The sequence below is a fragment of the Coptis chinensis genome, chromosome 7 (assembly GCF_015680905.1).
Source record: "Coptis chinensis isolate HL-2020 chromosome 7, ASM1568090v1, whole genome shotgun sequence".
Classification (NCBI taxonomy): domain Eukaryota; kingdom Viridiplantae; phylum Streptophyta; class Magnoliopsida; order Ranunculales; family Ranunculaceae; genus Coptis; species Coptis chinensis.
The window spans coordinates 17,811,368-17,955,546 of NC_141462.1; the positions used below are offsets into that span (position 1 = coordinate 17,811,368).

A 144,179-nucleotide genomic window follows, 5' to 3' on the forward strand; every position below is an offset into this window, starting at 1 on the left:
ATGTTCGCAATAGGTCGGTTGGCGATTGACGAGAAGAGAATCTTATAAACGGATTCCTCCCACATAAGGATCCTCGCCCATTTGGGCCAATAAAACAATTTAAATTTTGCAATTTTATATTATTTATCATTTTCTTTTTAGTTTTAATTTTCATATGGTAATTTGTTTTACTTAATTATTCTCATCATGCTCTACTATTTGTTTATCCTTGTCTAAACAGGTCACATTTTTTCACATAATGGAAGCTCCAAAGATGATTCAGAACAATCTTTCCATTCCTTACTAAATTCTCCTAAGCATATGGACATCTTTTTTTGAGACTACATCACTTTCGAGTTGGATGGAACTCTCTCATTCTACACGGGCTTGAACATACTCCCCAGGTTTGGCGACTTACTTTTATAATAACATGGAAGATCTACCGGTGTCCGGGGTTTCCGTTGAATGGGTTTACACTACGTATTGGTAACACCCGACACGCTTTTATGAGCCAATAGTGGTATGGCTGCGGACCTTCCTCTCTTGACGGATCTCCCCATCAATACATGATAAGAATGACCTTAATGACTACTCTAGGGAAGATTTTGTTGCCCAATTATGGCGATGGCCTTGCCGTCAAAGAACGTCGAAAGGCGCCGATGGCCGAATTCACTATTCCACTAGCCGATTATGACCATGAATGTGGGAACCGCCATGCTATTTATTCTTCGAACATCATGGGAGATTGGCATTTTTCCACCGGCATCAAAGGGCGTGTAAGACATTCCATGCATTGGCCCGACAAAAGAACGCCACCTTCGACATTACGTAACTAGTAATTGAGAATCTTAAGAACTCGGTGCGCCGGCAAGATTACATCACCCCCGCCGCCATAAAGATGGATAGTGAGGACATATTTCCCGAGTTTGCGCAGCCACCTTTCAAGGCTGGGTAAAGGTCGAATCTATGTGTCCAACAAACAAGATAATTACGTTCGCGATTGCCCCGGACATGGACATACGCAAGGTATCTTAAGAAAGTTCGTTCTTTCCTAATGATGATAAAATGATAGCTCATCTAGACAATGCAAAGAAAAGGAAGTGGAGTGAAGTCCGAAAGCTATGATAGATTGGCGGGACGCTTGAAGGAATGGCATTTCTGAGGACGAGGCAAGGAAGGACTATCCGGGTTCGCTTTGGGGCAAAGGTGAAGGCAATGTGATGATGCATGTACATATTTGTTTTATTTTTTGATGTGAAATAAATAAGTGACCTAACAAAGGTGCTCCCTAACAGTGTGCTTCTACTTTTTATGATGTATAATATATAGTGTGTTACAATAAATTTCATGGAAGATGTCGCCTTTATTTTGCTCAAAGCCTCTCGGGTATACTTTCTTCCTCTTAACACTTTGAGGACACAGTGTCCGACTGATTGAAGTGGTGAGAACCTTTTGCAAAAATTAGGCATGCATAGTTGTACATAGTTACTTAATGTCTAAATAAACGTATTTAGTGACAAATTCTCGTTTCTCTTTATATGATGAAAAATATTTAGAAATCTCACCCTAGTATCAAAATTAGGACTTGTTCTTAAACTTAATTTAATAAGTATGCAATAGTTTTAAAACCATACAATCATCTTCATCCGGATGCAACAAGTAGTCACCACTTTTCGCCATCCGACCGTTACTAACGAACAAGTCTTGCTTAGGTTGTTTCCCTTCACCTAGCTGATAAAGCTTCAGTTTCGCTCGCCGGACAAGCGCGATCCGTTGACACGGGAACTTATTCAAGCATTCATGATAAAGTTTTATACTGTGTAAGAAAACTTCAGAAATGCTTCAAAAGATTCAATTCTTTCTCGCCAAAGACCCAGTGAATCCTTTTCGGAAGCGTGGAGCAGATTTACTGATCTACTTCTCGAATGTCCCCATCATCAACTCGACACCGCTGTATTAGTCCGTTCATTCTTTAATGGTCTCTCTGACCATCAAAAGGAAACATTAGATATCATGAACGGCGGTTGTTTCATGGACAAGGGCGCTACTGAAGCATACACTTTTCTTGAGAAACAGGCCTCACGAAGCACCCATTGGGGAAACACTGATTCTTCTAGGTCTTCTAAAGACACTCCTACCAAAGTTACGTCTATGTTCGAGGTCAAACCCGATCCGGAATTAAAAACTCTAATCGAGTCCCTAAACAAAAAGGTTGATGCTCTTTCGGTACAAGTAAATGAACAAAAACCCAAACAGGTCATGGCTGCCAACGCTTCCCCATGCCCTCTTTGTTTAAGTCCTGAGCACGCCGATTCTTATTGTCCTTTGGTATACGAGTGTCCTCCTAACCTTCTCAAGAGGTTTGTGTTTTCAACATCCCTTTAACGCACCTTGGCGATACAACATCCGAATTTAGCTTTGGGCACCCCCGCCCAACAACAAGCTACTTCGTGTGGCAACAACGTTCTGTCGACCATTACCCGCGAACTACAATTCCTATCGCCAAGGAAATCCTCCACATTTCAGCAAGGGCAAAGTAATTTTCCCAACAATGCAAATATGGGATACCAAAACAACCGCAACCTTGTTCGCTAACCAAGGATATGGCTACCAAAATCAACCCGCGGAATAATAACCGTGGAACTAGTTCCTCACGCTCCCTTTAGATAATCCATACCGATAAAACGGGCCAAACTTTCCGACATACATGAATCAACAGAATCAAATCCTAGCTTCTATCCAACGGTCTCTTTCACCAGCTCGGATAAGAGTCAAAAGCGGCGTGTTCCCTGCCAAGCAAAGCCCAAACCCTAAGCCTACAAACACCGCCTTTAAACTCAACAATGCACCGGGACCTAGTAATCCAAGCCGTGGTGAGGTAAATGCCATTACCACTCTTTCGTTTCGGCGAACCATCGACAATAATGTATCGATGCCGATTTAGGAATCGACGGAAGTCACGACCGACGCCCTTCCAACTCCTCCTCGCAGAACCTATAACGGATTTTAAGTTGTACCATCAAAATCTACACCTACGCCCCTAGGAAAAGATATAACTGATCCTTATATGCTGATTCCGTCCAAAAAGCTCCGTTCCCCGCCCGCTTGGTAAAGAACAAACATGACTTTAACATTTTGATGAGATCCGTGAAACCTTCAAAAAATTTGACCATAAACTTACCTTTCCTAGATGCTTAAAAGCATTTGCCCAAGCATGCCAAGTTTTTGAAGGACATGTGCACCACCAAACGACGTGACGTAATGTACCTCAACAAGCGTTCCTCAATCGAACGGTTTCGATTACCACTACTAATGGTGTGGTAAAAATTAAGGACCTGTGTCGACTAACCGTATTCATGCACGTTAGGCGACAAGTATACCGCTATCGACTTTTAGACCTAGGTGCCGGTGTTAACCTACTTCCTACTACTTATTTAAACAGTTAGGTCTTCATGAATTGAAACCTACCAATATGATTCCCTCGCGAACTCGCGGATCGCTTCCATCAAGTACCTAAAAGGCATAGTAGAGAACGTTATAGTAAAGGTCCAAGATTTTTACTATCCAAATTGATTTTGTCATTCTAGATAATGAAGTAGCCCTGTGACTCCATCCCTATCATCTTGGGACGCCCTTTCCTTGCAATCGCCAACGCTCTCATAAATTGTCGGGACGGTTCAATGACATTGTCTTTTCGAACCTTCTTCACAAACTCAACGTGTTCAAATTAATGAAACAGGTTCCCCGATCCTATAATGGAGGGCGAGATTAGCTTGGTTGATAGTCGGAACATGATTATTTCGCAAACTCTTTTCCCCCGCATCGCAGATACACCAATTTCTTTCTTTTGATAATCCGGAGTTTGACGATGATTGCATACATAAGGGATGTCCATGCATTATTAGAGTCATTACCACTATTTGACCCTAATGCTTCGGTGCAAACTGATTGAAGAACCGATTCGCTTTTCCATTGAAGAGATGATCCTCACTTTAACTTGATCCCCAATCCTCCAACCCGATTTAAAACCTTTACCCCTGATTTGAAGACGTGCATCTCGATCCCGATGGTAGTCACCCTATAATAATTCTGCTCCTTGACTACGCATTTAAGAGGCACGCTTTGATTCATGTCATTGTGAACACCGGCTCGCCATCGGATGGTCCTTAGATGATATCAAGGGAATAGACCCTAGCATATGCACGATCGATACATCTTGATGGCGGCACAAAGACATCACGAGAACCACAACGCCTTTAATCCCGCCATGAAGGAAGTAGTGAGAGGAAGTTCTTACGTTTACTTGACGCGGGTATCATATACCCTATCTCCGATAGTGACTGGTTAGTCCTGTCCCACGTTGTTCCCAAAAGTCCGGGCATTCAAGTTGTGCAAAATGAAAGTGGTGAGTGCATCTCCACTCGCTTCCTTTGAAATGGAGAATTTGTATTGACTATTGCAAACTTAATGCCGAGAACCCGTGAAAGATCACTTCCCTCTCCCATTCATTGACCCGGATGCTAGAACGTTTAGCCGGTCATGCCTACTATTATTTTCTTGATGGCTATTCCGATACTTCCAAATTGTCATCGATCCCACGATCAAGAAAAGACAACTTTCACGTGTCCCTTTGGAACCTTTGCATACGCATCTAATGCCTTTTGGTCTTTGTAATGCCCCGTGCACTTTCCAACGCTGCATGCTTCACATTTTTAGTGATATGGTGGAACGCTATATGGAAGTCTTCATGGACTTACTTTTCCATTTACGGAAATTCCTTTGACGATCGCTTATCCAACCTTTCTAAAGTATTAGCGCGGTAAGAGAAAAATCTGGTAATTCAATTGGGAGAAGTGTCATTTCATGGTTACCAAAGGACTTGTTATAGGTCATATTGTTTCAAAAAGCGGGATAGAGGTTGATAAAGCTAAAATTGTTAAAATTTCTTCGCTACCCTTTCCATTACAGTTAGGGATATCCGTGCCTTTTAGGCCACTGGTTTTAAAGGAGATTCATTCAGATTTTCTAAAGTTGCTCGAACTTTAACCAATCTCCCGCTTTAAGGATGATTCGACTTCAATTTCAATTGCAAACAAGCTTTTGATACTCTAAAAACCGCTCGACTACCGCCTCCTATCATTCAACCCCCGATTGGTCTCAACCATTCGAACCGATGTGACGCTTAGCGACTTTGCTATTGGTGCCGCGGTTAGGTTAACGACGTTGACGACAAACCCGTTGTCATTTACTACGCTTAGTAAAACTCTTAACGACGCCAACGTAATTATACCACAACCGAGAAAGAGTTCCTAGTTGTTGTCTATGCTTTGGATAAGTTTCAGCTCTACCTAGTTGGAACATCGACCATAGTATATATTCCGACCATGCCGCAATTCGGTACTTACTACTGGCGAAAAGGACGAAAAACAACGATTGTTCCACGATCCTTCTCTCTACAAGAATTCACCCTGGAAATCAAAGACAAGAAAGGAACCCAAAATGTCGTAGCCGACCATTTATCAAGTTTTGGTTGGTGACATCGATAGTGATTCCGCTTATCGGTGATTCCTTCCCGCATTTAATACTTGTAATTCTATTTTCTCATCCCCATGGTAAGCGGATATCGTTAACTACCTAGTTACTGAGGAAGTCCCTCCTTTGGTCACGCCCCGATCATAAAAAGTTCTTATCCATTTGTAAATATTATTTCAGGATGAACCCTACCTCTTTAAGTATTGTTCCGGGCCATCTTCATTCGTCCGCTGCATTCCCGATTGGGAACACACCGACGTATTATCCTTTGCCATGAACAATCTTATGGGAGGTCATTTCAAGTGGAAAGAAAACCGCGCCAAGGTGTTACAATGTGGTTTTTCTGGGCCTACCTTTTTCGCGATGCATACCTAACATTGCAGTAGCTTGCATTCGTTGTCAACACCTAGGTCGAATTACCAAAGCGTAAATATGATGCCCCTAAATCCTATCTTGATTGTGGAAATTTTTTGATGTTTGGGGCATTGATTTTATGGGACCCTTCCCTATTTCTCAAGGTTTTCTATACATTTTAGTCGCTGTAGACTATGTGTCCAAATGGATTGAGGCACTCGCGATGTCGCCAAATGACCATAAGATGCCGTGGAGATTTGTAAAAAAAACATTTTCTCGCTTTGGTGTTCCCAAAGCTATCATCGATGATGGGGTACACATTTTTGTAACAAAATTTTTGGGTTTTAATGAAAAAAATATGGAGTTACTCACAAGGTTGCTACTCCATACCACCCACAAACGAGTGGCCAAGTGGAAGTCTCCAAAACAGAGATAAAGTCTATTCGGAGAAAAATTGTCAACCCATCAAGAAAGGATCGTCTCTCCGCTTATCGGATGCCTTGTGGGCATACCGATCAAACATTTAAGACACCTATAGGGATGTCTCCTTACCGCATTGTTTTGAAAACCTTGTCATCCACTTGATTGAACTTGAGCACCGTGCCTTGGGCCATCAAAAGCCCAATTACAATATCATCGAGGCGGTGAGAAGTTTAAAACCGCAATTAAATGAGCTAGAGGAGATTCGAGTGATGCTTATGATCTCGAAATCCTACAAAGCTAATATGAAAAGAGTGCACGACAAGCACATTTTGGCGTAAGGATTTCAAAATTGGCCAAAAGTTTTTTTGTCTAACTCCAGATTACACATCTTTCCCCGTAAATTGAAAACACGATGGTCTAGTCCTTTCATCAGGTCGGTGTGAAACATTATGGGGCAATCTCTTTGCTTAATCCAAAAGATAACAGTGAATTTCAAGTCAATGGGCAACGCCTTAAAACATTACCACAAATTACGCCACGGATGTTGAACGGACTCTTCTTCGTAATCCAAAGATACACCGACTAGATGTTTCAGATGCGGCGCATTCGATCCTCGCTTTCTATAGAGGGCACGCCATTTTGGTAGTCGCCATCTTCTATCTTATGATCTCCAAAGTTCTTTTGAGGTGTGTGGTTGTGGCCGGAACCTTAGTCCACGAAAACTCTTTTACGAATCGAGTATAAATGTCTTCTACACCACGAGCAAACGTCTTTTCGCAAAAACGATGGGTACCTAAAATTTCACCTCCTTCCTTCTCTTCCTTTTCTACTCTCTACCTCGCGTGAACTTCAACTAATCATTTGGTGTAAGTCTCACTCATTACCAATAGGAAATGGTCGTAGTTCTTTTGCTTCGTGAACGACGACGCTGAAGGATGGGCTGGTGTATACATTGCCAAACACCCTTCCGCCTTCCAGGCCCGGACTTCCTATCCGATACTAGCGTTTTAAGGTATACTTTTGTCTAACACCACCGCGCAGATAATCTTCGTCGCCCAAGGCCGTTTCTCCCTTGTGGATGGGATTCGCCTTGAGAATCGACATTAAAAGACTCGATTCGCCTCTTGAGGATCGACGTTAAAAGACTCCACCTTGTAAATATGTTTATTTTGTTACCTTTTCCTTTGCATTAAGTTTTGCACAAAGGGATTAGGTGTAAAACCTCGGATGTTGCATACTTGGAACACAAACGGGCAATGGATTCCACCGGACCAACCCTATAATTGGTTACTTTGATACGTGGTCTAACTACCCTGTGACACCCTCAAACGTATCTTTTACATTTTCGGATGGGTGGCTATTTATACCAAGGATAGACACCTCAAAATATTTAACTTCTTTTTTTTTTTTTTTTTTTTTTTTTTTTTTTTTTTTTTTTTTTTTTTTTCCAAAATAATTTTTCACCACTCCATCTTTAATGGCCCTCACTTTCGGTTTCAGTGCTCGAGCAAAATTTTATGGAAAATTTTCAAAATGGTCTTTTCATCCTTTTTGACACGGAAAATATTACGCCGAGGATGGTACCCTCGTTACACCATAAGCAAACATTTTATTCCGAGAATTGGTCTTGTTATTCTATAAAAGCGGTTATTTCCAAAACGGACAATTCTTTGTCCCATTTAACGGATGCGAAAGCATGAATTGACTATGGAAATCATCTCTCGAGGTACTTCAAATTCCTATTACAAACCAAGGAGTTCACGCCGGGGATTCACCTTTCGATAATACCCGTGATCGATGTTTGCAACTATCCTTCACGGCTAATACAACCGAAAACCGTGATTGTTTATCGAGATCTTTACAAAAGAACCAATTATCTCGTGATCCAATGGGTAGCTCATAATGTCCTAGGCACATCTAAGACTTCGAAATAACCAAACCACTCCTCCATTTACTCTGGGTGTTGCAGACTAACTGCAATGATTTTTGCATTATAAAATTTCTCTGGAATGCGATCGCACGCGCCAGGAAAAAGGCAGCCCCTTTACCAACCATTGTGACACTTATCATGATACATTGGGGTTTTTCTAGTACTTCTCCTCATACACCTCTTCGAACAGCGAACATTCTTACCATTCACTCAGTATGTAGGAACGGATTCTGGAACCCCGACGTTGCAAAGAACCATGTCAAGGGCAGGAACCAACGTAAGATTGTTCCACCGACAACATCTTCTTGAAAATGCCTTATGCAACATATTTAATCCCATGGAAGGGCTTCGCTTTTAATTCAACAAGGATCGATGACATTATTCAAACGCCGTAACATTATTATCACCAGCCTTCTTGAATTTCAGGGACTGCGGACAATAAACTAAGAGGAACAAGCACAATTCTTGCACGTAGCCACAACCAATTCTTGGCAAATCACACTCTCATAATGGAGAACCACGAGATTTTACCGCATTTAAAAGCAAAATGTTGCAATAGGTCGTTACCGCGGATTGATGGCATAGAGAATCTTATAAACGGATTCCTCCCACATAAGGATCCTCGCGCCATTTTGGGCCAATAAAACAATTTAAATTTTGCAATTTTATATTATTTATCATTTTCTTTTAGTTTTAATTTTCATATGGTAATTTGTTTTTACTTAATTATTCTCATCATGCTCTACTATTTGTTTATCCTTGTCTAAACAGGTCACATTTTTTTCACATAATGGAAGCTCCAAAGATGATTCCAGAACAATCTTTCCATTCCTTACTAAATTCTCCGGCATATGGACATCTTTCAGAGACTACATCACTCAAGTTGGATGGAACTCTCATTCTACACCCGAGCGGACATACTCCCCGTGTTTGGCGACTTTTACTTTTATAATAACATGGAAGATCTACCACCGTCCGGGGTTTCCGTTGAATGGGTTTACACTACGTATTGGTAACACCCGACACGCCTTTTATGAGCCAATAGTGGCTATGGCTCTGGACCTTCCTCCTCTTCAGCCAGATCTCCCCATCCAATACATGATAGAGAATGACCTTAATGACTACTCTAGGGAAGATTTTGTCGCCCGCTATGGCGATGGCCTTGCCCACGTCAAAGAACGTGCCGAAGCTGGCCGATGGCCAGAATTCACTATTCCACTAGCCAGTATGACCATGAATGTGGGAACTGCCATGCTATTTATTCTTCTGAACATCATGGGAGATTGGCATTTTTCCACGGCATCAAAGGAAGCGTGTAAGACATTCCATGCATTGGCCCAGCAACGTACCACCTTCGACATTACAGAACTAGTAATTGAGAATCTTAAGAAGGCTCGGTCTTTTCGGCAAGATTACATCACCCTGCCAGTTACAGCATGCAGGATAGTGAGGACATATTTCCCTGAGTTTGCAGCCACCTTTCAAGACTGGGTAAAGGTCGACTCTATGTGTCCAACAAACAAGATAATTCGTTCCTTGCGATTTCGGACATGGACACGCCCTGCAAGGTATCTTAAGAAAGTTCGTTCTTTCCCTAATGATGATAAAATGATAGCTCATCTAGACAATGCAAAGAAAAGGAAGTGGAGTGAAGTCTGGAAAGCTATGATAGATTGGCGGGATGCGAAGGAATGGCATTTCTACAGGGACGAGGCAAGGAAGGACTATCCCCCAGTTCAACCGGGCAATGTGAGTTGATGCATGTACATATTTGTTTTATGTTTTGATGTGAAATAAATAAGTGACCTAACAGTGTGCTCCTCTAACAGTGTGCTTCTACTTTTATGATGTATAATATATAGTGTGTTACAATAAATTTCTGTGGAAGATGTCAGCTTTATTTTTGCTCAAAGCCTCTCAGGTATACTCTTTCTTCCTCTTAACACTTTGAGGACAGTGTCCCACCGATTGGGGTGGTGAGAACCTTTTGCAAAAAATTAGGCATGCATAGTTGTACATAGTTACTTAATGTCTAAATAAACGTATTTAGTGACAAATTCTCGTTTCTCTTTATATGATGAAAAATATTTAGAAATCTCACCCTAGTATCAAAATTAGGACTTGTTCTTAGAAACTTAATTTAATAAGTATGCAATAGTTTTTACATCTTTTCATGAGCATTCACGCACTGACTATCATTAAATGTACACAAGAAGAAGTTTAAGGACCCACGGTTAGACAACTTAGTTTCCATATCCTGTAAGAATCTAACCAAAAGCCTCAAAATGTATGATATATGAGTAATGACACAGAGGAGTAGTTCTTCCGAATAGAGAAGTTCACACGTCTACTTACTTGATCACTACCCAAATCCTAGGCGAGAATTTAGACATTCTTTGGATCGATATAGCCAAAAATTTGCACCTGTAAATTTTTTTTTACCGCTAGTTGCCCACTGAACCTTTCATTAATCCTTTCTACTTCACCAATAAAAATCATTACCCATCTAGTAACCACAAATAAATAAGCCTACCTAGATGATGAGTATGAGAAATAGGATGAAGTGCAGAAAAATGAAGAGAAAAACCTATGCACAAATCAAAATCAGTTACCTGTTTCAGAAGAAAAGAAAAAAAAAAAAAAAAAAAATATATATATATATATATATATATATATATATATATATATATAGAAATAGGTTTCCAAAAATCAAAAGAAATATCAAGGTTAGAATTTCCCCCAAAGATCAAATCAAAAGGGAATACAAAAGCTTGAAAAATCCAAGTATGGAAACCATGTTGGAAGCAGGAAGAAAAAAAGATTTCTCTAGTATAAATATCTCAAGACCTTATTCTCTCATAATTATCATTTTTTTTTTAACTTTCCATTCCATTTTCTTCTACACTACCACCTAAGCCCCATAACACCTAATAAAGACCTCTAGCTCAATTAGGAATAGGATAGTGTGATAATAAGTAGTAGTTGTGACTTCTAACCCCTCCCTCCTCGACCGGTCATTGAGTATGTGAGGAAACGTGTGCCCACCGCGACACCGGAGATAGCAAAGCTTGAGTGGAAAAAATAAGAGAGAAATTGTGTTTCGACACATACCTGTGGAGAACCTACTTAAGGACGCTATCCAAAGGATCCGTAAACGGCCCCGCCAGACATTTCATTATTAGATCACCGCATGCATGCTCATACGTAGATGTTTCGATTATTGTATGTATATTAACTTGAATTTCGAAAGAATAAAATCCTTGTTTCCCTTGCTGAGTGAGATGTCTAGATATCCGAGATTAATTAAGGAAACAAGCATTTGTTCTTGAGTCGTTGTAGTATAAATGAAGTTTGTGAGTATCTTCTTCCGAAAACTCTCACGAGGCTATAACTCGGCCCACTAGGGAATTCCTAGTGGTTCAAGGCCTTGTTGCATATTGATCAATGCAACCGCGACTCTGCTAAAATGAGATTTAGCTTAGGACAACACATTTTGATCACTTATCGTTTTAATGTCTCTTCTTTGCTTGAGGACAAGCAAAGTTTGTTTGGGGTGGTGTGATAAGCACCCAAAACTGTAATATTAAACCCCAGAGACATAGCATTTTTGGTCGATTATGTGTTTAATAATCATGCAATAATTATATTTTCGTATTTTTTTGCGGGTTTCCGCAATTAAAATGAATATAGTGATAAAACCCGCATCGAAGTACGTGAATACGGGAATATTTGGAGTTTCCCACTCGACCGCGGAAGTCGAAGTTTCCAAAAAAAGAACAGAACGGTCGCGTAACGTGCCCACATATAAAGAAGCAGGAAACTTCAAGCTCAAATCGGATAAATCTAGGTGCCGACGTTGGCTAGTGAAGGCGCCAAGTACAAGAAGAACACGGAATATTTGGAATTCCCACTCAATCCCCGCGGAAGCCCAACAAAGCGACTAGAGCCGAAGTTTCCAAAAGAACAGAACCAGTGCAGGACGGGCCCACATATAAAGAGGCAGAAACTTCCGGCTCAAATCGGATAAATCTAGGTGCCGACGCGTTGGCTAGTGAAGTTCGCCATAGCGACCGGCGAATTTAACTCTGCACAAAGGACAAAAGTCGTGAAAACGCCAAAAAAATACATTTAATGGACACACCAAGTGGACACACTCGCTGGGCCCGTAAGGCATGATGAGTCAAAGATAGGCGGTGTGGCAAATGATGGTTTCAAATTGATACCACCTGGCAAGAAAGAAGACACGTACCAATTCAAACCAGGTGGTTTGAATTGAAATTAGCTAACAAACAAAAAATCAGCAAAAATACAAAAATTTAATACGGTTAAAACAAAACTTTGATTCTCAAAGTTTTGAACTTTTCAATTAGCTAACAAACAAACCTGATTTAATTGTTAGGCATTCACGTGAAGGGACATCCGCCTATATATATGAGGGGTTCGCCTTCATTATAAGGTCTTCAGCATATTAATGCTTTAGCTACGTTTAGTTTTTCTTCAGTACTTACCTTCTGCCATTTTTATTTCAGCAGCTTAATACAGTAAGTTATTTTACCCTTAATAACAGTCATTTCTTTTCTTGTTAATTTCTGTCCTGCATTTATTTACTTAATGTATACAGCAAGTTTTATTATTCCTTCTATGATGATGGTTAATCCCCGTGGGGAGGGTTATCTTTGCTTCGTGTGAAAATCGGATTGACTCGTTAATATTCTAGAATCACTACTTAGGAATTAGGCATAGAATTAACATCCGGTCCCAAAATGGACCGAGACCGCACAAAGTTGGAGTGCCGATGCTCCAGACGCCTTCGCTAGCGACTCTCGGTGTCGCATGACTCTCCAATTCGTCCGGTGATGTGAACTTGTGCGTGAGCTGAAATAATATACCGAGAGATGAGGTATTATCGAAACTCCTTATGCTAGTGAAATGACCTAGAGATGTGGGCATGCACTAGGGATCAATATCGACGCGTCGTCTCAAAACGAGGCGAATTAGAGATGTAGTGATTTGGTAATAAAACTGTTGAAAAATGATTCTTGCATGAGCATGATTAACTCTCCCCTGTTTCTCTACTTTTGTTTACCTATATATAATCACCGTAGTAATTTATTTTATTTGCATTACCGTTATTTTAATTAAAACCAACTAAAAAGAAACCTTAAAAATCCTACTCACTTAAAGTTGTAATTCCAGTTGTGAACCTATCCGAGCCCTAAGGTTTGGACGATCCCTTACTCGACCTATCCTACCAATCCCACGTGAGTAAGGTAACTTGACTAAAATGTACGACTATACGGACGTTGGACTTTGGACTTTGGACTTGGACTGTGGACCTCGGACTTAAGAAATAAGTAACTGAAAGCCGATAAACGTGTGTAAATATGTGTTTTTATCACTGACCTGGCTAGCCAACATTGTCGCCGTTCCAAAGAAGAATGGTCAGGTACGACTTTGCATAGATTTCACCAACGTCAACAAGCACTGCCCAAAGGACAGCTTCCTCCTACCAAAGATCGACATACTGGTAGATCAAACATGCGGCCACAAGCTGTTATCATTCATGGACGCATACAGTGGATACAACCAAATACCACTGTAGAGAAAAGACTGTGAAAAGACATCCCCACCCACGTGGCAAACGCCCATTAGTAGGAGTCTCTATTTTATTCATTTAATCGACGGGGCTAAAGCCCAATTTGTAATACCATGGATCAATGTACATGCCCATTAACTCATGTGTCTAAGGATGAACCTTAGCCACATGGCTTGCCACTAATGTACATTGATTTATGTCCAGATTCATTTCTTATCAAAGAGATAATTATCAGTTGAAAGTTATAGTCTATCACAATTACTCAAGCTACAAGATTACTTGAGCTACAAGGACTCTCTACTCTACCTATATAAATACCAAACTATTTTTCATTCAGAACTACGTTCTTGAGACTTGATCCCATCGATAATTTGGGTACGTAGGCAACCAAAAGGTACAGTCTCATCATTCTCTCAATCACCATCACTTTTCTCACTACTTTTCTACGTTATTCATCTATTTCGTCATCACTTATTGTTTTGATCATATTTGGTCGAAACAGTAACCGAGCAAGAAACGTTCTGTTACAACGTCCTACCATTCGGCTTGAAGAACGCTGGTGCGACCTACCAAAGACTAGTCACCAAAGTGTTCAAAGTGTTCAAAGACTTGCTAGGAGACATTGTGGAAGTCTACATAGACGATATGGTGGTCAAAAGCGAAAGGGCGGGCGATCACATCTCCCACTTGCAAGAAGCCTTTGAACGACTTCGCCAAAACAAGATGAAGCTCAACTTAGCAAAATGCGTATTTGGAGTAGAATCGGGAAAATTCTTAGGTTACCTCGTGTCACAAAGGCGCAACGAAGCAAATCTAGAACAAATTCGAGCTCTCCTTGAGATGCCATCACCAACCACAAAGCAACAAATTTACAAGTTATCAGGCATGGTTTCATGCACTCAACAGATTCATCTCACTAGCATCGGACAAATGCAGACCATTCCTGGAAATACTCAAAAAAGGCGCAACATTCACATGGACAGACGAGTGCCACAAAGCCTTCACTGACCTGAAAGCTTATTTATCAACGACGCCCGTCTTGTCCAAACCAGAGGAAGGAGAAACACTGGGGATTTACCTTGCAACAACCGACTTCGCAATCAACTCAATTCTTTTTCGCGAACACGAAGGAGTCGAAAAGCCAGTCTACTTCACCAGCAAGACGTTGGCAAATTCAGAAAAACACTATTCTCCGATGGAAAAAGCAATGCTCTCTTTACTTTACTCAGCCCGAAAGTTTCGACATTACTTCCAATCTCACAAAGATTAAGGTAATCATCGATGTAACCCTCAAGCAAGTACTGAGTTCTAGCAACAAAACCGTTCGAATGGCCAAGTGGGCTGAAGAGCTTGGAGAACACCACATAGAGTTAAGTTTTAACGCCTCGAAAGCGACGGTCATTGCTGATTTCCTTTGCGGACTTTTCCTTCGAGGACATCAACCGGGAACCCGAGCCTATCACTTCACTATTGACCACCCTGGACATGGCACCTCTACGTGACGGAGCGTGCAACAATAGCGACAAAGTGGATTGGGGCCGTGTTAACATCACCGAAGGCACCCAGCTACAAAAATCAATCAAGATCGATTTCGTAATGTCCAACAACGAAACGGAATACGAAGCATTGATCACAAGCCTCCGCATGGCACAATAGCTACAAGTCCCAAAGCTTAAAGCTTATAGTGACTCCCAGCTAATCGTCAAGCAGATCACCAAAGAGTATGTCACGAATGGAACAAACCTAGCAAAGTATGCTCAGGTTGTCAATGACCTCATCAGATCGTTCAAAATGTTCTCATTAGAGCACATTCCCAGGGAAGATAACAGACATGCAGACAGTCTAGCTTTCTTAGCCTAAAAAACCCAAGAGGTTTGCCTTAGCACAGTCTACATAGACATCCTGGAAAGACCCGCATACCAGAAAGAAAGTGTCAACAGCCTCATCGACTTTCAGCCCTCATCCGAAGAGGAAATCACTCAATCTCGGATAGGCCCATTCCTAAAATACATTTTACAGGGTGAGCTGCCAGCTGAGGCAAAGAATGCTCGTGCAATACAATTTTGAGCCCCAAGATACATAGTAATCAACGGACGATTATTCCGCAAATCCACAGGAGGGCCCCACCTAAGGTGCATAACTCCACGCGAAGGCCAACTCATTTTCAACGAAATCCACAAAGGTGAATGCGGCAACTATGCAGGAGCAAGATCTCTGGCACATAAAGCAATAGCCTAAGGGTATTATTGGCCAGGCATGCACATCGAGGCAAAAATGTACGTTCTTAAATGTCTCCAATGTCAAACATTTGGCAACAACCACCTAAGTCCAGCAAGGGAGTTTATCAATATTGCAAGCCCATGGCCTTTCCACATGTGAGGGCTAGACATCATGGGACCATTCATCCCACAAAAGAAAACAGGGCTCAAATACGTCCTGGCCGCCACAGATTACTTCACTAAGTGGGTCGAAGCAATCCCACTAGTCCAAGTCAAGGAGGTCAACGTCATCAAATTCATATGGACCAATATCATCACAAGATTTGGTCTACCCCACACCCTTGTTATGGATAACGGAACCCAATTTGCTGGCACACAAGTCAAGGCCTTTCTACAAAAATGGCGCATCACTCAAGCATTTTCTACACCTAGATATGCACAAAGCAATGGCCAAGCAGATGCCACAAACAAGGCCATCAAAGAAAACCTCCAAAAGAAGTTGGAGAACAAGAGAAGCCGATGGCCAGAGCAGCTCGAGAACATTCTATGGGCATACGTAGCGAGCCGAGCCAAGATAAATGAGTCTCCTTTCATACTTTGCTTCAGAACAGAAGCAGTAATACCATCAAAACTCACACTCACAACCACACGTTCTGACATTGTCGAGTCAAGAGGCAATGATAGCATCTTGGCAAAAGAAGTTGATCTCCTAGAGGAACGAAGAGAAACAACTGCAATATCCCTAGCTCAGTACCACCAAACAATCAAACGATTTTACAACAAGAAGGTCATCCCAAGATCTTTTCAAACTGGAGACCTAGTCCTCAAAAAGACACTAGCTCCAGCCAAACTCGACCCAACATGGGAAGGCCCCTACATTGTTGACAAAGTCATTGGAAATGGCACATACTGGCTCAAAACTCAGCTTAGTGATATGCTTCCTCGACCTTGGAATACAGCTCTACTAAAGCGATTTTATCAATAAGTTTTTCTCCTGATACGTAAGGCGATTCGAATAAAATTCCATCAACATTTCAAGTACTGATGTCATTTTTTGCATTACATGAATACAATACTTCTTACACTGCGCAACCCAACCTAGGACATCACAATGTTAGGTCGTACAACAAAAGCAAAGTCTACAATGACTCAACTATAACCACGCAGTGGTTACTTATTCATCAATTCAAATAAGATCCCCCAAAAGGACCCTAAATCAACTTAACACCGCCAACGCCAGGGTTAACTATGATTCAACTATAATTGCCACTCAAAGGCCAATTATCAGACAAATACAATCTAGGGGACCCCCAAAAGGACCCAAAGTCAACTTACGACCTCAAAAAGGGTTTAAGTTAGACTCAACTATAATGGTCATTCAAAGGCTTATTATATCAATAAGAAGTTCCCCCAAAAGGAACGACTCAGCGCATATACCTAAGGACCTGACAAAGCCTAGATGCTAACTCATTTAAATATATCGTCGCATACACAAACGCTTCTAATGACTGCTATAATCAAACGACCTAGCAAAGTCAAACAGTACATCAATACTATAACTATACAACATAGGTCGTCAAACAGCAAATCAAAAGCAACAATAGCAATCACATGCATGCTTCAAGCCAATTTCAACAAGTAAGTAATTTAAATATTTCTACTAAAGCACAGATCATCAGGTCGTTGTCCAATAAACACAACATCTATAGACTTATTATCAGAGCAGTTAAGGGAATGGCTGCACTCTTCTTGGGATAAGAGTTGCTTATGTATCAAGTTTCTTGGGGTAAACTTGAATCAAGCCTTACGTAGTTCATCTCTCTCTACTTATAGATGTTTGAGTTGACTTTCCTTATTTGCTCTAGGCCGTTATGAAGTGTAGATCCACCTTGTGTGCTATCTTGATGGTTCGCCATTACTCTGCTGTTACAAAGTTAATGTCTCCATGATTGTGGCGTTGATTAAGCTCTAAGATTGCGCTAGTTGGTTTGCTTCCATAAATGGTTGTAACTGATGCTGTTGGACGACCTAGGTGTTGGGTCGTGGAGTACGGTCTGACGGTGTGGGACGAGTTGAAAGTGGCGACCTGGTATGTGGACACGTCCACTGTAGTATGGAACGGAGGGTACTTACACCGTCCTTAATTTAGGACTGTAAAAATTGTCGTATATGGCATAAGTCCGTCGTATACTAACCTAAGCTAAAATAGGGGTCGGGTTTTGGTGTAGTAAATACACGACGGTAGAGGTAGTTCTCGAACTCATCGCTTAGGTGGTGGGGCTAGTTTTCAATCTTCCTCTCACTGCCTTTTCACTATCGCGCTCATTTTTTTTCCATTATCGCGCTCGTTATTTTAACTAACACAGCCCAGAGACACCAGTGGAAAGTGAGAAAGATAAAAAAAAAAAAAGAAAAAGAAGTGACTTATAACAAGCCATTCAAAGCTTCTACAAGGAACATAAAGCAAGAGCTTGTGAGCTTCTGTGAAGTTGTAAGCTCTCTCTCTCTCTTTTCAAAACATAAAATTTAATTAGTTAATGATTTTAAAGCTTCAAGTTTGTGTATTTCCGTATGATTTTTGTTTGTTAAATTGTTGTATTGTTCACTAAACTAAAATGGGTATCTGAAATTTGGATCAAATCAAAGTTCCTTCTCCAAATTGAGGTAAAGTTCTTTCCTTTTTTCATTCTTTTGCATTTCTTATTGTTTTATTACTATGGATTCAATGGGGTTCGCTAAATCTATCACGGGTATTTGTTATTTAGATTTTTCTTTGATGGGTATGAAATATTCATCTATTTTTTGGTATTTGGGTTATGTTAATTTGATTGATATTGAATTATTTGGTCCTGGTTGTTTTAGAGTTGCTAGATCCTAGTTGTACTGGTGACAAATGTTATTGTTAATTAATCTTGTTCAGTTTTCAATTGTAAACTAGTTTTGTTGTAGAAATTGTTTTCATTTATCAAAATTTGGTTTGGTTATTTTCTAAAAAAGATATCTTTGTGTGATTCTTGTGTTGTTAATGTTTTTGTATATGTTGAAACATACATGAAGTGTTCATTACATTCCCTGGCTTAGAGAACAGGTTCGTACGAGTCATATATTTTTCTTTAGTAATTTATATAGCTCTCTCGCATTTTTTGTCATTTAGGTTCGACAAGAATTCTAACATTATGCATTTTCACCTCACCAGTTAGAAAAGGACGAGATGTCCACTTTGAAAAGGCTTGCCGAAGGCCCGTCTTTCAAAGCTATGTCATATAATCAGCATAACATAAATGGGTATACATTTTGCACAACGAAGTCCAAAATTTCTAAGACAACACAAAACAGGGGGTTATTATGAATGCTATGACAAGCTTTAGAGCAAGTGTAGAAGATAAGAACTATGTTGATGGGGACATGACCTATTATGGTGTTGTAAACTTGATTCTTGAGCTGGATTATAGTGAATTCAAGCAAACAGTTTTCTATTGTGATTGGGTATGAACATGAGATAGAGTAAATGGATGTTCGAAAGGCCAACATCACTTTTGTTATGGTCCATTTGTTTGTTTGTACTTCATGTGTCGCATTCCTTGTTTGAATGCAGCTCCTCTTTGTTTGTCCTAGTTTGTACTTGTTCTTTTTGTGTGGATTCGTTTTTCTAGGTGCAACTTCATGTTTGTATGGAATGGTTGAAGGTTTAATAGATGAAAGTGTATCTGTTATGAGTATTTTTAAGCATATTTTTATCATCTATTTTTTTTCCCCCTTTCAAGTTAGTTATTGATGTTTTGCATAAGATTTTAGCATAATGTCTTTCGAATCTCAACATTCTGAGGGTGGGGATGGATCTGGACAAAGTGAGCATGGTGATGATGGTAATTAGGGTATTGTTTACTTAATGGAAATTATATGATACATGGGTTATGGACATGTGTGTTGTAGTGACATGAAATGTAGAACCGAGGGTACTTACAGTATGTAAAGCCACATATGACTGTTCTAGTAACAGGAGTGTTAGGATTCTTTTCTTTCTGAAATATTACAAGAAAAAATCTATGTTATATACACAATATGAGGTTTTTCTTTTCGTCGGGTACCGCTTTCCACGTCTGGAATACAATTGGAGCATGGGCACGACTGATTTCACCAAGGGGACTAGAGAATTCTGCAGATTTGCCTCCAACAGGTCTTCCATCTTCATCAAATAGAACAAACTTCCTTTCAACAATTGCTATAACAAAGAAAAATATACCTTAGAAAAAAAAATACACATATAGTCTCTAATGCGCAACAAGCCGTAATGCTTAGGCGACCTATACCACGTAATTGACAAGTACATTAAGTATGAAGAATGGTTGGCCCAAATAAGTAGTGAAAGAAGTCCTCGCAGTAGTTTACAAGCGAGGACCCAAAGAAAACAATCACTACTCGTGCAACAACACCAATTAACAACAACAACAAGGGCTCCAGCTCCACAAGCCCTCCTACACAAAATGAGAATTCTCTAACTTCTTCAGGACGCCAAGCCAGATCCTGAAGAAGATATATACAGCACCATACTTCAAACCCAACATCAACAAGGTGATCGCCATACCAGAACGTCCATACTGCTATTTTCACAAACTCCACCACCATGACACGAATGAATGTTGGAGCCTCAAGCACTATCTCCAAGACTTAGTCAAAGAGGGAAAACTGAAAGAGTTCCTGCTAGAAAGCAACCTCAGGCATAAACTGAATGCCAATCGCCATAGAAGCAGGAGCCGAAGCCATGCATGACCTGCTAACAACAGGAGCAGGAGCAGAATAGCCCGACGAACTAAATCTCCAGGTCGGTCGAGGCACAACAGGAGATAGCACTCCTCCGACCATGATGAGAAAAAGGTAATCAACATGATTACAGACACCTCCAACGATGAAACCTCAGGTCGAGAAAAGCGCAAATGTGTAAGCGCACTGTAATTTACCACCTCTCCCACAAAACTGAAGTCATCACTCCTACCAGCTCTCAATCAACGACCTCCATAGCATTCACGGAGGACGATCTAGACAAGGTGTGCCTACCCCACAATGATGCCCTAGTAGTGCACGTCAAAATCAATGGGTGGACAGTCAAAAGAGTCATCATCGATCCAGGCAGCTCATGTGACCTCCTTTTCTATCAAACGTACAAAGACATGCACCTGCCAGACTTGGTGATGATAGAATCAAACGCACCACTTTATAGGTTCAATGAAGAACACACAGATGCCATTGGAGATGTCATCCTACCAGTCTCCATTGGAGAAAAAGAGGACATGGTCAAAACCTCAACACGTTTCAGCGTGATTGATGTCAAGTTGTCCTATATTGCCATCCTAGGGCGCAGGTGGATCCACAAGATCCAAGCAGTTCCATCCACCTTGTACCAAGTGTTGCGGTTCCCCAGACCCCGAAGCATCATGGAGATCAGAAGCAACCAACTAGAGGCTCATCAATGCAATCAAGTCAGCACAACAACCACAACCAAACCTCAGGTCGTCCAAGCAAAAGAAAGCCCAAAGCTGCAAGAACCTCAAGCATCCAGCTCACAAGCACCAGCTACGGGCAAGCTCAAAGAGAAGCAAACGCAAGTCGAGCCAGGAGAAAAAGTCAATTTGGGCACAATTGATGACCCAAAGTTTGTTTATGTAGGGCTGATCTAGACCCCAAGCTCAAGGAGCAACTTGTCAAATTTCTATCTCTCAATAAAGATGTTTTTGCTTGGTTGTATATCGATATGTTCGAATTGACCTACGTGTCGCTTGCCACAAATTAAATGTCACCCAAATGTAAAGCCTATCAAACAACGACCTCGCAAACCGGCACTCAAATTTCAAAAAGCCATCAATGAAGAGATAGAAAAGCTAAAAATTTTTGATTCATCGAGAAGTCGAAAATAATTCGACTGGCTAGCTAACATCGTAGCCGTTCCAAAGAAGAACGACCAAGTACGACTCTGCATAGACTTCACAAACGTCAACAAATATGGCCCCAAGGACAACTTCCCCCTTCCAAGAATTGACATATTGGTAGATCAAACTTGTGGACATGAACTCTTATCGTTCATGGACGCATATAGTGGGTACAATCAAATACCACTTGCAGAGGAAGACCAGGAAAAGACGTCCTTCATAACCGAACAAGGAACGTTCTGCTACAATGTCCTACCATTCGCTTTAAAGAACGCAGGTGCAACCTACCAAAGACTGGTCACAAAGATGTTCAAAGACTTGCTAGGCGACACCATGGAAGTCTACATAGACGACATGGTAGTCAAAAGTTTAAAAGGCTAAAGATCACATTTCCCACCTACAAGAAGCCTTTGAAAGATTGCCAAAACAAAATGAAGCCCAACAAAATGTGTATTTAGGGTAGCTTCAGGGAAATTCCTAGGATACCTCGTTTCACAAAGGCGCATCGAAGCAAACCCAGAACAGATATGAGCTTTCCTTGAAATGCAAAAACCAACTTCCAAACAACAAATCTACAAGTTATCTGGCATGGTTTCAGCCCTCAACAGATTCATCTCATGTGCATCTGACAAGTGCAGACCATTCCTACAAATACTAAAGAAAGGCGCAATATTCACATGGACAGACGAATGCTACAAAGTTTTCAACGACCTGAAAGCTTACCTATCAACTCTGCCCGTCCTGTCCAAACCAACTGAAGGAGAGACACTGGGGCTTTACCTCGCAACTACTAACTTTGCCATCAGCTTGGTCCTATTTCAAGAAAGCGAGGGAATTGAAAAACTAGTCTACGTCACCAGCAAGACGTTAACAGATGCAGAAAAATATTACTCAGCATTAGAGAAAACAATGCTGTCTTTGCTCTACTCTGCTCAAAAGTTCCGACCTTACTTCCAGGCTCATAACATCAAGGTTATCACAGATGCACTCATCAAACAGGTCTTGAATTCCAACAACAAAACAGCTCGCATGGCCAAGTGGGCTGAAGAACTTGGTGAGCATCACATCGAATTCGTTCCCAGAACGTCTCGCAAAGGCTAGGTCGTTGCTGACTTCCTGGCTGACTTCCTCATCGAAGATGTCCACTGGGAACCCAAGCTCATCACTACACTCTATCAACCAACCACCCTAGACACATGGAATCTCTACGTAGATAGAGCGTGCAACAATAGCGGTAGTGGACTAGGGGCTGTGTTAACTTCACCAGAAGGAACACAGTTACAAAAGTCAATCAAGATCGATTTCGCAACATCAAACAATGAAGAGAAATATAAAGCGTTGATCACAGGCCTCCGCATGACACAACAGCTACAAGTCAAGAAGCTAAAAGCTCATAATGACTCACAACTAATCGTCAAGCAGATCACCAAAGACTGTGTAACAAACGGAGCAAACCTGGCAAAGTATACTCAGGTCGTCAATGACATCATCAGCTCGTTCAAAACATTCTCCTTGAAACACATTCCCCGAGAAGACAACAGACATGCAAACAGTTTGGCTTTCTTAACTTCGAAAACCCAAGAGGCATGTCCCAGGACAGTCTACATTGACATCCTGAAAAGGCCCGTTTACCAGCAAGAAAGTGTCAACAGCCTCACAGACTTTCAGCCCTCATCCAAAGAAGAGATCACTCAATCTTGGATAGGCCCATTTATGAAATTTATCCTACATGGGGAACTCCCAACAGAAGCAAAGAACGTTCGTGCTATACAATTTTGAGCTCCCGTGATATTAACCGTGAATCAACGGGACGATTCTCAGAAATCCAGGGGAGGGCCCCACCTAAGGTGCATAACTCTACGTGAAGGCCAACTCATCTTCAACGAAATTCATAAAGGTGAATATGGCAACCACGCAGGAGCACGAAATTCACAAAGGTGAATGGTTGTTGTCTATTCACAGAATGAGCATAAATATCCCAATCTGAGGATTTGCTAGTGTAAAAGGGAAGGGTTCTAGAAACATATGTTAAAAAAACACGTAAACAAACTCAAAATAGTAAGGCATTTATAAGTGTCAGATTAGCCTAATTTTTTGTAGGTACAATCTCTTATTTATTTTAAACACTGTTTTTTTTTTTTTGTGAACTATTCTGAACATTGTCCCTTGTGTAAAATGCAATAGTTGCAAAACTTGCAACTAGTTTATATTGTTCACCTCATGGGTTTAGGACCTGAGATATGTTAATGGAACTAATGTTTCTGAGGCAATAAGACATTAATTAACACTAGTGTCATGCCTTTCTTTCCTCTCTAATTAATTAATTAATTCTTAAGAAAGTTTGTTGGATGCCTGGAAGAACATATATATATATATCGATCAGAAATTATTTGTTGGCATAAAATTATCTATTTGTTTGTGAGAGAGTTTTTTTTTTTTTTTTTTATGAGATCAGTAGTCTGGTATCATCATCCAACGCCAGACTTCTGATATCATCGCCCAAAGGTTTTACCGACTTTGCTAATCAGTATCTGCGTTGTGAGAGTTGTTACCTATAGTGATATGATAATATATTTCAAAATACCAATATAGTGACAAAATTAACAGTTCCAAGGTTTCAATCTTTAGCATTCCAAACTCCAAACGAAAATGGTAACATGAATGAGGTCTCCAAATTCGACTATAATGTATGTAATGCTATTTTTAATTTGTTGTATCGATCATCTTTCTCTGTACTGTGCACTATCCAATGGAATATGCAATCCGCATGCCCTTTGCCCTCTGATCCTAGCGTCACACTGCCACAAATGCCATCTATGTATTGCAAAGGAATGGCGTGGCCGTGGCGCGACATTTTCATGGCGTCACACTGGACGAATAAAGTGAAATATAGTCACTCAAAGGAACCTTGTTATATACATGATCACGTAAGAGTTCCATAGATTACTTCGTAAATTTGAGATCTGTCATATTGGCCTCTTGGGGTCTGTACGGTAGCCACGTTCCTAAAACCTCAGTAGACTGAGGATATCAACTTAGATCTGATCAACTAATATATAACATGCTTGCCATATGTCATGCATTATTCAACTTCACATAAAGGGATCGATCCAGCAAAAAATGATCAGCACACGAGCTTTGTTGCATGTGCCTGTTACTCTGTGTTCAAGGCAGATTCACTCGTCTTTAACTGTAATGCAAGCCACTCACATTTTTTTTGTGTAGCAAAATGCATGCATTTCTAATGACTCGACGGCAAAGCTAACAGTTGGAACTTGGAAGTTTAACTGACGTTTGGAGCTCTGAGAATTGAAGTTTCAAACAAATTTGACATGGCCCCTCAAAATAATTACACAATAACAGTAGCACACAACTCTATTATGAAGATAAGGTAACTTGAATTTTCTTGAAATCCTTACTTCGATTACCCGAAGTAAAAAGGTGACGTTCACGTTTATATTGCCTGGGTATTATAGAGTCTAGGATTCATCAAATACAAATCTAGTAATCTACAAGCATTTGTAATGAATCCTATTGTAGAAAAAATGGCAACAAAAGAGAAAATATCTATTGTCGAACAAGCTTGTTGCTTCTTCTCACATCAGATATTTTGAAAAAAATCAAAGAAGCAGATCTCTACCCTCAGAAATTAAACAAGTTTCCATGAAAACGTGTAAGATTCAACAATACGTTTACTGTCATACTTGGCTACAACAAATACTCGTTGCTGATTTGCAGTAACAAGCTATAGAAGCTTGAAAAGGTTTTTATATGCCTCCGAACTTTCAGAAAGTTTTTTTACACTATTTTTGAATGGAGGAATGGTCATGAAAACCAAGAAGGGCAAGTGGACGTTAACATTACTTTTTTTTTTTTTTTTAAATAATTGTTTTTTTGTGCCTAAAAGACCTGAACTGAGGATCTAGCGATCTACCTTCCAAAAGAAACTGATCGGAGGAAAATAATGCCTTAATAGTTAATAGAGCTCATGACCACTCGGTCTCCGTGAGACTTCAAATTAAATTTGAAACCACAAGTGACAGATACAAAATGCAAACTAACACAAAGCATATCAGCAGCCTATCTGCAACTTGCTAATTGGATGTAAAATTCGTGGTATATAGTATTCACTAATATATTATATATAATCTTGACCTATACAGAGTTCCTCTATACGACTACAAAGGCACTGGATGAACCTGTGAAGTGTTTGATTGACCCCAAAAGACTTTTGCTGCACCAAAATGTCTTATCCTGTATACACCTGAAACCACCGCTTCTGGAATTCTCCATTCTATAGTTGCATGACTGCGTGTACTGAGCTTCCAAGGTCTTGACCACTTGAACCGTAGACACAAATCATCATCATCATACACTGGGATCCATGTCTCCTTGTCCTTGAGAAATTCCACCAATGCAAATGTGCCCTCAGTCATGAGGTCGTTCCTCGGGCAACCTGACCAAAACGTAACTGTTGCCATTTCCCCTCTCTTGAAGGTGGAGTTTGCAGGGACATCGGTGCTGACATCCCCAAATTTGACCCCAAGTGGAGTGCTATCTGCTACAACTGGTGGAACCAAGCCAATTTGCTTGTTCAGAAGATCTGGGGGTTGTGGACCTGGCTCAGCATGGCTGCCATTGAGAAGGGATTCTGCCAGTTTCTTGAACTCCTGGATATAGGCACTGAGAGTGTGCGGGCCATATAGTGTTGAGGCACCCTGTAAATTACAGAATCCCAATATTGCTGAAGACAAGACAGGTTGAAAAACATAACACCGACCTATCTTAAGTAAAGATATCTACTACTATTTCTAATCAGGGCAGCAGCTACCAGCACAAGCTTAAAGCAATGTAGAGAAAGCAAAAATGATTGGTAAGGGAGTTGTTGAGAAATCTGAAATGAGAAAGGGACTTTTCAATTCCTTGTGGGAACCCTAGCATAAATATAATCATGGTCTAAATGTAGTCATGGAATAAATATCATATCAATGCACATCATTTCAAGACTTATTACTTGTCTGTCGCAAGAAAATTACTTTTTGGAGTCTTGCTAGTAAGAGATTTTGTTAAAGAAAAAGCTTTTTGTGTGTGTGCTCCTATAGTCCTAGACGCTTTTGGTACCTTTTTGGTGTCCTGCTTGTTAAGTTCTAGCCTTTAAGATGTAATAATGTGAAATATAATAGTGAAGTATTTCTTCTCCCCTTGGATCCATAACAAATTCAGTAATCATACCAGGGGTTCTTATATTTCGATTATGTAGTGTATACATGAAACTAATGCTAACAGTGTGCATAAAAACTAATGCTAACTACTGTGCATCTGTTTTGAAGCAGAAAACAGAGCAAGCTACAGTTGATGACTACACTACATGAGACTCCAGTACCTGGGGGCTGTAGAAGCAAGAAAATGGCTGCGCGTTAGCGCAACTGCATTTGCACTGGTTATGATTGATCTAAACCAGCCAACTTAATATATGAATCTGAATGCCAACTATTAAACAACTTCTTAGGAAACACAAAACAGCCAATAAAGCATGTAACAAAATCCCCTGAATTGTTTAGCACCATGATTAACTAGGGCAGGTTGCTAATTTAGCATGAACAAGAGATCGCAAAAGACGAGATTACACACAGCACGTAATCATACCACCAAGACACCATCTATGAAAAATGATATATCGAAATCGTGAAAGAGAGTCCTAACAGTGTGCCAATTTATCAAAAAAAAAAAGTGTGTAACTGCACAATTTCTCACTCACTCCCTCCCTCTTACTTGATTCAGTACAAGTAAGTTTCTTACTAAGCTTATAATCGCTTAAACGAGAAGCCATAGTTAAGTAGTTAATTTGTGTAGGATTTCAGAGGGACATAAAACAAAACACAAGAAATGTTGTGAACATCAGTTACAGTTTACATACTGACCTCATATCTTTGCACCTCATACTCCTCAAAAGTGGTAATATATTGTGAATATGTATTCGTTAATCCAGCAATCACTACGTGGATGTTGCCATCAAATTCTCCATGACCTCTGGTTACGAGCACTGTTTTCACAGCATCACTTAAGGCGCCTCCCAGCCATTGTAGTGAACTCTGTGAATAATATGTTATCAGAATCACTAAAATCATAGAGTAGCAGAGAGAACGGAGAAAGAAGTTGAAGTTTATGCTTTAAGTTTTCTCTTTCCTGCATATTAGGATAAGAGAGGAAAGATTAATTAACTTCGATATAACAAACAGAATGGTCCAACCGCAGAAGTCCTTAGACAGTATAGATTTATTTTTTGCTTTCCATTTCGGTTCATTTTACTTTGATCGTACTGGGTACTGGTGCTGGATGGTATCAAACCCAAATATGTGGTAACAGTTCCTACAGACTCGTAGGAAACTATATGACACATGAACGTAGCAGTAGAAGACCACACTGTAGGACCCTTGAGAAGTATGGATAAACAAATACTGGTAAAGAGCCTGGGAGCCAATGACATATGACAGACCACCAAAACCTATAATGACAGTGCTCACAAGGCTCTGTACTTTGAAATACTATGAAAGTGATAGATTGCACATCAGTGCTTTGAACAGTACAAAAGTTCTAGAAAAGGAAATACAAGTAAGATGAGAACCACAACCTCCAGGCACACTGAGAATGACTAGTTGCCCAATCCTCAGAATCTGAATAGGAAGTATTGATGGCTGCAAAATCATAATCAGAGATGAAAATGTAAGAAAAAGTATCTCCTTGCTAGCTTTCAAAAGAATTTATAGAGGATAGTTTAACCTATGTGCCAGTGATCATTGATTACTTGATAAAAAAGAAAGTGTTCACATCTTAGAAATACTAGTCATCCCACTAAGTACACATAAATCAATAGTATTATATAGCTTTTAACTAGAGAAGAATTGTTTAACAACCAAATCATTAACTTCACAACTCCAAAGTCTCAGATTAGAGAACCTATAAGTGAAAAAAAAATAGGCATCAAGTCTATGCAAATTAGAAAGAAGAACATCCACAAAATTTTATAAAGAAGCAACGACCTGAAAACACTGCATATACAGCGTTGAGCCGTTGACGGATTACTTACTGGATATAAGATATGGAAATGATGTCATTTACCAAAAACATATTTGAAGAAACAGAAAAGTTGTCCATTAAGTTCCATATTATGTGCAGTGTCTCATGAAACTGTTGAAAATTATTCTAGGTTACATTGACACCCATTGGACACGGATCACAATTGTCGGACACAGCAAAATATCAAAATTCGAGGTAAATTACATGCAATATGTGTCCGACATTATTTAATATAGCGTACAGGTAACTCTACTCTAACTCTACTCTAAAGGAGTATAAGCAGCATAGCGATAACATTAGTAATGTTATGTTTCAACTCACCGCCCAGTCATACGGTTGTTTCATTTCACCAGTATCAAGTAGTATAGGCTTTGGATGCTGACAGTCTACTTGCTCCTTATCAGGATTTTTCAGTAAGTTACGCACCAGCCTCCAAAAGGCATTACCCTGAAATAGTTCCAAGGATGATATTGACTAGAAAGCAAAAGGCATTTCGGAACTCAACATTAAAACCAAGTGGATCATGCATTCATTCAACGTCCAACAATCCAACAACCACAAATTACCTTGTCATCACCTTGTTTAAAATCAAATGCTCCAGGCCCATCTGTGGTTCCAGCAGCCATAGAAAATCCCATGGAAGCAGGACATGTTTTGATTACTTCACTTCCTCCTCCCTGTTTAGGAAGGGTAAGGGGAAGCTTGGAGAAGTCTATATAAGTATGCGATAATCAACCTTGCCTTTCAACTGCTCAGATGCTTTGTTAAAAGGTTAACCGCCACTTTGAACTGCCGATCTCCAATGATACGGGTACTCTCAAACTCATCTGGGTAACTGCCAGAGAACATTGGATATGATTTAGTAACAGCTAAATTATCAGGTATGTGAAACTCAGACTAATGGAGATGAATGACTACCCTGGGCCCCTGCCGTAGCATAGTTCATTCTTTCCATTGCAAGTACTTTGATTGAAATCACAAGGTAACCCAGTGTCTGTGCAGAAAGCACCGAGTACATTTGGGCTTACATCACCACAATTGGTTTGGCAAAAAGCAGATACAAATCTAGGCTTGTCAGCCTGCCTACTAGCACTCCTAACCCGTCTTACAACACTGAGAAGTCTTGTTGCACGTCTTCCACCGGAAGACTGGAAAGAGGCAGCAATATCTTTCAACTCGTCATCTGCAATTAGATCTAATAAATATCAACAGGAAAAGGGAAAAAATCACACACATTTTTCTGAATAAAAAAGTGCATCACCGCCACAAATTTATGTGGACGACTGCAAAAGTAAAGGCCCAGATGGAGGGCAGAAGTCAAACTACATGGAAGTACAATTTATCGCACTGAGCATTTTAGTTCTGAACATGCCATTCAGATACAATATATCATTTTAGCTGTTCAATTTTCTTCTGTTGAAAAAGTAAGAACTGGTTGGACACACAATTTACGACGGTTCACAGATAGGAAAGCTCACAACATTCACATTGATACAAGAGTCTAGGTCACAAGGACTTAGGATATATTGAAAATTTTATGGAAGCACTTAGCCTCCTAATATATGTTGTGGTTTGAAAGGAAACAACTTACTCACATTTCTTAAGCATATTGGGAATAATGTTTGAGACTCTTCTGGGTATAGTGCCAGTGTCAGAGTCTGAGTCAGAATACAGGCCTTCCACATCTTTCAGAGAATTATTCTTTTCAAACCAGTCCTCCATGAGTCGTGCAGCCACTCCTTTATTGTCACCGCTTATCAATTGATTTGTACGACTCATAGAAGTTCCATGAGTTGCGAACCAGTTGAAGCTACCAACAGGTCCCCATTCATCGTCTACAAATTTGAGGAGGGTCATTTCTTTGTCAACATTGTACTTATACTTACTCCTCTCTGAAGCAGGATTGTTGAGGTACGCACTTGGACTGCGGTTTACACCAGCATCTAAGAGCTCACCTGTAAATAGCAAATCCACACCAACAGTAATTATTGAACAAGTGAAGCAAAAAAAGTAAAAAATAAAGATTATTTTCGTGAAACAAGCATTCTCAGAAAATTCAAGCTATATAGTGTGACAGATGCAGTATCTTAAAGACTTAAATTAGTCTGGTCAGTACTAAAATTATGACACAAGACCCAAGTGAGAGTATATGTACATGAGGCGAATTAAACATCTGAACCAATAAGCTGACAACTCGGTCAGCACAAACACTTCAACAGTTCAAGGCAAGTATAACCTCTAAGTGAGCCTATTGCATCACAAAGAACATTTGGGTAGATTAAAAAGGCTAAAACATGTTTTTTTTTTTTTATCATATATGAGAAAACTTTAATATGACTGCTCATATGACTAGAATGTAAAACAGCATGAAAAATTATACAATCACATCTGAAATTAGCTATAGAGAACTCCAAATTCCAAGCAGAGATTATCTCCAGATTATACACGTGAACAATAAGTCCGGGAAAACAGAACTTCTAGAATCATAACCTTAAAAATTTGGTCATTCAAAACAGAAGTGTGTCAATAACAAAAAGATACGCGTGCACTTAAAAATGGGAGACATATGACTCTTCAAAGGCGCAAATTTGGTTCATTACCTTTATTTACAAAAACAGAACCTGGCTGGATACTTTCATGAGCTTGTATAATGCATTTTTCAATGCCATCAACAAGTGCATCAAAAGATTGACGCACAAATCCAAGAGACGTTACAATATAAACAACATACTGTAGATAACCCCCAGGTCCTGCATGTGTATGTATCCCACTAACAGCCACATTATTTTCAGTATAAAGATTCCCATACCTGCAAATAATAAAAATAAAAATAAAAAACATTCATGTTTATTACAATTATTACTTGAGAAGAAACATTATACCTTGCCTTGAGTCTCTCAATTACTTTCAATGTAACAAGTTGAGAGCCCATACAAGCGTCGAGATTAACAAATACTAATCTATTCCCTTTAGGAGGCTCAGCCACAATGAATGAACGAGCTCGTAATCGGAAATGAACACCAGAAACAATCTGTTCTGCATTAGCATATCCCATCATATTAACATCTGCTGCTGGTCCCGTTATATCATAACTACCAACTCCAATCAAGTAATTTGACCCCGAAACTGTTTGTAACAGTATTAACAATAAAATCCAGAACCAAACACAGGAAATACAAGTGAACTCCATAAAACAACAACAACAACAACTAGTTTACCCAAAGGAAATTAAAAGTAAGACGGTTTCTATAAATAGGTAGTGAAAGTGATGACTAGGAAATAAATGGTGAGACCAACTAGCAAAGCAACCAACTACTAGTCTTTAACTCTTTTTTAGTGTCTTGGCTTTTACGGTTTTCATTCTATCTTTTGCACAGCTGGTCTAGGTAGTCAATTGTTTATAGTGACACGGTACTTGTTTAGCTACACGTATATCATGACTTTTGGAAAAGAAGAGAGGAGAGTTTGGTCATTTTCTAGGTGTTGAATAGGAACACGAGAATTGTCGCAACAACAAAAGGACATATTTTGAGTTCACTGATATCCCGTGGGCTTAGCGTATCAACTACTTGAATAGATACCTCAAAATGTATTTAGCAAAAAGGTTGATTACGGCACAATGGACGCTTTTGGAATAATTTCTACCTAAATGCTTGATGTGAAGGACGTGAGGAAGTGCCGACAGATGTGAACTTAATAAAAAGAAACAGAGAAAATCGAAGATGGATGAGCCATCATACCACCAACAATTCAGAGATCAGCATGGTTACCAGCTTACTATGTCACCAGGTTTCAGTGTTTCACAATGCACATAAAGTCATACATACAGACAGGGCCGGCTCAACCATATAGCAAAGTAGGCCTCCGCTTAGGGCCCCGTAGCCCAAGGGCCCCCCTATAATATAATCCAGCCATTGCCCACTATTGCCACTATTGTTTTTCATTTATTTTTAACTGTTGGATGAACGTTTTTATATTGGTAAATTGGAAACCATAAAATCATGTTAAAGTAGTGTTAAACACTTAAACTCCTTCAATTCTCTGCGCTCTCTCTAAAAAAAAAATAAAGATACCTCCATAACTAATTAAAGTTCTTCATCACCATGTGACAAATGATAAAGTATATATATTGTTAAACAATTAATCTTACCTATATCATTTTTTTTGCCTTCTATATGATTTTTCTCTATAATCTCTTCTCTCTCTCAATGTTTGTTTTATTTGGTGTAGAATTATTTTGCATTCTCTCTCTATATATTAGCAATTCTTTGTTAAATAAATCTATTGAAGTTTCAAATTTTCATGCAAGACTATTCAAGAAAAGAAAAAAAGATAAAGTTTGGATCATATGAAATAACGTGAACAAATCAAATCAATAATATGTTGTGAAAAAAAATAAAAAGATGTAACATTTTTATTTGTTAAAGTAGTGTTAAACACTTAAACTACTTTGGTTCTCTCGCCTTCTCCAACAGAAAATAGCACACCTCCATAACTAATTAAAGTTCTTCATCACCCCATAACAAATAATTAAGTATAACACTAACAATTCAATCTTACCTATATCATTTTTTTTGTCTTCTATGATTTTTCTCTATAATTTTTTTTTCTATATTTGTTTTATTTGGTGTAAAATTATTCTGCATTCTCTCTCTATTTGCAATTCTTTGTTAAATAAATCTATTGAAGTTTCAAATTTGTGCGAAGACTATTCAAGAAAGAAAAAAATATAAAGTTTGGATCATATGAAATAACGTAAACAAATCAATAATATGTTGTGAGAAAAAAATAAAAAGATGTAACAATTTTTATTTGTTAAAGTAGTGTTAAACACTTAAACTACTTTGGTTCCTCGCCTTCTCCAATGAGAAAATAACACACTTTCATAACTAATTAAAGTTCTTCATCACCCCATAACAAATAATTAAGTATAACTAACAATTCAATCTTACCTATATCATTTTTGTTTTCTATGATTTATTCCTATAATCTGCTTTTCTTTCTATATTTGTTTTATTTGGTGTAAAATTATTCTACATTCTCTCTATTTATTTGCAATTCTTTGTTAAATAAATCTATTAAAGTTTTCAACTTTGTCGCGAAGACTATATTCAAGAAAAAAAAAAGAAAAAATTGGGATCATATGAAATAATGTATGAAAATCAATAAGATGTTGTGAGAAAAAAATTAAAAAGATGTAACAATTTTTATTTGTTAAAATAGTGTTAAACACTTAAACTCTTTCGGTTCCCTAGCCTCCAACAAAAAGTAGCACTTCCATAATTTATTAAAGTTCTTCATCACCCTATAACAAATAATCAAGATATATAACGCCAACAATTCAATCTTACTTATATCATATTTTTGCCTTTTATGGTTTTTTCCCTATAATCTCTCTTTCTTTCTATATTTGTTTTATTTGGTGTGTAATTATTCTACATTCTCTCTATTTGCAATTTGTTGTTAAATAAATCATTGAAAGCAAAAAGTTTGTGTTTAAGACTATTCAAAAAAAAAAAAAAGTTGGGATCATATGAAATATTTTGAAAACAAATCAATAAGATGTTGTGAGAAAAAAAATAAAAAAAATATAACAATTTTTATTAGTATATATTAATCATAGAAGATTTCCTATTCGAACTTTGCTTAGGGCCCCCGATTATCTTGAGCCGCTCCTGCATACAGATTGTCTGGGGCCAAGAGCAATGTTTGTAGTCGGTAGAAATAACATCCTTGTCGGTCTGCATGTATGAACACCGAGGGAGTGACAACAAGCATTCTCTCTTGTCCACCCAAAATACCAAATTAAGATGTTGGGATGATCCACCATATCAATGCTCCACTATGCAATCCACACTAGAAGTGGGGCAGTAGGTGGAGTAATGCCCCATATAACGTGCATCCAAAACTATATAATTAAAAATGTGCAGAAGGGTATTAAGACTTTTCATACCATTCACACAGACTTGTGTAGTGCTTATGCTTGAAACACATGCCAATATGCCATATGAATGTTGGCGTGTGATATCTGATTTCTAGGAGATCGAATATGATATAGCTGCGACATGTTCGTCTAGTAGGCTTCAAATACTTCAAGCACTACACAATATAGGTTTGTAAGTACTAATATGATATCTGAGAGCCGAAAATAGACCTACAAAGAAAGTTAGTCTTCATTCTAGTACAGGAAATAAAAATAACGTTGAGATGTACTCTAATGAAGGTTAGTGGCATGTATGTAATGCAAGCCACTCTCATCTTTGTCTAACCAAATGCAGGCATTTCTAAGGACTGGACGACAAAGCTAACAGTAGAAGTTTAACTGACGTTTGGAGCTCTGAGAACTGAAGTTTCAAACAAATTTGACATGACCGCTTCAAATAATCATACAATAACACTAGTACCCACTACTTTATTATGAAGATACTGTGTATCTTGAATTTTCTTGAAATCCTTACTTTGATAATGTGTATATTGTGATCGTCGAAATCAAAGTCGTCACACACACACACAAAGGACAAAAAGGGAAAATCTGTGTAGTCAATAGCTGCTACATATTCGCCTCGTGGGTTCGAAAAACTTCGAGCACTAAACAATGTAGCTTCTATTCCACTCAAAATCAAAGTGCCAATCTGAAATCTAAGAGCTCAAAGTAGACCTAAACAGAAAGTTGGTCTTCAACTCTTCATTCTAGTACGGGAAATACACAACACTGGGATGTACTCTAATGAGAATGTTAGTTGCATTGATCAGATGCTTTGAATCAATGTAAATCTAGCATAGAATGTGTAAGAGACGCTCAATATTGCACAAACATACAAGCAAGCAAAATGAAATGGGTTAAACATTCCAAATCAGCTGACAGGAACGAAAAGATACTTCCAAAATACTAAAGTGCTCGTTTGGGGAAAATACTGTACAGGGACATACACTGAAAACCAAATTAAAGGCACTCATCTCAGCAGAGTATCACAAACAACAACAATACTACGGAAAGAACAACTTTTTGAGCTATATAATCAATATATTCCCCAATGTGAAACTCACTTTTCCATCTTCGCTTCATCTAGGTACAGGTTGAAAGCACTAGTCAAAGCGGATGTAGAGGTTAATGAGGCCTCCAGTAGTCTCAGAACCTGCACCAAAATAAAAATGTTAGTGTAAGTACAAACTGAAGATATCAATCAAACATTGAATTTAATGGATATGTTGTCAATTTATTCGTCAAGACTTGAGCACTTCACTCGGTTATCCAGTTGAACATAATATGGGCAAGTTACGCATGAATATGCAATATGGAACGTCAATTACTTGATGTGCTTTCTGTAAGAAATCCCTGCATACAACTTTGAAGCATGTGTGTGCACCAACACAAAAGGCTGGGTTGACATCACCTACTACAAATCATTGCAAATCACACAAAACATCCAACACTACTTCACTTTCCAAGACTCAGGTATGAAAATTTCTCTTGCAATGCAGAGTTTCTTATATAATAAAGTATCTTTAGCGAACTCTTACAAGTTATGCAAAGCACAGACAAAAGTTTTATTCAGTTTTATGGCAATGCGGACAAAAGTTTGATCATTACATTTGATATTGGGCTTTCAGGGGAATGGTGGGAGGTGTCAAAATCGTGGCGTGAAACAGAAGCCATATTCAATCAACTCTTTGCAGCATGATATCTATTATGCAGCCAATATCATAAAAGTCTCCTCATGAAATTTAGTAACTTACCTCTTCTCCTCCAATGCAAACCACCCGTTCCTCTAAGTCACTGATAGGAACACTGAGCCTGTTCAGAGCAAAAATATTTGAGATAGGTGAAAGCGGGGTCACACTTAAATCATCAGTCACAACAAAGGTTGCCGGCCCATTTATAAATCCCTTTCCTCCAATAGGGTTAGGATTAAAGGGCTGATGACCATATAGATCAACTTTGTCACCAGAAGGCAATAGCCCAAACAAGCATTTACTATTTGGAATGAAATTCTCATTGGTGCCGAGAAGCTGACTCTTGTAACCAAATTGTGAGACATGCATAGGTGAAAGTAGCTTGGCCTTGATATACTCTGCCTTAAGGTGCCGATCAGCACTTAATTCTTGGACACTCGTGTACAGGTTAGTTATACATCCCAGTGATGGAGATCTTTCAAGACATTTTACTGCAGCTCCAAGAGGTATGGCAAGAAGGCTAAGGAGATAGTCAATGAAGTCCTCCTGGGCTTCAGCAGACAATACTTTGCCGTCTGACTTTCTTAGCATTATCTTGATAGTCATCCTTTTGCAGCCACGTAACTTATCTATTCTGTATCGTGAGTGGAACTGACCAGCGGAATCACTCGTAGATGCTCCAGAGCAATCCACATTTTTCAACAAAAACAAGTCCGTTAGAGGTTTCATCGAGAGCAATGAAAGCCTTAGTAGAGACAAAACCTGAATGGAAAAGGTCAAATTTTTAGATATAACAACTCCACGGATAAACTTCATCATCAAAATTACTACAAAGTTACGGATAAACTTCATTGAGAGAAGCGTTCGATTTCTAAAGCTACGGTTTTATAGAAAAGTTGTCAATCATTAAATTATGGTGTTTTACAGTTCAATGTCTTAAAACACAAAAGTTCAATTTAATCGCAGATGATTCAACTTAATGGAACTAGACCAAATTTACATGAAAAGTTATAAACGTGAGTTTATCAATAGCGAAAGCAATATGGAAAAAATTGTGAGCTTAATTCAGCTTTTCCGCTTTTCGTATAGACAAAAAGAAATGAGGTGCAGGAAGAAAGGGAGTATATCTTTGGCTCAGATAGAATAGAAAGACCACACTCTGGTCAGTCTAATTAGTTTATCATGGTCCTTCACGAATTTTTCTTTGTCCACAACAAATTTGTTCACAATGCCTAAAGGCTGTTTCGAGGCAAGCCAATCCAGATGTAAAACCTCCAATTTTAGTTTCAGTCAGTTAAGTTTATAGCGCATCAAATCTTACAACTGCCCTTTGGGCATCATGAGCAAAAATTTCCCTGGGAAGAATAAGTCTTAAACCAAGATATATCGACTATAAAACCCTGCGGCCATGCTTAAAAAGTAAATTCCTCTGTTTTAGTTTCAGAAAAAACCTCTACTTTCCCAACTTTAACAATCCTCTCCTCAAGCACATCGACATCTTTGACTCCAAGCTTTGTAAGAAGCTCTACGCTAGTGGATGTTGACAGAGGCATTACCTTCAAATCATCACTTATCATGAACCTCGCCTTTCCATTGACAAATACGCCTCCACTTTTATCATCTTCAATAATCACATTCTCATGAATCAAGTAGAGATCTTGTGAATCATGGTGACAGCGATACTTGGTAGGTTCTGTGTCATCGATATTAAACTTCAGTTTTCTGCATAGGTGCTCTGATGAATTACTTGGACGGAGCAGCATTGCTTTGTGTTTTTCCGACTGAAGAAGACCCACCTCAAGATTCTCAAGACTCTTGTACAAATTGTTCAAGCATCCTAATACGGATGGTGGTGCTTGGTTCCGAATGAGACGAACAATAGTTCCTAGGGGCAACGTCAAGAAACTGAAGAGAATGTCAACAAAGTCCTTATCTGATTCTGCAAAAACAACTCTGTCTCTCTTTTTGTCCACCAAAATCCTCAAGTTGATCACCTTACTCTCCATGGCACCCATTGAATAAAAATTCCTGAAAGAAAATGGTAGAAGCAGGTGGAATTATTAGATTATACTCTCCTGCTTAAGAGGAGTATGAAGAGCTACAATAATTTTAATCAGTTGATCACTTGTTCGACCCTAAAGTTCTTTGTTGGAGTTATATCCACTTCTTTCTTAACTCAGTATAGTAGTGGATGCAAACATCATTCCTACCGTACTATTATGAATAAATACGAGTACCAACCTCTACGTAAAAGTTGAATTCCGAAAACTAGAAATTAAACTCGGTGTGTTTGGGGCTGTGCCACCAATTTACAACTTATCCTAGTAAGAACAACAATAAGTAAAAGATTTCTTCAAGCATCCAGCAGGGATAGACAATTTGGGGCATTAGCGAAATTTCTCCTGCCCCTAAGCCATATCCCACAATTTTCAAAGACCAACAAGTTTTTAGCCTCTCAAGTTTGCATACCTCTTCAATCAATTATTTTTCTTCCATAATAGCAATGGATGAATTTCGGGGTATGAATGATGTTCTCCATATAATCAACATCATCATCCCCAAAAATCAAAATTGAGATCAATGTTACCTGTCCAGTACAACTGTGCAACCCATGGTTTGATTATGACATTTTTTTATTACAGAAATGCGACTTAAAATAGTTATGTGTTAGTAAATGAAAGGAAAACTCAGAAGTGAAGTCTTTTTGGTTTCAAAGACAGCTTTATATATGTAAACTCAAACCACTTTCAAAAAGCAAACTATCATAATTCATAACACAAGAACTACTATTGTCCCTAACTAGAGAGAAACATAGAAGAGTTAACACTTAACAAGAAGAGAGAGAGAGATACCTGGAGTTCAGAAACGTTGATCGTCAATGAGAGTGCCTTTCAAAAGGAAATGAAGAATCAAACCAAGTCTAAATTACTATAAATGCTGGCTTTCCACCCAACTAGCGTACAAAAAAAATAAAGAAAAAGAAAGACCGGTTGACCTCTTAAACTTGTTTCTCTTACCTTTTCAAATATATTCTTTTTCACCTTTCTTCACCAGACTGTTTGAGATCAAGGGAGACAGCAACTCACAAATTGGTTTGGTTTCTTCTAAGATTTGTTTGTGTTTCAGCCAAAAAGCTCAACTCTATAACTCTCAGTTCCCATGCATGAATTTAGTACAGAAGACGGGCCATCATACTACTAACAGTAGAGATCATTGGCTTTGTTATATGTGAGTGTGACCAGGTTTTACATTCTATATAAAATTTGCATGGGTTACGAGGAATGTAGATAGTAGAAATAGCATAGTCTTGGCCTTTATGAATTTTGAATTCCCAAGAAGGGAGTGGCAACGATCAGTCTCAGTTCCCAACAAAAAAAACCGCTAAGTACACCATAAGCTCTGAAACTCTGAAGCCCCACATTATTGAGCTTTCCTCCCACTCAGAAAGTCAAAACCAGAGTTCTAGCTTCTAGTGCTAATCTTCACCCTGGGAGTTTTCATTCTAGGATATCAGATACTGAGCTTCCACCACTTGCTCTACCAAAGGTTACTTTTACTAATGAGATGCTTCATATCATTGTGAACCTAGCATAGAAAGCGTAAGATACACAATATTATACTAGCACAACCACTAGCACAAACAAAATAGGTTAACCATTCCGAATCTACATGCAGACTAAAGAGTCAAAAGCAACTATGCGCCTATGCCCCCCGGCATGAACAAAAAGAAGATTTCAAACCAACACAATGAAATATAAGATTCCCAGTTCGGGAGATAATGAAAAAAAGACAATGTCATACATTTAAAGTAAATCCAAAGGCTCGCTCGCATCTAATGATTACTAGTCCTCTTTAATACAACACGAAAAGATGACTCAGAGCACCAAGATACTCCCCATCCTAGTGTTGTAAGAAACTATCATTCTTCTATCTTTATTTTGCTAAGGTGCAAGTTGAAAGCACCGTTTAAAGCAGATTTAGAGGTTAATGAGGCCTCCAGTAGTCTTAGAGCCTGCATCAAAAGAAATGACGAAAAAGTTAGTTTAGGTGTATAAGCAATACATTAAATTGACTTAACAGATTTAGAAAAGTAGTCCTTGTTTGTCAGTAACTCAGTACTTAAAATGCTTTAGTTATCCTGTCACACATAATTTAAGTAGATTAGGCATCGAAAATCGAATGAACAACAATCGCTTGATACATAAATCCATAGAAATCGCTTGATGCTACTTAACTAAAGGTCTGTGTTTGGATACAGGATTGCACAAGCCTGGTTTGACATCACTCAGATCACTACCAATCTTCATAAGATCACATCAAAGTGAAAAGCTTCCAAAATATTCTGGGCATTCCAAAATTCACGTATAAAACTTTAGTGCAAAGCCTTAAAACAAAAAATTTCTTGTACTGCATAGCCTGTTGACAGCAAGAAAAACTGCGAGCTGCATATATCTTTATAAAGTAACACTTCAAAAAGTGCTACAAGATATATAAACAGGGGACAAAAAGGAAAACAGGTAAGATTCTTTAAGTTTGAAACGGCAAGAGATCACAGAGTAAAGTTTGACTTAAAATTTATACTGGGATTTTACGGGAAGCTGAGAGAGCCAAAGGAGAATGGTAGACTGGGAGATTTTGTATCTTGGTATATATCCCACTATGTAATCATGTCAAACACACCAAATCCAATCAACAGTTTGCAGAATGGTAGTGAATTTGGTTATGGGACAAATGGACAATGTGCGGTCCTTCTACGTAGATACAATCTCTTAGAAGATTTACCTAGCCTAAGTCATGTTTGATACAAAGTACAGCAAACATCAACCTGATGTGACTTAAAATTGAGCACTTTGCAATGACAGGCCCCACCAAGACACTCAAAAAACACATACAAAAATATGTTTCAGTTCTATCTTTTGCAGCCTGGCGCTTTATTATTTATATGCGAGATTGACAGTCACAGTAGCCAGGGCTTAGTGAAACAAAAATTACTTTCTTTAATAGTTAATACATAGTTCACATAATGCACTGGCTAACCAAACTAATGGAACATAGTTCGATAATGTAATATGTCATGTGTATATAGCTCGGACCATAAAAAAAGAGTTTCCTCATGTAGTATCTAATCAATAACTTACCTCTTCCGCTCCGACGCTAACCACTCGCTCCTCTATGTCAGTGATGGGAACATTTAGTCTGTTCAGAGTGAAAAAAAATGTTTGAGATGGGTGAAAGTGGGGTCACATTTAAATCATCAGTCACAACGAAGGTTGCCGGTCCATTTATAAATCCATTTACTCCAATTGGTACTGCGTTAATGGACAGATTACGAGAGATATCAACTTTGCCAGCACGAACAGATCGCCGAAGCAAACACTTATTATTTGGAAGAAAACTCTCATAGATGCTGAGAAGCTGACTTTTGTAACCGAACTCTGAAGCAAGCTTAGGGGAAAGTAGATTAGTCATAAACTCCGCCTTAAGGTGCCTATCAACACTCAACTCTTGGATACTACTATACAGGTTACTAATACATCCCAGTGATGGTGTTCTTTCAAGATAATTTACTATAGTTCCAAGAGGTATAGCCAGAAGGCTAAGAAGATAATCGATAAAGTCCTCCTGAGCTTCAGCAGACAATACCTTGCCATCTGACTTTCTTAGCATTATCTTTAGAGTCGTCATCTTGCCTCCGCTTAGAGTCGGCATCTTGCTTCTTCGTAGCTTATTAATGCTGTCCCGCGATTGGAACTGACAAGTTGGATCACTCGTAGAAGCTCCAGAGCAATCAACATTCTTCAACAGAAACAAATCCGTGAGAGGTTTCATTGAGAGCAATGAAAGCCTTAGTAGAGACAAAACCTGAAGAGAAGAAATCAAATTTTATGATGTAACCCATCCAACATGCTTCCAGAATGAAATTGCTGTTGTTTCATATAAGAAAAAACTACCTCTACTTTCCCAACTTTAACAATCCTCTCCTCGAGCACACTGGCATCTTTGACTCCAAGCTTAGTAAGAAGTTCTACACTAGTTGATGTTGACAGAGGCAATACCTTCAAATCATCACTTATCATAAACCTCAGCTCGCTTTGCCATTGACAAATATGCCTCCGCTTTGATCAACCTTGCTGTCAACATTCTCATAGGTTCCTGCATCGATATTAAATTTCAGTTTCGTGCATAGATGTTGAGATGAATTACTAGGACGGAGCAGCATTGCTTTGTGTCTATCCGACTGAAAAAGTCCCACCTCAAGATTCTCAAGACTCTTGTACAAATTATTCATACATCCTAATTCCAACGGTGATGATTGGGTCCGAATAAGTCTGACTATAGTTCCTACAGGCAGCGTCAAGAAACTGAAGAGGATGTCAACAAGGTCGTTATCTGCTTCTGCAAAAACAACCCGCTCTCTCTTTGTGTCCACCAAAATCCTCAAGTTGATCACCTTACTCTCCGTGGCACCCATCGATTGCCTATTCTTGAAAAAACAACAAGAGAAAAGAGGTTCACTGCCTCACTGGTATGATTCTACTCTACTGTTAAATAAATGCAAAGAAGCATTTTATATTATTATTTTGGATACTGGACGGGAACTGCTTTTGTTGGGCAAAAACCAGGAAAAAGCTATAAGAATATATATGTGTTCAATTTTTGTTCATCGACTTAAACTAATGTCCAACACAATATCACAATATAGATACAGTAGTGATCATGAAAACGCTCAACTTTTGGATATGCCAACTAAACCCCAAACGATTAAAATTCTAAACGAGAAATGTAGGCTGTAACTAGCTAGAGATAAAACGATTACTAGAGAGAAGCAAAAAAGAGGTGTTGGGAGAAGTTGATGGTCGAAGCTAAGGAAAGTCTCCTTATGCTACTTTGGAGAAAGTAAAGTACGTGATTCCCACTCTTTACTTTGGAGAAAGTAAAGTTGATGGTCGAAGCTAAGGAAAGTCTCTTTATAGTATTCTCGTTGAAATTTTGGTGCCAAATTGCCGGTAGATTTCGCTTGTGTCTTTTAAAGTTTTAATGAGGTGGCATGTTTGGAACACACAAAGTGGGCGAGACCAAGGAGATTGTGTCTGGTGAAATCTTTGGTTTAAAAATCTTTAGAGCATCTTTAGCATAGATATTAACCTAGCATTTGGTGTTTTTTCAACTTCAGCAGTACTACATGTTGATGAAAACACTAAAAAAACACCAAACCAAACACCAAATCGACTAATATTTGGTTCCAGGTTTGATGCTATATCAAATCACTCACGCGGTTTGAGAAAAACACCGCGGTTTTGGCAAAACCGCGTGGGCTTGGGCTGCTAAATGGGCTTCTATGATGCGGTTTTGACAAAACCGCATGGGCTTGGGCTTCAATGGGCGCGGTTTTGCCAAAACCGCGTGCGTTTTTTCTGAAAATTAGAACTATAGTGCATAGAACTTGAAAAATTATGAGTTGTGCATAGAAGTTAAGAAATTAACAATTGTGCAATTGAAGAAATTAAGAATTGTAATTCAAAATCAAAAAAATTAAAGAAATTAAAAACCTATAATTATGATTATGATTATGATTATGCAGTTCAAAATCTATGATTATGATATAATCATATAATATCTAAAATAATCCAAAACCTATCATATTACATCAAATTTATTTAGCTCTCTTCTTACGCCCCTTCCCTCTCCTCTCTCTATTTGGACGTTCCGAAGCTGCTCCTCTAAGTTCCTAATCGAGACCGATGATCTTCTCAATGCGACGGAGGTTAACTACTTCGACTGAAGTTCCTCATATCCACGATATTCTTTGCGTGTACACTTGCGCATATCCTCATACACTTTTCGAAGTCTCTCGTCATACGCCATTTGGGATTGCGATATGTCCGAGAATATGCCTCTTCTCTTTCTTGGCTATAATGATCTGAGGAGTCCTCATCCCATCAAACATGAGAACACGGTTCTCATATCTTTCGAACCTCACTGAAAATCCAAGAAAATACATTGTGAGTACATATTATATATATAATGAAGAAAATAAATAAAACAATTAAAGTCACCATGGTATCTTGATCAATATCGCGGCTCTAACTTTCGGAGAAACGAGCATGAGGCACCTCGAGGAATGGAAATATAAGTAGGCTCCCCATCAGGTCCACACACGGCAAACATCTGAGGATTACTGGCGGACACAGGAGCTAGCTGATATGCATTCAAAGGTTGTGGGTTGTAAACATGCTGTGGCGGATGAGGAATCACGTAGCTCACGTCCTCATCCCTTCGGGCCCACAAACTTCGAAGTTGCTAGCCCGACCAGCGAGGAGGCAACAATGGACCCATGGAGACACGGTTCCACCATCTATATACCGATCGGCGATCGCTTTCAACAACAAAAGAAGACGATCGGTCAAGGACCACCAATGGCATGAACTTCATGAACTTGAATTCTACCCCACGACTTTGCATCACTAACATCGGCATGGGAGCACATGGAATTCCATAACGTCCATCATCATCGCCTCCAACATCGCCATTCGCCCGATTACCAAACGGCGATCCGCGTGCGGCAAAACAATTACGTGGCGTGACAACACACAAGCATGTTGCAATTTGGATCGTCAAAGGCGGTGAGACAAATGCCAAGGTCTCCACTCAATAGATGACAATGATCTAATATCAATCGAGCACGAGCCATACGGATATTATTCCTAATCGCCCTCATTACGAGTCAAGTGAGGCCCCGACCAACTAGCAAATCTAGGGCTTAGTATCGGCAATCATGTCTATGTTAGGACAAAGACATCGAAAGTACTCATAAAACCAAATCTCTAAAAGTCCCGTGAATCTGTGTCGAGGGACTTCTACTTCCGAATGTCTTTGAAGCTTTATCTAACGCCCGATATCAATGTGGCATATATCTCGAGCTACCGGTCATAATCCCTCATAGTATGCAAATCAAATACATAAGCATAATATCTCAGTCGTACCGTAGAATGACCATTGGGAAACAAAACATGCCCAATAAAAAACATAAAAAAAGCCCTAACATACTGATCAGCACCCTCACTACCCAGTAGAACAGTCAAAGCTAACTCTGCTCATGTATCAAGATGCAAGAGGGGTTCCATATATGCAGTCTTAATATGAGATAGCTTAATCCCAGAAGAATCATAAGCATCCGCACCCAAACGAGAAAAACTCACAAGCATACTATCCATATTCTCATAATGTGTATGAAAAGGTATCGGTTGGCCTATACCGATACTCAACCCAGAAATCATAATGAAGTCTAGTGGTGTGAACCCTAACTCCGCACAAGAAAAATGAAATGTATGAGTTCTACTCCATCATCTTTCTACTAAAGCTATGACCACTGCCCAATCAGCCTTCTCATAATCCGTATCAATCAAAATACCCAAAGGTGTATACAAAATACTATCTCTAATATGTACAAACTCATCCAAACTCCTAATAACCTTCCACCACTCTCTAACACCAAGTAAATCCGATCTAACTCGGTAGTCAACAACATGCCGATATTATATTAAAAAAAATAATGCGTATAAGATAAATAATTAATTGGTCCAACTCAACTAATTAATATTCAAAATATTTAATCAAAACTAATTAATTACCTGAGTATTAGCCATCGTACTTTCGACCGTGTTTTGTATCACGTGTAGAAGACACAACTTCCATATCAAGTGCTTCTCCAGGTGTAAATTGCCAATCGAAGTCGTTTATCTGATACTCCAGTACGTACGGATGTCTATCAGTCGGCGCGACATCCTCGGGTTCTTCTCCCCCACTGTCTTCTCCCCCATCACCAATGTCATGTGTGTACTGCCAATTATCATCGTCGAAAGGTTCAAAGGGATCCATATAAAATTTCAAGAGTTTAGGTAGGTTTTTGTTTTTTTTTAACTAAGGAGAGGGTTTTATGATTGTGAGAAGAGGTGAAAAAATGAACGAACTGTAGCGGCTTTGGAGCTGCTTATATAGAAGTAGCACGCGGTGTTCAGAACACCGAGCGGTTTTGCCAAAACCGCGTATGGGCTATATGGCGTGGTTTTGGCAAAACCGCGTAGTTGCTTGGTGTTTTTTTGATGTTACTCCTGAAGTTGCTTGGTGTTTTTTTGGTTTGGTGTTTTTTTGGTTCAAAATTTTGGTGTTTTTTGTTGCACTGCTAAAGATGCTTTTAATATTTTCATGTGATTGTGTCTGTTATTGTCCTTAGATATATATTATAGTTCTACCCTCTTGGCTCTATTTTTTTATCCACACTAATCTTAGGTGAAGTTTAACATAATAAAATTTCTTTCTAGAAAAAGACAATGAAATAACGAATGAAAAAATGAATTGAGTTGCTTGAACATTTACTTTATACATTTGTTAATTTCACATGTGACTGGGACAAAAAAAATAAAATAAAAGTCAACTAATCATAAAATAAGTAACAGTGTACACCCTTTATACATTTGTTAATCTCACATGTGAGTATGTGACTGGGACAAAAAAAATAAAATAAAAGTCAACTAATCATAAAATAAGTAACAGTGTACTCACAAAACTAAGTGGACAACAAATAAAATTGTATTGTATGCACTATATGTCTATATGGGCCTAAACAAATAAACTTGGATAGATTTAATGCACCATCCACTTTGGGATTTAGACATTTAGTCATCGTTAAGGATTTCAAAAACCACAGTAATTACGACATATTCCAATTAAATTTATGAATTTATAAATTTTTTTTTCAACACTATAATGTAATTTCCATTATATATATATATATACCAAACCAAAACAAATTCCAATGGAAAATTAAATTATACAAAAAATAACATCACAAAACATATAATATAAAATTTTGCATTCATTCCATAGTTCGGGATTTCGGAATTCTCAGAATTCCGATAAATTCAAAAACCGAAATCCATTAAATTTCGACTCTATTATATTCGGAATTTCGTAAATTTCGACTCTATATTTAAAATTTTGGTTTTTTGGAAAACCGAAATTCCGAGCGGAATTCCGGAGTTTCGTTCGGAATCAGGAACTATGATTCATTCTAATGCAAGCTCACATGTATATTAAAAAATACAAAAATAACGGCAAACCAATAATGACAAATATTTTAAAATATATATAATACTACATGAAACTAAGCTCAAAGAACAATTAATGGGAAATCGAAAAATGGATGCAAATACATCGAACTAACCTCAAATAATATTTAACGGAAAATCAGAAATTGGATGCAAATGCAAATATTAAACTAATCTTAAAATGTAATTAATGGGAAATCGGACTATGGATACAACTGCATTAAACTAACCTCAAAGAATAATTAACAGGAAATCAAAACTTGGATGCAAATACATCGAATTAACATAAAAAAAATAATTGTCGGGAAATAAAAAACTGGTTGGAAATGCATTGAACTAACCCTCAATGATTAAATTAATGGGAAACCGAAAACTGGATGCAACTGTATTGAACTAACATAAAAAAAAAAATTAACTATAAATTGGGAACAAGAAATTCATAGAATTAATCTTAAATAATAATTAATGGGAAATCGGAAACCGGATGCAACTGTATTGAACTAATCTAAAAAAATAAACTGGATGCAAATGCATTGAACTAACATCAAGAAATAATTAATGGAAAATCGAAAACTGGATGCAAATTCATTGAACTAACCTCAAACAATAATTAACGAGAAATCGGAAACTAGATTCCAATGCAACCTTATCGAATAATAAACGAGAAATAAAAAACTGGATGCAAATGCATTAAAATAATCTCAAAGAATAATTAACGGAAAATCGGAAATTGGATGCAAATGCATTGAACTGACCTCGAAGAACAATTAATATGAAATTGGAAATTTGATGTAAATGCATTGAACTAACCTCAAAAAATAAATACCGGGAAATCGGAAACTATATGCAACTGCATTGAACTAACATCAAAAAATAAATAATGGAATTGAAAATCAGAAACTGGATGCAAATAGATTGAACTAACCTCAAAACATAGTTATGTTATATGTTATGGGAATGTCTCGATAAGTATAGTTTTGCATTTAAAATAATGTTTATTTTATCTCTTTTCGTATGATTTAGAACGCCTTGCTATTCAAGTAGCTCCAATATGAACTTCGCTTTATTAGGCAATCTCACAAAACTTTAAAAAAACTTCTATTATTAAACAACAAAATAAAGTTGAAGGGTTTTATAAAGGGTGAGTTCTTTTTTTTTAATGGATAATGAGATTTTCACGTTATAAGAAATTTGGACGAGTTATCAATATAATATTCATATATAATAGTTCTGCATATATAGTTGCAAATATTTTTCAGAATAATTAATATAACATCACACGTTCGTAGATAATATTTAAAGATCCCACATAGTGAGTCATGTATAATTTAAAGAATAATTAACGGGAAATCGGGAACTAGATAATTTTTGATGATCCCACATAGTAAATGAAACATAATTTATTTTTATATCCTGTTTGAAGTTGGTATTACACACCACATTGGATAATTAAAAGAAAATTAAAAACTGGATTCAAATACATTGAATTGAGTTCAAAGAGTAATTAACAGGAAATTGAAAACTTTATGCAAATACAATAAACCAGACTCAAAAAGTAATTAACTAAAAATCGGAAACTGGATGTAACTGCATTAAACGTTGTCAGAGAATAACTAACGAGAAATTAGAAATTGGATGCAAATCCTTGAAAAATATTTAACAGGAAATTGGAAACAATATGCAAATACATCAAACAAACTTCAAATAATAATTAACGAGAAATTTGAAACTGGATGCAAATGCATTGAACTAATCTCAAAAAATAATTAATAGAAAATTAAAAATCGAATGCAACTGTGTTGAACTAACCTCATAGAATAATTGGTGGGAAATCAAAAACTAGATGCAAATGCATTGAAATTAAATAACCTCACAGAATAGTTAACGAAAAATCAGAAATCGAATGTAATTGCATCGAACTAACCTCAAAACATAAATAATAAAAACTAGATGCAAATATATTGAACTAACCTCAAATAGTTATTAACGGGAAGTCAGAAACTGTATGCAAATACAATGAACTAATCTCAAAGACTAATTAACGAAACATTGAAAAATAGATGCAACTGCTTTGAACTAATCTCAATGAATAATTAACGGGAAATCATAAATTTTGATACAACTACATTAAACTAACCTCAAAAAATGATTAATGATAAATCGAAAACTTGATGCAAATGCATTGAACTAACCTCAAAGAGCAATTAACTAGAAATCGAAAATTGGATGTAACTACATTGAGCTAACCTCAAAGAATAATTAACGGAAAATCATAAACTTGATGCAATTGCATTAAACTAAAATTAGAGATTAACTAATGGTAAATCAGAATTTGGATGTAATATCTTGAGGAATATTTAACGAAAAATCAGAAACTTGATACAAATGCATTGAAATAACCTCAAAGGATAGTTAACAAGAAATAAGAAATCGGATGTAACTGGTCGAACTAACTTCAAAGTATAAATAACTAGAAATTTGAAACTAGATGCAAATGCATTGAACATCGAACTAACCTCTAAAAATAATTAACTGAAAATTAGAAACTGGATGCAGATATATTGAACTAATCTGAAATAGTAATTAATGAGAAATTGGAACCTGAATGGAAATGAAATGAACTAATCTCAAAAACTAATTAATGAAACATCAAAAACTAAATGCAACTGCACTAAATTAACCTTAATGAATAACTAACGAGAAATCATAAACCTGATACAACTACACTGAATTAACCTCAAAGAATAATTAACGGAAAATCAGAAACTTGATGCAACTGCATTGAACTAACCTCAAAGAATAAGTAATGGGGAATCGGAAACTAGATGCAATAACTACATTGAATTAACCTCAATGAATAATTAACAGAAAATCGGAAACTTAATGCAAATGCATTGAACTAACCTCGAAACATAGTTGTATTATTTGTAGAGGGAATATAATGTCTCGACAAGTATAGTTTTGTATTTTAAATAATATTTATCATAATTATTTTTTTATGATTGAGAGTGTCTTGCTATTCAAGTAGTTTCAATATCATTTTCACCACATTGAGCATTCTCATCAAACTTCAATTATTAAAAGAAGTCATAAATTTTATCAAGGTTTGGTGTTTTCTTTTTATTGAGAGTTGTGCAAGAAATTTAAATTAGTGATTAATATAATTTTCATATATATCTTATAGCTTTGTATAATTACTAATATTTTTTAGAATAATTTAATATAACTACACCCATTCGTAAGACAGGTTTGAAAACTAGTTGGTTAATTATACGTGAAATGTCTAGGCTCCTCAAAGAGACATAGTAAATTTACACATAAAAATGCGACTTCAGTAAGGTCAAAGAATTGGATTAATCAGCTTAAACACCTTAGAAAGTCAGTGATCTGATATGGCTTAAATTCCTTAAAAAAGGTTTTGTTCCGCAGCCTTCATCCTCACATTTGTTGCTTAGTAGACGTCGCCTGAACTACTTCTCTGCTAATTTTACTGGCCGTTTACACAATTACACTAAGCTCGACCTATAGAAACTGTCAAACTATATGTTGCTTGAATTGAGATTGTTGCAAACTGATACCTTTCAAAATAGAGTGCACATAGAATAGGTTCGTTCTGAATTTCCACCTGCCGTGAAGTTTCAAATGCATCTGTCCGTGACTAACATGGAAGGCAGGAACATTTTAATCAAACAGAACTCATATAGGATTGTCAAACTCGAGAAAAAGGAGGCATAGTCCTACAGTTAATTAAACAATTCAAGGAACAAGAAAATGGCTACTATGCCTTCAGAATAAGCTACAAAACCAACACCTAGCTTGAAAGAAAATGCATCATGTTTCTCATTGGCAGCAAATGACATCCAAGAATTAATACATGAAACTTCACTTTTCGATCTTTGATTTCTTCAATAATTTGATATCCAGTAATCCAGAGCAGTGGTCAAGACTGCCTTAGATGTCAACGAGGCCTCCAACAATTTTAAAGCCTGCACCAAAAGCACATTATTAGATTAGCCAGTCAGTCAATCCAAGGCATCAAATGTCTCTTATAGATTGTGGAAAGTTGATTAAACGATGAATAAACAGGCAGAACATGGAAAAACCTACTCGGAACATCAATATAGGTTTCCAGAAACCTAAAAAGTTACAATACTTTCACCAACTACTAATTAGAAGAGCTTGTGTGACGTACGACTGTGAAAACATAACAATCGACTGGGTTTCAGACTCACATCAACAATACAAATCCTTTAGTTGCAACTTGCAACTCAGCGCAGGGCGTCGCACTTTCGGAAAATAAAATTCTTGCATTGCGACCCTGTTATGGGGGCAAAAAACTTCATAGAAGACCCTGTTATGGGGGCAAAAACTTCCTAGCAATCTCTTTGGCGACTAATATTTTTCTGTCAACCAAACAATGAAACAAACCTTAGCAAGTCGATTTAATTTGACCAAGGATATACTAGGTAATCCTGAAACTTAAGCAGAAGATACCTTGTTAACAATATGATGAACTAAAACTAGAGGTTTTTGTCGTCTTTCCACCAAAATCTTCTCTATAGAACCTCCAAACATACTCAGATTTATGCAGACTTGTAATGACAGCGAAGTTTTGAGTGTACAAGTAATTGCATCTTTCTTGCAGTAGGTTTTGGTAAAAGCATTACTTACCATGATAAAGAAAATCCTTACTTTTTCAATTTTTACCAGCCATTCTCGAAACATCTGCAAGCACAGTCTCTAAACACATTATGCTAAGTGTTGCATGATTCAGCCAGCTATATCATGAACTTTACCCTGAATAACAAAAAGTTAATTACCTCATGTTCGCTAATGGTAAACACCCGCTCCTCTATGTCACTGATGGGAACATTGTATTTTTTGAGAACAGAAATGTAAGCAGTGGCTGAGGAAGGTGTCACAATCAAATCATCAGTCCCCATGAACATTTTTGGTCCCTCTAAAATTCCATTCTTCGCTATTCGTTCAACAGTAGGAGACGAACCAAACGTACCAATGGTCTGTTTCTCATGTTGAACCCAATCCTTTATATATAAAACAAGTCGTAGGTCGAGTACATGTACTGTGTAGAAGCTGAATTTGGTAATTTTCTTTTGCAGAAATCTCTGGTGAAAGTAGCTTGGACTTGAAACATTCCCCCTTAATGTACCCACTATCATCTAATTCTTCCACACTCCTGTACAGGTTACTAATGCTTCCTAGTAAAGGAGTTTTATTGAGGAGGCCCACTGCAGCTCCCACAGGTATAACAAGAAGATTAAGAAGAAATTCAATGAAATCTTCCTGTGATTCTGCATACAGTAAATTGTTGCTGGACTTTCTAAGCATTACCTTTAGAGTCATCTCTTTGCAGGGCTTAAATTTAATTTCATGCTCAACTGGACCTTTTTTATTAAACATCAACTTACTATGTGATTCAACGCTTCTCAGCAAAAGCAATCTGTACGAGGTGTTGTTGAGAGCAACGATAACCTGAGAAGAGACAACAACTGGAGAAACAAAAAATAGGTAAATAAAGTATCAAACTTATTATGCGTTATCTTATTTCAGTCCCTTTTTTGTGTTGTTGTTTAAGTTGAACGATGTACCAAGTACACAAAAACTTGGCGGTCCTATGGGAGATGCATTCCATCAGTCCCATCAGCCAAGAGCTAGTATGGTTGCATCTCCAAGTAGAACATTGTGGCTTATTTGGCACATATATCCAACCTTAGGCCTCTAAATTCACATTATAATTTCAGCAGCCAACCCACGTCCTCAACCAAGTGATAAATCCCCTCAACTGCACGTTCATGCACTAACACGTAACTTGAATTACAAATCCCTACCTGACATGGGCGTGCCGCTGAGGGGCTATATTTCAGAGCATTGCACTCTATCACATTTGCCTTTGGGGTTCTCTAATTTCAGACAAATCTAGACCTAGTTCTCTAGCAGAAAAGAAAGGTGTGTACCTCTGCTAAGCCAAATTCCATATCCTCTCCATGAGGATGTTAACATCTTTGATACCAAGCTTGCAGAGAAGCTCAACGCTACTGGATGCTGACATAGGCATTACTTTTAAATCATCGGTAACGATAAAGTTGGATGTTCCCTTCACAAAAACTCCTCCCTTGTTATTATCTTTAACATCAGTAAACAACTTTTCTTCAATTAAGAACAACTCCCTCTTGTTCATTTGTTTCCCATTGGAGCACCGACTATCAGGAGAAGTGTACACCTTATCTTTTTTATGATTGTTTCTGTTAGAACAAGAACATTTGTAATACTTGATAGGTTCGGTCTCATCAATATTGAATTTAAGTGCCCTACATTGAAAGTCAGCTGCACTAGTTGGACGAAGCAGAAGATTCTTGTGTTCGACCTACTATTGCGATTGTGAGTCACATCCACGTGGGTTATGTATGTAAATCAATGATTATCAGTTCGTAGGTTGGTTAAGTAGGTCTGTGTATAATTACTGGTGAGATCCATAACTGGGATGAATTTAGTGTCTTCTCATTTTTACTACTCAGTGCAAACAACATGTATGCCAGGAAATTCATATCAAGGAATGCACATCAGTACAAATACATGAGTCCATTGAGATGAAAAACAAATAAAACTTAGCATTGTAGTGTATGGACTTACCGACTTAAAATGTGTATCCAAGACAAAAGAAACTCAGAGTACTCATAGTACAGATTAAAGGGTCTAACACGAAGGAACCCAACACACTGAAACAGCACCGTAAAATCTCACATGTGCTTCTATTGTAAAAAAAACTAAATGACTACAGGGATATAGTTATGGAACTGAAAAGCAATTGAACTATAGTAGAGCTAACGGAATAACAGAGTTGTGCTTCATGGTTTGTGACTTTGTGTGGCCTGTGTTTTTCCTACGAAAATCACCAACCTGTGCTTTTCTCTATCTTTTGCTTCCTCACTCTTCCATTGGAAGTTGAAAGCATTTGTCAAAGCTGAATTTGAGATCAAGGCAGCCTCCAATAGGTTTAGAGCCTGCACGAGAAACAGTAAATGGTGTTCAACATAGACATCAAATCCGCCCTTGGATTGCAATTTTTTTGAGTAGTAGTTCTCTCAAGTTATTCAACATTTGAAGTATGTTAGTCATAATCCAGAGAAATGCAATTGAGATCACCTATTATCCAGTTAAAGAGAAGATATATGCCATTGTAAGAGTCTTGCAATAAAAGAATATACAGAGGAAATCATTATTCCAATAGCTTACCTCCTCCTTCCCAAACTCAACCACCCGCTCTTCTATGTCACTGACGGAATATTGAGTTTGTTGAAAATTGAAATGCCAGAGATGGGAGAAAGCGGCAGCACAGTTAAGTCATCGGATACCTTGAACTTTGTTCCGTCTTTGACAAACCCATTTTTTCCATAACTGGTTAAGACAGGGTTAACCATAGTAACACCAATGTTCCGAAATATTGTTTTTGAATCAAGCGACTCAAATTCACAGGGACTTGGGGGTAAAAATTTTCCTCGATGCCTAAAGGATGAATCTGGTACCAAAACTATGCTGCAATCTGTGATGAAAGTAGCTTCTTTTTTAAATGCTCTGATTTCAAGTAAAGACCAACTTCTAACATTTCGACACTCTTATACAGGTTATGAACACATCACAGAGGTGGCCTTTGGTACAGTAGTTTCACTATAGTCCCAAGAGGCATGATAAATTGACTTAGAAGATAATCGACAAAGTCTTTGCGAGTTTCAGTGTGGCCAAAAACAAGTCTGTTAAAGGTATCTCTGAGACAAAAAGAAGTCGGAGGAGAGAGAGAACCTGAAGAAAATGCAAACACAAAAGAAAGTGAGAGTGAGAGATTGAGAAAGGGAAAAAAAAACAAAGAAAAAGAAAGACGATAGAACCTGAAATGAATGCTACCTAGAACACTTGAAAGCACCTTATTCAAACAAAACCAGTGAGCATATATTTAATTTTTGTTGCAGAAAATGGATCCTGTAAATTTTATTTGTTAAGTCTTTTCTCTTTGAAAGAAACTTAGAGTTGTCTCAGAGTAACTGCTAAGGGAAGCATTGCATTCAAGCCAATGGAATTCCTTGATACACAAGGAAGATGAACAGACTCTACTTTGATGATATGTTCACTTGCTAATCAAAATCGTTACAATCTGACTGAAACGGTATAATCATCAACACAGATTACTGCCGAAAACAAGTGACAGTTGCCTGAATTCGATTCATACTTCATTGGTCTACACAAAAATAAGCTAGCTTCCATCAAGATAAAGTTGTAAACATAAATAATTAATAAGCACTCCTCTCTCTTATAATGCTAGCTAAAGCAGTAACACCAAAACGGCCTCAAATTATAATCTTCAGCTTCCCTCCAATGAACTGTTCAGTGGAACACTGAAAGGAACTGGTGTTGGACCTAGACCATGCTAGTCTTAAATATTGAATTTACTCGGGAAAAAATACAATTAAATTCAATTACGGAATCTGCCTGATAAGTGTTAGAATCTCTTGTGTATTTCTAAATACTAGTGTGTGTGCAAAGTGGAGGAGATGAACAAATGGTGTTCTCGCCACTTTAGTGCATAGTAGATAGTCCCACATTGGTTATCCACCACATCGGGTAGGGTTCGGGCTTGAGCTTGGGCTTACTGTTGTGGGTAGTGGTTTAACCAATAGCCTAAACTTGTTTTGCCTTTTTCTTGAGCAAAGTTTCAGTGTTCTATTAGGAATTGGTCTCTCTTCCTCCTAACCTCTATAAATAGGACTGTGAGTCCATCTATAAATAAATTTGTGAGTCCATAGAGAGAATAGACTTGATCGAACTCAACTCGGAGAACGTAAAACTCAAACCAGTTCTTTTCTTTTTTTCTTCTTCTTCTTACCGTAGGAGAGAGAGTTATATTGCTATTCTAGAGGGTAGTGCGTCTAGTCCAAGCAAAGTCATTTTTCAGCTGTTAACCATTGAATCTCGTGAGGAAGGCGTCCATGTTTTGTTGCCTTTCTGCACCATTGGGGGCGAAATCTTTCCTTAAGGACAGCCTAATCTGCGCCTTGGTTATTCCCAGTTATTGTTGTCCTTGTTTCTTCATTGCTACTATTCCTTCTGTTATACTTTAGTTGCTGTGTTCATACAACTATTCTAACAATAAGCACTTGAAGACCTCGGAGAGTCAGAGAGTGGGCTGTCCTAAGAACCGTAACCGAATTGTGGTGTTTACAAAGATGAAAGAAATAAAAGTAAGTTAATATTGAAGAGATACTCCTCTGGGATAGTTACATTACCTCTCCAAAGCCAACCTTTACAGTCATCTCCTCTAGCATGTTGAAAGCTGTAGCACCAATCTTTTCAAGCAGCTCGACGCAAACTGATGTTGACATGGGCATTACCTCCAAATCATCCGTTATCATAAATGTTGCTGGTTCCTTCACAAAACTTCCTTTGTCTAGATCAATTATGTTGTAGTATTCTTTGTTTAAGTACATTTGACTATTCAAGATCTTAGATTTTCTGCAAACGTGAAACCAATCTGTACCCAACAAAACATTCCCAGTATCGTGACAACAATCACATGTGCAATATATGGTAGGTTCTGTGTCATCAATATTCAATTTCAACTTCCTGCATAGATGTTCAGAAGAATTACTCGGACGTAGCAGCATTTCTTTCTTTACCTCATACATAAAATGATGTGCCTCAAGACTCTCCATTCCCTGGTAGAAACTGTTCATGCATCCTAGCACTGACGGTTCGGTTGATCCCTAATAAGTCATACTATAGTTCCCATTGGTAATGTCGAGAAACTGAACAGAACATCCACAAATTCCAGGTCTGATTCTGCAAAAACCACTCAATTTTGTTTCTTATCTACCAAGACCTTCAAATACATCACATTTTCCGTACTGCAATTCAAAACAGCTTCTTAGTTAAATAAAATGACAAAACAAAATTGGTGGAATTCTTCCACTCACTTAAGGTGCACACAGTTATTCCTCTCAAGCAATAAATTTTATTTGTTCGAGTTATTGAGTAAAACTAATAATGTAGTGAAACAAACGTAGGAATAGAAAACAAATAAGTTGCAAAAACTTTTATTATATCAAACTCAACTAGAATCCCAGTAGTTTAGTAGAAAGTAGAAACAATATTTGGTAGGTTTGAACTGCAACCCTTCTTAGTAGGTTTTTGGAATTCAGAGGAAAAAGACTGTACATTTATATCGAACTTTCTAGCACACGTTCGTTTAGTTACATCAAGAACGTGAGCTGGCTTTGCTTGGTTACGATTTGTGGTTCATCAGGAACCAAGGTGGTGTGGTATATGTACTCTATTATGTGAATTTTGATCATTTTTGGAGGGAATGGTTATATGAACTCCAACTCCACCGACCACCTTATATAGACTCTAAAAATATATTGAACGTCTTGGTTAGGAGTACCCAAACTTTCTACAGTTACGGTCCTCTTGGCAAATATCAAAAATACAAAAAATGAAAAGCATTGAGCTTCCCTTCTGATTTGTAGTTTATAAGCTGTACGACAGGAGTGCCTTCATGCTTCTCGCTTTTTCACCAGTAATCCTTGCAAGAGCAAGTACCACTCTCAAAATGATGGAAACGTGTGGCATCCCTGACTATTATCTTACGCCCTGTGATGTCTGAAATGAGTTTCGTAATAGTGTGACAGTCTGGGCAAACACGTAAGTTTTTCACTATTTGGATGGGCAGCCCAGGCTCTGTATTAAGAAGAGCAAAGGCAATAGCCAGTCTCTCACTATGACTGAAAAGGACTGATTCTTTCTCCTCCTCTTCAACATCATGAAGAACACAGCTTGTGTCTGGGATATAACCCATTTTTCCCATCCTCTCAAGTAAACCTTCCCACAGTAAGCTCATCTGTTTGAACTGTGGGTGGGTTAGATCACCCACTCTAAATGCGTGGACCTTGTTCTTGATCTCAACCCAACTGCATCCAGGAATTTTCCTCAATCCCATTCTGCTCATCACTGCTCTAGTATTCCCCGCATCACCCCATCTTCCAGAATGAGCATAAATGTTCGAGAGCACTACGTGATGAGCAGGATTTTGGGGCTCAAGCCTAACCAGGTGACTCAGGGCAATTTCTCCTAATCGGATGTTTGAATGCATTCTACAAGCACCCAACAAAGCCCCCCAGACACTAGCATCAGGGGCATTGGCATTTTTTGAGTAAACTCCCAAGCTTCATCCAACTGACCTGCACGGCCCAGCAGATCCACCATGCAAGCATAGTGTTCCAGATGAGGCTCAAGTCCATGTCTGGAGCTCATCGAACTGAAAAGGTTTCTTCCTTCTTCTATCAAACCACCATGTCTGCATGCAGATAAAACACTTACAAACGACACAGAATCAACCTCATTGCAACTCTCTAGCATTCTGGAGAAAAGCGCAACAGCAGGATCGCCAAGCCCATGTAAAGCATACCCTGCAAGCATTGAATTCCAGGACACAGTATCTCTAATGCACATCCTGTGGAAAACTTCTTCTGAAAGGTTGACCCGTCCACATTTTGCATACATGTCAATGAGGCTGTTACCGACAAGCACGCTGGACTCCAACCCAGTTCGAATGACATAACCATGCAGAGACATACCTTCTCTTATAGCCGCTAAATATGCTGCAGCTGGAAGGACACTGACGATGGAAACTAAATTAGGCTGGAGGCTCTCCGATCTCATCTGGTGAAAAGCACATATAGCTTCCTTGGCACACCCATTCTGCATGTAACCTGCGATTAATATATTCCATGAAATCTCATCTTTAGTTAACTCAGTCTCGTTAAATAAAAGTTCAGCAGTTGTGAGGTCTCCACACTTTGCATACATATCGATGAGGGCATTCTTTACATGGAGGTCCGCCGTGAAACCGCTCTTGATGATTTGCCCATGAACACAGGTGCCTTGGTTAAGGTCATCCATGAGCACACAAGCTGGAAGCACACCCACCATTGTGCCACAGTCTGGACAATGCCCTTCCAGTCGCAACTGGTGGAACATTTCCATGGCGCGATGCGCATCACCACTTTGTGCATATCCGTTTATCAAAGCATTCCATGTTACAACATCTTTATGCAGCATCCTACTGAACAGGGTCTGTGCTAGACTAAAACGTCCACACCTGGCATACATGGATACCAAAGCTGTCCCAGTTGAAACATCTATACCAATGTCAGATTTTATAATATACCCATGTAAGCTCTTTCCTAAATTCAAAGCAGATAACTCTGCACAAGCTGGAAGGACACTCATCATAGTAATCCTATTCGGTTTATTATTTCCCTCCTGCATTTCTCGAAATAGAGACAGGGCTTCTATGGGATTGCCAGTTTGGCCGAAAGCAGCAATAATTGCAGACCAGGCAACTATATCCTTTCGAGGGATTCCCACAAACATGTGTTTTGCCTTCTCTGGTTCCCCACACTTTGCGTACATAGTCATAACAGAAGTGGCAACAGAAACATCCATGTCAATCCCATCTTCAATTGCATAGTGATGAATCTCCTTCCCTTTGTCCATATCCCCCATCTCAGCTGCAGCCGAAAGAGCACTAACTACTGACACCTGATTCAATTTCAAGTTGCCAATTCTCAAACGACCAAATAACTTGAGCGTCTCACCAAAACGAGCATTATGTACATAACCAGCCATCATAGTACCCCAAGAAACATCATCTCGACCCATCATATGGTCAAAAACCAGACGTGCAGCATCTACATGCCCGCACTTTGAGTACGTATCAATCAACCCATTAAAAACCACAGAACAAAAACCTCTCCTAACAACAAAACCATGAACTGATTTACACAACACAACACCCGACAATTCCGAAATAGACGGAAGCAAGTTTAACAAACTCACCCTATTAGGCACCAACCCAGCAAACTGCATATTTCTAAAAAATCTCAAAGCCTCATAAGAATCCCGACTCTGAGAAAACCCCGCAATCATCACATTCCAAGAAACAACATCCAACACAGGAATTTGATCAAACACTTTTCTAGCCTTATCGACATGTCCCATTTTACAATACATATCAATCAAACCAGTCCCAACATAAACATCACACTCTAAACCTTTCAAAGCAATTTCATTATGTATCTTAACACCCTCTTCTAAGTCTAAATTCCCAGTACATGCTTTCAAAACAAATGTAAAAGTATACTTATCAGGTACAACCTTATTTTCTAACATTTTATAGTACATTTTAATAGCTTCTTTTGACTGGAAATTTCTGTTATATGTTTTAATCGTAGTGTTCCATAAAATAACACTTGGGTTTATACATGTATCGAAAACTAAACGAGCGGAATCCGGTTTTTTAATTGTGAGTAGGAATTTACGAGTTGGGTGTTTGTGATATTGTTTTGTTTGTAACCTGAAATGAGTAGTTGAGCGTGGATTTGAAGGAGGGTTTTTAAGTCTTTGCATGAACGGAGAGTGTAAATTACTTGTGAGGGTAGCAAGTGGAGGATTTTTGTTGATGTTGTTTCTAGAGGTTGACGGATTGCTTGTTTGATCATCATAGTTTAAACTTCATTTGAGTTTTGGGACAATGTCTGGAGTTTATATTTATATAATAAGTTCAAGAATCGGCCGTTCAAGTTAGTTAATTCCTGCCAGTTATTTGAACTCCATTTAAACCAACCCCAAATAAATTTCACCATAAAAAATAAAAATTAGAAACTGTTTTTTGGTTGGAGATGTTTTTCCCACAATATAAATCATTTTTAGAAAAAATCAATATATTTGAAGATGTTTAGACGTATCAAAATTTGCTTACAGTATTATAAAATTATCCAACGGTCCAGATTTTTCAAATTACAAAATAATTTTTTACCAAGTTAAACATTTTCATTTGGAATGATTTTTTATAGGAAAATTATCTATTATGAAAGGGAATTGCTATATACAGACCTAGGGGTGGCAATGGGTCGTGTTGGGTCAGGTTCGTATCGTATCATACTCGGGTCACGTGTTAGGAGAGCAAACCCAAACCCGACCCAATTACTAATCGTGTCAAGTTTGTCAAATCCAAACCCAACCCGCATATGTAACGGGTTATCCACAGGTGACCCGCTAAGCCAGCGGGTCAATTTTGGATTGGGTTAATAGATAACCTGTAAGTTCTATTTTTTTTATTTTTGGATAAAGAATATTTATTAATCTAAATAATAAAAGAACTTGCAAAAGTGCGCAGAGTTGTTGAAGCACATGCATCTGCTAAACGTTTGAACCAAACAAGTGAAACAACCTGTTAGCCAAACAAAAAACATAACCAAACTAGAAACAACAACCATGCATGTCCAGTTTATCCACTTTGCTATCTCGTGGGCAAATCTATTATTAAATAAATGCAAATATTATTGTGACTTTGACGGTTTCATTGTTCTCTTTATATAATTGAGACTAGGGTAAGGGTTCAATGTTAATGTACGTGATAATATATTTTATTGAATGAATCTATAATATTCTATATGCTGGATTGCCGGCTTATCCTTCTAAATCTAGTTGATCATTTTCTGTTTAGTATTTTCTTTTAGGTAATTGGGATTATGAGATTTAATAAAATTCAGAAACATATATGTTTAAGGACTTAAAACAGTCATACAGGTCACGGGTTGATGACCTGACCCATTGGACCCGGGAACTAATCGGGTATACTAACGGGTTACCCGAGTTAACATGTGTGACCCTAACCCAACCCATTTATTTGACGGGTTTGGCGGGTCAACCCTTAAATGACCCAAAAGCCTTTTTTTCCAACCCAAATCCGCTAATTTCGTGTCGGATTCGTGTCGGGTTAGCAGGTCGTGTACAAAACTGCCACCCCTAACAGACCCCATATCTCTCAAGGGCTCAAGGCAGACCCTATTTTAAAAAAAAAAATTAATACCAGATATGTCCCCAAATAATCTCTTAGTGCATACTCCACTTAAAAAGTGAAAACACATAAATTTCAAGTTTTGTCTTTTTACTCAAGTTTTGTCTTTTTACTCTCTCAACAAACTTTCCTTAAACCCACACTTTTTTTTTCCACTCCTCTCATTTTTCAATCCAAATAAACTTAACCCACACATCTCTTCTTTCTCTACACATATTCATCTTCTTTTTCAAATTCTTTTGTTCTATTTCTATTTACAACCCATCTTTTTGTTTTTCATTTTTTTTTTATGACATTGAGTGAAATGGAATGGGCATATGATGTTTTTAATGTGGAAAATGAACTATTTAATGAAGAGAAATTTCAATCAAGTGACCAAGACGGCGACCAAGACGAGGTAACTCCATATACAACTATTGTTCATAATGATTCCAATATCAATTTATTATGAAATCATTATGAGGACGACTTGTACAAAATGTGATTACAAAGTATTTATGCAAACTCAATCTATATGGACAATCTCTTCCGTTTAATGGTTGATTTGAATAGTGAGTGTTGGGAAATGGGAATAGTCTTACGTTCGAGATGTCCCAGGCCAACTAACTTTCAAAGACTCTGGCGCCCCAACTGGAGCGACTTATGAAGCATTAGACAGTCTAATTTGGCCGTCTCTTAGTTACTTTGATAGATATCCCATATTTTTCTTGTGACAAATTTTTAGCTAACATTATAATTCACTGTAAATGTTATAGGATACAGTCACAATGAGGTACCAATTGATGCACTTCGAACTTCACAAAATTCAAATGCATCTTCGGAGGAGCACTACATAGATCAAACCGAACATTTTAACACCAACATGGTATGCATGGATGAATATATGTTTTGAAACTTACTTTTTTTGATTTAATACCTTCTGACCCATGGATTAATGAATACTTAAATTGATTTATAGGTATTTGATAGTCGTCAAGATTTGATTGATTGGACACAACATAAAGGAAGTGAAGTGGGAGCTATTATCGTCACTGGGAAATCTCAAAATGCAATTGGTGGGAAGGCTCCTAAACTTATTTTGATATGTGAGCGTGGTGGTAAATTTCGATCTCATAAAAAGGTAGAAGCAAACGAGAAGACAGTGAGAAAGACTGGAACAAAAAATATGAATTGTCCTTTTAAATTAAAAGCGTGTTTTGAACGTGGTAGTTTAGATAGATGGACACTACGAGTTGATTGTGGTCGTCATAATCATGGGATGGAAAAAACTATGGAAGGTCACTCTTATATGGGAAGGTTTAATAAGATGGAAATGATTCTTGTATCTGAGATGAGTATTAAGAACGGTTCATTGGAACCAACTTTAAAATAAAAGACGTTCATATTAGGCTAACTCCGTTTGCATTGGATGGTTGGACTGGACCGTCTTAGAAAGATAGGAGATTGTGTTAGACCGGCCTATCTTAAGAACGGTTTATTGGAACCAACTTTAAAATAAAAGACGTTTCGATTAGGCTAACTCCGTTTGCATTGGATGGTTGGACTGGACCGTCTTAGAAAGATAGGAGATTGTGTTGGACCTGTCTTAAGAACGGTTCATTGGAACCATCTTTAAAATAAAAGACATTCAGATTAGGCTAACTCCGTCTGCATTTGATGGTTGGACTGGACCATCTTAGAAAGATAGGAGATTGTGTTGGACCTATCTTAAGAACGGTTTATTGGAACCAACTTTAAAATAAAAGACGTTCCGATTAGGCTAACTCCGTTTGGATTGGGTGGTTGGACTGGACCGTCTTAGAAAGATAGGAGATTGTGTTGGACACGTCTTAAGAACGGTTCATTGGAACCATCTTTAAAATAAAAGACGTTCAGATTAGGCTAACTCCGTCTGCATTGGATGGTTGGACTGGACCGTCTTAGAAAGATAGGAGATTGTGTTGGACCTGTCTTAAGAACGGTTCATTGGAACCATCTTTAAAATAAAAGACGTTCAGATTAGGCTAACTTCATTTGCATTGGATGGTTGGACTGGACTAACCTATCTCGTTTTGGATAGCTGATCTAAACTGTTTAATTGGTCAATTTTTAGTAATTCACTCAAATTTGGTTCACAGTGGCTGAAAAAATCTTTATTTTAAGACAATAATTAAAAAAACATTACTAACCATTGTTTATACACTTAAATGTTACATATTCATTTTATGGTCTTCCCCACTACACTATATGAGCTAAGTTCAGGGTTTAAGGTTTATGGGTAAGGTTTTGTACTTTACAGAGATGTGAATGAAATTAAATTTGAACAATATTTTTTTTCTTTAATTCAAAATTTATTATTGAATTTTGGCTCACAAAATTATTTTTGAAATTTAAATACACGACTCAGTTTAGGGTTTTGGGTTTATAAACCGTTTAGTTGGTCAAAATTGGTCAATTTTTAGTAATTCACTCAAATTTGGTTCACAGTGGCTGACAAATTTTTTATTTTAAGACAATAATTAAAAAAACATTACTAACCATTGTTTTTATACACCTAAATGTTACATATTCATTTTATGGTCTCCCCACTACACTATATGAGCTGAGTTGGGGTTTAAGGTTTATGGGTAAGGTTTTGTACTTCTGAGAGATGTAAATGAAATTAAATTTGAACAATATATTTTTTTCTTTAATTCAAAATTTATTATTGAATTTTGGCTTACAAAATTATTATTTTTGGAATTTAAATACACGACTCAATTTAGGATTTAGGGTTTTGGGTTCTGAGCATATATATAGTGAAGGAAAACTTTGATTCAAAATTTTTGGTCAATTTTTTTTTTTTTTTTTTTTTTTTTTTTTTTTTCATATGAAGTCTTGAAGATGAAATTTAAATTGAAATTTCCTGCCCAAATTTTAAAATTTGAATTTGAATTTGAATTTTAAATTTTAGTAAAATTTCGAACACAATATTTTGGTAATTTGGTTTGTATTCTTCCTTTCATGTTCAATATAATATGAAAACATGAATTGAATTGAAATTGGAGTTAGTGATAACACAAAACCAACTTGAAATTCAAAACACAAAATTTTAATTTTAATTTTTTGCCCAAAATTTCAAATTGGATTTTAAATTTCAGTGAAATCTCGAAACCCGCCCAAAATTTGAATTTGAATTTTGAAATCCGACCTTATAGTAAGTTGTACCGAAATATTTTGTCAAAATTTCAAATTTCAAATGAAGAGAGATGTGTTGGTCAGAATGGTTCAATTTAACTAACTTAAAAAGAGTAGATGTTCACATTGAGCTACTCTATGCCCCCTTTTGTTAGTTGGAATGGACCGTCTTATACATAGACGAAATGTGTAGGTCCTGCATTAGGAATGGTTTAATTGAACTAACTTATATAAACAAAGATGTTCCAGTTAGACTATCCCTTTATGCCTCTGTTGGTGGATCCGATTTGCCTCTTACACTTAGATTAGATTTTGCTAGCTAGCTTTGTTTGATTTAGTTGGTTGGACTGGACTGTCTTATACTTAGATTAGATTTTGCTAGTTCTACATTAAGATCGGTTTAAATAAACTACCTTAAAGCGAAAAGACGTTCGCACCAGGCTAGCTTTTCTGCTTTAGTTAGTTGGAATGGACTGTCTTACACTTAGATTAGATTTTGTTCCCACAATAATTTGACTTTACACATACATATGCCAAGAATTCTTCGTGACAAAGTCGTGGCTCATATGTTCCATACTGCAAACTTCGCGAGACTACAAAACTCGTGAAGTTATAGATTCCCAAGGACAGGTTAAAATGCCGAGACAACAGTCTTACCATCAACTTAATTTTATTGAGTGAGCTAAAATCTAAATGTCTGCCTTAATATACAATTTGCACTTAATTAGTTACTGCTAAGATCAGTATTATTTATTATTTTCCCACATGCACTATATGTCTATATAACAGTATCGGAAATGATATTCCGTTCATTCTATTCTACAACCAACATGGCCTTAATGGAATCACTTAGTAACAGCTTCACCACTTTGCCCATTGCTATAGTTGCATTGATTGTTCTGATAAGAGTTACATTTGTAGTAAGAAAACTATCCGATAAGAAGAGGCACTGCCCAACTGTTGGTACTGTCTTCCACCTAATTTTCAACTTCCATAGAGCGCATGATTACATGACTGATCTCGCTCACAAAAACAAGACTTTCAAGATTCTCATCCCTTTCCGCAGTGAAGTATTCACTTCAGATCCTGCAACTGTGTTGAATACATCCTGAAAACAAATTTCTCAAACTTAATCACAACTGTGATGTCTTTAAAAACTACAAAATGTGGATTTAAACTAGCCTCTAACCATAATTTTGAAATGTAACAGGACTATGCCCAATATTTCACATATGACATAACCATTCCAAATCTTCTCTACAAACCTTTGCTTTATTCTAGCAACACCTGCAAGTAGGCAACGTGTACACCAACTCCCGACTTGTCATTGAAGATTGTACACCCCAAAAGAAACAACAAATAAACTCGAACATGACAGTCAACAATTTCAGCCGTAGTATCTTCGGGCGTGTTAGAGAATGTCTTCCTTAACCACTCTAGAGTCACATGCCCTTTTTTCACTTTGGGTACATTTTTAGGCCCGTCAAACCAAGCTTTTGTATAAGCAATTCTTACGCTTTTCCTTTATCTAACAAATAGATTCCCTCCACTGGAAGACCTTTGATTGGAATCCCCAAAATTTGGCTGACATCATCGAGAGTAATGGTCATCTCGCCAAATAGGAGATGGAAAGTAGTTGTTTCTTGATGCCATCTCTCACAAAATGCTGAAATCACTACTGCATTGAAGTTCTTCCACGAATACAAGGCTAAGTTTAACAACCCGGTAGCTTCTAGCTTCTTTTGGAAAAGAGGTGGTTCTTCACTTATGTCCCATTGCTCTAGTTTGACGGTATGGTGGTGCAGTTTTAGAATACCCCTTTCCTACAAAATTAAACAAGATTTTAATTTAATAAATAAATAAATAAATAACACGACTATAAAATGAATTAAGCATAGATGTAAAAAAAAAAACCTTTCCAGCCCAAATCTTGCAAGCAATATGGTCCTCATAATCGACCAAAACTTTGTTATCTATAGGACCTCCAGAATATATCCCAATTTAGACTCTCCATCGCTCTCGTTCTCATCAACTTGATGCAAATTTTCTTCTTGCCCATTAGAAACCGCTATCTCCTCATCATGTTCTCCTTCCAACTCAACATTATCTACTTGCTACAAACTTTCTTCTTGCCCATTAGAAACCTCTATCTCCTCATCATGTTCTTCTTCCAACTCAATATTCTCGTCTTCTTCAATATGGTCTTCTACAACTATTGCTTTTTTGGTTTTTCGTATTCGATGAGATGCCGTTTGGGGCACCCTAACTGAAGAAATTTGGCGACTAGAGACAACTTTTCCCTTTCTTTTTTTGGGCTGCATGACTATCCCTGTAATCGTCAATAGCTAACAATAGTCAAATTTCAATTACAACCCAAACTTTATGATGCAAGACAGAAAATGCAAGCTTTTAACTATGCCATGAAAAACCAATGATTTTTTTGTAAACTATATATTAATTATAAGCACTCGAAGTCTCTCAATCAAAGACTGTTATTAAATGCCAAGTGATACAACAATCCCAACATCCTCATAATCTTATCCAAAATAATATTCTATTTGTCAAACGGATGTCAGAAAACATCTCACACAAAATTTTCATGAACTAGCTGTGCTATAAATCTCTCTGGCTCAGATGATATTATCACCAATCGGGTTTTCTCTCAGATTTTACCAAGATAAGTGATCAAACAAAGCCGTTTGGTATTTATGAATATGTAGTGACCAAACACAAAACACAGCAATCCAATACCATTTTCAAACGAATCAAGCTCATAAAGAGACTAAAAAGATACCCACACAACGATCAGGCCCATAAGACTATGACCCTTTGAAGATATTAAATATAAAATCTTAGAGTATGTGAAAATCCCTGCGCTATATACTTGCAACTTCCACAAGACGTGCGATAAAAATCAACTACAACTAAAGAATCAGTTTCGTTGGCCTTCTCAAGGATTTTGGAAAATTCTGCATCTGTATTAAATTCTATGACACATTCAATCGGACAAAGATCCTCATATTCGTCCAATAATTCTCCTGAAACATCTTGAGACATACTCTTGAACTTCGAGCGATGGAAGTTTCTGTTTATTTTGTGAACTTTCATGCTTAGGTTCAGCTGATCGAAGGAACTCTGGACCTTAATAGCCAAAATGTCAAAGTATTTGTGCTTGGCAGAAAGTTGGGAAGAAAGTAGACAAGCAAATCCCAGACGAACTTGTCCATCTGAAATTTTATTGACTGGACCCCTAGAACTCAGAAAAGTCTGCCTTGCATTACGTAAAAGGGATAAAAACTTTGGAAGTAGCCAAAAAATAATATCTCCAATCTCTAAATATTGCTCGGAGATGAAGCTGTTACAAGACGAGGTTTCAAGTGATGCTAACATCTATAAGGACGAGTACCTCTTCGAGTCATTTACTCACTCCATTAGCTGAATGCCTAATGAAGCATATAATGATCAGTCCTATGGCAGATTCGGATTAATAGAAGAACGAAACATATATATCCCCTCTTTCACATTCAAACAAACTGCCATATATCATCATCAACTAGTATAATATAACCTCAAAATTGCATTCAAACAAAATTTTCATGAACTAGCTGTGCTATAAATCTCTCTGGCTCAGAAGATATTATCACCAATCGGGTTTTCTCTTAGGTTTTTCCAAGAAAAGTGAGCAAACACAGCCGTTTGGAATTTATGAATATGTAGTGACCAAACACAGAATGCAGCAATGCAATACCATTTTCAAACGAATCAAGCTCATAAATAGACTAAAAAAATACCCACACAACGATCTAGTCCATAAGAGTATGACCCTATGAAGATATTAAATATAAAATCTTAGAGTATGTGATTAATGGGAAAACACTTCTAAGAAATATTCTCACTACAAAAATGTTATTTGATGCAAATAGTAATAAAGAAACATCTTCTCGCCATTCAAATACTCAAATATAATAAGCCTTGATCAATCTCAATCCATATCCAAATCGAAACTTCAAAAGAAACACATAGCATGGTCTCTAAAGTATCCACCTTATTACACCTGGAATCTTAAACAATTGAATTAAGAAAGAGAAAAACAAGAAGTATTTTGTTGAGTACAAACCTTTACTCAAAGAAACAGAATCAAAGAAGCTTTTGAGGCGATACGTTGATTTTGCACATTTGAGACCTTCTAAACCTCATAAGATAACATAGCGAAAACACTCAAAATATTAAAACCTGCAACAACAGATTTACATTCAATGACTTAAATAAAAGAAATGCAGCACCATGTCATAATAACTATACCATCAATCATCAAAAAAGAAGTTCATAAAAATGCAAACTTGGAACACTAAACTCACTTCAAATCACCGAATGCATTAAAATCCAACAATGGGTAAACTCAAATTCAATATAAACGATAGAAAACATAATAAAACACATGAAAATAATAATGGGAAAAAAGTAGTTCATAAAAAAGTCATTTTTTTACCGACAAAGTGAGCGTTGAAAAGATGATATTAACCAGAGAAAAAGAATTAAAGGATAAACAAGTTCTTATTACCTTAAACACTTGGTTTTTTTTATTTTAAAGGAGGAAGAAAGAGAACAGCGGAAGAAAGTGAAAAATGAAAAAAGAAAACAATGTTTTTTGTTTATTACCTTAAACACTTGGTTTTTTTTATTTTAGAGGAGGAAGAAAGAGAACAGCGGAAGAAAGTGAAAAGTGAAAAAAGAAAACAATGTTTTTTGTTTTTGGGGTGTGCCCAACGACAATTTTAAGTTTGGGGTTTGCCTTGAGAAAAAATGGGGTTGAGATGGGGTCTGCCTTGAGAGATATGGGGTCTGTCCATAGTCCTTCCCTTATGAAAAGACTATCTTCACCAAAAATCAGCTATCAATTTATCTTATAAATCCACTTTTAGTAGTGGAGTTTATTTAGAGTTTAGGGGAAAATACAAAATTACAAAGTGCCACTCAATATCGTGCTGGTATTTTCAGCTTTGTAGATCAGCGTATTGATATATGCCGAGAATTCAAAGGTCGTTACTGTTGGCACTTGGCAGCATAAAGTTGTGATTCTCAGATTTACATTTTCCTTCTAATAGATTTTGAAAGCTGCAGTAACATCTGTTTGCTTGTATTCCAAAGCCAACCTCCATTTCTTGGTTTTGAACAACAGAGTAGATAACATCTGTATTTCCTACAAGTGTGCTCAAAGCTGTGTCTGATATCAAAGAAGCCTTCAACAAATTCAAAACCTGCATATAAAATCGGTCATGGTTTCAGTACATTTGTTTGCAAAATCCATAGTAACATATCAGGAAAAAAACATGAGTGTGCTATATGTCACCTCATTCTCGCCAACATTTACGACATGCTCCTCTATGTCATCAAAACGCACATTTAATGTCTTGAGAAATAAGAGACATGATGTGTGGCTAAGTGGAGTTAGGACCAAGTCATCTGTTATCATGAACCTTGAAGGCCCTTTAACGAAACCTCCTCCAGTTTTAGCATCTGGGAAGGGAGATTTTGGATTTCTAACCACTAAGCCATCCGCGATCACTGTATTCTTCTTTTCATCATTTTCCAATTTGCTGCTTGAGGTAGAATCAACTTCGGAAAGAACGAAAAGTTTTCAACCATTCCCACTTTTCTGCCAACATTTATATTTTGGACTCGGGTCTTCTTCAACGCGGAGTAGCTGATTTTCACAGCTAAAGAATGGAGCAAGCTTTGGGCTAACAAGTAAATTCCTGCACTCCTTTGATTTGGTAAGGTATAGACCCTTTGGACTTACTTCCACGACACTTCTATAAATATTATGGATGGATCCATTTGAAAAGCTCTTATCACCAAAGAGATTAAAAACAGAACCAAGAGGGAAAGTGAGGAAACTCAAGAGCTGATTTATAAAATCAGGCTCGGCCTCTGCATAGAGAACATCCTCAGTCGACTTTCTAAGTACAAGCTTAAGTTTAAACTTCTTGTCTGCAACGTTCATTATTGCTTTCTCTTTTTCTTTCCTAATTGCACTTCTTATTATTGAAATCCCTATTGCCCCTTGGTTGGACAGAAATACATCTGTTAACGCAGTATGTGAGCACCACGAACGCCTTAGGAGTTGTAAAATCTGGAAATAAACCAATAACCATTATGTAAAATACAAATATGTTCTCTAATGGACTAAATAGTAAATACTAGTGATACTAGTCAGAGTAGTCACTGACTCATGGTTAAAAGTCTCAAATTTGAGAGAAACTTCAACATCTTGAAACAAGATACTAACATTGCAGGTATGTAGGCTGAAAAGACAAAGGTTTCGTGGGAATTTAAGTATAATTGATCTAAGATCTAATCATCTAATCATCTAATCATAGTTTTAGTGTATACTGATTACTGAGTATATTCTATATGTCTGTGTTCCCCTTTAGATGGTGAATTAGGATTTACGATCATATTGACATTTGAAGTTACTTTGAGTTGAAAAATATTAGGAGGTATATAACTAATTAACTTGAATTACCTCTTGTGATCCCACAGTCACGATTCTCTCTTCAATGCTGCTCATATCATCTCCGATCCCCAGCTTGTCAAGCATAGACATGCAAGAAGAAATAGACCCTGGCATGACTTGCAAGTCATCGCTAATTATGTACCCTTCGCCTAATGCTCCTTTAACAAATACTCCTTCAGAATCAGCATGGTCACCTCCAGAAGCACAACTTGATTCGTCCAAATAAGCTTTATGATTCATAATTGCTCCACAGAAGCATGGGACACCATAGTAAACACCCAACATGCATTCAGAAGAGAATGCACCACAAAGGTACAACTCCTTATTCTTTCTACCTTCTAAATTAAATTTTAACTTCCTGCATTCTGCTTCTGCGGCTCTATGTGGATAAAGCAACATTTTCTTACAAGCATCAGTTCGTAGATATGTTGTGCTGAGATCATTAACGCTGTAGTATAAGTTTCTCATACAGCCTATCTCCGACACCGAAGATTTGGTACAAAGTAGTCGTGTTATTGTTCCCATTGGTAGCGTCAAGAAGCTGAAGAGAATGTCTACAAAAGCATGGTCAGACTCTGCATACAATACTCTATTCTTCTTCTTGTCTACTAAAAGTTTTATGGATATAGACAGATTGGATGCCATTAATTGACAAGTTCTGCTAATGGACTATGGAGTATGGACTATGAATTTTGCACTGACTGATTTATATCATGCAATACTGGCATATTGTCATTTATGGTTTCTCGATCCTCATTCGTATCTTGCCATATTTACAGTTCCCAATAGTCAACAACAATATTTAATGGGCATTTTTCCCATACAAGATTGAAATTGAGAATTGCATGTACGGTATGTATTGATGAAAGGAGCAGGTGAGATGTACCACAAACCCTTGTAGTGAATTGATCGTTCATTTTCGTCTTGTGGCAGTCAAAGCTCTTCTACGTGTGAGTCAACCGGGCCTGTTCTTTTTTGTGTTGTTATTTTGTTAAGCCATGACTGTCACAGCCCGATTTTCTAAACAATTAAAATAATGAATATTTGAAATATAAATATCTCAAACATCAGTATATTCAATTGTCTAAAAACCCAGGCTATGACGGGGGATACAACACATGTCAAAACCTAACCCACATCACAACAGGATCAACTTAACAACAAAAATCTCCAAATTCCTCAACTATCATATTATTAAAAGACTTTCTTCCATCCCAATAAAATATCAAACCACTCTAAGAATAACAATTTCCAACATCGTATTCTCATGTCATATAAAATGTAACCTACGTTATTACATCCTTACAATAGGAATCGGACCTAAAAAAAAACTAACGAATCGGGTGCAAGAATCCTCAATCACACGCCATGGTTCCACCGCTTTCCACCTATGTTTAAGAACACACCCACGCTAGCCTTCCAAAACAAAGCAAACATGGGTCAAAAATGGAATTTCTTTGGTATGAGTAGACTAACCACATATAAACATTATCATACTTTAATTACTCAAACAATCATTTTATATTATCCCATAACTTAATCATTCACGGGTTTGAAGTGTAGTTTCGTCATTTTAACCGCATAATTTCTTCCCAAGCAAGACTTCCATTATATAACTCATTATAATACCTCATTTTAATATCTAAACCATTGAATTAAAACTTACCGATATCCATCGGCCAGATAAGGGTAGGACTGCGTCCCTCAAGACAAAATGTTATTAAGTCCTACCCTCCCGCAAAAGAAAGTTAGAACTTATATATATCATATGTATATATTATATTAGGTATTCAAAAGTAAACCAAGCACACTCGTGATAAACAAATCAATTTTCTCTTGTCAATTACTCAATTACTTTTCTTATACACCCACCCTTTAGTACCTACTCCACGATTTCAGACTTCACACATTTGCCAAATCACACATTCTGTGTGCCTCTCCCAATTTGAATACCATAATATCATAGCCATCTCGGGCTTTCATACACATATTTCATGTTTTCTTTGGGCACAAAACTCAGTCATTCATGGCACATTCAATGAATACCTTAGGTCATTCCGCCACATTCAAGGAATACCTATCATATCACTAATCGGGCCATTCATGGCACATTCAATGAATGCCCCGGGTCATTCCTCGCCCGCCACATTCAAGGAATACCCAATCCTACATTCCCAGACACTCAAGGAATACAACTAACCCGCAAGGCTTAATACCTTAGTTCCTCTTTAGAATAACTACAATAACGGTCATTCATGGCACATTCAATGAATATTCGGTCATTCATGGCACATTCAATGAATACCCTTATATAACACTAACGGGCCATTTATGGCACATTCAATAAATGCCCACCTACATATGACATCATCGGTCATAAAACTCAATTCCAAAACTTCGAGGCGGGAGAGTTCTAAAAGAGTGCGGTAAATTTTGTTTTACGATTATTGAAATTTATTTTATATATCATTTTAGAGAACGAATGAGTATCTTGATTCTTGTATTTTTGATTTATCGTTATTAATTTCGGGGATGTCTTAGTGTCATAACGTTGCATATCATAAAAATCAAGAAAATCATATAGTAGTTAACACATACACACGATATATATAGAGGTCTTAGCCTAAAGTCAAGTATGCTAATAGTTCTAGACCTATCTTAATAACCCAAATCATAATCGAAAGTTAAAAGGTCAAAATTCAAAGTCAACCCCCGGTCAAAGTCAAAGTCAACCATCATGGTGAAGTCAAACCTGCTCGTTTTCTATATTCAATAGGGTTTAAAGGGTCATAGCCATGGTTCATGGCTAAGGTCAAAGTCAAAATGGCATGGCTCGTGGGCTCATGGTTAAGGCCATAGTTCCAGGACCCCACCGCCAAACCCAAACCTTAGAACCCGAAAAGTCCAAACATGTAAAGACCCAGAAAGATCTATTTTAAGTCCAATGGGTGGCCCAAACAATATCGAAACGGGCCCAAAAAAGGTTAAGTGGTTCGGTCCAAAAACTTTAATTTAAATGGCCCAAACTAAACAACCAAAATCGGCCCAAAACTAAAACAAAAGAAATACAAAATGGCCCAAAGACTTAAACCAAATTGGTCCAACTTAGTTGAACGGTCCGCCCAAGCCCCGTGCCCAAACCGAAATCATCGTTTCATCATCTCTCCTCCACCTACAAAGAGCATTCCCAAATCCGCCACCACCACCTCCCACAACAACCACCAATTTTGACCCACCGATTTTTCCTCAAGAAAACCCTCCAACTTTAATAAAAGCTAAAATCGAAAAAATCATAACATCAAAACTCTTCTAAATCTAGATCTACAAATGGCGATCGCCATTAATGCTTGTTACAAGTCAGATCTTCTCACTCGACCTTTCCACACCATCCCACATCAACAACCCACCAAATTTATACAAAACCGTTCAAACGATTGTAAGAATGCATAAGTACCCAATTCCCGGTAATGGCGAACGCCATTAACGATGGCTCAAGCTTTCTCAAGCTTCCCGCCCCACTCGACCTCATCATCGGTAACAAAGACACGCGATACAACCAAATCACAACACAAAAACAAGTTCAACCCCCGCCAAGACGGTTTCACAACCACCATCTGGGGACGGTTTGAAACAAAAAGCTGGCGCTTCCTCCTCGACGCCGCCATTAGCTAGCCTATTGAGCGCGGAATGAGCTACCACAGTCAAAACCACAACTATAATAAAAGCAAGAAGGTTCATGGAGCTCAAGCGCTTCCATTAACAGAGTTCAAGCTTGAACCGGTTCCAATAGTTTTAATCAGCGGTTCAAGCGGTTTAACGGTTTAACCAAAATATAAAAGCGAAAAACCTATACATCGATATACGAAAAACTATAACTTTCGTGAAATAGCAAAATAGCTACTCAATTGCCCTTACTCTCCACAAATTCCTCCGAGTCCCGAGCGTCACAGGCTCCACCCTCAAGAAATCCAAATTTAAAGCTCTGCATTCCATTTTCATTATTTTATTATCTTCAAAACCCTATTATCTGAACGATGTGTTTTATATATCTTTGGGTCCAAAACCCAAGCCCAACACCGACTTCGGCCCAAAACCAAGTTCCACGTATCCCGAAGTCAATCCGATTTAATTTTAAAATAAATAATTAAATTAATTAATTAAATAAAAAAATACGTATATATATAAATAAAACACGGGGGTTATAATGACCAAGTGACGAACCTCTTAATTGGTTAGTACCAAACTGCCAACTATATACACGGATAAAAAAAAATTAATTACCAGGCCAAATAAATTATCTAAGTCCAAGTTGAAGCGCGTTGAAGGCGAAGACAACAGTGCTCATGATGTGATGTCGCAGGTAACATACATTTACAGTTACATTTACTGATTGACCATGGAGTTTTGTTATGGAGAAGAAATAGTTTGGATATGTTTTTCTTATTTTAATTTGAAAAATCAGAAATATGTTTTACTAGTGGGCTTGGCCGCTAGGCTATTATGTTCAGGTGGACAGGAATAGGCATGACCCTTGTGTTTTTTGGCCCAAAATTGACTTTACTTCAGAAGTTCAGACTTCAGAGTGAGGTTTTCTCAGTTGAATTGATTGGTCAATTTGAACCCTTCAAGAGCAAGGTTCTGTACTTCTGTTGTCAAACACAGACACACTAGTCACTAGTGCACTACCCCATATAAAAGAGAGAACTTCGAGTTGAATTTTCACAAGCTTTCAAGCGAGATCACGCTACATTTGTACTACAAAAAGATACTCAAATTGGATTATTTATGTAAGATTGTTTTAGAATGTCTCGCTATTTCTAGTCTGATTAAATTGTATATACAAGATGTGCACATGTGCTGTTCAATAAATAGCCCGACGTGTCAAATTTTCTACTTTCTCCCAAATTTTAACGTCAATGTCAACCACAAATGCAACCTACTTTCCCGACACATTTTAAGATGAAACAGTTAGAGCGTGCTGGATAACCAATTTTCCCGCTGGCAAATCAATATTTTCCCATTTAACAGGTTATTTGCCACTGCTTGATAACATTTTCTATATCATGGTTGGTGATAAACGTGCCCCAACCCCCAAGTTTCCAACACACAAGTGTATGCTGTGTAGCTACTTCAGCTAAATAAATGAACTACAACATCACTAGTAGGATTCTCTGCGGATCATGCACACGCCGACACACGTCAAAATAATTTTGAAAAATAAAAATTTGTCTATATAAGCAAAGCGACCATCAACTTCTCTTCACACACTCACAGTCTAACTTCTACTAGTACGTAATTCACTATGTCTAACTCACTTCACATTGCTATGTATCCATGGTTTGCAATGGGTCATTTAACTGCTTTCATGCATCTAGCCAACAAACTCGCTCAAAGAGGTCACAAAGTTTCATTCATTTTACCACCAAAAGCTGAGTCAAAACTGAGTCATTTTAATCTTTTCCCCGAACTCGTCACCTTCATTCCGATCACTTTTCCTCAGGTTGATGGTCTTCCACTTGGTGCAGAAACTACTTCTGATGTACCCTTGGTTCAATGTTCACTTATAATGACTGCAATGGATCGTACCAAAACTCAAATCGAGTCTAAACTTAGTGAACTCAGACCTCATTTCGTGTTCTTTGATTTCACTCATTGGTTGCCGGAGTTAACTCAAAAACTTGGTATTAAATCGGTTCATTATTGCATAATTAGCTCAGTTTCTGTTGCTTATCTCTTAGTCCCAGTTCGTCAGCAAGAAAATACCCAAAACCAACTTCGTTTAATGGAAAAGCCCATGGGCTTTCCTTCTAATTCAATTAAATTGAAAAAATTTGAAGCTTCAAGAGCACAATTCTTTAAGGGAATGGAATTTGGGAGTGGGATTACATTTCATGATCGAAATATCCAGTCTTTGAAAAATGCTGATGCACTTGGTTTTAGAACATGTCGAGAAATGGAAGGTACATTTTGTGATTATGTGAAAACTCAATTTGGTGGAAAACCGGTTTTATTGACTGGGCCAATTTTACCAAGTCAACCAACCGATACATTGGAACCTCGGTGGGTTGACTGGCTTAGCAAGTTTAGCCCAAGTAGTGTTGTTTATGTTGCCTTTGGAAGTGAATGTACTTTGAAAATGGAACAATTTCAAGAGTTGTTATTGGGTTTAGAAATGACAGGGTCCCCTTTTTTGGTTGCTTTAAAGGTACCTGAAGGAGTAGAAAAAATTGAAGATGCTTTACCTTATGGTTTTGAAGAGAGGGTGAAAGAAAGAGGAATTGTTTACGGTGGGTGGATACAACAACAATTACTCTTAGGGCACCCATCAATGGGGTGCTTTGTAACACACTGTGGGTCAGGTTCCATATCTGAGTCTTTGGTTAGTGAATGTCAAATAGTGTTGTTGCCTCAGTATGGTGATCAGTGTATTAATGCAAGAATGATGGGTGGGGAAATGAAAGTGGGTGTAGAAGTTGAAAAGAGAGAAGAAGATGGGTGGTATACAAAAGAGAGTGTGTCTAATGCAGTGAAGTTGGTGATGGATGAAGATAGTCAAATTGGTAAAGAAGTGAGGTCTCATCATGCTAAGTGGAGGGCCTTTTTGTTAAGTGAAGGGCTCGAGTCATCTTACATCGAAAATTTTATCAAGAGCCTGCAAAGTATTCTTGGTTAATATTTTTGTCGAAGTTTCTTTAGATTCCAAAGAAGTTAGCGGTAGCATCTTTGCAACTCCCAAGTGTGTTGCCGACTAGCAATACTTTAGCTCACCAACTACTTTTAGTGGTGACTCAAATCAGAATGACTACTAGCTTCTGTTACGAATGGCATGGAATTTGTTGTAATCATGTAAATGTTGTCCCGACTATTATTATGTTCGGCAATTGGGCATATATACGTGTGATTTATCCCATTAAGTCCATTGCTCATTTTTTTTTTTTTTTTTTTGTTTTGCATGAAGTTGTGAATATTGTATTAATAATAATAATAAAGTTACAATATAGGGTTAAGCACTATCTGTGCTGGTGTCACAGCCCGAATTTCTAAACAATTACAAAGTGAATATTTGAAATATAAATATCTCAAACATCACTCGGTTCGATTGTCTAAAAACCCAGGCTATGGCGGGGTAGATACAACACATATCAAAACCTAAAACCCATATCATAAAGAATCAACTTAACAACAAAATATATCCAAAATTTCTCAGTTTCACTTTATTAAAAGACTATCTTCCATCCAAAAATCATTAATATAACATTCTAAGAATAATAGGTCTTCAACATCATATTCTCATGTCATATGAATATGCAACTACGTTATTACATACTTCCAAAAAGATCAGACCTATTAAAATAAACTCCTGACCGCCTTAAAACAAATCCAAATCAAACGCCTGATTCTTACGCCTTCCACCTATGTTCCCAAGAACACACCCACGTTGCCAAAACAAAGCAAACATGGGTCAACAAAATGGAATTTGCTGGTATGAGTAGACTAACCACATATAAACATTATCATACTTTAAATATCCAAACAATAACTTTATATTTTCCCATAACTTAATCCTTTTCAGCTTGGAAGACAGGTAGTTCCGTCATTTCAATCGACATAGTTTCTTCCCAATCAAGACTTCCATTCTATTAACTCATTATCATAACTCGTTTTAATAACTAGGTAACTGAATTAAAACTTACTGATATCCACTTCTGGATAAGGGTAGGACCGCATCCCTGCACAAAATATTATTTAAGTCCTACCCTCCTGCAAAGAAAGTTAGAAATTTTATATAACACATGTAGATATCTGATAAGAGCCCAAAACTGTAGTTTTAACCCCTTAACAATCGTACTTTTAGACCAATTATGTGAATAATAAGTAAGAGTTAATCTTCGACACGTGTTTTATGCATTTCAGCTTCAAAGTCCATTATGCGTAAATGTGCCACTTTAGCGAGATAAAGGAGCAAAGGTCGGTTGCTAAGGAGTTATGTGATTAAAGGCCCAATTCCAAGAAGACAAAGCCTCTGTAAAAGCCGGTCAAAAATGAAAAGTCAAAGTTCACGCGCGTAAACAATGCACAAAGTCAACAGAACTTCCGAGGGGACCATATCTTTGGACTCGACACTGAATGGGCCTACCTTATGTCAAAACGACCGGCTCGGAAAGAGCTTTCCAATGGTCCAAGACTTGGCCCAATCAGAGGAGCAAAAGTGGACAAAAAGTCTGTCAAAGTAAACTGCAGTTGAAGAGGCCTTTTTGGACTGAAAGAATTGGGCCTGATTCTCTAGCCCAAAACATGGATCCAAGCCCATACACGATTTTTGGATCTGAACATATAAAAACCAAAGCTTAGCTCTTTGTTAATGGTAGATAGTTAGGTTAGAAAATAAATTAGGTTAGGATAAGAAAAGTAGCCATTAAACCTTAGTTCTAGATCTAGTTTTACATTAATTAATTAGTTTTTATTCTTGCCTTAAATTCAGTATTAAATTATTGTTATTGCTATTCATTAGATAAATAAAGTTAATTAGTTCTCCATAATCTAGTTTCATTTTCATTTATTTATTAGCTTAAATCCTTAGATTTACTTATTTGTCATTATTAGTTTAATTCAATTATTGCATGAGTAGTTTCGAATTGAGTTTAAACAAGTAAAGTTCAAATCTTTATATTATGTCTTGTTTAGATTCCATGAGAAATGATAGTTTAATGACTCTAGGCTAACCCTCCATTAGAGGGTTGAGGAAGCCTCAAGAAAACTTGATTTTGTTAGCTTAGAATTCGGCCCCCGATAATCTATTCAATTCTAGAAGTAATTAGTTCACCATGAGAATGGGTTTAATGCTTCACATGCTAGTTATTACTTGGTAGAGATTACCATGAATAGTTAGGGATTAGATTTACCAATTGTTCTGTGATAGCATTTCAATTTGGAGTGCGACAGTTCTTAGTTAGTAGATTAAGTAGAGTTAAAGGCGGAATCAATCCCCTAATTCCTTTATCAGAGAGTTAGTATTTAGTATTTTCAGTTGAATTATATCGATCTTGTTAGTATAAATTGAATCCGTAGTATAATCATAGAATAGATATTTCATATAACACATTACTCTCACCATTGTTCCTTGTGTCGAGTAGTTGAATTTTATTTAAGTCTTGAAGGTTTAAGAGTGGAACGAATCTTGACTCTCTGATATTACTTTATTATTGAGAGTAGGAATATTGATATAAACACGTATTTACGTAAATTGATTATTTGTGTTTACGCATAGATAGTTAGAATACGTAAAATCACTGTTATCAAATGGCGCCGCTGCCATCTTAATCTCGTTCAAGACAAGAATTTAATTGCTTGAATCCAAGGGGCAATCCCCCATTCTCTACCCACCCACCCTTTTAATTTTTCATTCTTATTTCTTGAATTTTCGGAACTATTCACTATTTTAGGCATAGGGGCTGCGGATTCACAGAGAAAAATATTGCGGTGAAGGTATTTCTAAATTTTCGAAAATTCTGAAAATTTTCAGACATAATATTTAATGTGTTGTTGATTTACTGGAATATTTTCAGATTTTTCAAAGTTGGTTTACCTTGTGAAAAAAATACGATCTTTACAGTGCTGCATTTCAGTTTTCACACCGTATGTTCTTGAAAAACAGACGAATAAGGTTACTTAGGGAGTTCTAAAAATTCTATAATTTTTACAGGAGTATTTATCCTAAGTCAGGAGTTTGTAGTAAAAATTTGACGAGTTTTTTATTTGTTTTGACCTCCTAAATAGTAGAGTGTTTCCAGTGTGTTTCTGCAGTGTTGCAAACACTTAATATCTGGAACACCAGCCGATAAGGAGAGGTTGTAGAACTCCAATTGCTCTAAAGTTTTTACAGGAACAAGTAGGATCTGTTAGGAGTCTCCAGTAAAAATTTGGAAATTTTTGGCTTTGTTTTGATGGGGTAACCATTCGGTTGTTTGTATTGTGTCCGAAAACCATTTCGCAAACTTTGGAGGGCAGTAAAGGGACTTTCACAGCTCCGATTGATCTGAAATTTTACAGGCTACTTGATAGACGTCTTAGCAAATTATTGTAAAAATTTCAGATTTTTTGGAGTAAGATAAAAGGCCTAAAACTTGAAAACCCTAGAGCGCGACCCGCGCCCAAACCGAGCGCGACCGCACCCAAAACACTGGACATTCGACAAAGAAAGAGGGCACCAAGGCTTCAAACAGAGGGCACACTTTCGCCCTCGAAGGAAAATTCAGCGTGAACAGCCCAATTTTCACAGGTTAGTTCAAATTTTTATGTCTTCAAGTGACTCAGTGTTTCTAACTTGTTAAATACACTGAGATCGCGTATACAAGACGCTATTCAAACGCGTAGCAAGGAGGCATTCAGTACTCATTCTTCCCTCCTCGCCTCTCCGTCGAGGAGTTTTAATTCTAATATATAATCAGGCTTGTTTTTCAGAGAATAAAATACCACGCCTATCTAGAAATGTATGCTTAGAGTTGTGGTTGCATATTAGTTGCCCTATAATATATTTGAAAAACCAATATGGCATATCAATATGTAGACCAACAATCATATGATAGTTATGCAAACCCTTCACCATGTTTATACTATGGTAGTCCTGACCATTGGGCTTCTCAATGCCCATCATATCAAGAGCAATCTTGTAATTATTATGGGAACCCTGCACCATGTTCATGTTGTGGTAGTCCTGATCATTGGGCTTCTCAATGCCCATCATATCAAGAGCAATCTTGTAATTATTATGGGAACCTTTCACCATGTTCATGTTGTGGTAGTCCTAACCATTAGGCTTCTCAATGCCCATCATATCAAGAGTCTGAGCCTACTATAGGATATAATAATAATTATGAGCCTCAATTTTTAAATTTTTATAGTGACTCATACAATCAAGAGTTTTCTAGTCATCCAAACTATTCATGTAATTCCACCAATAACAATCAACAAACCATTCAAATTTCAACCTAACCCATCACAATACGACATCAACCAGAGTCACTCAAACGCCAATAACTATGACTATCAAACACCATACCAACCAGACCCACACCACCAAGCTTCCCCTCAGCTAACAACATTCGATGAAATAATGGCCCAAAACAAAATAATACTTCACGAAATCAACCGGAGCCTAAAGATACTAGGTTCACCTACGCCAGACATTTCTACCATGCCATAGATCGACACTATTCCCATAACTAACCAAGTCAACCTAGTTCACACCTACCCTACATTTCATGAACCATTACCTTCCGAAGACCCTCCCATTAACCATGATATTAACTCCACACCCCACCTGGATGAGGAAATTCTTGTAGACGACTCTTTAGGACTAGTTTCGGATGACCACTCAAACTTGAGCGATGTCTCCGAGGAACTTCCCACTGATCCACCTGACAATGAATATAATGATGACACTTTAGAAGATATTTATAAAGGTGTGACGAAGGAAGAATTTGATAACTATTGGCATTCTCGTAATATGGACCCTCATGTTGAGCATGTCCAGGCCTTTGAGTTTGCTAACCGCACTCGGCTGGATGATGTCTCAACACATTCGAATGAGGCCATTGAGGATACTTGTAGTGTTTTAGAGGGAGAGGGTGAGGACATGGAGATTAACAATTCAAATCTAAGGCATGAACAAGTTAATGTGCAAGAAAACGAGGAAGTTACATCTTTAGAGCAATGTGAATCTCAATTCGGTTTGGTACCGAGGAAATAACAAGGAAAGAAATAGAGGAAAATCTTAAAGATAAAGCCACGAACCACAACCTTGTGGATTCAGCTAAGCCAGATGTAGAGTTCTTAAGAGCATGTGAGGATCCACCACCCGATGAACCACCAACCAACCACCATCCACTTGAAGTTACCACCTCCTATAATCCAACCATCTACCACAACTAAGCCATCCATTCACCCACCATTTAAAAGGAACCTTGATTTTGCCCTCGAGCCAATTGCCTCGGAGACCATCTATAATTTTTTCAACCCTCACAGTGAAAAATGTTTGCCTAGCACACAATCCCATGAGTACACCATTAGGTAATTGAGAGACAAGCTCTGACCGAGTGTAGTGAGAAACCTAGTTTGTCTTATTTTTCCTCATCTGAGCTTCATGAAAGACATCAGGATCCACACTTCATTCCCTTCTCACCTAAAGTATCGCTAATTCATCTTTTTGGTCATTCCAACTGTTTAAAACAATTACAACATGATGGTTTGCATATGTTCTTTGATAGGATGCATAAGTTTTCATTCCTTCGCTTACATGTTTGCTTCCAATTATACAACATTATTCTATTTGGGGGTGCATTTAGTATCATGTTTTTATGGCTAGACCCCCAACTCTTCCGACTATTTGTTTATAGTTGACCACGCATCATCCACTTTGTGCCACCCCAGTTTCATGCTTGTTTGGGGGTGTGCACAGTCTAGGGGAATCTGACGTAAAACCACATTAAGTCTCGGGAATCTGACTTTAAAAGACCTAAGTTTTAAAACAAATTTTTACAAACTTGTTTTCAAAAATTTGTTTGGGGGTGGGGTGTTTGGTTTTTCCATGCTTGATCACTAAACTTCCTATTCTCATCCCCACCTCGCTCCCTTGAAGAGTAGCTAGATTTCTTCTTGTTTGTTCTTTTGATGTTGTTTTTTATTATTTTTAGTAGATAGGATGTTACGTTATTAAATTCTATAGTTAACTTTGAATTTGGTAGTTAAATGTTGTTTGAATTGCAATTTTAATATAATGTTGTTCTTTTCAAATTGTGCATGGATTTAATTGTTAATCCCACCTTCCCGAATTGTTTTGGGGTGGTATTATTTATTCTATTATGATTTGTAGAATATCCTCCATTTTAGAGTTTGTTTTGGAGTGAAGGTTGAGAATATTGTCGTAATTGGCATACCTATGATTAGATGTGGTAGTAGGATGAAATCTAAGAGAGTTTAGAAGTTACTAGTCTAAATCCAGTATAAAAGATATTAGGGTTGTTATAGAATCAAGAATATGAGTTGTTTCCGTTTTCGGGTTCGGAAATTTTATTGTTTCTGGAAATTGCCTTAAAGCTTTTTGGCAAACTACCGATTCGTTTTAACAATTCAAAACCTATAAAAACTTCATTAATTCTACACTCACAACCCATACTACACCTAACTTCCACCACTCACCTTTCACTCCCACGTTTCCCACGTTTCGTCTCATTTTTCGATCTTCAAGACACCTCGAGCGCACAAGCGCTTCTGAGGAGACTTTTTTCGCCTCTACACATTTGTCAGAATTTTGTACAGAGCGCACTCGCGCCCAAGGTGAGTGCGACTTGCGCTCAAAGACTGGAATTCCAAAATCATCAGAGCGCACTCGCGCCCTGACTTTCGTGGACCAGAAAAATTCCAGTTTTCTGTGGGTTGTCACGGTCATTAAGTAGCTATTCCAGAGCGTAATTTTGAGATGACATCTCCTACAATAATACCGGAACAGTCTTTCGAAGATTTGTTTCAAAGCACTACTTATGGTGCTTGGTTTCGCGAGGTGATCACACACGTAGGCTGGGAACCGCTTATGGTTCTTGCTAGCATTTGTTCTTGGACTTGCCATGCCATTTGAAATACAAGACCCATGATGCTATTGGGTAGATAATATGCATGTCTACACTTATGACTTTTTGCATGAGGCTTATGGGGCAGGCATTTTCCGTTATCGAGGACCAAGGGGAATATAACGTCCGCCCTTGGTAGCCGGGTCCATGAACATAGGAACTGTTATGTTTTGGATCATGCTAAACATTTTAGGGAATGGCGTTTTTTTCTTCGTGAATGATGCCACTTGCGCCGTCTTCCTTTGCTTTAGCCCACGGGACGATCGCCATGACCTTCCCGTAACCATGATGTCTAGTTTAGCACGAGCCCATAGCATGAGGCATAAGTATCTTCTTATGCCTGTTTTAGTTTGCCGTATTATGCTATGTTTCTTCCTATTTTTTTTGTGCCCGCTTCACGGATTGGGTTGGGGTCGAAATTGTGAGAGACCACCAATTGTATTATCCGATCTTTCCGTGCAATGACTTGGCAAGGGTGGAGGATTTAACCTCAGTGGCGTTTAATAGGTTAGCAATCATAGATGATAAATGGCGTGAAGCATGGCAAATTATCATGGCATGGCAGGACGCGAAGGAACTTCACTTCTTTATAGAAGAGGAGGATGACGAGTAAATGCTGGAGTGGAGGTAAGTTTTTAGTTTCAGTTAGTGTCTGCTTATGTCCTAAGCAATTTAATTCTGTTAACCCCATAATGGGTGGAACTCTTATAGAGTTAAGCGTCGATTTTTATTTCCTATATTAGTATGTTCTAACCTTTGTTTTGCAGATGTTCCAGAATTTCACGCGTTTCCATGGTATTTTTTTACCATCTTTATTTAAATGTTTTGAGGACAAAACATGTTTCTTGTTTGGGGGGGCATAGAAACACGTGTAATTAAGGCATCTGTTAGGATATAGATATGTATAATATGCATATGTTTTCAAGTTAAAATTCAAAAATATAAATAAATACGTTCATGCTATACACTTAGGAATAGTGGTATTGTTTTCCTTCTCTATGCTCTTAACAATCTAGAAATCTCACGTAGCTTTTGCATCAGAATAATTTTTAGAAACTTAGATTAATATGTAGGTAATAATTTTTGCATCTATCTATAAATATATTACATGAGTATCGATGATTGTTAGCGATGAAGTTTTGAAATCTAGGCGAAAGTACTTATTCTACAAATCCCGTGAGAATATAGCCTAAAGCCTTATATGAAGCGAAACATTTGAGAAATGACACAAAGGGAGAAGTAAAATCCGGATAGAGATATCACACGCCTACTTGCTTGATCACTAAACCATATCCTAAGCGAGAATTTAGGCCCTTTTGGATCGATATAGCAGAAATTCAAACCTATAAATTATTTTCCGCTATTAAGCCCCTCTCGAGCCTTTCTTTAGCCTTCCATAAACCACAATTCCTTTACCACATTTACAAAAACAAAACAAAATAATAAAAAAATAATAATAAATCAACCTACCCAATTTAGAATAAGTCTGAGAATAGAATGAGGAAGAAAGAAGAAGAGAAAAACTTGTGTAAACAAAAATTAGTAGTTGCTTCAGAAAAAGAAAAGAAGTTTCCATCCAAGGAAAAAAAAAAAAAAAATAGAAATAAATAAAAACTCCAAAAATAGAATAAAAGGGAGTCAAAAGCCAAAGAAAAAGAAAACGAAAAAATATGGCTAAGGATGGAAACAAAGTATAGAAGCAAAAGAAAATAACAAGGTTTTTCTAAGTTACATAATATGAAGACTCTATTATCTCGGACTTGTTCTTTTGAATATCCATTTCCTTCCTTCTTAAACCATCTCCTAATCCCCGCGAACACCTAATAAAAAGACCTCTAGCTCAATTAGGAATAGGTTAGTGTGATAGTAAGTGGCAGATGTGTTTGATCGACTCGAACTTCCTTGTTGTCATTGAGATTGTAAGGTAAAGTGTGCCCAATCGCGACACCGGAGTAAATAAACTTGAGCGGAAAAATCAGAGTGGTTTTGTCTTGACATTTATGTGAGGACCTACTTAAGGACGCTTATTCGAAGTTTTCAGAAACGAACCTCGCTAGGCATTTCATAGTATTACTCATAGTATATATATTTGTATCATAGATGATTGATTATTATGCATATATTAGTTTAGGTTTTGACTTGGTTATTCTTATTCAATTGCTAGTGAGATGTATAGATAGTTGAGACATGAATGAGGAAACAATAGTTTTATTTCTTAGTCGTTGTAGTATAGATGAAGTTTGTGAGTACCTTCACTGGAAAACTCTCACGAGGCTATAACTCGGCCCACTAGGGAATTCCTAGTGGTTTAAGACCTTGTCAGATATGGTCAATGCAATCGCGACTCAAATAAAACGGAGTAGTTAGAACTCCATTTTTGGTCACTTATTTTAATTTCTCATATTTGCTTGAGGACAAGCAAAATGCTGTTTGGGGTGGTTTGATAAGAGCCCAAAACTGTAGTTTTAACCCCTTAACAATCGTGATTTTTTAGACCAATTATGTGAATAATAAGTAAGAGTTAATATCGACACGTGTTTTTATGCATTTCAGGCTTCAAAGTCCATTATGTGCAGAAATGTGCCACTTTAGCGAGATAAAGGAGCAAAGGTCGGTTGCTAAGGAGTTCTGTGATTAGAGGCCAATTTCCAAGAAGACAAAGCCTCTGTAAAGCCCGGTCAAAAGATGAAAAGTCAAAGTCCACGCGGGCAGAAACAGTGCACAAAGTCAACAGAACTTCCGAGGACCATATCTTTGGACTCAGACCTCGGAATTGGGCCTACCTTATGTCAAAATGACCGGCTTGGAAAGAGCTTTCCAATGGTCCAAGCCTTGGCCCAATCAGAGGAGCAAAAGTGAACAAAAAGTCTGTCGAAGTCAACTGCAGCTGAAGAGACCTTTTTGGACTGAAAGAATTGGGTTTTGGGCCTGATTCTCTGGCCCAAAACATGGATCCAAGCCCATGCACGATTTTTGGATCTGAACATATAAAAACCAAAGCTTAGCTCTTTGTTAATGGTAGATAGTTAGGTTAGAAAATAAATTAGGTTAGGATAAGAAAAGTAGCCATTAAACCTTAGTTCTAGATCTAGTTTTACATTAATTAATTAGTTTTTATTCTTGCCTTAAATTCAGTATTAAATTATTGTTATTGCTATTCATTAGATAAATAAAGTTAATTAGTTCTCCATAATCTAGTTTCATTTTAATTTATTTATTAGCTTAAATCCTTAGATTTACTTATTTGTTATTATTAGTTTAATTCAATTATTGCATGAGTAGTTTCGAATTGAGTTTAAACAAGTAAAGTTCAAATCTTTATATTATGTCTTGTTTAGATTCCATGAGAAATGATAGTTTAATGACTCTAGGCTAACCCTCCATTAGAGGGGTTGAGGAAGCCTTGAAGAAAACTTGATTTTGTTAGCTTAGAATTCGTCCTGATAATCTATTCAATTCTAGAAGTAATTAGTTCACCATGAGAATGAGTTTAATGCTTCATATGCTAGTTATTACTTGGTAGAGATTACCATGAATAGTTAGGGATTAGATTTACCAATTGTTACGCGATAGCATTTCAATTTGGAGTGAGCGACAGTTCTTGGTTAGTAGATTAAGTAGAGTTAAGGCGGAATCAATCCCCCTAATTCCTTATCATAGAGTCCAGTTAGTATTTCTGTAGTTGAATTATCGTATCTTGTTAGTATAAATTGAATCCGTAGTATAATCATAGAATAGATATTTCATATAACACATTACTCTCACCATTGTTCCTTATGTCGCGTAGTTGAATTTTATTTAAGTCTTGAAGGTTTAAGAGTGGAACGAATCCTGACTCTCTGATATTACTTCATTATTGAGAGTAGGAATATTGATATAAGCACGTATTTACGTAAATTGATTATTTGTGTTTACGCATAGATAGTTAGAATACGTAAAATCACTGTTATCAATATCCTATAGATATTTAAAAGTAAGTCCAAGCACACCCATGCAATCAAATCAATTTCTCTTATTAATTAATCGATTATTTTTCTTATACACCCACCATTTAGTACCTATGTACCTTAGGTTATTCCCACCACATTCAAGGAATATCCAACCCTACATTCCCGTACACTCAAGGAATACAACTAACCCGCAAGGCGAATACCTTAGTTCCTCTCTAGGGCAGTCCAAACAATCTAGTCATTCATGACACGTTCAATGAATACCCATGGCACAGTCAATGAATACCCAATTAAAATGCTAACGGGCCATTTATGGCACATTCAATAAATGCCCACCTATCACATGACATCTTCAGTCATAAGACTCATATCTAAAACTTGAGGCGTGAAGAGTTCTAAAAGAGTGCAGTAAATTTGTTTACGCATTATTGAACTTTATTGTATATATTATTTCAGAGAACGTAGGAGTATCTTGTTTCATGTATTTTTGGTTTACGCGTTATTAATTATATGGATGTCTAAGTGTCATAACGTTGCATATCATAAAATACTGCAAAATCACATAGTAGTTAATACACGTACACACGTATATATAGAAAAGTCTTAGCTTAAAGCCAAGCATGCTAATAGCCCTAGACCTATCCTAATAGACCGAATTATAATCCGAGTTAAAAGTCAAATTGGGTCAACTGGTCAAAGTCAACCCTGGTCAAAAGTCAACTCTGGTCAAAGTCAAAGTCAACCTGCCAAGAGTCAACAGCAGTCAACCAGTCCCAAACTCTTCTAACCCAAAAGCCCAAAGTCTAAGTCCCAAAGTCTAAAACTAAAATCCAAATTGAAATTTCAAAAAAATAAAACATTCAAGCCCACGATTTTAGTTCGGCCCAAGCCCAAACCAAAACTAAAATCGCACTGTTCATCTTCCTCCTCAACTCACCAGCGCCACTACCACCACAACATCCACCACCGGCCATCCATCTCCACAATGAACCCAGCGGTTTGGTTCCTTGAGAAAACCCCATATACCTATACCAACAAATCATAATTTCCTTATACTGTAAAAAGTCGCGACCTCCGCCATTAACACTCTGTAAAAGCCTCAATCGTCCCCTCTCCAGCACCCAATCAACCACCAACAATCCACCTCAACCCAACATCAATCTCACAACAAAATCAAACAAAAACAACAATCCAAACCACACAAAACTCAGGACGGTTTGGTTTTGTTTGGACGTCATTACTGCTCCTCCGGAGCTTCAACAGCCCCATCTCGCGACACCAACAACCAATTCAAAACCCACCACAACCACCATCAAACAAAACAACTCATTCAAACCCAACAGAAATCAGGACGATTTGGTTCTTGGCGACGCCATTGTTTTCAAGACTCCGACAGTTCAATCCAAAACGCGAAAAACGCATATTGAATACCTATATATATAAAGTAATTTACATAACTTCTTAATCGCTTGATTACTCGATTTTTATCAAGTTATCTGGACCAGTTTTTCTTTCCGGAGACCAGAGTGGTTATTCAGTCGAAACCCAACATGTAAACGTAATTAACACTAAACGGCATATAGTACTGAATAAAGCAGCATATGAACAGTAAAAATAATATATTTCCTTTTTCCTCGTATCATACAACCTACAATAAACGAGAAATAAAAAAAACGTAAAATCTCTACTCACCACCAGAAGGCCCGGCTATCACCTAGCTAATGAAAAATCTTCTTTTTCTTGTCGAAGATCTACAACAAGAAACTTCTCTTCTCCCTTTCCTCTCTGTGAAACTCTCTTTTCTGTAAAACTCTCTGTTTTTAACCCACCCTATTTTTTTTCTTTTCTGTTTTTAAAAAACCCCCGAAATAGGGAAAATGGTTTATCCCATAAACCCACGTCTCCTATTTCCACTAACACTTATCCTATTTTATTTTATCTATTATCCATTATTATTATTATTATTAGGAAAAATAAGAGAATAAAACACGGGGTGTTATAATATACACACCTTAAAAGGATCTCGTCCTGAGATTCAAGGCAGAGTGTAGATTAACCAAACAAACAGTACGTCAACAATAAATCTTTATAGAGTATAAAGTTAACAGATTATATCCCAACAACTAAACTTTAATAATGTAGAACATGTCAACAGAGAGATTAAATTAAACACATCATTTACAGCTTGCACCCAAGGATCATAGTAACCCAATATCAGAAATGAGACATACGTGTGTATGCAAGTATACACACCTTAAAAGGAATACACATATACAATATCATATAGATAGGCATACTAATATGTCCACTATCACATAGGATCAAACACCTACAATGTGATGCATGCACACTGGCTCACACACCAACGATATGCAAGTATACACTAGTTCACACACCAACGATGCATACAAGCTCTCTACCATCACATAGGATCAAACACTAACGATGTGTGGTATGCACACTTGATCACACTCCAACGGTGTACATGTATACACTGGATCAACTCCAACGATGCATACAGAGAGATGTTATATATATTGGATCACACACCAACGATATACATAACTTACACAATATCAACAATTCAAAATCCAACATTCACCGAAAGGGTTTCTTTATTCCTTGGATAATTCCAAATTTACTCAAATATGAAATTTTAAAATAACAATTTCTTCTTTAGCCAATACTTACTTAAAATAGAAAACTCCGTTAGGAAGACAACACTATAACATGCTGAACAATTTTGATTATAAATTTCATAAGAAACTAACCATTAAAACAACCAGTATTTTATTTTCATAATCATACGATAATTTCTTACATGCTAAGTACCAATAAAGGGACTAGTAAACAACAAATTAAAACATACCTAACATTAACTAGTGCAGTTCTTAGCATAGTGTCCCAACTGTCCACATTTATAACACTTGCCTACTAGTTCATTTGGTTTAGAACATCTTCGAATAGTATGCCCAACTTCCCCACAGTTCAAACAATTACCATCAAATCTTTTTAGCGAAGCACTCGCGTCCTTATTCACTTGCTTACTTGTTTGCCTATTATATGGGTGAAGCTGACTTTTTCTCTGCCCTTGATGTGGTTGACTAGAAATAAGGTGTAAGCTGACTTGTTTTGGGACATTCTCTTTAATCTTCTCATCTTTGGGTTTATTATCCAATTGTTCATATCTTAATGCCAAATCCAACACGCGATCGAAAGTTTCTGAATCAAAGGGTATCAAATAACTCGATAGATATGACTCTAGTCCACGGATGAACTTCTGGTTCTTCTTGACTTGGGTATCCACTAGATAAGGAGCATACCTCGATATTTTATATATTATCCATTATTATTATTATTATTAGGAAAAATAAAAGAATAAAACACGGGGTGTTATAGCTGGATTAAGTTTCCACTTTGAAGTAGATGTACTTCATTTATATCTTGCCGGAATGTTTCTAGCCCTGGGTGGAAGTGGAATCGGATCCACAACTTTCGCCTTGGACTTGCTTTCTCTCTTCTTCTGAACCTGCCAATCTCCCTCTTTAGTGTAATCAGCCCAATTCACAGAGCTTAGCAATCTTTCAGATTTAATGCTAACAATATTTCTTGTGGGAGAACATGTAGGTTTTTCACCTTCCTCATCATTCTCATCGAACTCCTCTTCAACAACTAGATCAGCCCAATTGACAATTTGTAGAAGTGAATTAGTTTGGTTTACGACTCTAATGCCATTGCCAGAAAACGAGGAGGTGGACTCAACCATTTTTGTCGTTGAAGAGGAATAGGAGTCTAAAGATAATTCATGGTCTTTAACCCCATAACCTCCTCAGTAGGAGATCTAAAGTTAGATGCTATGTAAATTGTAGTATTTCCCATAGTTGGAGAAGTTGAGTTCTCAACAACTGAATTTGCATTCAAAGCCCTGACTGGGGAAAGACTCTCCTTGTCAACTATGGCAGTTTCAATATAACCTAGAGAGCCTGACATATGAGCTTCAGTCACCATTGCTTCAATGACAGTATCATCAACTGCTACATTGATTGTAGCATGCTCCTTAATTGTTGGTGGGATAACCACCAACACATTTTCCACATTTGTATCTTGTGGTATATTATCTTGTACTTTGTGTTGCTCAATTGCTTTCTGCATCCCCATCCTCATTTCCTTGTAAAACTTGGAAGTGATTAGTGTACTGTTCACAATATTTGCTGGAGTACTAGCTGCTTCGTTAGTAGTCTTGTTGGTTACTTCAATCCATTTATTCCTTGTCTCCTCTCCTTTTTTTTCCCCTTCAGTTTCCTTGGGGGGGGTGTCCACTATCACAACAACCTTATTCTTCTCTAGTAACATGTTTGATTTCATCTTCCTGCAGTCGGTGACTAGATGTCCAATTGTCTTGCAATGGTTACAAAAGTTTGGCAATTTCCCCACTTGAATTGTTTGCCAAAATTATGTGCCAATTGCTTCCACAAAGACTTGCTCGGGAATGTTTTTTGCAAGGTCCAGATCAACTAGAACTCTCGCATAGTAGCGGTAAGTTTTCTTGAGAGTGTTTTCATCCACTTGAATTGGGTAACCAACTGATCTTCCAAGTGACATGATTGTTTCCTCTTTCCAATATTCCATTGGGAGACCAAGAAATTTGATCCAGACATAAGCATGTGTTTGTTTTTGTGTCTCAGGTATGAAATTCTTTTCCCACTTGCTTAGCTGTAAAATCTGGTTTTCAAACTTCCAAGGACCTCCACACCAAACTTTGTTATATATAATCGGTAGCATTATCAAATCTTAGGAAGAGATATCCTTTTCCAATAGGTGCGATAACCCATTCTCCACTAGGCTGCCACTTTATAGTAGCTTATGCTCTCAATTCCTCAATCGACATCTTGTTAAGATCGAATCTAGCTAGCAAGGAGTGTTTATAGTACTTTAACCTTCTCTCATAGGCAGATTTGGAAATTTTAATCGAAGGATACTCACCTTTGTGCCCTGGAGTGGGTAGATCTGCAAATTCAACTTGTGTGGCACCTCTTTTCTTCGCTATATCTGCATAGGAAGATTTGTTTTGTTGTTCAGTCACCAACGTTACTTTTGGCTATTCTTGAGTATTGGTCACATTTGCTAAATAAAGGTGTTTCCTTTTGTTTCTGTTGGGTGGGTATAGAGCCTCCAAGGAAGCCCCAAGGACATACGACCACCATTGTGAGCTCAATTGGTGAAGTTAGACATGAGTCAACGATGGTCAACCATAGTCAAACCCATATCTACTTTTCCTTGTCTGCCATAGTTTTTTCAAAGTTTTTTTTTTCTCATTCACCTAAGGACAGAGCAATTGAATTAAAATACTAGCCTATGCTGTGTGAGCGCGTCTGTTAGCATATGGTGCTAATAACAATTTATTAAATCGGGATCTAAAAACAATATGTGGTGCTAGCTTAGTAACATCATAGTTACTAACCGTGAACCTCCACAACCGGACACATGAAAACTAAATACTGAAAGTAAAGATTAGTATGGTTTACGCCTTATATACTCCACACATTTGGTCATTAGGAAAATCTATAATTTCTCTTGTTTGGGCTTCTTTGCACTAATGGAGTAGGATTGTTAATATATTATCCCAGGTCATATATAGAAGCCTCCATTATCCTTAGGGTCTGCATTGAAGATCATAGTGCAAGCATTAAGATACTCAATTAAGTTAACGAGTGTGCCCATCCCACTCAAACATGAAACTTTATAACACGGGCCACAAAGTTCAGGCAGGCAATTCTCCGACTAGTAAGTAAGCCAAGAGTTAGGTCAGCTCGGTAAACTAATTGGTCTTCGTTGGGAGATGCACTCTGTTTAGTGGTCCTTAGGCCGGAATCAGTCTAGGTTTGGATAAACTAGATCAACATCAGAGTTGGGCCATTTTAGTTACAGTTTTTGTAATATGTTTATGCTCACCACCCACTTTTAAGTCATTGATGCGGAGTTGGGAACCTTGAGTTGTTCGATCAATGTTATAGTTGAGACAGGCTTTCTCTTAAACGGACATGTTTGTGGGCAGCTTATATAGTGTCTTAAACAACTTTTTAATTTAGTCTTATTAACTTATATATATTATATATATATATATATGACACTATATAAGCTATGAAAAACACTATATAAGCTGCTCAACACACTATGTAACATGTCCGTAAACGGACAGTCCGTTTAAGAGAAAGCCTGATAGTTGAGATGGTGGAATATATCGCCTAGAGTTGTCTGTCACCATGAACTTTAGTGATCCTGTCAAGAATCTTTCTGCTTTCGTTAGCAAGGGATGGAGGATAATTACGATTCACAAGACGGAGTTGATGAATGTTAGGGATATGATACCAATCAATCCCCTCAAGAATAGCTTGTAGACGAATCCTCTTCTACTCCAATTCACAAATCCAACCCAACTCTACAACCAACCAAAACCACAAACCTAGTCTATGGATAACAACAACCACAACCTAAGTCTATGGAGACAACAACCACTACTATCAAGCAATGAACAAAGCAAACTAGCAAAACAAACCACAACACAAGATATACATGGTTAGGCTTAATTTGTGCCTACATCCACAAAGAATCAATCCTTTAATAAGTATGAGGAGGGAAGATTACAATCACTCCTCAAGTCTCTCACTCTTACTAGATCTCTCTTTCTCTTTACAAGATATGTCTCTTTGTAAAGGTTTACTCTCAATTTTGGCTTGCCTCTCAAAATTGGGTTTCTCTCTTGTGTGTGTTACTCTCTCTTAAGGTTTTCTTCTCTCACCTTTGGTGGCTCTCTTGTTCTTTCAACCCTAAACAATGTTGTTTATATACAATACAAAGTTTCATGGTCGAAAATTTTGTTTTGCTGAAATATTGGCAAAAAATCAAGCTCCTCATCTTCTTCCTCACACTCTTATGGTGAGGGATAAAGCCCAACAATCTCCCCCTCCCGAGCCATGAGGGGGGATTCCTCCTCACACTCCCAAATCAACGAGAGGAGTGTGCCACCAATTTAGCGGTGGCACAACAAGCATCGAACTTGCCTTTCGGCAAGACCTTGGTCATCATATCCGACCCATTCTTGTCGGTATGGATCTTCTCGATGCACAATTGTTTCTCTTTGAGCACTTCTCTAATCTAATGATAACGCACATGGATGTGCTTAGATATTGAATGAAAGCTCAGATTCTTGCTCAAGTGGATGGCGCTCTGACTGTCACACAGAACCACAAACTATTTCTACTTTAGCCCAAGTTCACTAAAGAACCTCTTCATCCATAGCATCTCTTTGCAACACTCAGTGGCTGCAATATACTCGGCTTCTGTAGTGGAGAGGGCAACACACTTTTGCAACTTAGATTGCCAAGAAACTGCTCCCCCTGCGAATGTAAACAGATAACTGGAAGTGGACTTCATCGAGTCAACATCACCTACCATGTCTGCATCTTTGTAGCCTTCAAGTAAGGTCTTACTTCCACCAAAACACAAACACGCCTTGGAAGCGCCCTTGAGATATCTCAATATCCACTTAACACCTTCCCAATGCTCTTTACCCAGATTTGACAGAAAATGACTTACAACACCAACGGCGAAAGCAATATCCGGTCTTGTACACACCATTGCATACATCAAACTACCTACTGTGGATGCATAAGGAATCTCTTTCTTCTCATGCTCACCCTTAGGACACTTAGCTTTGGTCATGTGGAATTGGCTACCAAGCGGACAACTCACCGATTTCGCTTGATCCATGTTGAATCTCTTCAACACCTCCTCAATATAGTTTTCTTGAAAAAGCCATAACTTTCCACTCTTTCTGTCACGAGTGATCCACATACCAAGTATCTGCTTTGCTTAACCCAAATCCTTCATCTCAAAGGACTTACTCAACTCTTTCTTCAACTTGGATATCTTGTTGATGTTTTGGCCAACTATCAACATGTCATCCACATACCACAAGAGCACTATGAAATCTCCATCTAAAAATTTCTAAACAAACATACAGTGATCGAAAGCGGACTTTTTGTATCCATGTTTCACTATAAAGGACTCATACTTCATATACCACTGTCTCGGTGCTTGTTTCAACCGATACAAACTCTTTCTCAGCTTGCATACCAGGTGCTCCTTGCCTTTGACCTCAAAACCCTCTGGCTGGTCCATGTAGACATCTTTCTCAAGATCACCATGAAGAAAAGTTTTCTTGATATCTAGTTGCTCAACCTCTAGGTTCATAATTGTGGCCAAACCCAATACAACCCTGATAGAAGTCATCTTAACCACCAGAGAGAAAATTTCATCAAAGTCAATACCTTTCCTCTGACCGAATCCCTTTACAACAAGGCGAGCTTTGTGCCTTAGATGTGGATTACTTTCCTCATACTTGACTTTGAACACCCACTTGTTCTTGAAAACTTTTCTTCCTTTCGGTTTCTCAACTAAATCATAGGTGTGATTCTTATGCAAAGAACCCATCTCATCTTGCATAGCCTTCAACCATTTCTCTCTGTCTGTACCTTCAAGAGCTTCTTGATAGTACATAGGTTCTCCACCATCGGATAGTAATACATACGTATGTGGTGGGTACCTAGTTGAAGCTTGTCTTTCTCTCTCAGATCTCCTCACCTCATCCTCTTGTGGCTCAGGAGAATGAACTTCTTCTTGCTCAGGTGGTGGTTCATGCAAATCTTCTGCATCTTCTATCTTAATAGGCTCAATCCCATCATGAACAATAGGATCATCATCATGAGCATCAAACCCATGGTTCTCTGCATTTTCAATGTCATCTACCACTTGTTCCACTGCCAGAATTTCCGGTTCTAAGTCAACGAGGTCATAAACAAAAGCTTCTAGCTTCTCACCATTCTCAAAGTCTTCTATTGTCTGATCTTCCAAGAACACAACATCTCGAGTTCGGATTAGCTTCTTGTTAATCGGATCATAAAGCTTGTAACCAAACTTCTCATCCCCATAACCAAGAAAAATACATTGCTTAGCTTTGTCATCAAGCTTGGACCCCTCATCCTTGGGAATATGAACAAATGCTCTGCACCCAAATACCCTAAAGTATCCATAATCAACATCTCTACCTGACCATATTATCTTTAGATAATCACTATACAGAGGCTTCGAAGGCGATAGGTTGATCACATGTATGGTTGTGCGCATTGCTTCTACCCAGTAACTCTTTGGTAACTTGGAGTGAGACAACATGCATCTCATCCTCTCTACAATGGTACGATTCATCCTCTCGGCTATACCATTGTGCTGTGGTGTCTTGGGCACTGTCTACTCATGATGAACCCCATGACTTTTGCAATACTCCTCAAACTGCCTAATGTACTCTTCCCCATTATCTGAGTGGATACACTTCAAAGGCTTCCCAGTCTCTCTTTACACCATGCTATGGAAAGTCTTGAACACATCGAGAACTTCATCCTTGGTTTTCAAACCATATGCTCATACCCTCCTTGAAGCATCATCAATGAAAGTCAAGAAGTACAAAGCTCCCCCGTGGGACTTCACTTTCACGGGACCACATAAATTCGAGTGCACTAGTGTCACAACCCGAATTTCGACAAAATCAGAAAAACAATATTGGTCTCCGACTCTTCGATTTTCGAGGTGTGATGCACTCTCCACTTCCAAAAAACCCATCATCTATTTAATTACGCGGATAATTCAAAACCAATAAATTTTTTTAAATAAACAAAAGTCCTCTTCATTACCAAAAACTCACAAATATGATTAAATTACAAATCTCCTTTCAACAACTCTTTAATCATAATTACAACTGAAAATACAAAACACCACTATCTCCACTAAAATCTATTACACCTTAAGGGAAAATAAAACATATCCTGAATGCGACGTTAACGCAAACCACAAGCAGCAACCAATCTTCTTCAACACTAATCCTGTCAAAACTTATCAACTATGTTCATTTAATGAACACACCCGATAAGCAAACATGCAAATTGGGTCAGTATTATAAACAATGCTGGTATGAGTAGCCCTAAAATATAAAATCTACTTATACATATATATATACCATCCATAAGGTAGTTAGTTCCTCCACCGAGGCGCCTTAACTTCCAAAAACTAATACAACATTCTTAAATATCATAATTAAGGCAGGTAGTTCCTCCACTGAGGCGCCTTAGCTTCCAATTCAACAATAGTAAGACATTTAGTTTCTCCACTGAGGCGCCTTAGTTTCAAACCATACTAAATCAACTGTATCTAATAATAGAATAACCAAACTAAAACTTACTCTATACTTATACTGGTGTAAGCCAAAGCACAGAGTGGGTCACACCTGCAGAAATAATCAATTCAACCCACCCTTCTGCAGGACCATTGTGAATGCAACATAAATTACAATAAATCAGTTATTAGAGCTTTAACGTACCCTTTGTTATATCATCACAATTATTGTTTGGAGTTTCTTCAAGTGTCTCTAGAATCACGTCGTCTCTATGTCTTATCTAGTTTCCCTAGCTACCACAATCGCTTTCCAACGCCGAACATGTACATCCACATGTCTCCCCTCACATAATGCACCACTCCGTGCGTAGTTACCCTAAGCGGGATATCGCATACTAGGTAACCTTCACACGATCATCATTATGTGAGTACTGCCACTATTCGGCATAAAATATCGCGCGTCTCGTTCTAATTTTGCGAACGAGATAATCAAACCACTATTCGTCTACGCCAGAAGGGCCATTCAGATTCACTAAAACGCCAGAAGGGCCAATCAAATTACTTACGCTAGAAGGGCCATTCAGATTTACTGAAATGCCAGAAGGGCTAATCATATTGCATACACCCATCACAAAGGCCAAATCACATGAGTTGTGGTAGCTAGGTTCTAGGATTTTCGTTACGTAATTTATTCAAGTGTCATGCATTCATGTCTCATAATAATTCTTGTTCTATCTCATGCCAGTATACTTAATTGTACTGAACCTTAATAATATATGCTTATTTACTACTACTTAGAGGTTTGAACTCTCTAAATTGATGCAAAAGCAACTCAAGGTCCTTACACGATCTTCAATTTTGTAGAGTTAGAATAAGGATTCGAACTAACCTAAAGTCTAGGACAACTACAAATTGGTTGTTACAATAAAGGGAACTAAGGAGTAAGGTTATAATACTAATGCTAGGTTTTCTTTCTGACACAACATTTAGAAAAATATTAAAGTTTGAAATCATGCACTTAAACAAAATACAAATTACTAAGAAAAAGGTGGAGAGTTAATCCTCCTCATGTGAAACTAACATTTAGTTGTTGATTTGAAAAGGTTTATTGATTCTTCCTAGACTCATAGACAAGTCCCTAATGGAAAAAAAAAGATTTGATCACTAGCATGTATGGCTCACTAAAGAGCTCATACATGCTAGCAAGTGAAACCAAGCAATGACTTATCTCTAAGCTCATTGCTTGATTACTAACTAGACACTACACCAACTATCATTTTGGGATAGGATGTAGAGTTAGTTGTTCTTCCTAAAAACCTACCAAACCAACAACAATTGTTTTTTCCTCACATGAGTTGGATTAACTCCCCAAAAGGGAAGTTAGCTCATGATCCTTGAGACAAGGAATTTAAACTAGAGAAACAAAGAAAGAGAGAAAAAGGAAGAAGATAAACAATCAAACTCACTTCTATTTATTTTCTAGAAGAAAACAAGTGTTTCCTCCATTAAAACTATTACAAGCTTTCTAATAAAAACTAAAAACTAACTTATGATTTTTTTCACTAAGGAACTAAAATAATGCCATGTAAGGAAAATAAGTCAAGGGAGTAAATGGAGTGTCCCCCACCCTTGTCTAATTTCATCTCCATTTGAGAGAAATCTCATTTCCTCCCACGTGAATCATCAAACCACATTAATTTATTTTTATCCACCACATTAAAACAAAGTGACACCTTGCCTTTCTTTCACTATTAACACCTAATCTAATTTATTACATGCAAGGTGTCAACTTTGCACCAATAATTTGTTATTTTTGTCTTGACATGCTCCATGATTGATGACTCATCCAATCTTGTGCCCCCGCATAGTGGGTCCATATGCAGATCGATGGCGGTCCGGTATTTTGGGGGCGTTTTACAACTTCCGCCTATCGTAGAGTTCATCCATGCGATTGTGCGAGCAGCTCTCTTGTCGCATTCGGAGTCCTGGTTCGAGAGGTAGGAGCTTTAGAAGTTTGATGCTTCAGTGTGGATTTGGGAGAATTCATATATACGCCGTTCCTCGTGCTTTATTGCAGGTTTAACCAATATTTCCATGTTTTCGCAAAAACACGCAAAAGTATGAAAACATATTTATTTCATGATTATTAAACACATAATTAACCAAATTTATATGTCTCAATAGGGTTTCATAATAACCTTTTGGGTGCTTATCACACTACCCCCAAACAGCACTTTGCTTGTCCTCAAGCAAAGAAGAGACACTAAAATAGATAAATGGCAAAAAATGTGTAGTCCTAAACTAATTCTCGTTTCGCAGAGTGCGGTTACATTGACCATATGCAACAAGGCCTTAAACCACTAGGAATTCCCTAGTGGACGAGTTATAGCCTCGTGAGAGTTTTTCGAAAAAAGATAATCACAAACTTCATTTATACTACAACGACTTCAAATGATGTAAACTCGTTTCCTAAATTAATATCAGATATCCATACATCTCCTTAGCAGGGAACGAGGATTGATTTCTTTGAAACTCAAGTTAATATGTATTCAATAATTAAAACATCTACATATGATTATTCGTGCAGTGAACTTTTCATTGAAATGTACTAGCAGGGTTGTTTCTGGATCCTTTGGAGAGCATACCTAAATGGGTTCTCACAGGTATGTGTTGAAACACAAATTCACTCAAAATTTTTTCACTCAGGTTTTGTTAACTCCAGTGTGCAGTGGGCACACGTTTCCTTACATCTCAATGACAGTTAGAGGAGCCGATGTCGATCAATCACGTCTACTACTTATTATCACACCACCCTACTCCTAATTGAGCTAGAGGTCTTTATTAGGTATTGTGGGGCTTAGGTGGATAGTGTACAAGAAAATGGAAATGGATAATCAAAATTTACAAGTATGAGAGAATAGGGTCTTCATATATTTACACTAGAGAAATCCTTGTTTTCTTTCCTTCTTCTAACTGAGTTTTATAACCTTGTTCTTAAGCCTCTAATGGATTTTTTTTTTTTTTTTTTTTTTAGATGGCTTAAAAACATGATTCTATTTTTCTTTCCGAAGCAAAGTAACCGACTTTTATTTGGGACAAGTCTTTCTCTTTATTCTTTCCACATTTCATCCTATTTCTCATACTCATCACTTAGGTAGGTTCTTTTATTTGGTTTAATAAATGGGTAAGGAATTTTTGGTGAAAGTGAAAGGTTTGATGAACGGTTCAGTGGAGTGATTAGCGGTAAAATTTGTAACAGGTAAGAATTTTTAGCTATGTCGATCCAAAGAAGGCCTAAATTCTCGCCTTAGGTTCGGGTGGTGATCAAGTAAGTAGACGCGTGATTTCTCTAATCGGAAAAACTACTCCTCTGTGTCATCACACACAAATCACTCATGTCAAGGTTTTTGGTTAGATTCTCATAGGATTTATAGTTTAAGTAACTAATCGTTGGTTCCAGAAACTTACTGCTATGTACAATCGATGATACTCAGTACATGAATATTCATGAAAAGATGTGTAAACTATTGCATAACATTATTATCTAAAGTTTCTTAAAAACAAATCCTAATTCGGATACTAATGTGAGATTTCTAGACAATTTTCATCATTGAAAAGGAAACAAGACTTTGTCACTAAGTACAATTATTAATATGAAAATAAAAACTATATATAGGCTACAAGATGCCTAATTTTCGCTACAGGTTTAAAGCACCCCCAAACAGAATGATGCTTAGTCCTCGAAGGATCAATAATTAAAGAGAGAAAGTACTTGAGAGCCGTGAGCAAAATTAGGGCTAGATTGCTGGAACAGAGAGGTTGGAGATCATAATATATTATTCAGAAAGAACAATAAAATGTTCAATAGCACACTAAACATAGCACACGATACATAGCACATGAAATAATGAAAAACAATAGCATACGAACATGACAACCAATAGCACACCAAACATGAGGTTTATCTAGATATATGTACAATGGCAAGTGCAAATTTACCATCCAGCAGGATGTGAAGGTCTGGCGTCCTCTTTAAGGAAATGCATTTCCTTAGCATCGCGCCAATAGATAATAGTCTGCCAAATTTTTGCCCATTCTTTGTCTCCGGATTCCCTCAAATTGGTCTTCATCTTTTGTCCTTTGGGTAACATCGAACATGCCTCGTATCGGCGGGACGCTTCCATTGATAAAACCTCAATGAGTGAATGATTACGTTTCTTTGGGCACATGGAATCCACCTTGACCTGATCATGAAAAGTAGCCGCAAACCGTGGGAAATGTGTCTTCATGATTCGCAAGCGGTGACCGGTAAAAGTATATACCGATCCTGAAAAAAGCGCGAGCTCGTTTCAGGTTGGAGACAACACAACCTAAAATGTTAAATAATGCATGACCCGAGCTAGTGCACTTGAATATGACGTTAGCAGCCTCATTGGCGAGAGAAAAATGCCAATCTCCCATAATGTTCGAGTACAAATAACATTGCAAAGTCCCCATGTTCATGGTCATGCTTGCTAATGGAATGGTGATGTTGCGCCATGGCACATGGCCATCTCCTTCTCGTTTGATCTCAAGACCATCACCATAAGAGTCGTAAACGCTTTCCATCGAAAGGAACGGTAAGAATTATGATAGATGTATTGCCAAGATGCAGCAGGTTCGTGGTTTGGAAGGTCCAAAGTTAGGGCAAGTTGTTGTTCAGAAAAGATATGAGGTGTGTCACCAACTCGGATTGTGAACCCGTCTAAGTAGAAACCATGCACATGGTTGAATGCTGGTGTGTCTTCTATATTAGCATAAAAGTATGCAGCCAAACTCGAAGAATAAGTTTGGTCAGGTTGAAGAATTAGGGAAGACCACCCAATGTTTGTGATGTAATCATGGAAAAGATGGCCATAGGCATTGGAATCCATCATAGACTGAAAGGATTGCTCAGGAATGAGTTTGGGAGGTACCATGGATGATGAAGATGCAATGTTTGATGAAAATGCCATGGTGGGTGAAGTAAAGAAATGGGTAACGATACCGGCAACTGGATGGAAAAATGAGTATGTAAGAAAATAGACCCTCCTGTAGCACATGTTAAAATTATATTAGTCACAACGGAAATGATGACAATCCTACTAAGCATTGCATATAAAAGAAGACAAAAAGATAAGACAAAATACATAGTACGACGGAAAAACGTAATAACATATATGATTATATACTTATTGACTTAGTAATATCATGGATTCTTATATTGATCTTGGCGATGCATATTTTGCACCAGATTGTTTAGATCTTCTATTTGTTGGCCGAGCTGCATCTGAATGTCCCCTTGGCTGGCAGAGAGTACAGTTTGATTTTCCATTAGGAGAGCGTGATTTTGCAAGGATTGAGAATGATTTTCCAAGATCTCCTCCTGTTCAACATCATGCGTTGCTTGACGATCTTGGAAATCCCGAAGAGTTGTGATGATGATATTCGACGAGCATGTAGTTCCCTCAAACCCCGATGAAGAAGTTTCATGCCTTCCATGGGATTAATAATATTCAAAGATGGCATTTTCATCAAATAAATGGTCAATTTGAGCTTAGGTTGTTACGCTTCATCTATCGAGTATCGGGGTCCAAAACCAACGGAGTAGTCCGTTTGGAGTACCTTTATATATGCTCTTTGAAGGGTGTCTCTCGAGAAATTATTGGATAACCCCAACGAATCATAATCTGCGTTACTAAAGTGGGTAGGGTGCCGACCTTCTTGTTTTCTTGGTGATTACGTTCGGAGGTGTTGGATTAGACAAAAGTCATCTCTTTGAGTTTGCAAAATCCAAAGTAGGTGAAGTTGAGGCTTTGTGACTTGATTGGTGTGATGTACCTACCACATTATGTCCCAACCCGGTGGAGCACAACACCTTGATTCTCGTTTCAAAGAGCGTTGAAGAACAATGTGATGTGTATTTTCGACATCGCCATGAGATCTGGTAGCTCATGAGAAGTTTTTTGCGGAATCAAATGATGACTCTTGAAAAAGGGACTCCCAGGTATTTATTGGGATTTGAAGTATGTCGGAGATCATTTCCTTATTTAATTCCAATCGTTGTCCATAGGCATTGAAGTAGAATTTTCCATCTTCATATCCGCTAAATTGGTAGAACATCAAAACCAATTTCGGGAATAACCAAATTTCTTTGAATGATATAGAAGAGGTGTCCATCCGCGACGATATGATTTGAGGTGTCAAAATAAGGAGAAAACCGCCCTCTTGAAAGTTTTCAGGTAGTCTTTCTCTGCCGTTATTTTTTCTTGGTTGAGCCATTCATCGAGGGAAGGATAGTGAAAATTGTTTGAATAAGAATGGCTGAAAAAGAAGAGATTTATAGCCAATCTATGAGTCTATACCAATCTGAGTCCAAGTGTAGTTAATGACCCATGTGATTATGAACAAAGCATCATAGGGGATCCACATTAAGTCTTTGTCATGTCAGATATCCAAATACAATTAATGAGATGGTTTTAATGTTAAAAAATACGGAGGAAAGTTTCACAGGGTAGTTAGACTTACACGTAATTTCAGAAATGATGATCATAACTCAGTAATAGAATATGGATAGAATAATCGAGCTGCATGTGTGACAAGTGTTATGTGTACCTTGTAGCGTCTTGTGATTTTTCCGAACACCATGTGTATCCATTAATTATTTTGGTGAGTTTTGGATGGCCTTTCTTTGTTATGGTTTGTTTATTTATTTACTTATTATTATTTATTTATTATTATTTATTATTTATTATTTATTATTTTTATTATTTATTTATTTTTTAGAGAGGAAAAGACAACTAATATACACAAATATTTAATACGGAACTTCTCCATTTAATACGTAACCCGTACAAATGTGTGAGAATTATTTAACACACCATACTAATATACAAAATGAAAATCAGAAAAAGAGGCGGTTACATAGATCTAGATGTTCTGGATCATGTTATGCATGAGTGACAAGAGAATAATGATAAACACTGTTATCACGATTAATGTGATAGCCCATTCGCGTTGCTCCTTTTCCCATCGCTCTATTTGATTCATTATGTTCAAGAAATTGAGGATTTGTGAAGAAGAATTTGTGAAGAATGAGAGAAAGGGGTTGAGTGAAATTGGAAAAGGAGAGTTGTATTTATAAGTAGATTTCTGACCGTTGGGCATCTGACCGTTTGGATCAGGCCGTTGGTGTCTGACTGTTGGGCTTTGAGAGTAGGCCCATGCATCAAGGAATATATGAGGAAGTACACTACGTGCATAACATAAATAATTTCTCATTCAAACCGTCTGGAAATACAAAATTATGAGAAATCAACCGATATATAATTTTTTTATCACTAGAAAAATAAAAAATGCAATGCATAAGGGAAATAAATGACATAGTCATTGTTAAGCCTAGGAAAATAAACAGCTACTGTGAATCCTCCGGGTTAGCAGAAGATGAACCCGGGTTTCTACGTCTTGCCCCCAACGAGCCGAAATGACCGGTCCGGAATGTGGCCTATAGACTGTAACAACTGATCTTGGAATTGCTGCTGATTTGCCATCATCATTCTGGAAACGGCCTTGGCGATTTCTCATTTCTTCTTTGGAAGTCATGCGGGAAGTAATCATCTCTTCCTCGCGAAGAAACATCCTGCGCATATTAGTATTCATGTGCCTCAAGGCTTCCATAGGAGTATTGATTCGGCGCATGGTATCTTCATTAAAACAGTCGGGTGGTGAAAGAGGAGGAGGAGGTACGTTATCATGCTCAATGTCATCTCTAGCTACTGGGTCCCAGTGGTCTAAAACACAAGTCTCAAAAATTCCAAAATTCTCGGAAGACCTTGTTTCAATGAAAGGAGTAGCGGACTGGAACCCTAAGTTAAGCATAAGCTGAGTAACAAGTCTGACAAGAGGAGCCGACCTGTTTTTGGCGGTCGTAAGAATATGGCCCAGGAAATGGACCATCTGAGAAAGTGTTCTTCCTCTCTGTAGGATCCACAGCAGGTGCAAGAAAGTCTTGTTCACGCGTCGGGGCGTCTTTGAAGTTCCAATGGCGTTATGCGCCGACCATCGAGTGACGGCTAATTGGTTACGTCCGGCGAATCTTTGGTACACTTGATTCGAGCAGTGTTGTACTCTCCCTCGAGATGCATGTCAAACATCAAATCCCTCGTGGTCGGATACTCAGACAATAACAGGGTCGGACTATCAGAGTTTACCGGAATCTGTGCGGTATTCGAAATCAACTCCAGCGTGAGTTCACGTTCCAACCCATCCGCCGTAATCCAAAATTCGTTACCCCGGAAACCTCCATTGTTGTAAAATTTCAACACTAAATCTTGAGTAATCGAGCTGGAATTGATGCAATAGATATTCCCACTCTCTACTAGCAATTTCTTCATCGAAAAATGGGTGAAACATCCAGGAATTGTAGAGATTTGCGAAATTCCTCTCAAGCTGTAATTAAGCCGCCGTGCTGCCATAGCGGTGTAGTAGAGATATTTTGAGGGTGCAAATAGCAAGAGGAGGTGGAGGAGATGGTGCTGGAGGAAGGGGTTGAGTTTGGTGGACTTTGGCCAGCGTCGCTTGTCGTCGAATTCACCTCTGCCTAGTAGTCTTCGCCGAGTGATGTGTGTGGGGGGACCAAGATCCGATTTTTGTGGAAGAAGAAATGAGAGGGTGGGGCGTGGGTGCCTCGCGTGCGTGGGCTTTGTACCCGGATTTTTGATTTTTGGTCGGGTCAAAATTTTGGCCCAAGCCCAAATGAATAACAGAAATTCCCTTATGTCGAAATGTTCGAAATTTCAAGCGTGGAAATTCGATTCGTTTCAACTCAAATTGAATGGATGAGATATCAAAGCGATCGGCATTAAAATGCCATCCACTAGAATATGAAAAAAATCACATTCAAACATTTTTTTTTTTTTTTTTTTTTTTAACAATCTTTGGTTTTATTTATTTACACTTTTATATACAAATGTACAAGTTGAGAAGAGCGTCAACAACACCAGGAAGTCCAAATAAAACAACACATCACAACAACTTAACTCGGGCAACTTTCATATGTCGACAAGGCGAACCCAATCCAGCCGTGATTTGTGGCTTTAACCTTTATGTTTTGGGGGCCTAGGGTTCGGGGCGGTACCATCATCGACCAATGTGCAATGGTCTAATAATAATATTACCCTTAGTACATATGGTATAGCCTCAAACCGCCCCGAAACAGTCACATAGAAAACTGATCGGGGTTGGCTTGGTGGAATCCATTGCCCGTACGAACTAGGAAATGTCCGATGGTGCATATCACGACTCTCTTTGGGCACCATGCTGGGTGCTAATAAAAAAAACGAGTATATACATGTTGAGTCTTTTTACGACAGATCCTCAAGATGAATGTGAGTCTTTTAACGTCAGATCCTCAAGACGATTGTGAGTCTTTTAACGTCAGATCCTCAAGACGATTGTGAGTCTTTTAACGTCAGATCCTCAAGACGATTCCCAACCTGTGGGAATAAGCGGGTGGCGGCGAAGTTTATCCCCGCTGCGGTGTCGGACAATAATATACCTTATACGGCTCATCTCGGATAATAGATCAAGACACGGATGAAGCGTTGTTGACAATTCATACACCACCCATCATGGCGCCGCGTCGCTTTTTCGAGCATAAGTACTACGACCATTACCAATTCGAGATGGGTGAGATTTACACCAAATGATGAGTTGGAGTTCGCGAGGAAGAGAATAGAAAAGGGAAGAAAAAGAAGGATTTGAAATTTTTGGTACCCATTGTTTTCCGGGAGGCACGCGTTTGCTTTCGATTATCGAGAAGACATTTATACTTTCGGTTCAAAATAGAGTTTTTGTGGACTAAGGTTCCGGCGCTTGCAACCACACACTTCAGGGATTTTTAGAAAAGAAAATAGAAGAGGGCCCTAATGGCATACTTTTCCTGTTTAAATACATGGAAAGAAGTACACCAAAGAAATCTATTAGTGCGTGTATTTGGATCATTGAGAAGTCTCTTCGACATCCGGGAGCGCAACTCATGATAATGTTTAAAGGGGTTGGCCATTTACTTGAAATTCGCTACCATCATTTACGTTTTTCACAGAGATAGCCCCATAAGGGGTGACAGCAGAGATAGTGAAAGGACCAGATCATCGAGTTTTTAATTTTCCTGGAAAAATGTGTAATCTTGAGTTGTACATCAAAACTTTTTGACCGACTTTGAATTCTTTTCTCAATATGTGCTTGTCATGCACTCTTTTCATGTTAGCTTTATAGGATTTCGAGAGATCATAGGCATCACTCGAATTTCCTCAAGCTCATTTTAAGCGCAATTTTCTCTTTTTAGCTGCCCCGTTAGTGTTATAATTGAGGCTTTTGATGGCCCATAGAGCCGCGGTGCTCAAGTTCAACCCGGCAGATGACAAGGTTTTCCAAAAGCGAAGCGATCGGAGACATCCCTATAGGTGTCTTAAAAGCTGTTCTATATGCCCACAAGGCATCAGATAATCGTAGAGACCCGATCTTTCCTAGATGGATTGGCGGTTTTTTCCAAAATGGATTTGATTTCTCGATTAGAGACTTCTACTTGACCCTTTGGTTTGAGGATGATACGGAGTTGCTACTTTGTGCGTGACTCCATATTTCTTTACTAATGATTCAAAATTTTATTGCAGAAATGTTTTCCCCTTCACTAATTATAGCTTTTGGAACACCAAATCGAGAAAATATTTTCTTTTACGAACAAAGCGACCGTTTTATGATCGTTAGCCACGACATGCCAATGCCTCAATCCATTTTGACACATAGTCAACTGCTACAAGTATGTATAGGAAGCCATGAGAATTTGGAAATGGACCCATGAAGTCGATGCCCCATACATCAAAGATTTCCACAATTAGAATGGGATTTAAGGGCATCATATTGCGTTGAGTAATGCGACCCTAACTGCTGGTAGCGATTGCATGCTTTGCAATGCTCATGTGCATCTAAAAAGTGTTGGCCAATAAAAACCACATTGTAGAACCTTGGCGCAGATTTTTCTTACCACTAAAATGACCACCATAAGATTGTTCATGGCGGAAGGATAACACATCGTTGTGTTCCCCGGTCGGGAATGTAACGGCGGATTAGTTGGTTTGAACAATACTTGAAGAGGTAGGGATCATCGAAATAGAATTTCCACGATGGATAAAAACTTTTCCGGTCATTCTGAGACCAAGATAAAGGGACTTCCTCGGTAACTAAGTAATTTACTATGTCGTGCGTACCAAGGGGACGAAAAAATAGAATACAAGTGTTCATCGGAAAGGAATCCGCGGATAGGTTCGGTATATCGGTATCAACATCACGACAAGTCTTGATAAATGGTGCGCAACCACATTTTCGCTACCTTTTTATCTCTAATTTCGAGAGTAAACTCTTGCAAAGGAGAATCCATGGATCAACCTTTGTTTTGCATCTTTTTAAGCTAATAGATAGCGAAGTGCGCGCATGGTCGAGTGTAGACAATAGTTGGAGAACCCACTAGGTAAGGCCGAAACTTATCCAAGCGATATACAACGGCGCGAAACTCTTTTCCGGTGGTGGTATAGTTACGTTGAGCTTCATTAAAGGGTTTTACTCGCATAGTAAATGACAAGCTGGCTTATCTTCGTGTGCGTTGCCTATGCGGCTCTATAGCATAATTATTTCGCGTCACACATTAATTCAAAAGGTTTAGACCAATCGGTGGTTGAATTATGGGACCGGTAGTTAATGCGGTTTTTAATATCTCAAAGGCTTGTTTGCAACTGAAATTGAAATCAAAAGTGGCATCTTTAAGCAGGAGATTGGTTAAAGGTCTAGCAACCTTTGAGAAATCTTGAATAAATCTCCTATAGAACCCTGCGTGTCCTAAAATCTTGTGAATGTCTCAAATTATTTTTGGTATAGGAAGTGAAGCAATTTTTTTCTATCTTAGCTTTGTGGACTTCGATTCGTCCTTTGAAGCGATGTGTCCTAAAACTATTCCTTTAGTAACCATGAAATGGCATTTTTCCCAATTAAGAACAAGGTTTTTCTCTTCTGGCGTGTAAAGACCTTTTCAAGATTTGATAGGCGACTATCGAAAGAATCTCCATATATTGAGAAGTCGTCCATGAATACTTCCATAAACCGTTCAACCATATCACTGAAAATATGAAGCATGCGGCGTTGGAAAGTACCGGGGGCATTGCAAAGGCCGAATGACATTAGATCTATATGCAAATGTACCAAATGGGCCAATTGAGCGTTGTCTTTTCTTGATCGCCGGGGTCTATGACTATCTGAAAATAACCTGAATAACCATCAAGAAAATAGTAATAGGCATGATCAATTAAGCGTTCGAGCATCGATCGATGAATGGAAGTGGAAAGTGATCCTTACGGTGGCGGCATTAAGTTTGCGATAGTCAACACATATAAGCCATTTCTTGGGATCTGGCGGAAATGCATTCATCTTTATCATTTCGCTGGCTGGTAATGCCAGATTTCTTTGGAACCATTAATGCAGGGACTCGCCCAAACACTATCGAGAGATAGGGTAAATAATACCCGCATCTAGTAATTTTAACACTTCCTCTCGGAACCACATCTTTCATGGTAGGGTTTAGGCGTATTTGCGGTTCCGCGGCGTCTTAGCATTTTTTCTTCGGTGTATGGGATGGGTGCACACATTAGGTTCAATGCCTTTAATGTCATCGAGGGACCATCGATAGCGAGCGATGTTGTTGAATGACATTAATTAAGCGAGCTTCACGATCGTCGGTCAATTGTGAAGAAATAATAAGCGGGTGGCGACCATCGGCATCAAAGGTATGCGTATTTTAATTCGAAGGAAGAGGTTTTAAATCGGGGGTGGGTGGGTATTAAAGATTATTGAGGAAGGTCATCATCCATGTAGTAAGCATTGATGATCATCAAGTTACTTGACATCAACTGTTGTAGGGTCAAATAATGAATTGCGACTCTAATAACTCATTTACTTCTTGTGTATAATCATCGTCCTCAAACTTCGGATTAAGCTAAAGGAAAGAAATTGGTACACTTCATCTTGGGAAAAGAGTTTGTGAAAATACTCTTTGCGGAATCTTTGTCAATCCATCCTGTTGACCTCACCATCAATGTCGGGGCTCACGGAAGTTGTTTCATCAACTTGAACACATTCACCTCGACCAAAAGATTTCGAAGGACATGGTCATGGAACCATCTCTACGGTTAATAAGAGCATTAGCGATTGGCGAGGGCGGGCGTCCTAAGATGATAGGAATGGAAACATGCAACTTCGTATCCAAAATAACAAAGTCTACGGGATAGAAGAAATCTTGGACTTTTTACAAGGGCGTTTTCCACAATTCCTTTTAGATACTTTATGGAGCGATCGGCTAACTGTGTAAAGTCATGGTGGTAGGTTTGAGCTCATGAAGACCTAGTTGTTTAAATAAATAATATGGAAGTAAGTTCACACTAGCTCCTAGGTCTAGTAGTCGCGATGGCCGTGTATTTGTCACCTAAGGTGCATGGAACCGATTGGTCTGGGGGGTCCTTGTATTTTACTATACCATTGTGTTCGCGGTGATGGAAGCTGTTTAGTGAGGAAGCGCTTGTTGAGGAACATTAGTTCTCCTTTTTGTGGTGCACATATCTTTGAAATTTTGCATGTTTTGGTAATAGTTTTAAGGCGTCGAAAAAGGTAAGTTAATTGTTAAATTTTGAAAAGTCTCTCGAATTTGACAAAATTCTCATTAGGTTTATTCTTTGCCAAGCGTGCGAGGAAGCGGTGCCTTAGGGCAGAATTTGGCAAAGGGGTCTACTTGCTTGTTTCCCTACATTGGAGGTGTTGACTTTGTTGGATCCGGGGAATCTTTAGTAGGTTCATTATTAGAAATAGATTCCTTGGAACCCTATTTTTCCTTTGGTTGATCATCGGCATCGTATTTGATTGTCTACAGTTTTTTCGGATCGTAGAGTAGTGATTGCATGCACCTCACCTTGGTTGGGGTGCTTGTACCGAGGGCATTGGTGAGTTCAAAGGCTGTGTTTCTTTGGTTTAGGGTTTGGAAGCTGCTTGTGCATGAAACACGCCTTTTGACTCTTTTCTTGCGCCAATTGTTGAAGTGATTGTTGGATAGGCGTTAAAATTTGAAATTTGTTGGTTCATGTAAGCTAAGAAAGTCTCGTTTGTCCTATCTGAAGCGGGTTCTTGTGAGGTTGTCTGCAACGGTAGTAGTTCCACGATTATTCTTTGAGAAGTTGTTGATTATAGTTGGGATCTGGATTAAAATTTGGAACAAGGCTGCGGTTGGTTTGATAATTAGCATTGGAATTATTTTGAAATTGACCTTGTTGGTATTGTTGATTATTTCCTTGGCGGTATGGAATAAAATTGTTGGTAGGTCGAGCAGGTGGATTAAGCGAAACCGGGAGGAGCCCCGTTTGTTGGTTATTTTGAATGGCGAAATCGGATGTTGTCTCCCCGGTGCATTAGGAATGTTGAATGCACATGCCTCCTCCGATTGTTGAGTAGGGGAAGCATATAACAAGGGACAATATGCATCGGGATGGTCGGGGACTAAGACAAAAGAACACAGGGGCGGTGTCAGCGTTCATGATTGGTTTTGGTAGTTGATCGTTTACTTGAAGCTGCAAGGGCATCTACTTTTTAGTTAGGGATTCTATCAAATTTTTTATTTGGGATCGGGTTTTACCTCAAAATAGATGTGGCCTTTGTAACATTGTCCTTTGATGACCGAGGCGACTTCGGTGTTACCCGGTGTGTACCTTTTTTCGTTTGTTTTTCAAAGAAAAGTATAAAGCTACGTAGCTCCTTTGTCCATGAAAAACCCAGTTCATTATATCAAGAGTTTCTTTTTGATGATCGGAAAGACCATTAAAGAATGAGCGAACAAGGACAACTTTGTCTAGTTGGTGATGAGGACATTCTAAAGAAGATCGATAAAAGCGACTCCATGCTTACGTAAAAGGATTCATGAGGATTTTGACGAAAAGAATTGAATTTTCTAAAGCATTTGGTTGTTTTCTTCGAGTGTAAAATTGAAGCATGAAAGCTTGAACTAGTTTATTCCATGTATCTATGGATTTGTGGCTGTTGTCACTGCTAGCCGGATTGGCTTTTTCCGCTAAAGTGAATGGAAGCGATCGAAGCAAGAGTTGTTCCTTAGAGGATTTCTTTGGATGGTGAAATGTTGTTGCCACTTTGTTGAAACCTCGAAGATGATTGTAAGGTTTTCGTGCTCCAAACCATGATATATAGGTAACAAACTGAAAAGCGTTTGGTGGGATCTGAAAATCACCGACAATGTCCTCAAGTTTGATGCGGGAAGAAGGTCCTTCATGTAATGCAAGTATAGAAGTCCGAGAGGGGCTTCTCTCATTGGTGGAGGATCGTCGGCCATAATGACGAAGTTGATGGCGGCGAAGGATTGTGATGAAGGTAATTAGCGGTAGAAGAACAATTTTTAGGTGAGAACTTACTTAATTGCTTATATTATTTTTCGGCGATAGGTATGTTCAATTTCTTTAGTGGAACCGGACCTTAATCTCATGCAAGCATAAAATTAGATCTAACTTACGGAAGGAATTTAGTAGGACTCGAATTTTATTATTATCTTAAGCATTAGAGTTTAACAACATATGCCTAAGTCTGATGCTAGCGTAGCGATTGAAGCTAGGAATGCGTGTGCATAAACCAACAGCCAGTCACAAGAGATATGAGGGGGAGGCTTTCCGGTGCAAACTGCGGTTCTAATTAAGTAACCTCAATCTTTCAAGTTTCCTAGACACCATTGGAATATGATTAAGATTTATTGAATTAAAATTTATGCAAAGGCGGTATTAATTTTAATTTTAATTTAATTTATTATTTTTTATTTATTAATTTTAATTTTTTAAGATTTATGCAAGGGTTAAACTACAAACATGCAAAATATGATCTACTCGGACAATACTAGGTGCGGAGCATGTGAAGATACTCTACTCATGCATTATAGCTATCACGAATAGGCAAGCTTGTGTCATCAATAAATACTTCCATGCGTATAGGCAAATATACATCAGTAATATTATATATGCGCTAATTTGTAAATCGATATTACGTGGCGATATATCAGCGATAACATGCAAATTTGAATCACTCATGCGTATCTAAATACATAAGCATCGGATATAGTATACATACATGCAGCGGATAAATAATGACAAAACTAAACATGCAAGGTATTATACATAAACTAAAATCGACTCTTGTATTGCATAATAATTTGATTTCGACAATACTCATTGAGATTTAGAATGTCATATATAGAGCAGCTTTACCCGTGTAGGGTTTAGAAACAACTTACCCAACTCAGATTTTAACCACCGTTGGAATGTTCTCATCTTTCTTGACAAAATCGACTTATTAGAGAATAGACAATAATGCGTATCGTGAGAAATATTAAACATGTAACAAGAAACATTTTATCGTAGAAAGACATATACCCATGCAAAGCGGTACCATTAATATGTAAATATACATTAATATGAAATTCATGTCCGTGTAATCGTATATAAATATTTACGGTTATGCTGAACTTGATTCATGCATAATTCTAGGCTAAAAGCGTAAATAATAATCCATAAATTTTTCCTAATACTATATACATGGAATACATGCGAGAAAAAAAAAAAATTACAAATCTTGAAAATTTGGAACTTGTAGCTTCGGCTTTTCCGCCCTGAAAACTGAAACAAGCGTTTCAATTCACGACGATTAATCCCAAAGGATTATCGAATTTTTCAGGTCTGAGGGCCAGATATTTAGGCCTGGAAATGGATCAAGGTAGATCGGGGAGATCTTTGGTGGTTGAGCGGGGGCAGCAAACAAGCAATTTGACTTCATGACGCTGGTCACACTGCTTGCTGACTACACACACACGCCGAGCGTGTCAAGTAATCCACAAATGAGTTCAATTTTTATGGAAGTCTTATAATCTCTGTGAGTGTGCTTTCCCGATTCTAACTTTTGGTACACGGAAGTGGAGCGAAAAATTTATGAGCCGAGCGAGGTCTATTCATGAGGAAAAAAAATCTGAAAATTTAACAAAAAGCGTAAGAACGAAAAAGAAAAAAAGGAAGGAAGAGAATGGGGTTCCCCCTTGATGCAACTTCAGATCACAGAGCACAAGTCCTATGGCTTTAGAAGCGGCAATGGCCATTTTTGATATTGCTCTTTTCTCGTCTTTAGAGTTTTGAACTCTCTAAATTGATGCAAAAGCAACTCGAGGTCCTTACTCACGATCTTGATTTAGTAGAGTTGGAATAAGGATTGAACCAACCTAAAGTCTAGGACAACTACAAATTGGTTGTTACAATAAAGGGAACTAAGGAGTAAGGTTATAATACTAATGCTAGGTTTTCTTTCCTACACAACATTTAGAAAAACATTAAATTTTGAAATCATGCACTTAAACAAAATACAAATTACTAAGAAGAAAGGTGGAGAGTTAATCCTCCTCATGTGAATCTAACATTTAGTTGTTGATTTGAAAAGGTTGATTGATTCTTCCTAGACTCATAGACAAGTCCCTAATGGAAAAAAAAAGATTTGATCCCTTACATGTATGGCTCACTAAAGAGCTCATACATGCTATGTAAAACCAAGCAATGACTTATCTCTAAGCTCATTGCTTGATTCCTAACTAGACACTACACCAACTATCATTTTGGGATAGGGATGTAGAGTTAGTTGTTCTTCCTAAAACCTATCAAACCAACAACAATTGTTTTCCCTCACATGAGTTAGATTAACTCCCCAAAAGGGAAGTTAGCTCATGATCCTTGAGACAAGGAATTTAAACTAGAGAAACAAAGAAAGAGAGAAAAAGGAAGAAGATAAACAATCAAACTCATTTATTTATTTTCTAGAAGAAAACAAGTGTTTCCTCCATTAAAACTATTACAAGCTTTCTAATAAAACTAAAAACTAACTTATGATTTTTTCACTAAGGAACTAAAATAATGCCATGTAAGGAAAATAAGTCAAAGACCATTCTAACATTTACAGGACAAAGGAGGAGGTTTGGGGCTCGCGCCTCCATTAATAACCACCTAAGTGTTTTTGATAGTCTTATAATCTAACAAGTTTTTAAACACTAACAATAAGAATAATTTTTGAAGAGAAAAGAGAAAATGAAAAAAGAACGAGAACATTGTTTTAAAGTAAAGTTATCTGTGTCTATATACGAGAAAATGAAAAAAATAAACTACTCACCTCCTGTTACCGTGAAAAGAAAATATCGAAGGAAATTATGTGAGAACCAATCCCAGCTAGCTCGCACAATCCGCGTTCTTCTTCATTTTTTTTTTGCTTGTGTGTGTTGTTTGTGGTTTTTAGGAAAAACTAGTTTCTCCGGAGACACCTTATATTTTGCTTAACTTCCAATTTTACTAAATATTCTTATATCATAACTATGGAAAACTATGGAATATTATTTCTATTAAAAGTATTATATATATTATGTTCTTTAGGTTAATATCTTGTTTCCTTTTTATTTAAAGCTTTCCAAAAATTAAAGATAAACTATACCCAACATTCAAAATTCAAATACTAGTTTCCTATATTAACATTATTCGAAATTACTATTTGGTATTTCCTCCTTTCTCTTTCTATCAAAAGTCAAACCCACATACTAACACGTTGACAAGAAAAATACAGTCAAATACAGAAAATATTAAATATTGTTACGCAAATAATGTAAATATAAACAAATAGGGATCTTACAAAAATACTTGAGTTTATGGTAGGGTCATCTCTAGCACAAGGCGCAGAGAGGACTAACATTGGCATCTTCAAATGTTTATATACATCAAATGGTAGTAGATGCAAGTATGTAGATACAAATAAATGAATATATGATATTGGCTCCTCTAGAATGGTGAGTCTCGACTAAATCATTCAACATATGTATGCTAGCAAAGTAGCCAAGCAATATTCCAAGCTTAAGCCATGCTAACAATAGATACAATCATATGGAGACAAAACGATATAAAAATAATTGATAATAAGAAGCTAGCATCGTGATTTCAAGATCAAAAAGTAGCTAAGAAGGATTATATATTTTATTTTATAAACCGAAGAATAAAAATGAAGATCGGGAGGAGGAAGCAATTAGGTCTCCCCGCTTTGGCCTTGAGACTGAGGAGGTCATTGACCTGATTGGGGCCTTAACCTTGGAGGGTATATAGGCGCATCGATTGTAGGGGGCGATATCCTCATAGGGCATCGCGACTCGCGAGGAGCAGCAAGCTTAATCAAGATATCGACCTCAAGACCGACTCTGCGAAAGACGCTCGAGTAGGTGGTGCGAACGGAGATATCTCCAAGATTTAACACTTCGCCAAATACGTAACGCCGAATAGAAACACGTCCCCTGGGGTAATGATTGCCAAAATCTTAGTGGTAATCTCAACACCGGAAATAGGGATCACCAAGATCTACCCCCAATCATACCGGATCCAATTCAACACTCATCCGCGATCTCCACCCTACATTTGTACAAAAGAATACACGGTCGGAAGGATCTCCTCTCTCAAAACTCTATAAATACCACCCATCGGAACTTCGTCGGACCGATTCTTCTCTCCCTTTAAAAAGGAAAAACGAGAGAAGATCACGTGGGGGTTCGCTCCACAAGCGACCTCGGGCCACATCCAAAATCCTAACCCTTCCCGTTCTTCCTAGTTGTAATTAGGAGAAGACCAAAACGCTCCTTTACATTGGCGCCGTCTGTGGTTTCGATTACTGGAGAACCACTTGAGATCATCTCTAATTCTCCAGCCCACGAAGCATGGTTAGCATAGAAGCACAAGTTGTAACCTTGCTCGGTTGGGAGTAACGAATGAGAGCATTTCCTTGCTCAGGGAGGAAAATGCTACCTTACGTGCTCAGGTGGATAGTTACCAGCAACAGCAAGTCGGCAATGGAGCCGAACACAGCATCAATGACGTTAATCAGCAGCTTAACGAGTTGTCCCAAAGGATTGGCCAGACCTCTGCGAAGAAGGACTCGACACAGATTGTACACAAGATGCTTAAGACGTATCGCGCATCTCCGTTTACCGCAGAGGTCCTCAGCAAATCCTCTCCACACGACTTCATCCAGCCACGCTTTCCCATGTACGACGGCAGCACCTGCCCTGGTCAGCATGTGGCTCGCTATATTCAAAGTCTGGCACTTTACAGCTCACCTGAGTTTGATTATCTCCACTGCAGATTATTTCCAGCCAGCCTCAAGGATGGCGCGCTCGATTGGTTCTTTTCACTGGAGTCTGATTCTATCAACACCTTCGAGCAGCTTACTGACTTGTTCGCCAGCCAGTACGTCCACAACAGGCGGAAGAAGGCAGATCTTGATTCTCTGTTTCAATTATCTTTCAAGGCTTAAACTATTCGCGGAATTCCTAGGACGGTTCAAGGCAAGCTGGCGTGCATGGAAAGTGGCTTGAAAGAATCTTTTCGCCATTACCGCTTTTTTCTAATGCTTGCTGAGTCGCTAACGATGACCTCGCTAGGTGATGATGAAGGAACGCCGAGACACCGGTCCGTCGAGCTCTACTTCGGTCGACAAAGTACATCAAGTTGCAGGAAACCTTAAAACTCCATGGTTTAGCGAGGCAGAGGGCATGAGGTCGCCGAAGTCTCGGATCGTTCCCAAGGGGCAAGAAGCGGCCAGTCGCCAGCACCGGATTTCGTTCGATCGGATAACAGAGAGAGTTTATTGTCCTCACTTTCGCTCCCCGGTCACATCTTGGATAAGATCAAGCGGCGCCTCATTTTTCCTCCGCCAACCATCGCAGCCCGCAGATCGACTGGGCAAAGCCTTTTGTGCATTTCATAAAGCAAAGTGCCCTTAAACCGATGCATGCCGGGGCTCAAGCATTATCTCCAAGACTGGTGGAAGCTGGTTATATCAAACACTACATTAGCATTCGATGGCGACTGCGTCCACAAGTTCTTTGGTTCGTCGGTAATGCGCAGTCGATCTCCACCCCACCGTCACCGCCAAGGGATACAGGCTCGTCCTCACAGTCGAGGACGCTCCGTGGCGTTTCGCCCTGGCGAAAGGCAACTTTCGTCGATCGTGACAATGCTCTCGACTATTCATGTGATTACCTTTCCGGACGATTACGTGACTTCTTCCCAGAGAAAAGGCGTCTGGTCGGCGCTTCGGGGAAGTCTATCATTTTACTTCACAGGCAGCTCACGCCCCGCGTGGCTCAGGTCGCAGCGCAGGCGATATCACTTTCACGGAGGCCGACTTAAGCAAAGTTTGCCTTCCTCATAATGACGCATTGGTCGTTCATGTCAAAATCAGCGACTGGACAGTCAAGCGCGTCCTGATCGACCCTAGCAGTTCCTGCGACATCTTATTTTACCACACCATGCAAGAGATGAATCTCCCCAAATCCGTTTCGTCGACCCGAGCTCCCCTTTATGGGTTCAATGGCTCGAGCCGACCCGTTAGTGACATTATCTTACCAAAAGATCGGTGGGATCTCGAGAGGATAAGATTACACGGAATACTTCGGTTCGCGTTCTCGACAGCAAATTCGCCATACAATGCCATCCCTCGGGCGACGCTGGATTCATCGATCATCTGCCGTACCATCTACTTTACATCAAGTTCTCCGCTTCCCAGGACCTCGAGGCATGATGGAACTTCGAAGCATTCAACTTGAAGCGTACCATTGCAACCAGGTCCAATCAACAGATGCACCTGCTCGTGAATTGCTTCCCACCATACGGGGAGCCCTCCATTTACACAATGGCATGGGACTTAGTCGCGAGAAGTCCAACCCGAACCGCTAGTTAGCGACGGGGGGCTCTTCCAGTGCAAGTTCTCTCCCTTTGCCGATACGCGCTCGCACCCGAGTCCTCGATATTATGAGACCCCAAAGATCGAACCGGTCGGTACCTTTGTCAGTCCCTTTGTCAGTTAAAGTTTCAGAGATCGTCCCAGCTCATATCAAGCCGCCACAATTGTCAGCCGCACAGCCGCTCCATCAATGTGCTTGCAGCCAGGGCCCCCTCCCCAAGTCGTGGATACCCCTGGCAGCGTTGCCGGGAAGGTCGCTCCACATTCAAATGACCGGTCAGTTAAATCCCACCGGTGTTCGGATCTCCTCCGATGGCGAGTCGCTGGCGGGCCATGCCATGTTTTGTAAAGCCTCCAAATGGGCAGAAAAAGAAAGAGTGAATCTTGGTACGAAGAGGCGACCCCAAGTTTGTGTATGTAGGGGCTAACCTCGACCCCACACTCGGATCACAACTTGTAAATTTCTTATCTATGAATAAAGATGTTTTGCTTGGTCGTATATCGATGTGCCGAATCGATCCTAACCAGATGCCACAAATTAAATGTGAACCCCAATGCGGACCGATTCGACAACGACCTCGTCGACTATCCCTGCGTTTTCAAAAAGCCATCAACGACGAGGTCGAAAAACTCAAGCAAGTCGGTTTCATCAGAAAGGTCGACTACCCCGAGTGGATTGCCAATATTGTTGCCGTCCCCAAAAAGAATGGCACAGTTCGCTTATGTGTCGATTTCACAAATGTCAATCAGGCCACGCCTAAAGATAGCTTTCCCTTGCCTCGCATTGACCAACTGGTCGACCAAACCTGTGGTCACGAACTCCTCTCCTTTATGGATCGTGCGATTGGGTACAACCAAATCCCTTTCGCCCGAAGAAGATCAAGAGACTTTCGTTCATTACGGAACAAGGGATATATTGTTACAACGTCCTCCGTTCGGTCACGAAGCGGCTGGAGCCCGCATTACCAACGCTTAGTCGCGGACATGTTCAAAGACATGTTAGGCGACACCATGGAGGTCTACATTGGCGACATGGTGGTCAAAAAAAAAGTGGCGATCACCTCACCCACTTAGAACAAGCGTTCTCCGGATTACGCCCGACGGGCATGAAGTTGAACCCGAAAAATGCCTCTTTGGGCGTCCTCCCGCAAGTTTTTAGGGTATCGGTGTGTCGCGTGGGATCGAAGCCAATCGACGGATCAGAGCATTCTTGGATATGCCGATCCACGACAAAGAAACAGATACGAAGTTGTCGAGAATGGTCGGTGGGCGCGGGTTTACCGTATCAAGGGCCTCGGATAAGTGTAGACCGTTCCTCTGGCTCCTCAAAAAGGCGAGCCGTTCTCATGGGCGATCAATGTCATCATGCATTAAGCTACTCTCAAAAAGTATCACCTGCGCCTCCTTCTTAGCCAAGCGATTACATGGAGAGACAGGGGCTTTATCTGGTCATTATCGATTTAGCCATCAGGTTCGGTTCTCTTTAAAGAGGAGAACAATTCAGAAGCCCGATCTACTTCACGAGTAAGACACTCACGCCAGCCGAAAAGAACTACTCCTTCTGGAGCGAGCCACTTTCGCTTTGTTGTCCGCATACGGAAATTCAGACCCGTACTTCCAAGCACATCCAATCAAAGTTCTCACCGACCTTCCATTGAAGAAAGTCCTTCATAAAGAAAACAAGACTACTCGAATGGCGGTTTGGGCGAAGAACTTCGGAGAACACCACATAGAGTTCGTCCCCGCGACTTCTCCCGAGAGGAAAAGGTCGTCGTGCTGATTTTCAGCAGATTTCCCGGTCGAGGACCCCAACCGGGAACAAGAAAGCGGAGCCCCCAAACATGCAAAGCGAGTCAAATCGCCTGGTCTCTTTGTGGATGGGTCGAGTAACCTCGGTGGAAGCGGCATCGAGTCGTATTAGTTTCCCCGGGCGGAAATATGATTGAAAAAGTCGGTTAAGATTGACTTTGCCACTTCCAACAATGTTTTGAGTAACGAAGCACTAATTAGGGGACTAAGGATGGGCGCAGCGGCTTCGGTGTCGAAGAGCTCCAAGTCTTTAGTGACTCATCGCTGGTGGATTCGAGGGTTGCAAAAGAGTACTACCCTAAGGGGTAACCTTTCAAAGTATCTTCAGTCGTTCATCGGGTTATTGCCTTCTTTTTAAGCGGTACACATACATCATTTCTTTGCGTGAGGAGAACCGCCCACCTTGAGCGGTTTAACTTATTTGGCTACCCGGACCGAGTTGCGTTCCCGACAAGTTCTCATTGGGGTAGTCGATCGACCGCATACCAAATTCGACCATACCTTGATGATAAGCGACCTATTTCCTCTCTCCGCCCGGTCGGTTGAGCCAAACATGGATGCAACCCATCATCGATTATATCGGTAGCGCACGCCCCCGAGGCGTACCAAGGCCCGGCAGGTCTCTTATCAAGCTTCGGCGTTATTGTTTAGTCCAAAACAAGCTATTCGGGAAACGGCGGTGGTCCGCGACTTTACGATGCATTACCCGCAGCGAGGTCAATTGATTTTTGCGAAATTCGCGAAGGCTTAATGTGGAAATCGCCGGGTGACGCTCGTTAGCCCACAAGGCCATCTCTCAAGGATATTTTCGGCCCGGGATGCGGATCGATGCTAAAGCATCGTCCTCAAATGTCTCAAATGCCAAACGTTCGCCACAATGATATCATCCAACCGGCATGGCCCGACAAGATAGCGAGGCCGCGTGGCCATTTCACATGTGGGGCATGGACATCATGGGACCATTCATTCCCGCAGAAAATCGTGGCTTCCGCTTTGTCCTAGCTGCCACCGACTACTTCACCAAGTGGGTCGAGGCCATTCCCCTTAAGACGTCCAAAGAGTCCCATGTCCGCAACTTCATGGACTCACATTATCACCAGATTGGGTTACCATACAATTGGTAATGGACAATGGGCCTCAATTCAAAGGCGAGCAGTCAAAGAGTTCCTAGCCAAGTGGAAGATCATTCATGCGTTCTCTACTCCCGCGGTATGCTTTCCGAGTAATGGTCAAGCGGAGCCCGATTAACAAAGCTATCTTGGAAAATTTGAAGAAAAAGATTGAAAAGAATAAGAGCCAATGGCCAAATCGGTTGGAAAATTCTATACATGGGCTCGCACAACAAATTTCGCTCGATGCGGGCGAAGTCGCCATTCTCCTTATGTTATGGCGAAGCCGTAATTCCCAATCAACCGACCGTCCACTACAACTTTCCGAACTTGTCGAAGTCGGGGCATAACGACTCCGTGTTATCCGCGAGGCGTCGCCTTCTTTGGAAGAAAAGCGGGACTTAGCTGCCGAGTCGCCTCTTATCGACAAACTCGAAGAACTCCTACAACAAGCGAAGTTCATCCTAGGTCTTTTCAACCCGGTGACCTAGTGCTCAAAAGACGGGGCGACTCCAAGTTAGCACCCACATGGGAAGGCCCCTACATCGTGGAACGCGTCGTTGGCAATGGAGCATACTGGATAAGAACCCAAGAGGGGAAGATGTTGCCTCGACCTTGGAATACTTATCTACTGAAAAAATTTTATCAGTAGCGACATTCATGTTGAAAATCTTTTGTTTTCATTAATGTAAGACAAGTTTTTGTGCTGACTGATACTATCTACTCCAGTGAGTTGTATTGGTACAGCTCACAGGCTACTTAGCCTCTCCAATTCTTGTTACGTCGAGGACCTATCTTTCTAGGATCGACTACACGAGAACGCTCTCAGCGAGCACACAGCTCTCAGGAGCTCACAGGCTACATAGCCTCTCCAATTCTTGTAACGTCGAGGACCTATATTTCTAGGATCGACTACACGAGAACGCCGGCACCGACCTATATACCGAGGAACTCGGGGAACTCGGGCTATATAGCCTCTCCAATTCTTGTTACGTCGAGGACCTATATTTCTAGGATCGACTAGCTAAAACGCTCTCGGCCGGGGGCGGCTCTCGGGGAGCTCGGGCTACATAGCCTCTCCAATTCTTGTAACGTCGAGGACCTATATTTCTAGGATCGACTAAAGCGAGAACGCTCTCCGCGAGCAGACAGCTCTCAGGAGCTCACAGGCTACTTAGCCTCTCCAATTCTTGTTACGTCGAGGACCTATATTTCTAGGATCGACTAACGCGAGAACGCTCTCCGCGAGCACACAGCTCTCTGGAGCTCACTGGCTACATAGCCTTTGCAAGTCTTGTTACGTCGCGGCCCTACATTTTTAGGATCGACCACACGAGAACGCTCTCATCGCGCAAACACTCTCCGGCCGCAGCACCGTAACCCATCCAGTTCCTGTCACATCAACGACCTATATTTCTAGGGTTGACTACTTAACAGGGCGCATATTCATAAGATCAAGTTGCTAGTTATACACAAATACGCAGTAGCATGCATACACATCCAAAACAACGTTCCATGACAATACGTCATCACAACTGCGTCCACCGATCTGCTGGGATTACCCAGGAAATCCAGATCGATGATCATTACAAAATAAACAAAGTATAGAACTGCCACTTTCGTGGAAACCAGTCCTCCGAACAAAAAGGCGAACTGCTCAGGCAAGCCTGAAAACACAGCTCTATTGTTTGCTCCCGTATAAGAGAGAGGAATGTAGACTATATTCACAACTTACGACTGACAGAGTCTGATGATGATCACCTTCTCAACTTTCAGTAATGACATGCTTGTCTTCCGGGGCTGCGCTAGTCGAAGCAGTATGTCGAGCTGACCTCAGCGTGTCATACTTTTCGTCCAGAGCGGCATAGGCGATACAAGCTTCAGTATACGCCTTCTTCGCCTTTCGCGCCACCTTCTGACATTTCTTCGCATAAGCCGTCACAACCGCCAGTTCCCTTTCCAGCTCAGTCAAATCCGACACCAGTACAGCGTTCTCAGCAGTTACGTTCTGGTACTTGGTGGACATATCATCCAGTTTCTTCTTGTCCACCCCCCACGCAGCTCGCATCAACCCCAGCTCCACGTGCGGGTTACCACTAGTCTCAGAACGCTGCACAGCATCTTTCAGCTTATCATACCCTGCGAGAAACTGCATGAACATAGTTAGAACACCAGACTCCCCTGGAAGTCGGTACAACAGCTTAAGCTATCAAGAACTCACCAAACAAGCGGCCATATCCATCGTCCCCAGTAGTGTCCCCATGTCCTCGTCCTCAACTTCTGCTTTGTCTCCATCTAGCACAATCCCCTTCAGAACGCTGGTCGCTATGGGGGCCGAGTGAAAGCTACAGTCCGAGCGTTTCACCATCCGCTTCTTCCCCGTCTTTCCCAGGTAGTAGAATTCGCTCCCCACATCCTTACATGGTGGGGCCGAACTCTCACCTGTAACTGGGCGACCTCGCCCCAACTCGTTGTGCTCAACCAAACGACCAGTAGTTTCACCCACTCGCTGTGGCGACCTGAATACAATGCCACCAGCAGAGCGACTATCTCTCCTCGGTCGTTTATGACCCTTCGCTTCTCCCTCAGCAACCTTTCTCTTCCCCCGATCGCCATGAACATGAGGCTCAAACTCCATTTCCTCCATTGTTAGAGGGGACGTTTCTCTCACAAACGCACGACATCTAGCCATACTAGCCTACCAGCAAAGTTACGACAGCAAAGTTAACACTTACTCTAGGTATTTCTCAAACTGAATAACACGCAGAGAGAAGAAGCGACATACCTGATGAACAAGCGGCGACTGAAAAGCAGAAAAGTACAGGGCAAGAGCAGAGCAAAGATGAGGAAGGAAAGCTTAGGCAAAACAATGACAAAACCTCTTGATGATATGTGAGAAGCGGTTTATATTCCTTAGGAAACGTCTTTTCCTAAATGCCTCATTATCACCTTGAGACGCTAAACGCCATCTGCCCGCCATCATTATGTTCCATGAACCCCTCGTCTCCCTACACGTGTCATGCACGCAAGGGAACACTGCAGTTGGCGTACGAATCTGAGCAATTCGACCGTGATCTCGAGCGGACTCCAGCGATCGATGCTCACGTCGGCAATACACGCCATAATCTAAAAGCACTCCAACGGCAGGACGCTCCCTTCATTTTACCACTCGTAAGTAAGGAGGTCGCCATCACAATGGGCCTACCACGTTCCATTCTAAGCCGTGTCATCCTACATAACTATGAGTGAGCAACCGACTCAGACATACACACACAACACAACTATCTATCATCGTGATGTAAACAAAGGAAGATCACGGTGTAATAAGCGTTATCATGCATTTCAATGTTTAGCCGAAGTTCTTTGAGATTACTCAGGAAATCCAACCCGGCCCCACACGAGTTCGTCACATTCGGCTACCCCGAATCAGCAGGAGACACCCACTTGTTCAGGTTTACAGTACACAAACATAAAAGGCGAATCGCCGGAGTTACCCCAGAAACCGGTTATTGTATCCGAAAGATATAAGGCGATAAAAGGCAAAGAACAAATTTTACAACTCGTCATCTCGACCACATTAACTACTCTCCACGCCAAACGCTTATCGACCTCGGCATCTCTCCCGTCCACAATGATCGATATGCCATCCAACTCTAAGCTCATCACCGCATCAGGTGCGTCTTCATTTCAAATGAACCACCGCGGCTTCGGCACGCCACGTAAGAGGCAATCGCCCCGGCGCACCCCTTGAACCTCCTCCACCGAGGGGCCGGACGACAAATGGGCGTGTTCCTCCTTCAAGCCATTGTAGTCAGCCTCCAGTTCAACGAAGTCTGCGTCCAGCGTGTCATAGGCCTGATTAGCGTCCTGAGCAACCTTCTTGCAGTGCAAGGCATAATCGTTCAGCCTCCCAATCTCCACGGTAGCTGCTGCCGCGACATTATCTTCAGACTCCTTCTAGCTTTTTTTTCTCCTTCTTCCGGGGTAGATCTTTCAACATCTTGGCGATTCAACGCTTCATGAGCTCTCTTCAAATCTTCCGGTTCCCCATCTCATCGCGGCGCCCCGACATTTTTCAGCTCCTCACCCAGCTTGACACCATTTCCTATCCGATTCTCGCGAACCGGGCGATCTCTTTCAACTTCTCCGAATCCACTCACCAATTACGAACATACACATGGTTGGTTAACACAACAACAATTGGCATAAGCAAGCAAGTACCTCGGATGAAGTTATAAGACATACCAAGCATTGCTTAATTTCCATTAGATCTCAAGTTGTCGACTAACCCCCTTCTCATAGCTCTCTGCGGTTGCCATCCGAGAGCTATTTGTTCTAGCAAACAACCCGCTATCTTATGGATCTGAAGTTAGCCGCCGTTTCCGCGGTCTTGCTGCGCCCCATTCGCCCGGATAGACAAAATGTCCTTCCGGATCGTCCATGAGGCAGACGCTTTCCGATTCAGCCTTACATGGAGCCTTGGCCTTCTTCACGGACTGGGATCGGCGTCCCGATCGGGGCGACTGACCCCACTCCAAAGTGGCCAAGTCCATGACCCGCTTTCAGTCGGGCTCCACTACGGCGAGATACCGCGGGCCCCGGCCGCTTTCACCATCGATCCGCCCGTGCTAGCACCATCTTCACGAGCATGTCGAGCTACTTTCGCAGCTCGTCCAGCGTCCTGCTCAGAGACATCGCGTGGCCTCCTCTCCGACCTGCCCCTAGCACGAGCAGTCAAAACCACTGGCTCCAACTCTACAGGAGCCTCGATCGAACCCCATTCGGGTATTTGCGCCGATCCTCCAGCTCTCGCGGTTCCCCTAACAGGCCGCCTTGCGCTCCCCGCACCATGACCACTGCCTCTCCTCTCGTGTTATCAGATCACTTGTACGCTTCTCCATCACCCTCGCTTCGTTCGACTTAGAGCCCGCTCCTTTTGCACCTTCCTCTTCTCCCGGATCGCAGCCCCTCCCTTTTCCTCAAAGAAATGAGCAACCTCGGGCAACTTCGCTTGTTTTTCAGCACGAGTCAGCCGAGCGAATCTTTCTATCTCCCCACGATCAGTTCGCCGCTTCACAGAAAACTCTGCAGCCAAAGCAAAACAAAGACCTGTTAGAGCAGCTATCAAACGTTCTGAAAAATAACAACAGAAAAGTGTTCCTACCCACCGGATATGTTACAAATCCTAGTTCGCAGATACACCCGGGCCACACGATGTAATTGCCAACTAGCAACAACGGTCTCTTAGTCCAGCCTCATTGCTTACTCCATCGATCACGCGTAGCGCGTCGTCATGGTTTGCAAGCTAAAGTTCATGTTCCCCGATCGACGTATCACATAGTGCTCCACTATATCCGATACCCCTATGTCATATTCCCCACTCGCGTTCAGCAGGTCGAACACCTTAAATAATCGCCCGGGTGTTACCCATTTAACCGATGAGGGGAGACTTCCAACAAAGCGCCAAGAAGTCGCGATACCGTTGAACGGTATGTGCATCCATAGGGCTCACCGGTAACCCTCACAGATTATAACTCCACCGTCGGCTGGGTTATACTCCTCACTACTTAACATTTTCTTTCGACCGTGGCTCAGATATCTCCGTGTCGGGGACATTAATCCCATACGCTGCCCTCATTTCGGGGAAAGAGTTAGCAAAGACGACGGTTCACACTTCTAGGGGCATTATCGCTTGATGCCGACCTCTCCCCTCGACGATCGCCACGCCATCTCTCGACCGAGATCGGGCATTACCCCGCCTTATCCTATCTTCTTCTTCTAACTCAACCCCCATCGCCGACACTTATCGATTCTTCATCCTCACTCTCCACAACTCAAAGATATCTCTCGGACCTCCTCCGACCGGTATCATCGAATCCGACATTCTAACAACCCTTTTCTATCAAATATTCGGTTTCTAAACCCTATAGCCTTACAATAACCTACTTACTTAAAATAACGAGAGCGGACGAGAGGAAAGCAAATGGAAATGGGAAAGATAATGTTAAAGACAGAGCACTCACCGGAAACCCTAGCTGGCGTTTTGCGGAGGAAGAAAAACACGGTAACTTTTTCAGATTCCAAATCTGATTTTGTATAAACCGCCCGCTTCGGGTTACCAAGGTGTAATCATTACAGCCTACGCTTATAGCCCGCGACATCGTGTTCCAAGGCATCGTCCCTTTCGGCCATTCCGATAACGCGACATGACATGTTTCAAGGGCAACCTTTACGATTCTCATCGCGTGCGTAAAGTTAAAACTACCTTTTCCGCCAATTCACGAGGCCACAACATTCAAAAGTGGCGCTCTACCGGTCGGTTCATCCACTCATCGTTTCGCTCACGCTTCCACCACGCCGTCCGACGGATTTTTCAAGCGGCGTTTTCCCTACACCAACGCCCTACCGGAGAGGGTGGTAGGAGCGATATCCTCATATAGGCATCGCGACTTTCGCGAGCATAAAAGCGAACCGAAGATATCGACCTCAAGACCGACCGCGAAAGCAGCTCGAGTAGGTGGTGCGAACGGAGATATCTCAAGATTTAACACTTCGCCAAATACGTAACGCGAATAGAAACACGCCCCACTGGGGTAATGATTGCCAAAATCTTAGTGGTAATCTCAACACGGAAATAGGGACTACCGTGATCTACCCCCAATCATAACAGATCCAATTCAACACTCATCCGCGATCTCCACCCTACATTTGTACAAAAGAATACACGTGTGGAAGGATCTCCTCTCTCAAAACTCTATAAATACCACCCTCTATCGGAACTACGTCGGACGATTCTTCTCTCCCGAGGAAAAGGAAAAGCGAGAAGAAGATAGGCGATTCGGCACAACCGCGGCGACCTCGGTCACATCCAAAATCCTAACCCTTCCCGTTCTTCCTAGTTGTAATTAGGAGAAGACCAAAACGCTCCTTTTAATCGATGTTTCATGAATTCATAAGTATTCCATATGTAATGGTATGCAACTAAATATGACTTTTGACCAGAAATCCCGTGATCTTTTGGTTAGGCCAATTCGATTAGAAATATGTAGTGATAATGAAAACTTATTTGTTGAGTAATCGATTCTATGGCGAGCTTTTGTTTGATTGATTGATCATAACTGATTTCGTCCGGAACGACAATCCCCACGATTCATGGGCCGATTGGTTATCGGCCGAACTAGTTGCTATTCCTCAATTTGATGATTATTTCAATCGAATTGCCGCTTGATTGACGATTGATATTTGCACCCTTATAAAACTGTGGTAGATTTCGCTTCGATTACTGCGCCATTGGGCTTAGAAATTAAAATCTTTAGAAAGATTGATTGAGTAAAGTAGATGAATTTCCAAGATATTCGACCCGCAGACGGCGCTAATGTAAATGTATGATTTGGACAGACCTTACAATTATTGGATAATAGGGGAAGAAGGAGGTTTGATATGGATTTTACTGAGTTCGTTCCGGACGAACTGCCTACGTATCTAGCTCTCTCGGGGGGAGCCAGAATCAAGTCAGACGTAGTTCACGATTTGGGATGAATTATTTGGTGTGGTCTCTTCTGGAGAGCCTAGGGGGAAGATGGAGAGTGGAGAAGAAGCATAAAATTCTCCTCCCCTTTGTTGGAGAGTGGAGAGGAAATATATAGAATTCCCTCACCCTTTTGGTGCTCCATTCATATCTATTGAATGAGATCCACTTTTGGTGCTCCATTCATTGATGATATTTAGTATTGCATTAATAGCTATTATTGCTCTATACATGTATTCATGTTCATTTTGTAACCATTTGGTAACTCATGACTCTTGAGATGACCAATTGTGATGATCCAATAAGTTAGTCTCAATATATGGTCAATGGCAATATGCGTGTCGCAAATATATTAATGACAATATATGTTCCTCACAATCAACCTACCAATTAAGAAAAAACTAAATTAGAATTGAAAAATGTATTTGTGAATCAAAATAACAAATATAAAGTAAATAATACTTACAATCATATTGTCATTATAGCCACTTGGAGGAGATGCTTGAATCTTAGAAAGAATAGCATGGAACTTGTTGATATTAGCTTGAATGAGAGTCCAACGGTGTTTCATGCCCATGAAGTTGCATTCAATCACTCTTCCTAGATTTGTATGAAATGCATTTAGAATCCTATTCCAAAATTCGTTTGACTTTTGCTCATTTCCTATTACACCATCTTGACTAACTTGTAGCCAACTATTGGTGAGAGCAATATCTTCTTCTTGTATCTATGAATCCCCTCTAGATTTTGTTTTTGGCTTTTCACTAGTCATTGTGGTTTAGAGTAGAGAGTAAAGAATAGAGAATAGAAGTGAGTGTAAAACCTATTGTGTGAGTGCTTCAATTTAGAGTGAAAAAAAAATATAGCCGTTTTTTTCCCGTTTTTTCATTTAAAGCACGTGGTGTTTACAACACCGCGCAGTTTTCGCAAAACCTCATCATTGAAGCCTACACTCTAGCCCAAGCCCATGCGGTATTCGAAACACCGCGCGGTTTTTCCAAAACCGCTAAAAGAGATTTGATACAGCACCAAAGCAAACACCAAATTTTTCTCGATTTGGTGTTTGCTTTGGTGTTTTTTTTGTGTTTTTATCAAAAAGTGTCTCTCCTGAAAATGAAAAAACACCAAAATATTGAAAATTTAGTGTTTGATGCTAGGATAGTGTCTCTCCTAAAGATGCTCTAAGATCTCTTTTTTGTTACACCTGGCGTCTTAGCGTACAGCTGTATATTGAACAGTTGAAAAAGTAAGTGCAAATTTTACCACTCAACACACGGTTCAATAGCGTGTAGTGTCTTGTCGTATGGAATCAATCATTCTTCAATGAGATTATGAGATTATCTTTTTTTATAATAATTATCATTCTTCAGTTATTACACACTGCTGCAGTTATTTACTGCAGCATTTACATGTGACGTGTGCGGCTTTTGGCATAGCCAAAACTTTAAGGGCCTGTTTGTTCTAGAGGAAATGCTAGGGAAAGGAAAGGAAAAGAGGTGTGGTCCACCTTTTCCATAGTTTTGTTGTTGTTTGTTTGCCCATGGAAAGAAAAAGTTGCTTTCTATGCGCAAACAAAACTAGGGAAATGGAAATGGTTTTGAGTCTATAGTCCAGACCTAAAAATTTTAGGGAAAGGAAAGGAAAAAAAAAACAAACACAATTTACTTTTCTTTCCACAGTTTACCAAATAGACACAATTTTAAAGCTGTTTTCATTCCATTCCATTCATTTCTTTTCCTTTCCATAGTGAACCACTTTATTTTCTTTCCTTTCCATTAGTTGAAATTTAACAACCAGGCCCTACGTACTCTCCCAGTCTCCCAACTGCCACTATTTGATAGATCATAGATATTGCGTAAAACTGAATTCTTTGGAAGGATCTTCCTTGATAACGCCAAGGACAACAGATTTCCAGTGCTCTCTTTTCTTAGTGCATAAACTTGATCGAAACTACCCCTTCCAGTATACTTCTACACATGGCACATCACCCCTCCATTAGGTGTGTAACTGTTCTCTTTTGTCGAAAAAGGACAATAATATGCTTCAACGTAATAGATATTTCGACATCGATTACCAGTCTAGTGTTAGTTCTAGAACCACTAGATTTTTTAATTTAATATTTCCTCAACTAACAGTTGATAGGAAATTAGGAAGTTCAAGATGTCAGACCTTGTTTTGCTGTAAATGGATGATAAGATCATAAGACTAATAATTCATTAAGGGATTGCAGAATCTAATAAACACGTGTCGGCAACCAGATTTGAACTGGTGACATGAGGATTTTCAGTCCTCTGCTGTAATTGCTCTGTTAAGTCATCCACTAGGGATGTCATTGTTAGAGTATGTGGACCGAAAAAGAGAAATAGTCCCACATTGAACAAGAAAGGAGTTCTTGACGATGAACGAATGGACTCCCTTGGAGTTCGGTCCAAGGTAGAGATACTCTCTTGGAGTTCGGTCCAAGGTAGAGATTGTTAGAGTGTGTGGACCGAAAAAAGAAATAGTCCCACATTGAACAAGAAAGGAGTTCATATGGGTTGATAAAGTGCGGAAAGTTCACTAACTAGTACCGAGGCCTTTTAAGATAAAAACCCCACATCCATGGCCAAGATGTGGCCCAAGCCCAATGGATGGTTAAGTGGGGGACAATATCGGTACTAGTTATCCTATGGGCGCGGAGGCCCAGGCCTGGTGGGTGTGCCCAGGTCCTAACAGTCATAGGTGTAATTTTTCTAAAACAATTTTTTTTCAGCTGGTGACAGTCATTTTCAAACAAAAAAAGTTTACAGAGGCGTCTCCCTTTGAACTTCAAATTTTGGCAGTCTGGTGTTCGTGTTCGTGTTCCTTTTTTACAGTTTCGGACAAGAGCCTAAAGGTAAACTATCAGATCCTAGTGTGATATGAAGGCATCTCCCACGAATTTTGATCAATCCAATAACCAGCAGTCTCTTGGACTGTTATCAGTACGGAACTATTAACTAAAATGAATAAGAAATAGGTCATATTTATTTAAAAAGTAATTTATATATTCAAGAGAAACAGGCCACAGAAGGAACTCATGAATAGTGGCACAAATTCATGCAGTCTATGGACATATGCAGATATGGTAATATGAGCCACTGAGCACAAATGTACAATCATTTTTCTTCTTTCGGTTTCTTTGCACAGAGACAGAAGTTCAGAACAGATGTTAACACCAAATTAGATGTAAGAGCGGCTTCCAGTATTATCTGACCCTGCACCACAAAATAAAATCAAATGTATAAAACATTTAATTGATCCCTGAAATTATAATGTCAAACTAAAGATAGTTCTTGTTAGGATAGCGTACCTCCTCATCACCTATGACTACTACTTTCTCCTCAATGTCACTGAAGGGAACCTTCAGTTCTTCAAGATAGGTTATGCATGAGATAGAAGAAAATGGTGTGACAACCAAATCATCAGTAACCATGAACATTGCCGGCCCTTTAACAAATCCTTCGGCTTTTGTTGCTTCGGGAGCAGGAGACTTGGGATTCAAGAGATTTACCGTCACCGTTCCTTCACCAGGATTATTAATATCAAGAAATGTTTCATCGAATAGATAAGCCTCACCCCATGAAGATGTTTTATAGTAGTAGTTATGAGGCTTAGCTTCACTGATGCTTAGAGGCTGGTCCTTATTACAACTATACTGAAGAGCAAGCTTTGGGGAGAGTAATAAAACTTTGTGATCCTCGGACTTCAAGTACCTATCAACATTCAATTCTTTGACGCTCTTGTACAAGTTGGCTATGCATCCTAATACAGGAGAGCAGTCTAGGAGTTCGACCACTGATCCAAGAGGGAATGTGAGAACACTGAATATAAAACTAACAAAATCTTCCCCGGCTTCAGCATAAACAACCTTCTTGTCTGACTTCCTAACAGTGGCTTTCAAATGAATCTTCTTGCAGTTGTTGATGCATTTCTTTTTTAAAGATAAAATTTTTGTACCCCTTTGAATTGTCGCACAGAAGAAAGATCTCTTTGTTCGCGCAGAAACACTTCTGTAATTGGGGCCTTGCTGAGCATTGAATGCTTAATTAGGTTCAAAACCTGCAAAGAGCAAATCAACAAAATTTAGTGCTGTATTAGATTGGGTACACTTTCTAATGACAGAATTCACATACTTGGAAATAATATAATGAAGAAAATTGCCCTGTGTTTACATCATAAGAAGAGGGAAATAAAATTGTATGTTTACATCACACTAGGACACCACATGCATTCAGGCTGATTTGACAACATCTAGACTTCATTACCTGTTCGAAATCAACATCCAGACTCTTTTTCTCAAGTAAAACAGCGTCTGTAATGCCTAGATTATTGAGCAAACGAAAGGTAGCCAACGTTGACAAAGGTGTCACCTGCAAATCATCAGTTACCAAAAAAGTTGCCATGCCCTTAACAAACACACCATCTTCTCCATCAACTTCAGAACCGTTAGGCCGACTCCGTAGAGTCATGGGCGTTAGTCTGCTTCCACAACTACTATGCCTACTATCAAAAGTGCTCAACAATGAGCCACCAATTCGTTTTGAAGCACATGGCTGACAAAGGTAAAATGAAGTGGGCTCAGTATCATCGATATTCAGTTCCAACTTCCTGCATTCATCTCCATACGCATTCCTGGTACCAAGTAGCATGGTCTTGCAAATTTCCGCCTGAAAGCGTCGTTCTTCAAGATTCTCAACGCTTGTGTGCAAATTGTTCAAGGACCCTATCACTGTTGGGTGTGATTGCTTGCGCAGGAGCCTAACAATGGTTCCCAAGGGAATCGTCAAGAAACTGAATAGAATGTCCAGAAAGTCCTTATCTGCCTCAGCAAAAACCACCTGGTTAAGCTTTCTGTGAACCATTACATTCAATTTCACTATCTTCTTTTGCTCGTTTGAAGCCATAGTGAACTGATCAACAGAACCAGTAAAACCAAATAAATTTTGCACCTGTGCTGACTGCTGTTCAAGGAATAGACTTCCGAAAGCTGGACCGGGACATGGAGCGTCTATAAATTAGAGAGAGATACCTTCTTCTGTTTAAATTAGAGAAAATACGTCACGTGGTCCGCTTTCGCTTGTCACCTTAACTTTTTCTTTTTTCACATAAAAAAAAGCTAAAGCGAAGGCACAACCGCACAAGTAAAAGTAAAAGTAAAACAATTGAGAAACTACTTTATAGTTTATACATAAAGAAAACGCCCCCACATATAGGTTTATCATACCTCATTATCTTCTTTTTCTTTTCTATTTTGTCTTCCACATCTCAATCACTAGAGTATACCATAATTAATATGGACATTTAAATTGGATCAATTTTTTTTTCTACCATGAAATATTCTTAATAAAATATTAAAATTAATTATTCAATATTTTTAAGAAAGACTATTTTGTCATTTCAAAATTTACTACCATTTATATTCTTAAGATTATATAGTAACTCAAGGACGTATGTGCAAATTCAAGTTGGAAATCAACTATACGCCCCTATTCAATTGTTCGCGATTTATCCTTCATTAATTGACAAATAATTATCTTTTATACCGAAATTAAATTCAAAAAAACCAACTCTTTCCTTCTTCTTCTCTCTCCCAAATCTTCCATAATTTGCTCTCCCTTAAACTCGAAAAAAAAAAAAAAAAAAACACATACCCGATTGTCTCTCTCTGCCAATTATTAGAAGTCAAGTTTAACAAAAAAAATCTCGGTTTCAAAAAGGTAATATATTTGTCCTCTATTTGATTACTTGATTTTGATATTGATTTGATTTAAATCCCACAAGCATCTCTTTCGTCCTCTTGGTTCATGTTTTTTTTTTTCATCTAAAATTGTATTGTTTTATAAATTTTACGGGTAACATAAAACAGATGGCTCACATTTTTCTAAGAGAATGCAAGTTTGAACATGATTTGTTACCTTATGCAGTTTTTTTTTTTTTTATTTTATTTTATTTTTTTTTTATTGATTCTTTTCTCTCAACATTCAGCGTTAAGATGGATCCGTGACCTTCTTGAAGAATGAACAAGATCCCAGACTCACGGTGTTGTCGCAGGTCATACGCTTTTTATGAGGTAATATTTTGATTTTTTTCTTCTTCTTATTATGCTAATATTCCCTTCCGCTCTTTCAAACTAGAGACATTGAGTGCATTCTTTGATGGGATTCTGTTGCACACAGGAAACAGAAACCACTTTCATAGTAATACAAGTGAGTTAGAAGATTGTGTTATCATAGATAATCGGATGTTCAAAAGCATAGAGTTTATGATGTTTGAGACTGATCATATGACTCCCTTAAGATTTAGTCACCGTTCCACTAAGCACGATTTCTGTGAAATGTTTGATTCCAAATCCTGTTGTACGTTCATCGTAGGAGGTTGAAATGGATTATATTGGCAGACATGTTTCTTAATGGACAATTATCAGGTAAGCAAGGTCTGTTTTACCTTCTATGGAAACTAATTACACAAACAAACAGATCATTACTACAGCTTATCTTCTTAATTTTTCATTGCTTTCGGTCTTCTTGGCAGAAACTGTGTATGGGAGTTTAGAAAGCCACAAACTGACATTCATTAGTAGTGTGAAGTCGATAGAATGGCATTAACAAGATTTCCTTACTTAGTATATAGTTGGCCTCCGATTTGTTCTTACTATTTAACCTGAATTTTCCTTATACTTTGTGAAGTTTGTTTAGGGAATATATATATATATATATATATATATATATATATATATATATATATATATATATATATATATATATATATATATATATATATATATATATTTTTTTTTTTTTTTTTTTTTAATTTTTAATTTTTTAATTTTTTTTTTTTAGAATAGTGGTCCACATTTTGAGACATGGAATGCTGGGGTTCTCAATATTTCATTTCAATTTGTCGTTGATTGGAGTCACTAAAAGTGTAGAACCTTAGTATGGGTGGTTGGGTTATAATGATAACGCATAAGTTGGTCTTTTAAGGCCCAAAAAGGTAGAAAATACTTATCTTGACATAAGAAAAAGTATGAGAGCAACGTTATTGAATTTTTTAATTAGCCTTTGTGCTTATATATATATATATATATATATATATTTAGAATAGTGATCCACATTTTGAGACATGGAATCTTTGGGGTTCTCAATATTTCATTTCAATTTGTCGTTGATTGGAGTCACTACAAGTGTAGAACCTTAGTATGGGTGGTTGGGTTATAATTGATAACATAAGTTGGTCTTTTAAGGCCCAAAAGGTAGAAAATACTTATACCGACATAAGAAAGTATGAGAGCAACGTTATTGAATTTTTTTTAATTAGCCTTTGTGCTAATATAATAATTATTTTTTGTACAAGAGTCAAAGCAGTTTTTAAAGCAAAGTATGCCGCTTAGTAAATGGCAAGATATTACCAATCAAGATAGTGAAGAAGGGGATGTTCTTAAGGTTGGTTCTAATTCTAATTTTCGGTTCCTTACCATATGTATACGCTTGATAGAGATTCCCCTGTCAAGAACCACATAGATGACTTGAGGATACTCAAAGAGGTGATAGACAATTTTCAAACCTCTAATCTATTTAAATGTACCTAGAGTCGACACCTTTAATAAAAGTAGAGAAGATTTTGCATTTCCCATCAGTAGATGTTGTTGCAAGAAGTATCTGAAATATAATGTACACATTTGAACATTAGAAAGAAATTGTTAATTCTCACGCACTTAGCTGAAATAGTTGCAAACTTAGCTGCCTCCTGCTCATGCATCATATACACTATACAGTATGAAGGTTAGTGACACGCCAATCACATGCTCTCAAATTTGAACTACAGTTTTCTTCCCTAGGCTATAGATCGTATACTCAATAGTAAAAAAAACATAGAGCCAATAGTAGCAATAAGTTGTGTTCTACTTGAGTGTACTTTTTCCCATCAATGAAGTCAAACTCAAGGAAACAAGCTGAGGTATGTACTTGGTGTACTCTGTTTACTGTGTTAATGGGTATTCTCACTTGGTTGATGTGTTTTATTTTTTAACTATCAAATCCTCTAGACAAAAATTGTTCTGAAGAAGTTGCTTAATATTAGCACTAAGGATTCTGATTTCTTGGCTGACTCAGATGAAGGTGAAAGTGACTCCAATTATGATGATGAAGGTGAGAATGGACTACTTTAACTCATTCAACAATACCCATAGTGTTATCAGTAACAGTTTCTTAACTTTAGTTGAAATTTCAGTCCCAATTATGTGTTTTTCTTTTGGCAAAAATTGGTAGGTGTAGTGAGAAGTTCATTACTGGGAAGTCAGGCTTGAATTACAGCAAGGAAGGTGAAGTTGGCTTTGAATCTAATGGTAATTTGTTTTATAACTCAAAGTTGATTCATTTTTAGTCTTATTTATTGGAAATGTTATTCTATCTTGAAAAATAAACTTATTCATAAAAAAAATGAGGCCTTATGTTCCTGGAGGTTCACCTTTACAGCTATACTCTTAAAAAAGTGTTGACACTTTGATGGATTCCCTTTTCCATTAAAGCTTCCACCTCATTAAAGTGATTGAGATTTGAGAATGATAAAAGAATATCAGCTTTGGAAGGCACATGAATTTTTCGCCTTTTCCATTATATGTCTCATGGGAATTTATTTTCTTTCTTCTTTAATTTTCCTTTTGAAGTGTCATTGTATATGTGCAAAGACACGATTTTTATTCCTTGTAGTTTTTTATCGAAGAAGTTATTATATTCAAGAGTCTTGTGGTACAGTTTTAGCAAAATGGAACTACTTATGAGTTATGAATGAAGTTATCAAAGCCTTATATGGAGAATTTTGAAATATTCAGTTAGTCACATATGGCTTACGTAAAATGATTAGTTATCATTATTTCACCGTTGTTAACTATTACCACTTTGAGCAGCTATCTTGGTGTTGCTCCTTTATTATGTTTCTTTTTTGCTTCATTTGGTAGTTTTTAATTGAAAACACCAATTTAGTTGTGTAGTTTGAAGTGATCAATATCTTTTTTTATTCAGCTTTCATATTATTTATTGTTGCTGCATAAAAGTTCCAATTAAACGTGTTATTCTATTGATTAACTTTCGGGCATTACTCTGCAGGGATATTCTCTGAGACTATTCCCAAGTTAAGATGGTGAAATTCAGAGACCCTTTGAGCTCAATATATCAATAGCAAAGAACTCAGGCAGGCTTCTTCATCCTCTGTTGTAAAACTGTGCCTTTTTACACTATATTGGAATCTTTGCTGTTAATGTGTTTTTCCCTCAATCAACATTATCGAAATTATATAAGAAGATCATGGAGTTAGGACCTGGGGTGGTCCTATTTTTTTGATCGTCGGTGTATTTTTTATTCAAGAATTTGTGTAGGGACATGGAATGTTGGAGGAAAATTTCCAGCAGATGACCTAGATATAAGTGATTGGTTAGATATGAACCAGCCTGTAGATATCTATTTATGCATTTTCTTTAATGCCGACGACTAACATCCTCATTGCGAATTGCTATAGACATAAACGCATGTTTAGGTGACATTTACTGCACTCTTTGTCTATTTTTTGGTTTTGCCGTTTCCTTAATTTCATTTCAAAAATGTAAAATGCATATTAAGCTTCTTTAAGGTCTGTTTAATTCAGATATTCTACTATGTGATTTATGGCAATACAACTCTTCATTCCCAAGTTTCATGACGATTTCGGTTAAGCACTTAAAAATTATTAAAACAAAATTTCAATAAGCTCACTTGAACTTACGACTTCCATAGTTTTGTTCTCAAAAGTAGTAGAAAAGTCAGCAAAAATAAAGTTGTTAAATGTGTGAAAAAGAATGTTGGGTTTGCGGCGTAATGAAGAAGTGGATTGAAGAACTCCAGGGTCAGCCATGGTCCAGAAAAGCCAAGTCTAACGACCAACCCACTTTCAACTGGGATTTGAATAAAACTGCTGGACAGGTGCTCCATTTCTTTTCTCTTGCTATTTCCCCACATTTTATATTTTTGCTTTATAGTGTGTTTGATTTGCAATTGGAATGGGAAAAGTGTTTGGTGGAGTGAGTATACAGTAGTTGTCCATATATTATAAATAAACCTTTTTATGTTTTTAGGATAACAAAAAGGAAAGAACAACTCTTAAAATAAATATGTTATTCCTCATTCTCGACTGGAGTTCAAGATGAAAAATGATATACTTGAGATGGATCATTGGGAGTGTTCAGTCTATGTAACTGGTACCTCATTTACAATTTGAACCACTTTATTTATGAGTTCATGATGCTAGAATTACAGAAGGAAAAGGGAGCTAAATAACTGGAGAGCAAATTCGATCCTTATGGCGCTACTATTCATTAGATTGAATAAATAGAGGAGCAAAAAATCTCCCTAACTCATGAGGTGAAAGTGAGATACTTAGGTTCATCATTTGGCTGATCGTCACAAAGACGGTCAAATTGGGATGATCTGGATCACATAATTAGCAAACAACTTCTGAAACTGTCACCATTGTAGCTTTGCCTCATCTCTTTCTCTTTGAATAGTGTGTGATTTTTTATGTTTACTTTTCTGGTGCTGGTCGATTCTGTATTTGCTGCCTCAAGTGGCATTCCTTTCAAGAGGGTTGTACTTCAAGAATCAGACATTAAACCAGGAAACCAAATACATATGAGTTGACTGTATCTATGTGAGTCAGAAGGGAATTGACTGAAGAATGAGAAAGCAAGGAAGGTCCTTTCTTGGCTTGGTATCAAATGCATGTATATTCCTACTACTTTCTATTCTTTCACTTGGTCTGTCATCTGCTGGATGTGTTTTTCGCTTTTGTATAAAAGCATCTTTGGGGTGATCACGCAAACTTCTTTTTCTACTATTTCAATATATTCTGAGATCCATTGTCTCTAAGATATCTTCTTTTATTGCTTAGATTCTCGAATTGAAGGCCTTAAACCCTAAACCTCACTTGAATAACACCTAATTAATCAAGGATCGATCTATTGGCAACGCCTAAGTATTTTGTTCCAAGCATACAGCAGATGATGACCCCCTTAGAAGGGGAGCTCACCAACCTAGAGAAAGAAACAATGAAAGCAACTGATGTAATGTAATCGCCCAAATTTCACCTCATAATCTCACATATATATTATAGTTTTCTAACTTATGGAGTATCATAGGTATTCAATCAAGTTCCTTTCTTAATGAACTTTGGTTTGTGGAATGGTTCTATCTATTTGATAATCTTTGAACTTGTGACTTTATTTGTAGCTCAATTTAGGGTTGTGTGGTGTCTTGGAAGAGGAGATTGCGAAAAGATGCCCTGAAGTGAGCATTATGTCTAATAACCAGGCCTATGGCAAGAAAGTTTGCATTGAGAAGGTACAAGAAGGTTCAAACCGCAGGTCTGGAGATTCTGGAACCTTATCTGGTGATACCACCACCATGCAAGTCCATGAGAGTATCAATGCACAACATGTCTCAAACAACACTCTTCCCTTAAAATCTTAAAGTCTTGGCCCAGACGCTTCTACCACACCCCTTTCTTTGTTATCCAAGCATCAACAGGGGGTTGACCCAGGAATTATGCAGGACCATTATT

At 38.6% G+C, this 144,179-nt stretch overlaps 9 protein-coding genes across 28 annotated transcripts; 1 reads left to right on the top strand and 8 right to left on the bottom strand.

The window, feature by feature from the left end:
- Positions 1 to 25,926: 25,926 nt before the first annotated feature.
- Positions 25,927 to 32,358, bottom strand: LOC147486371 (neutral ceramidase 2-like). Its single transcript, XM_086571439.1, is given in 13 exon segments — positions 25,927 to 26,195; positions 26,198 to 26,675; positions 27,879 to 28,016; positions 28,018 to 28,049; positions 28,589 to 28,652; positions 29,356 to 29,481; positions 29,601 to 29,761; positions 29,764 to 29,805; positions 29,808 to 29,869; positions 29,953 to 30,217; positions 30,630 to 30,989; positions 31,635 to 31,843; positions 31,917 to 32,358. Coding segments are annotated over 13 exon segments (2,313 nt in total). The 5' UTR covers positions 32,225 to 32,358; the 3' UTR covers positions 25,927 to 26,127.
- Positions 32,359 to 35,870: 3,512 nt separating this feature from the next.
- On the bottom strand, positions 35,871 to 43,584 carry LOC147486372 (uncharacterized). Its single transcript, XM_086573716.1, has 4 exons — positions 42,792 to 43,584; positions 38,160 to 38,736; positions 36,772 to 37,470; positions 35,871 to 36,170 (listed from the first exon to the last, which is right to left on the bottom strand). Exons 1-4 carry the CDS (start codon positions 43,178 to 43,180, stop codon positions 36,078 to 36,080), a joined length of 1,758 nt encoding a protein of 585 aa, XP_086429842.1. The 5' UTR covers positions 43,181 to 43,584; the 3' UTR covers positions 35,871 to 36,077.
- On the bottom strand, positions 40,441 to 42,794 carry LOC147486373 (uncharacterized). The gene is made up of 4 exons (XM_086570829.1): positions 42,660 to 42,794; positions 41,847 to 42,570; positions 40,944 to 41,050; positions 40,441 to 40,720 (listed from the first exon to the last, which is right to left on the bottom strand). Exons 1-2 carry the CDS (start codon positions 42,783 to 42,785, stop codon positions 41,884 to 41,886), a joined length of 813 nt encoding a protein of 270 aa, XP_086426955.1. The 5' UTR covers positions 42,786 to 42,794; the 3' UTR covers positions 40,441 to 40,720; positions 40,944 to 41,050; positions 41,847 to 41,883.
- Positions 43,585 to 51,423: 7,839 nt separating the features above from the next.
- Positions 51,424 to 56,349, bottom strand: LOC147486374 (uncharacterized). Of its 20 annotated transcripts, none has more exons than XR_015201114.1 (5): positions 55,071 to 56,349; positions 52,637 to 54,838; positions 52,187 to 52,541; positions 52,049 to 52,153; positions 51,424 to 51,802 (listed from the first exon to the last, which is right to left on the bottom strand). XR_015201114.1 is itself a non-coding variant. In XM_086570831.1 (5 exons), the coding sequence occupies exons 2-4, from the start codon at positions 54,787 to 54,789 to the stop codon at positions 52,845 to 52,847; spliced, it is 420 nt and encodes a 139-aa protein (XP_086426957.1). In that variant the 5' UTR covers positions 54,790 to 54,838; positions 55,071 to 56,346; the 3' UTR covers positions 51,424 to 52,541; positions 52,637 to 52,844. The 20 variants fall into 20 exon arrangements, 3 of the variants coding, with proteins under 3 accessions (XP_086426957.1, XP_086426958.1, XP_086426956.1); XR_015201116.1 differs by having other exon boundaries at positions 51,424 to 52,153; positions 52,187 to 52,219; positions 52,311 to 52,541; positions 55,071 to 56,348; XR_015201112.1 differs by having other exon boundaries at positions 52,049 to 52,219; positions 52,311 to 52,541; positions 55,071 to 56,348.
- A 1,568-nt stretch (positions 56,350 to 57,917) lies between these two features.
- On the bottom strand, positions 57,918 to 61,427 carry LOC147486375 (pentatricopeptide repeat-containing protein At2g39620-like). The gene is given in 2 exon segments (XM_086573430.1): positions 57,918 to 59,021; positions 59,024 to 61,427. Coding segments are annotated over 2 exon segments (2,895 nt in total). The 5' UTR covers positions 61,293 to 61,427; the 3' UTR covers positions 57,918 to 58,395.
- Positions 61,428 to 70,790: 9,363 nt separating this feature from the next.
- Positions 70,791 to 73,674, bottom strand: LOC147486376 (uncharacterized). The gene is made up of 4 exons (XM_086573717.1): positions 72,428 to 73,674; positions 71,648 to 72,034; positions 71,252 to 71,539; positions 70,791 to 71,159 (listed from the first exon to the last, which is right to left on the bottom strand). Exons 1-4 carry the CDS (start codon positions 73,061 to 73,063, stop codon positions 70,935 to 70,937), a joined length of 1,536 nt encoding a protein of 511 aa, XP_086429843.1. The 5' UTR covers positions 73,064 to 73,674; the 3' UTR covers positions 70,791 to 70,934.
- A 3,714-nt stretch (positions 73,675 to 77,388) lies between these two features.
- Positions 77,389 to 79,306, top strand: LOC147486377 (cyanidin 3-O-galactoside 2''-O-xylosyltransferase FGGT1-like). Its single transcript, XM_086573092.1, has one exon. The coding sequence runs from the start codon at positions 77,721 to 77,723 to the stop codon at positions 79,089 to 79,091; it is 1,371 nt and encodes a 456-aa protein (XP_086429218.1). The 5' UTR covers positions 77,389 to 77,720; the 3' UTR covers positions 79,092 to 79,306.
- Positions 79,307 to 126,514: 47,208 nt separating this feature from the next.
- Positions 126,515 to 128,151, bottom strand: LOC147486378 (uncharacterized). Its single transcript, XM_086571950.1, has 3 exons — positions 127,830 to 128,151; positions 127,266 to 127,742; positions 126,515 to 127,193 (listed from the first exon to the last, which is right to left on the bottom strand). The coding sequence occupies exons 2-3, from the start codon at positions 127,734 to 127,736 to the stop codon at positions 126,810 to 126,812; spliced, it is 855 nt and encodes a 284-aa protein (XP_086428076.1). The 5' UTR covers positions 127,737 to 127,742; positions 127,830 to 128,151; the 3' UTR covers positions 126,515 to 126,809.
- A 7,423-nt stretch (positions 128,152 to 135,574) lies between these two features.
- On the bottom strand, positions 135,575 to 137,630 carry LOC147486379 (uncharacterized). The gene is made up of 4 exons (XM_086573718.1): positions 136,859 to 137,630; positions 136,701 to 136,755; positions 135,904 to 136,634; positions 135,575 to 135,808 (listed from the first exon to the last, which is right to left on the bottom strand). Exons 1-4 carry the CDS (start codon positions 137,495 to 137,497, stop codon positions 135,710 to 135,712), a joined length of 1,524 nt encoding a protein of 507 aa, XP_086429844.1. The 5' UTR covers positions 137,498 to 137,630; the 3' UTR covers positions 135,575 to 135,709.
- Between the last annotated feature and the right edge of the window lie 6,549 nt (positions 137,631 to 144,179).

Bases quoted from the DNA above. Each gene is read 5' to 3' on its own strand.
- LOC147486374 (XM_086570830.1), bottom strand. From the start codon at position 52,996: ATGATAGTGGGTACATTAAGGGGGAATGTTTCAAGTCCAAGCTACTTT. The intron at 52,542-52,636 runs GTAATTAACTTT...CTGTGCTTGCAG, and splicing joins TTACCATTAGCGAACATGAG to ATGTTTCGAGAATGGCTGGT. The intron at 51,803-52,487 runs GTAAGTAATGCT...CTTTTGGTGCAG, and splicing joins TAAGGATTTTCTTTATCATG to GCTTTAAAATTGTTGGAGGC.
- LOC147486372 (XM_086573716.1), bottom strand. From the start codon at position 43,180: ATGGGTGCCACGGAGAGTAAGGTGATCAACTTGAGGATTTTGGTGGAC. The intron at 37,471-38,159 runs GTTTTTTCTGAA...TTTTCCATTCAG, and splicing joins TTAAAGTTGGGAAAGTAGAG to GTTTTGTCTCTACTAAGGCT. The intron at 36,171-36,771 runs GTAAGTTACTAA...ATTTTGGTGCAG, and splicing joins TTTGCATTGGAGGAGAAGAG to GTTCTGAGACTACTGGAGGC.
- LOC147486376 (XM_086573717.1), bottom strand. From the start codon at position 73,063: ATGGCATCCAATCTGTCTATATCCATAAAACTTTTAGTAGACAAGAAG. The intron at 71,540-71,647 runs GTTAGCCCAAAG...GGGAATGGTTGA, and splicing joins AGGAGTGCAGGAATTTACTT to AAACTTTTCGTTCTTTCCGA. The intron at 71,160-71,251 runs GTGACATATAGC...TTTTATATGCAG, and splicing joins TAAATGTTGGCGAGAATGAG to GTTTTGAATTTGTTGAAGGC.
- LOC147486373 (XM_086570829.1), bottom strand. From the start codon at position 42,785: ATGATAAGTGATGATTTGAAGGTATTGCCTCTGTCAACATCAACTAGT. The intron at 42,571-42,659 runs GTAGTTTTTTCT...TCTTCTCTTCAG, and splicing joins TTAAAGTTGGGAAAGTAGAG to GTTTTGTCTCTACTAAGGCT.
- LOC147486377 (XM_086573092.1), top strand. From the start codon at position 77,721: ATGTCTAACTCACTTCACATTGCTATGTATCCATGGTTTGCAATGGGT.
- LOC147486379 (XM_086573718.1), bottom strand. From the start codon at position 137,497: ATGGCTTCAAACGAGCAAAAGAAGATAGTGAAATTGAATGTAATGGTT. The intron at 136,756-136,858 runs GTAATGAAGTCT...ATGTAAACACAG, and splicing joins TGGATGTTGATTTCGAACAG to GGCAATTTTCTTCATTATAT. The intron at 136,635-136,700 runs GTACCCAATCTA...AACCTAATTAAG, and splicing joins GAATTCTGTCATTAGAAAGT to CATTCAATGCTCAGCAAGGC.
- LOC147486378 (XM_086571950.1), bottom strand. From the start codon at position 127,736: ATGGCTAGATGTCGTGCGTTTGTGAGAGAAACGTCCCCTCTAACAATG. The intron at 127,194-127,265 runs GTGAGTTCTTGA...ATGTTCATGCAG, and splicing joins TGGATATGGCCGCTTGTTTG to TTTCTCGCAGGGTATGATAA.